General features: G+C 45.6%; 3 protein-coding genes, 1 long non-coding RNA gene and 1 pseudogene across 7 annotated transcripts; 2 read left to right on the top strand and 3 right to left on the bottom strand.

The window, feature by feature from the left end:
* Positions 1-24,254: 24,254 nt before the first annotated feature.
* Gabrr2 (gamma-aminobutyric acid type A receptor subunit rho2) lies at positions 24,255-38,893 on the bottom strand. The gene is made up of 6 exons (XM_052176208.1): positions 38,676-38,893; positions 37,321-37,403; positions 36,995-37,135; positions 35,582-35,734; positions 34,336-34,532; positions 24,255-24,848 (listed from the first exon to the last, which is right to left on the bottom strand). Exons 1-6 carry the CDS (start codon positions 38,888-38,890, stop codon positions 24,537-24,539), a joined length of 1,101 nt encoding a protein of 366 aa, XP_052032168.1. The 5' UTR covers positions 38,891-38,893; the 3' UTR covers positions 24,255-24,536.
* Positions 38,894-69,244: 30,351 nt separating this feature from the next.
* Positions 69,245-90,668, bottom strand: Ube2j1 (ubiquitin conjugating enzyme E2 J1). 3 transcript variants are annotated; one of them, XM_052176210.1, is made up of 9 exons: positions 90,239-90,666; positions 84,930-84,982; positions 84,757-84,830; positions 83,787-83,918; positions 81,269-81,353; positions 80,586-80,691; positions 77,921-78,050; positions 76,701-76,820; positions 69,245-71,907 (listed from the first exon to the last, which is right to left on the bottom strand). In XM_052176210.1, exons 3-9 carry the CDS (start codon positions 84,814-84,816, stop codon positions 71,629-71,631), a joined length of 912 nt encoding a protein of 303 aa, XP_052032170.1. In that variant the 5' UTR covers positions 84,817-84,830; positions 84,930-84,982; positions 90,239-90,666; the 3' UTR covers positions 69,245-71,628. The 3 variants fall into 3 exon arrangements, with proteins under 3 accessions (XP_052032170.1, XP_052032169.1, XP_052032171.1); XM_052176209.1 differs by lacking the exon at positions 84,930-84,982 and having other exon boundaries at positions 90,239-90,663; XM_052176211.1 differs by lacking the exons at positions 76,701-76,820; positions 84,930-84,982 and having other exon boundaries at positions 90,239-90,668.
* An 11,276-nt stretch (positions 90,669-101,944) lies between these two features.
* Rragd (Ras related GTP binding D) lies at positions 101,945-137,976 on the bottom strand. 2 transcript variants are annotated; one of them, XM_052176201.1, is made up of 8 exons: positions 137,380-137,464; positions 127,315-127,435; positions 126,164-126,459; positions 118,789-118,988; positions 117,751-117,865; positions 116,050-116,192; positions 111,160-111,308; positions 101,945-105,382 (listed from the first exon to the last, which is right to left on the bottom strand). In XM_052176201.1, exons 3-8 carry the CDS (start codon positions 126,404-126,406, stop codon positions 105,231-105,233), a joined length of 1,002 nt encoding a protein of 333 aa, XP_052032161.1. In that variant the 5' UTR covers positions 126,407-126,459; positions 127,315-127,435; positions 137,380-137,464; the 3' UTR covers positions 101,945-105,230. The 2 variants fall into 2 exon arrangements, with proteins under 2 accessions (XP_052032161.1, XP_052032160.1); XM_052176200.1 differs by lacking the exon at positions 127,315-127,435 and having other exon boundaries at positions 137,380-137,976.
* LOC127679718 (SH3 domain-binding glutamic acid-rich-like protein 3) lies at positions 123,370-123,810 on the top strand (annotated as a pseudogene).
* A 1,113-nt stretch (positions 137,977-139,089) lies between the features above and the next one.
* Positions 139,090-141,122, top strand: LOC127679852 (uncharacterized). Its single transcript, XR_007976916.1, has 2 exons — positions 139,090-139,307; positions 139,807-141,122. It is a non-coding gene; the product is annotated as an uncharacterized LOC127679852 (long non-coding RNA).
* Positions 141,123-143,769: the final 2,647 nt, after the last annotated feature.

Raw genomic sequence — 143,769 nt, 5'->3', positions numbered from 1 at the left:
TTACCCATACCTACCTTTTAAGTTTCAACTCTTACAACCTTTTTGTATCATTCTTTAAACCTTCTACTTTTGTCTCCATCTGCTCATTTTAGCAATCTTTTCTAAAATTAAAACTTGTTTTTATTTGTTAATAAAGCATTATGTAATCTGTCTCTGGGGGATCCCACACCCCCCCTGTCTGTCTCTGAGAGATCCCACACCCCCTTCTGCCTTATGATTATCTCCTTTAAAGTGTGGTTACATCTTACCACATTGCTTGATCTGTAGGATTATACCTGCAACATGTTTTACGTTATACTATTTTTAAATTGTTGCATATTACTCGATACGTATGCTGAAGCATTATCAGTTTTAACCTGTAAAGGTATCCCTAAGATGGCCATCACTTATAATAAATATGTAATCACAGAATCAGCTTTTTTTGGATCCCATTGAAATCCTGAATACATATAAATTTTATGATATACATATTTTAATTTTTCAAACTCTGCAAAATGAAACACATCTATCTACCAAATTCCATTTTTTAGGTCCCTTTAGGGTAATTTCTGGCAGGTAAGGGGGCTTGATTATATAAAGGACCAACTAGGACAAATTTTTTTATATTTCCTTGGCTTGTTTCCATGTTATAGAAAAAAATGTCAAGAGGCTATTATTTACATTATGCCATTTATGAAAATTTGTAGCTTCTAATACATTTACTATTAACAATTGTTCTATATCTTCATTTCCTAGTGCAAACGGTCCTGGAAAATCTGTATGAGACCAATTTCATATGGGTCATATAATGGATGATCTCTATTTCAAATTATTTGTTGTAGTTGTATAAATAATAAAGCTATTTCGGAAGCATCTGGAATAAGTTCAGTAGTTTCTATATGCAAAACAATTCTGCTTACTGAGAGTCAGTAACTATACTAAGAGAGTGGAAAAATCTAACAGAACCATTAGAATAGACTATAGTTCTGATTTTTGAACTGAAGTATATGGGCTTTGAATTTCTTTACTTATATTTCTTGACTTAAAACCTGGCATTTCTAATTTATTGGCATCTGTATAAAAGGTAAGAGCTTTATAAATTGATATTGCTCTCATTATACAAGGAAAAATCCATTGTTTTTATAAACTTAAATCACTTGCTTTGGGGGTATTTGTTATTAATTTCTCTCAAAAATTATTGCAAGCTCTTTGTCAATCCTCATTGATTACCCATAATGAGATAATTTCAGCATTAGTATAAGGCTCTATAATCTCTGTTAGGTCTATTCTTGCTAATTGATGAAGTCTTATTCTTCCTTTCACAATCAATTCACAAACCTTTTCTACACAGGTTTTAATTTTTTACTCTATGTGCTAAGACATATCAATTCTACGATGTGAGTTTTTTTTAAGATTTATTTATTTATTATATATAAACACACTGTAGCTGTTTTCAGACACACCAGAAGAGGGCATCCGATCTCATTATGGGTGGTTGTGAGTCACCATGTGGTTGCTAGGATTTGAACTCAGGACCTTTGAAAGAGCAGTCAGTGCTCTTAACCGCTGAGCCATCTCTCCTGCCCTGACATATCAATTCTAAAATATTATTTTTCTCACTGCATAAAAATTTGTGTGGGAGAATGAGTAGAAGGCAAAATAACTAAGACATAATCAATCCTGAGACCCGAGCAATCGCAAAATAACTAAGGCATAATCAATCCTGAGACCCGAGCAATCGCAAAATAACTAAGGCATAATCAATCCTGAGACCCAAGCAATCGCAAAATAACTAAGGCATAATCAATCCTGAGACCTGAGCAATCGCAGTGCGCATCCTGTAATCCCTTCTCTACCAGAACCACATCTCTCAGCCCCAGCGGAGACTACTCCTTCCATGTTTTTACACATCCCAGGAAGCTTTCTCCCTGGACTATCATCAGGAAAAAATTATCCTTACGAACTGTTTGTTTGCATTTAGGAAATGACCTGGTCTCCCACAGCCAAAGCATTGGACATTCTGAGCTCTCATACCTTTTTGCAATTGCCTGTCCTGTCATAACAGAACTGTAAGCATTAGTTCCAATTTCCACAATAGTTTTAATCCATTCATAAATAGGTGCAGATCTGGCCTTTAAAGATCTAAAATAGACTTTTTTTGCATTCAGCATTAGCATTCTCAGAAGCTAAAGACTCAAAACTTCTCCAGCATCTGGATCTCGTATTGCTCTATTTACAGCTGAATTTAATCTTTGTAAAGAGTCAGTAAAAGGCTCAGTGGTTAAGAGCACCAGCTGCTCTTCCAGAGGTCCTGAGTTCAATTCCTAGTCAACCACAGGGTGGCTCACAACCATCTGTAATGAGATCTGACGCCCTCTTCTGGTGTGTCTGAGGAGAGCAACAACAGTGTACTCACATAAAATATAAAGTATGTCAGTCAGTGAAAGATTCTTCTGAGCCCTGGATTACTTTTGTAAATAAGTTGGATCATTTTCCCTGTTGGTCAGCCTCGTCCTGAACATTGAAAGCTACTGTACAGCATTGTTTGAAGGTGGCATCATTACACTCGATCTGCTAGGTCAGTTCTTAACCCAGCATGCTTCACCTAGCAACTGACCCTTGACGATGTTAATGCCTCTCTAGACCTATTGCATTGCTCCAGAGCTGAAGGCTCTTCTCCCCACCATATCAACCATCGGAGCTGAAGGCCAGGGTGTAAGATGGCTGACATCAAATCTTTCCAATATTTTGGAATTAACAATTTTGCAGTTATTAAGCATCTGTTTCACATAAGGTGATTGCATATCATAAGCTAACATTGCCTCTTTAAATCTTTTTAGATCTAGCATCTCTATGGGCTGCCATTCAAATTCTTCTCTGTCTCTTATGTTTCTCTCACCTGGAGTTAATTGTCTTATTGTATCTGAAAAAAGAAATCATTAGAGGTCTTCTAATGGGCCCAGACTGCCATCCTGCAATGTCACCACTAGGAGGCAGCATAGGCTTTCGATTGGATTCCTCATACCTAGCAAGAAAATTCTTTTTCTGATTTGAAAGATCCTCTAATTTCTGTTCTATTGCTTTTAATCTAGCATCCCATCTCTAGGCCATTTCCTTACCTAAATTTACTTTATTTGTATCTCTCTTAGAAAGTACATGAAAAACTGAAATTATTACCAAACACCTAACTAGGTCTATGTTTATAATTAAAACAAACCTATACAGGATCCAAACGCCCTCTGCCAGTTTTCCATTTTTCAACTCTTTCCCTACTCTTCCTTCAGAGACTTCACTTTGTTATATTTAAACTTAACATTTCTTTCTTTGACAGTCTATACTGCTTCCTATTTTCAGTGTCTATGCACACTTACAAAGTATTTCTAATTACTTTTACCACTTTCAATCTCTGATATTTATTTCTGTACTTAAGTTGCCTTAAACTCTGTCCTCTGTGAATTGCCCATTCCGAACGTACATTACTGACTGAGATCTTCAGCCTTTGTTTCTTTCCAGGAAAGTGCAGCTCCAGACACGGGGCCCAGAGGTGTGTCGGGCAAGGCCTGGGAGCCTGCAGTCTCTGTGCCCTGCACTTGCAGCCGCCACCAGCCGAGAACCTGCAGCGGCCAGGGGACCTATGCGCATCCAACGGGTCAGCACCGGGCCAGACCGGAAGGGGCAGTTGCCGGAGCTGCACGGCTCCTTCTCTTGGTCTCTCCTAGGCTTTTGCAGTCTGGTCACCATGGCTCCACACTCCTGTGCCTGGATTCTCTCATCTGGCTGCTATGTCCGGAACTCGTGGCCTAAGCCTGAATCGAGTGCCTGAGCTTGTATTTTGTGCCCCACACTGGTGTGCCAAATATTGTGGAGCTTTCATGGACCCACTTACGGTTTAAATAAGACAGGAGACTTCTATATAGTTGTAAATAAGACAGGAGACTTCTATATAGTTGTAAATAAGACAGGAGACTTCTATATAGTTGTAAATAAGACAGGAGACTTCTATATAGTTGTAAATAAGACAGGAGACTTCTATATAGTTGTAAATAAGACAGGAGACTTCTATATAGTTGAAATCTTTAGGCCTTTTGCTGGGACAGAGTCTCAGCTAGCTTCTATCTTAATCTGATTTCCCGGCAACCTGTCCGTATCACACAGCCAGCTCTTGATCTCTCTGATTCAGTCCAGTCCCCCTTCTGTCCCCTTCTAGTTTCCCGGCCTCTGCCGACCTCCTTCCTGCTTCTCTGCCTGCCCAGAAGTTCTGCTCCCACACTTTCTACCCCAGCTATTGACTCTCAGATCTTTATTATAGCTAATCAACCACAAGACAAGGCCTGGTCCATCTCTTAGGATTGCCTTTAAGCAATTTTGATCTTCATCTTTTGCACAGGTGTGGAAGGACAAGCATTTAAAAATAGAAAAAACCCAGTGATGGGCCCTTGGAGTAACAATACCAAAGCCGTGACAACACTTAGCTCTCTGCCAGTACAGAATTAACAACTGAAAATACAGAGACACATCTTAATACAATGTGAAGAAAGGTCACTCCAACGTGTGATGGTTTATTTCTTTGTTTGGGGGTGGGGCGGGGTCTCACTTGTAATGTTGGCTGTCTAGGGACTCACCGTGTAGACCAGGCTAGACAGATGGCTCACCAGTTAAGCGTAGCTACTACTCTTTCAGACGACCCAGGTTCACTCCATAGCACTTTGTGTCAGCTCACACAACTGCCTGTAACTCCAGTTCCAGAGGATCAACCAGGCTGGCCTCATAATCACAGAGACCCACCTGCCTCCGCGTCCCAAGTGCTCAGATTAAAGGTATTGAAAGGACAGTATAAACTACATTTTTCCCCATTTAAGGACCCCATCTGTCTCCATTTTGAGGACCAGGCATGATTTCAAAAAAGGACGTAAGGCACCAGCTTCAGGAATAGACCATAAGTCCCAGAAATTAGGCCATAAGCCACCAGCTCTAAACACAGACCATAAAATCCAGAACAAGGGGCTGGAGAGATGACTCAGTGGTTAAGAGCACTGCCTGCTCTTCCAAAGGTCTTGAGTTCAAATCCCAGCAACCACGTGGTGGCTCACAACCATCTGTAACAAGATCTGAAGCCCTCTTCTGGAGTGTCTGAAGACAGCTACACAGTGTACTAACATATAATAAATAGATAAATCTTTTTTTAAAAAATCCAGAACAAGATCATAAAACCCACTCCCAAAGAACTGCCTGGGGACAACCACAAACCCAGGGAAGTATCTTATCTCAGGATGGGTCAGCTGCCCAGGCAGCTCTAGTCCATCATGGTGGAATGCTCATAAAAATAGGAATGCAGATCACCTGTGACCCCCTAGCACCCACCAATGAGATTTTAGATTACCTAATCCGTCTAGAAAGTTCCCCCGGTTCCCTATAAGAAGGCCTGTGTACCTTTACATGGGGTCACCACTTCAAAGATTGGTTGACCCCCACATATGGTTGTTTCTGCAGAATAAACACTCTCTGCTTTTGTATACTGAGTCTGGGATCTTCCTCTTAACTCAAGAGACTCAGTTAAAACTGCCTTAAACAAACAATTGGTTTCTCCCTCATGTTCCTGTCCCTTCCCATACCCAGTCAACCCATGATATCTATTCAATTTCTCCTTCCCACAGAGATCTATGTGTTCCCTCTTAAGCCCTCTGTGTTACTTAGACTCTGTGTCTGTGAATTGTAGCATTATCACAGCTAATATTCACTTATAAGTGAATATATACCATGTTTGTCTTTCTGGGTCTGGGTTACCTAACTTAGGATTATTATTTTTAGTTCCATCTATTAGCCTACAAATTACATGATGTTAATTTTTTAACAGTTGAATGATACTCCATTGTGTAAATGTATTCTTTGGTTGAGGGACGTCTAGGTTGTTTTCAGGTTATGGCTATTATGAATAAAGCTGCTATGAACACAGTTGAACAAGTGTCTTTGTTGTTGAACAGAATAAAGCATCCTTTGGGTATATGCCCAGGAGTAGTACAGATGGCTCTTGAGGTGGATTGATTCCCAGTTTTCTGAGAGTGTGCCATACTGGTTTTCAAAGTGGTTGCACAAGTTTGCACTCCAACCAACAAAGGAAGACTGTTCCCCTTGCCCATCCTCACAAGCATGTGCTGTCTTTTGTGATTTTGATCTTAGCTATTCTGACAGGTGTAAGATGAAATCTCAGAGTTGTTTTGATTTACATTTCCTTGATGGCTAAGGATGTTGAACATTTCTTTCAAGCACTTCTCGGCCATTTAAGATTCCTCTGTTGAGACTTCTCTGCTTAGATCTGTACCCTGTTTGTTTGTTTTAAAAAATGGGAATATTTGGGTTTTTTTCCTAGTGTCTAGTTTCTTGAGTTCTTCAGATATTTTGGAAATCTGTCAGATGTGGAGTTGGTAAAGAGGAGTGGGAGAGACAACTGGAACTTTGGGGCATTTGAGGTCAAGGTAGAAACCTAGGGCAATGAACACATTCAGGAATCTATGAGAGTGCTTCTAGCTAAGACTTCTGGTAATAATGGGAGATATGGATCCTTAACTGGCCATCCTCTGAAACAAGGCAAGGCTTCCTGTGGAGAGACTGGGACATCAACCTAGCCTCAAAACCTTCAGACTACTGTAGGGGTGGTTCTGATGCTCAGGTCCTGTTCCCCAACTGGCTCTTGATCTATCAGTGAAGAGCCATGGGCCAATTGCTGGGCTGAAGGATAGGTGTGACTTCTAGGTTCCCACAGGGAAGCACGCAGACGCAGGGGAGAAGACGCAGGAGAGTGTTCCACATGCTTCAGAGGGGGAAAGCCAAGCCGCTATGTGGGATCTCGGGCAGAGCAACCATGAGCCGCTTCTCCAGGCAGGAGGTTGGTATGTCGGACTGGAACTGAAGGTGGCCAGATGTAGGACTCGGAGCTGGGAGTACTGGGAAGGGCACCTTGGCCTCGGTAGATTGGAGGCGCCCAGCAGCTGAACCATAAGGCGAGTTAAATTGAGCAAGGTGGGTGTTTTGTGGTTTTCATCTGCAGATCCAGGGAATCTGGGTGGGAGTTGGTAGTGCGGCCTGATTCTAGAGTTTAAAGAGGGTTATCAAAAGCTACATGCAGCAGACTATAATCTGTCCTGCCTATAAGATGTCCTGTGATAGAAGTGACAGAGACTTGTGGGAGGGGCCAACCAATGACTGGTCCAGCTTGATACTCACGTCACAAAATGGAGTCTACCCCTACCAAGAGAGTTAGAGACCAGAGCCTGGATAATCCAGAGACTTAGGGTAGAATTACACACGAGCAGAGAGAGAGAAAGAGAGACAGAGAGAGACAGAGAGACTGACAGAGACAGAGACAGAAGATTCCTAATGACATCCTGCTATGCTACACTTGTAGGCAGGATCCTAGTTTGTCAACAGAGAGGCTCCATCCAGCTATTGAAGGGGGGAGGGGTGACTTGAGGGATTATAGGAGGCAGAGGGGTCACCCACAGAATCAAATAATCAGGGCTCATAGTGGCTCTCAGAGACTGAACTCACAGTCAGGGGGTCTGCATGGGACTGACCTAGGCTGTGTCGCTTATGTAACTTATATGTAACTTAGGCTGTGTCGCTTAGCCTTCTTGTGGGACTCCTAACAGTGGAAACTGGATTTTGCCGGCTTTGGGGACCCTCTTCCTCCTGCTGGCCGCCTCATCCAGCCTTCGCGAGGGCAGGTGCCTGGTCTTATTGCAACTTGTCTTTCCATGTTTGGTTGATGTTCCTGGCTGGCCTGACCTTTCTGAGGGGAAACGGAGGAGGAGTGGGAGGATGAGGGTGGGAGAAACTGGGAGGAGAGAAAAGAGCGGAAACTGCAGCTGGGATGTAATGTACGAGAGAACAAATTTTTTAAATTATTAAAAAGCATTTCCTCATAAAACAGAAATTCTAGGAGATGAGATGGTTTAATTTCAGGATCAGTGGTGCAAGAAATATCTGCTTTTCTTCCTTCCTTCCTTTATTTCACTTTCTTCTTTTGGTCGTCTTACTTATGGTTGCAATATAGATGCCAAGAGCAGCAAATCTCCTCACTCATCTCTGGTAGAAAGGACTCTTTCCAGTGCATAGCAGATGATCCCTTCCTTGCCCTAGCCAGTTAGCTTTTCCAGAGGATAAATGTGCTCTGATTGCCCCAGACTAGACACAGTCTCTCCTGGACCTGGAGTAGCACACTTGTAAAACCAGCTCTCTTCTTTCTAATCAGGATGGAGGCAATCAAGGTGAAACAGACGCAGTCAGTAATGGCCCCATTTCAGACACAAGGCCTTGCCTTTGAGCTGAATGTGTAACATGCCCTGGCCACTTGTTCATTCCAAAACCCTCTTGGACCCTATGGTCACTAAGCCGCAATCCAGCTGCGAGCCAGGGGCTCTCTCTACCACAAGGTGCTAAAATGGTGGCTATGGTCACATGATAGAGAGGGGAGGGTTAAGGGAGGGAAAGTGGGTAAGCTGGTTCTTCCAAAAGCAGGCTTTTAAGTTAAAGTGGACTTCCTTTGGGAAAGTTCAGCCTAGTCTCCCTCTGCTGGTATCAGGGTAAAATCATCTACGATGCCCTCAATCACCTGTAGTAAACTTTAAAGGCAGACTCCCAGGGTCCCTGGGTTCAAGCAGAACTTCACCAAAGCCTCCACCTTCTTGTTGGTGGAACCTGATGTGTTTACCCTGACTCCCAATGCCTGGGGCCATATCTGTGGGACCACTGTGTGGAAGAGATGTGTGATGAACGTTTACAATGACAACTTGGTCTGAGGACCAAATACAAAGAGGCCTCATCTCCTGTGCTCTGAAACAGTCACTGGGCTCCTTCTAAACAACAATAGTTTGCAGCATTTACTTAACAGTTTCACATCCTGGCCTCAGAACAGGTGTGAGAGGCCTGATATGCAAAGCTGTCTGCTCAGAAGACAGCTCAACACTCCATTCCCACAAGAAACAGCTGATCTGTCAAAATGCCTCCTGGTGCCAGACGGTGGTGGCACACGCCTGTAATCCCAGCACTCTGGGAGGCAGAGGCAGGCGGATTTCTGAGTTCAAGGCCAGCCTGGTCTGCAGAGTGAGTTTCAGGACAGCCAGGGCTACATAGAGAAACCCTGTCTTGAAAAAACCAAATCCAACCCCCCCCCCCCCAAAAAAAAACCAAAAACAAAAACAAAAGAAAAAACAAAACCAAAATGCTTCCTCGTATTTTCTCTCGATGCTTTGCCTCCTTGGGAGCGGTGACTGTAGATGCTGGAAGAGCGTGCTGACTTCTCTCCTCACGAAGGCCCTCTGTGAAGGCCCTCTGTGAAGGCCCTCTGTGAAGGCCCTCGGTCGCTTCAGAGCTGCTGTCCTGTCGGCCTCTTTCATGCTCACACCATTTCCTGTGTGACGTTCTCTTTCCCACCCGGAGGCCTGCTTGTGGTCTCAAGGCATGTCTAGTGACCACATTTCCTACACATTTGCCTTCCCTTCCAGGACCGACCTATGCTGCTCTTTCCTCTGTCTTAAAGAGAGACCAGCGCTCTGTCCTCTGAGGCTGCACTGTCACTGTCCCAGCCACATGGGATCTACCAGCACTGCTGGATGTACAACCCCAGCCTTCAGACTAGACATGTAAATGTTTGTGGGTTAAACCACCAAACCTGTGTGTGCATTTTGCTACAGCAGCCGGAAATCCTGAGCTGGCCCGCTGTGGTACCGGCCCAAGGGAAAAGCATCTGTGTGGTTTCATCACAGACACCACCCACCGCCTAGCACTTACATGTTGCTTTCAAGTTGATAAGATTCTCTGTACACTGTTTCCTTGGGGGAGGGGGGACTTGCCAGGAGCCATTCTCACATAGATCTCAAAACCTCCTCCTTTCAGCCATCTTACATGCTCAAGCCTGCTTCTAGAAGAAAAAATATTAGCTTTCAGGTTTGCAAATCAAGTTGGTCAGTACATACAGAGCTCATGTTGGTTAGAACAAACAGAGATCACCTGCAGTTACTTTACTATAGCAATCTCTTTCCACTTCACCTCCTTGGGATCATTTTAGTTTGCCAGCTTCCTTGAAGCCCAAGCCAGCTTTGTCATGAGATTCTGGGAGATGATTCTGAGAGACTACTTTCTAGAGACAATGTTTAGAGCCAGTGCTTGCCCCCTGAGAGACTTTCCCAGAGACAACGTTTGCCCCCTCATATCCCCTCCCTACACCCTGCTTGCTTTCCTTTATATTGCGGTGTGTAAAACAATAAAATTTGACAGCTTGATCAGAGTACTGTCTTGCTGTCTGTCTCTTGCGTCTCTTGTCCCCAAATTCTCTCCTAAGTGGTCCAGGGACCCTGTTGACTGTCCTGAGGGTTGGGACAGGGACTCTGTGCTGTAACATGGAGACTTAACAGTCCACAGGAACCGTTGCCTTCTCATCTGCTAACTGTACCCCAAACCACGCCTACTTCCTGTTAGGTTCATAAAAAGAGAAAGAGGTTTAGAGAATGGTATATGGCGCTGTGGGGGAAGCGGGTGGCTAGGCAGGCCCATGCCCAGCATTCCTTACCCCAAGGGACCAGACACACACAGACATGGTTTAGAGAGTAGAATAGAGTTTATTCAGGGCAGAGGGTGGGAGTTAATGGGGTAGTGGAGGCAGAGCAAGCCAGAGAGAGAAAGAGAGAGAGAGGAGAGGCAAGCATCCCCTTTTATAGTGGGCCAGGCCTACCTGGCTGTTGCCAGGCAACCGTGGCATACCTGGCTGTTGTCAGATAATTGTGGGGTGGAGCTTAGACAGAGTCCTAACATTTCCTTTATTTGATTGTACTTGGTATTTAAACTGTTAAACATTGTTGGGGAAGGTATTGTTTTGTGCTTTGTGCTAACCAATTCTTTTACCTTCCATGGCTCAACCCTGTATCTACCCCAATCAAGGCTCAAGTTGTGCATATCTTGTGAAGAGTAAGAGGCCCTTATGCACAAGATAAGCACCTGGGAAACCAGAAAATGTTAAGCACACAGACTTATCTTGTCAAGGAAAGATATTTACCTGTCTGCCACCTGGGAAAGGATGTCATTTACAACCTGGTGGTCTCTCTGTAGGACCAGGCTTCACCCGAATCCCCCAGAATTCTGTTTCCCAGACTTTCCCACCCTATATCCTACACGTTGCTTTCCAGTCTGTTAAATCCTTCTTTACAGCGATGTCACTTGTACTTTACCACAGCCTGAGTGACTTTTGTGTTATCTTAGGGTCAGGCCAATCCTGACTCCCACAGTCAGTGTGTTACCTCACTCATTCTCCCTAGGCCCTTATCTTAAGCATTGTGTCTAAGCTAACAGAACTCGTCTTTATGAAAAAAGGTCTATGTACTTTGTAAAGAACTTCAATGTAAACATGTCTTAAGCTGTGTTGTACACATGGAACTGAGTTAATTATCATCAGAAGACTTTTTGTCCAATATTTTTTGTGCTGTACTTAGATGTAGCTAAAATCAACTGTCTGGGGTTAGACTCTAGAAGTTTGAACCAGCACTGTCTAAGTCAGCCTGAACAGTTTCATTCTTGTCTCTCCTCCGATGGTTTCACTGCAGGCCATTATGTTTTCAGCAATGCCCCCCACCCTCCCACACACATACAACATGTTACTTCTGAGTATTCATCAGAGTTTCTATCTTTAAGCCAGGCAGTGGTGGCACACGCCTTTAATCCTAGCACTTGGGAGACATAAGCAGGTGGACTTCTGAGTTGAAGGCCAGCCTGGTCTACAGAGTGAGTTCCAGGACAGCCAGGGCTCAAAATACCAAAATAAAAAAATAAAAAAAAAAGAGTATCTATCTTTGGGAGTGGAGGGATGTCTCAGTGGTTAAGAGCACTGGGTGCTCCTCTGGAGGACTTGGATTCAATTCCCAGCACCCACAGGACAGATCAAAACTGAGCATAATTCCAGTTCCAACCTCACACAGGCATACATGCAGAAAACATACATGCATGTGAAATAAAAATAAATTATATATATAAAAAAATCTGTGCCAAAGCATGTAAACTCTCTGTCTGTCTGTCTCTCTCTCATACACACACACACAAACACACACACACACACCTGCCACTTTCTTAGAAAGCTAAGTACATGCCTACCTTAAATATGGCCTCATCAGCACAATTAACCAAAAAAACAGATAAAATGGGCTCCGTGAAAATGAAAACTATTGGGTTTCAGCAGTCATCAGAAGAAAGTTAGAGAGTCAGTTGTCTGGAGAAAGTATTTGCAAAGCATAAACCTGATAGAGAATTTGTATCTAGAATATATAAGCAATCCCTGAAACTTGGTTATGAATCAAATTTTAAAGTGGGCAAGCAATTTGAATAGACACTTGCCAAAGAAAGTACAAGAAGAGTCAATAAGACACAGAAAACTCAGCACCACTGTCAATAGGAAAATGCACAACCAGGCCACAAAGAGAACTTTATACCTACTTTGGAGGGTGGCCTAAAAAAAAAAAAGAAGACAATGATAAGTGTTGACAAGGATCTGGAAATTTTAAAAAGCCTTACATATTGCTGCAAGGGATATTAAACAATGTCCACACTTTGGAAAACAGTTCCTCTAAGAGTTAAATACAGAGCTACTCAATGACAGCAAATCTACTCTTAAGATATTATGCCCAGAAGAATTTCTTTTAAGTCTCTGTAAAAACTTTTCCATGGATGTTCATTGTAATACATTAATAGCCAAAAGTAATAATAGCCAAAAGTCAAAAGAAAGCAAATGCCCATCTGTGATGGATGCATTCGAAGAAAAGAGCGTATCCATGTAATGACTATTACTCAGCCGTTAAAAAGGAACAGAATACAGATACATGCTGTAGCGCAGGTTAATGCCTTAAGCAGTACCTAAAAGGAGGCTGGAGAAATGGAGGGCACGACTCAGCTGGTAAGGCATTTGTGTGGCGTGTGCAAGGCCCTGGGTTCAATCCCCAGTACAGAAAGAAAGGAAGAGACTGAGGGAAGGATGGAGAGGAAGGAAAAAGATTATACAAGATGAAGGGATCAGTCACTCAAGACCACCCATCTCCAAGCTCCACGTGTAGAACGTGTGCATTACACAGCAGTGGAAAGAAAACTTTGGAGGAGAGGAATGAGAAAGCCAAAGATGAAAAGACAAGAAGTTTCTTTGGAGGGTAATGAAATGTTCAAAATGTTGGCACTCTTTTTTTTTTTTTTTAAAGATTTATTTACTTATTATATGTGAGCACACTCTAGCTGTCATCAGACATACCAGAAGAGGGTGTCAGATCTCGTTACAAGTGGTTGTGAGCCACCATGTGGTTGCTGGGATTTGAACTCAGGACCTTCAGAGGAGCAGTTAGTGTTCTTACCTGCTGAGCCATCTCTCCAGCCCATTGGCACTCTTTCTAAGCAAGTGACCTGGCAACATCCAGGTAGGCCTGGCTTGCTATAAGAGACTGTTTGCCAGCCGGGCGGTGGTGGCGCAAGCCTGTAATCCCAGCACTCTGGGAGGCAGAGGCAGGCGGATTTCTGAGTTCGAGGACAGCCTGGTCTACAGAGTGAGTTCCAGGACAGCCAGAGCTACAGAGAAACCCTGTCTTGAAAAAACCAAAAAAAAAAAAACCCAAAAAAAAAAAAAAAAAAAAGACTGTTTGCCACCCCCTCCCCCTCTGCCTCTTCTCTCCCTAATCCCTTTTCCCTCTCTCCCCTCCCCCTCCTGCCTTTTCACCTGTCCCTGACTGGCCTCTCTCCTCTTTCTCTCTCCTGCCCCACCCCCACTCTCTCTCCTCCCCTTCCCAGGCCCTAAATAAGCTCTAGTCTACACTATACCCATCGTATGGCTGGTACCTCAGAGGAAGGGATCCCTCAGCATGGCCCAAGGCACCCTCCACCACACCACACCACACCCTAACAAGCATATTCGTGGCTTTTCTATAAAACACAATATTTGATGTCATGACTCGGATTTAGTAACTTGCAGGGTCACATTTCCTGTCATCTTATGGACTTTCCAAACACCGACAAATTAGGACCTCTTAAGTTTTCTCTCTCTCTCTCTCTCTCTCTCTCTCTCTCTCTCTCTCTCTCTCTCTCTCTGTCCTCTCTCACTCTGAGATGGTTTCAGAGACAGTTTCTCTCTGGCATTGCTGGAAATCCTAGGTAAGCCCTTGGGCTCTGGCCCTACTACAGCTTGGGCTCGGGCCTGCAGCTCAGCCACTAGGTGATTGCATGGTGATCTGGTCAGTCTGGCCTGGCTGCTCATTATTAGCTATTAATTTATCCTCGGGACCCTGAGAGCAATAATATTAATAGCGTCTACTCTCTCCCCCAATGGGTGTCTCACCTTCGTTTGTACCTCCAGGCTCCCCACTGGATGCCTCTGTCTTCACCACTGCTTAAAGGCTTCCGAATTCACAGGATAAATCTGGCCCCAACACCCACTAAGTAATAACTCTAAATGCCCACTAAACAAAGCTTAAAAAAAAAAGAAACCTTTTATAACTCTTTCCAGTGATTCAAATAATGGAAAGATTTCTGTGTAAGTTTTCCCCACCTTTGCTCCCAACTGCTTTATTCTTGCACTCTCCGATTTCTGCCCCTCCCCCTCACTCTCTCACTCCCTGCCCGACCTGACCCCATAGTGCACAGTTGCTGTGCTCAAACTGAGTTGCCAGGAAGCACGCAGTCCCGAGCACAGCTACAGGTGCCCACACCCTCCCCGACGCGCTGCCTCCCGCTTCCCCGGGACCCCACTCTGCCAAACCACGGCTGACAGCTGTGTGCTCCAGCGGACAGTCTTAAATCCCTGCGCACTGCTCAGACCCACCACAGTGACAGAAGCTGCCTACGGTGACAGGGAGAGCTCTCCCAGTCCAATCTAAGGTGTAACAAGCATGTGACATTCCTCCACAGGTAGAACTACGGCTTCAGCGCCATCTTAGCTAAGGGCAGTCACAAGGCTGGCCATAGCTTCAGGGCCATCCTGGTTAAAGACAGGCTCATGACAGTCTGCCTTCTTTGTTACACGTAGATATGGTTTCATAAGCTATCACCTGCACCGGCTTACTTGGCTAAGGGCGATCACATGACTGGTTATAATTTCAGCTGATTCATTCCCTCCCCTTCCCCCTCCCCCTCCTCTCCCTCCCCTCCCCCCATCTCTTCTTTCTTCTACTTTCATTTTCTCTGGGGCAAGCACCAAGCCCGGTATTTGAATTTATTTGCTTTTAGTTTCCATTTTTCAGTGCTGTGGCTGAACTTAGATCTTAGAAACGCCACACAAAAGCTTTTCTACCGAGAGAGCCCCCGGCACCGGTTGCTTCTCATATCTACCCCGACAGGCAAGAACCACCACTTTTAAAAATTGTTTTTACATGAACTGAAAATACACAAAAATCAAATGGCTCAAAATCACACAGCTCTCAATCAAGTCTTTTCCTTCCTTCTTTGCTTTAATGTCCTTTACTTTTGAGACAGGGCTTCATGTAGCCTGGGCTATCTTCAAACTCACTGTGTAGCCCTGAAGTTCTGATCCTCCCTGCCTGAGTGGTAGGATGACTACAGTGTGTCACCGTGCCGGTTGACACAGTTCTGGGAAGCAAACCCAGAGTTTCTAGGATGTGGGCTAACACTCCATCACAGGTGCCCACAACGTGCATCCTTTTACTCTCCTCTAGACCCCCTGCCTCTACATCGAATAAGGCTAAACTATCTCAACTGCCAACTAGAAATTATGTGATATAAAATAGCTGGAGCAGGGCCCAGGGCCTAGAGGGCTCCGACATTGAGAAGTTGGTCGCTCCTTTCCTTCATGAATACAATGAGCATCTTCCGAGTGCGACACTGTCCTGGATCCTAAAATAAAGCAGTTAAAAACACAAGCAACGCCTTGCCCTGGGGGAACTTCCTCTGCGTGTGTCACCTTCTGCCACAGCTTTGCCCGCCGCCTGCCCACTCCACACCTCCCACACCACCCAAGTGCCCTGCCTGCCCATAGAGCTCCACTCCGCAGCCTCTCAATGCCATGGCATGGGGACAGGGATGCTATAGTGCCCGTGGCTGCCTGCTTCCTAGTGGGGCGTGACACAAGGGAGTGGAGAGTAGGGGCAGAGAAATGGGTGCAGAGAACCCCGAGGAAGGCTGGGTCCTGCACAGCTGGAATAGTCAGCCCTGGGGGTGGCAGGTCCTGCCTGTCTCTCCCATCCTGCTTCCTTTGAACCCAGGCCACCAGGAAGCCAAAGGCTTCTAGATAAATCCAAGGGGTATTTAAAGAAGAGAATGAAAATATTCCCAACAAACAATGACCAAAGCAAAAATCAAAAGAACAGCAGCAAGGAAACAAACAACAGCAGCTGTGAAGCCAGGAAGTGGAACTGACTAGGAGCTGATGGCTGCAGTTAGGATTCTGTCTAAGCTCCACCCCACAGTTACCTGGCAACAGCCAGGTATGCCCCGCCCTACAGTTACCTGGCAACAGCCAGGTAGGCCTGGCCTATTATAAAGGGGGATGCTGGGCCCCTCCTTTCTCTCTTGCATCTCTTACCCCCCTCTTACCTCTCAGCTTCCCTTGCCCCCTCTTAGGTTCCCCTCCCCTCCCCCTCTCTCCACGTGGTCATGGCCGGCCTCTGCTTCTCTACTCTCTCCCTCTCTCTGCCTTTCTCTGCCTCCACTACCCCCCTTAACTCCCATCCCATGCCCTGAATAAACTCTATTCTATACTATGTCCGTGTGTGTCTGGTCCCTCAGGGGAAAGGATACCTCGGCATGGGCCCGCCTGGGCATCCCCTTCCCCCACACCGCCACAGAACATAATCTCTCGCCTCTTTCTCTTTTTATGATCACAACAGCTGCTGTCACCATCAGGGCTCTGCTCACACAGCTCACCACACAACCTCACTTCACTCACTCTTGGAGGACCAGGTCTCTACAACAGCCACTGCCATGGTTGGTGGTTGGTGGGTTGCCCTCTGTCAGGCTGGTGGGTTTGCCCAGGAGCAGGGCAGAGAAATTGCTGAGGAAAGCGGAAGCCGCCTCGTGGCCACACATTTTACTCAACCCTTCCTTCCACCTCTTGCCCCACAGAGTCTCAGGGACACGTGGCCTCAGGCCATGTCCAGACAAAAGGCCCCACATCCAGACAGTATTCTAGAGAAATTTATTTCTGACTTTAGCACCACCTAGAGAGAGGAAGTGGAGAGAGATCACAGGCCACAGAAGATTTAGGAACTTGGGAGTCGAAGCTCAGATGTTAACTTTTAAGAGATTTGTCTATTATTTGTGTGTTTGTATGTGTGTGCCCATGTGTGTGTATCTGTGTGTATGTTTGTGTGTGCCTGTGTGTATGTATGTGTATGTCTGTGTGTGTGTGCCTTCATGTATGCCAATGTGTGTTTATGTTTGTTTGTGTGCTTGTGTGTGTCTGCATGTGTGCCCATGTGTGTATGTGTATCTGTGTGTGTGTGTGTGTGTGTGTATGAGTTATGTGCACTAGAGTTACAGATACCATGAGCTTAGAAATGTGGTTACTGGGAACTACTGGGGTCCTCTGAAAGACCAGCCACGTATTAAAAAATATTCTTAACCATTGAACCTTCTCTCCAGGGGTTTTTTAAAAACAAAACAAAACAGGTTTTGATAGTCTGCACTGACTTTTAAACTGAGATCTTCCTACCTCAGTCTCCGCCACGCTTGGCTCATTAGTGTTTTCTAAGAAGTTCCCCCAGGTAATACATCATGTCCCTCAAGGGACAGCTCAAGGGACACGAGGGAAGAGCACAGTGCTGAGGACAGGTATCCTCTGTACAAGGTTCATGGATGTCAGCCTTTGTGTCTTCTATAACAGCCGAGGCAGCATCCACCCAATGTGTGCGGGCAGAGGAGGACAGGAATACTCCTAAGGTCTGGGGCGTCGACCTGATGACCCCATTATAAGCACTGGTTCTATGCCACCACCACCCCATTCCAGCATAGTTTATGCTTACTTATTTATATTATATTTTTATAGTTTAGGGGATCCACCACTGAGAAGACAACTTCCATTCAGAACAAATGTGCCACTATAATTCTCCGAGGGAGTATTAAACTTCCCAGAGCTCCCCTCCCAGCTGTGCCCATAGCCCTCTGTGGTTGATGCTCCTGTAACAGGTCCACGCTACCTCTTCTGCTCTTCTCCTTCAGGGATTCTTCCTGCTGCATGGCCTCTCTGGGCCTAGTAGTCTGAACTCTTATCTGCCTCCCAGACCAGCACTTAGAGCTTTTGATTTGACACCTCCGTTTTTCTGCCACACTGTCCCCATCCTCCATGCAAAACATGTCTTTCTCTTTCCCAGTCCTTACGGGCTGTGTTTTACACACAGCTGAACATAACATAAACCTTCTCTGCTATTGTGATCATTTTTTTTTTCTTCAGTGGTTTCCTCAGACAGTTTTAAAATTCATGGTCTTCCTTCTACAAATGTTTATAGAAAGAATAAGCCAAATGAAAGCAGTTTGGGAGGGTTCTAACTTTCTACACATACACTAAGACAATCTCTGACCATCTTCCACAGACGTGGCCCAGACCAGATGAGTAGAATTCCATCCTTGGGTTTAGTCTGAGTAGAGGGAACATTCCTACCAGAGTTGTGGAAATAGAAGGCTGTGTTCATGGACATTGGTGGCCACCTCCCGCTCCTCCTGCCCACCACACCCAGCAGGAGAGGAAAGCCTGTCTGACGTGGGTGAGAATGGAGACAGCACTGAGAAGTGACTCTGGAAAGACACAGTGAGTCCCACCTCAACTCGGTAAGTCCCCATGATTGTCAGCTTTCATGCTGACAGTGTTTTATTTGCACCATTTATGCCACTGGCACCTAACTGGCATTAAGAATACAAGCATAAGCCGGGCGGTGGTGGCGCATACCTTTAATCCCAGCACTTGGGAGGCAGAGGCAGGCCGATTTCTGAGTTCGAGGCCAGCCTGGTCTACAGAGTGAGTTCCAGGACAGCCAGGGCTATACAGAGAAACCTTGTCTCAAAAAAAACAAAAACAAAAACAAAAACAAACAAACAAACAAAAAAGAATACAAGCATATATTCCATTGCCAAATAAATCACCCATACTACTTATTCCCTGCTTAGAATCCTTCTCGGTCCAAACTTAATTTTCAAATCTAATCTCTTTGTATATTTATTATAAAGGGCATCTATTTACCATGCTCTGAATACACTTGTACTTCCTTTCCTCCACCCTGCCTGAAGCAAAACTGGTCCTGTCCAGTGCTCAAAAATTATTACCACATGGTTCCAGCCTAGGTTTCAGATGGCCCCACCCCCAAAACATCCGCAAAGAGTACTTCTCAAGTCCTGTGCTATTTCTTTCCCTCAGCCACATTCTCTGGAGCATACACTCCTCAGTGACTAAGGTGTTTCCTACTGACTTACCCCCGACCCATTTCCAGAGCAAACACTCAAAGACAGTACGGAACCCCTTGGTATCTGTGAAGCGTACCTATTTTTGAATGACATCTATCTCTTTAATTATTCTAGTAGGAATATTTTTCATAATTTAATATTAATTCCTGGCATACCACATGCAGTGAGCAGCACTGTGTTCTTTCTTAGTGGTACATGAAATCAGAGTGCCTGTCATATCTAATATATCTTAGATTCCGTGAAATAAAGCATCAATCAAATGCCCCATCACACAGGTTCGTTCCTGTCTCCTCAGTGTTTCCTCGCCGCCGTCCATACCCGTTTCTGACTCAGTCCAGCTCCTTTCATTTTCTCAAGCAGAAGCAGACCATTAGATCAAAATGAGTCTGTGAACTGCATTGCTGATGCAGTGTCGTGGTCCCACACAATGGAATCACTTAGGATTCTAAATGTTTGTTGTAGGATTCGTCCAGTTACTGGTGACAGCATTCTCTGTTTTGTGAAGAGGCCGCTCTGTCAGCCACAGTTTATGAGGACAGTGCAGCCAGAAACATAGTGATGTGAAGATTCAATGAGACTTTCAACCAAAACAATATACCCAGTGATCAATACAACAATATAACTAAGATTAATGGCTTCTAGGCACACCCAGAAGCCCCATACTTACACATAGCTGGACTATGAAACTGGAAAACTCAGGGGCCTGGGCCAGGCAGGTCCACGGAAGGGGAGCTGTCCCCATTGGGGTGATGTGGTAGAGACCTACCATGAGCCCTGTCGTGGAAGAGCTGGGCTCTCACGCCTCCGTCCCACAGTGTGGGATCCCGCTGACCTGCCCACGTGTGTCCTTTCCTCTGCATTTCCAAGCTTTCTTCCTCCCCCATCTATCCACACAGCTAATCCCTCCATCTCAGACTGCAGTTCTCAAACTGTGGGTCACAACCCCTTTGGAAAACCTCTGTTTCCAAAAACATTGACATTATGATTTGTAACATTAGCAAAATTATAAAGTAGCAACAAAAGTAATTTTATGGGGCAGGGGAGGGTCATCACAACATGAGGAGCTATAGTAAAGGGTCGCAGCATTAGGAAGGTTGAGAACCCTCTGCTCCAGAAAGAGTTTTGCTCCTCAGGGATTTGTGGCTATAAAAAATAGTGCTGAACTATGGTCAGTGCCACTGAGAACCAAATTTCAGTTTTATTTGACTTTAATTAAAATTTAAAGATGTTGGTGGCACATGAATACCATATCAGAGTGTACATGAACTAACCACTACCACAAATGGAAGCCAAGGTCCTACATTGAACTTAAAAGTTCCAGGAAGCAACTCTTTGGGGCTTGTAGGAGGAAGGCGACTGACCACAACCCAGACACCCTCTTGTTGTAATAGGACACAATAGACTATGCAGTCTCAAAAACAACTATGAGGAGATTGATCCAGAAAAGCTCTCAGTAAATTCTCAACTTAAGAAGGACCTGGGCTTAGACAGTTTGGACCAAGTGGTAATTGTTATGGCCATGGAAGACGAATTTGGGTTTGAAATTCCTGATATAGATGCAGAGAAGTTAATGTGTCCACAAGAAATTTTAGATTACTTTGCAGATAAGAAGGGTGTGTGTGAATAAAGTATCAGAGCCTTCTTCCTCATTGTGAGGACTCCTGAGGAGACACGGGCATTGTGGCCAACTGACAGCGGTTCTGTTCGACTTGTATTTAAATTATCTGAGTGTTTTACCCTTGGAAAATAAATCTAAAACTAAAAAAAAAGAACATTTAACTTCGCCATTCTACCCTAACAAATCTCTCTTCCCTTTCCCTGAACCCAGTCCAGGGTTTGTAATTTGCATTCTCTTGAATTCTGGTTATTAAGTGACTGGGTCCTATGACCTGATCATTGTGTGACCAGGACCATGACACCATCTCTCTGGCAGTAAACCAAGTCTGCTCGAGCTGTTTGAGGTCACCTAAATTCTCATCTTTTATTTCTTCCTACAAACTTAATTCTTTCTTCTAGCAGAGACCTAGCATAAAATTGGCCCCATTTTTTCCTATCCAAATGCCCATCTGTGAAGAGTGTCTTACGGACATTTTTTTCTTGAGACCCAGTCTTACCTTTCTTTCCTTCTTCAAAATTTACATGTCAAAGCATTTCTATGGATCTAACACTTGATTTAAATATGACCCTCAACGTTTCATGTTTTAGAAACTCGGTGTTTAGACACACATGATAATTATATCCAAAAGCAGGCCATTGCAAGGGTGTTGTGGTTTGAATATAAATATCTCCTGAAGGTACATGAATACTCTGAATACTCCATCTCAGATGATAGCACTGTTTTAGGAGGCTGTGGAATCTTTGGGACATGTGGCCTGTCTACATTATGTGTTGGTTGGTTTTAAAGGTTATATCTGCTTATGTTTCTTGCCTGAGCTCTCTGCTATCTGGTCCACTGACATGAGGAACTTCAGTCACACATTCCTGACCATTTGACCTCTTTCCCCACTACAGCAGACTAAAGCTAAGATCAAAAAGAAATTCATCCACCTTTAAATTCCTTCTGTCAAGAATTTTGTCACATCAACACAAAAGTAGCTAATACGGAGACAGAAGACAAAGATTGCATGAGGCCCATGGTCTTGGATTTCCCAGCCTCTAGAACCACTGTCAGGTCTGTGCCCAACATATGCCAAGTTTCCATAAAACCTTTGTACTCCTTGATTGGTGTTGGGCGGGTCTCACTGCGATTTGCACATGTCCTTGCTGGGGAAAACAGGCACAATCTTTATAGATCCAACAGGAAAGAACATTTCAGAGGCCTGCATCTGTCTACTGGACCCTCTCCTATATACCTCTTTTCTTTAGTGAGTCTAGTTTTAAATAATAATAATAATAATAACAACAACAACAATAATAATAATAATAAATTGCAACCATGAGAATAATCTTCTGAGTTCTGTGAGTCCATCTTGAGAAGAGATTCTCAACCTATGGGTCCTATGGGTCCTGACCTTTTTTGGGGGGGGGGTCAAATAACCCTTTTACAGGGGGGGGTCACATATCAGAAACGCTGCATGTCAGATATCTTCATCATAATTCATAACAGTAGCAAAATTACAGTTATGAAATAGAAACAAAAATGAGCTTCCAGTTGCAAGGTCACCATGACAGGAAGAACCATATTAAGGGCTCGCATATTAAGGAAGATTGAGAACCATTATTCTAGAGGATATTTAAATCTCAGGAGAGCCTTGGAAGCTTACTGAGCTTGCGGTCACCAAAGGTAATGCTGGTCACGGTGGAAACTGGGCAAGCCTAGCTGAGACTGCTTTATGAATCCCACTCTATCACGGAACGGGTGGGCTAGACGACGCTACAGCTGAGGTCCAGGCGATGGAGTGGGGCGTAATCCTGGGGAAGGAACATCAATTCAAGAGCCAATCACGCCGGGGGAGCGAGAGGATCAGGCAGCCGCCACAAATCAAGTGGCTCCCTCGTTTGCAACTCCGGAGGTTCCGGGGTTCCTGGGCACCTGCCTGGTCCGCAGACCCACTGCCCGGAGTCTTGTGCCATGGAGCAGACTACAAGCCAGAGCTTACTTAGTCTGAAGCAAGGTTTTGTTCTCCTTTGTGGCCTGGCTAGATACCCAGTCCCTGACAGGAAGCTGGGAGGACAGCGAGAAAGAGGGCAAAGCTGAGTCCTTCAGTAAGCAAGGGTCTGGAGGGGGCGTTCCCTCCTACTCCTCACCTTCTGACTCCCGAAACTTTTCCTTAAAGGAAGAACTTCTTGTTAAAATCATAACCTTTATACCACCCAAAATTCTGGTAGAGTTTTTCTAGCCATCTCCTACTACAATTTAGTATCAACTAAATAAGTCAGATTACCACCTTCTTATTTCTGACTCAGGTTCAATCGAGAAAGAGACACTTGTAGAAGTAAGAGGGGAAATCACTCTAGAGTGTAGGTTGGAGTAGGTAGGACCTCTGGGGTGGGGACTGGACTCGAACACAGGGATAATGATGATAGTAAATTGGCACATTAGCCTGCTGAGGAGGAAGGGGAGGAGCCTGAAACAGGAAGTGGGGGAGCATCTACTGCAGACCCAGGAACACACCGCACTTTTTCCAGTACTCAAATCCTATTCTCCTCAGCCCTCAGTTCATTCTGTAAGAGTGTCTGAGGAGAGAACCACTGAGCTGGCTTCCTGAGAACCTCACGGGAGCCTGGAAATGCTTTTTTTTTTTTTTAAGACGGACCTAGAGCAAAAAAACACCAGGAAAAGGAAAGGGTCTTTGGGTGAGTGAGGTAGGAGGGGCGGAGTTGGGGGGAGCAGAAATACATTGTATATGTATCATGAGCAGAGCTTAGAGAACCTCAGTGAAGGAAGAGACTAAGTTCATTCCCACAGTTGGGAACTCGGTGTTTAATGAATGATTGAATCAACATTCATTCATAACCCCTCAGCCATATCCCTGTAAGTAATCCCCGTAAATCCAAGTTGGACTTTGGTGGTATCCATATGATCGTCATAGGCAATCTATCTGAGGTGTGTAGAGGTGTGTGTATGTGTGTGTGTGTGTGTGTACACGTACGCGTGTGTGTGCGCTCTCGTGCGCACACGCATTCAGGGAAATGAATAGCTTCCTCTAGCATTTATAAAATCATCTCAGCTGCCAGTTTTGTGTAGATCAGATCACTTCCTGCCTCAGTTCTGAGAGTTTTTCCTTCCCACTTAGGCACTTAATCCAACTGGATAAATTCTCAAGATTTTTGCACCTAGTTTCTTACCCAGAATGCCCCGTTAGTTTGCCCTTTATTTTCTTTCTTCCCATACTGAGCATCTCAGAACAGCTGGAGGCAGTCGGGTCTTTTATTAAGTGGTGGGGGAGGGGGGATTCTTGTGAACAAGTTCACAAACAGCAGAAGAAGACAGCTCTCTGTTCCGAGAAGTCAAAGTGTGACATGGAATAGCATGAACTAGGAAAGGAGGCGTGAAGATGGGGTGAGGGCGGCTGCAGGTCCCTGGGCTCCTCCAGGCCAGGAGCAGCTGCTTGGCCTGGTGTAGGACCTGTGGTCATTAGGTCCGTGTATCCACCAGTGGATGTCCACGCCCTTTCCTAGATACAGCTTTAGAATCCCTAGGAAAACACCGACCAATAAATTAGGTTGAAAACTATGTAGAAGGCAGGAAATATCAACCTGGAGTATTTGTCAATGGCATGGGTGTTCTGGAAGATGTAGAGCCCCATTTGGCCTTTGAGAAGGCCTTTCTTCCTGGAGGACATCAATTCACTGTTGAGTGCCAAATGAACCACGATTTTGTCTTGCCTTTCTTCTTCTGGCAGAATATGGCTTCTTGGGTAGCCAGCCAGGCTGTTGGCCTCAGATTCACTGTAGCTTCCATCCAGCGTCATGGTCCGTGAATGAAGCATTCCACACATGCATGGAAACTACGGGCAGCAAACAGAAAGGGCTCCGTTAGACCTTGCCAACGGGAAGGGGAGCTGGCCTTGTTACAGAGTAACGACCCATTGTTACTCTGGCTTCCTGAGAGTATAAGGACATTAAAGAGCACTGAGTACAGTAATTCTCTGGTGGCCTGTTAGAACTAACAGGACTACTCACACCCACTCTAGGCCGGCTGAAAACATCCACATAGTTCTGCTATTGTGTAGCAGTTTCCTCACAATTGAAACTTTTCATTCTGTCAGGAAGCTCATTAAGAAAGGAAGTAAACAATTCAAAACAACTTCAGGAAGTTCCTGAAACTGACTAGATTCATCAGGCCCCCTCCCTTTCCAAGAGTTTAGGAGCTGACTGCTGATAAACCAAGCCAGGCAGAAGACTGAGACAAACCCAGCAGCAGGAGTGAAGAAGAGACCAGGAGAAGTACCTGGGGGAAAAAACAAAGACCACCCAAGCTGCCCGGAGGAGGCTCGGGTTAACTGGGCCATATAGAAAGGACACTCTCCAACCTGCAGAACTGCCTGTAGGCTGTGTGCTGCCCAGCTTCTGTGAGCTGTCACACCTGGGGTGGGCTTTAGTGATGCAGCTGTCTTTGAGTTATTTCTGCTCCTGTGAGTGACCCCTCACCCATATCCCTGTAAGTAATCCCAGCAAATCCAAGTTGGACTTTGATGGTATGCATATGATCTTCATTGGCAATCTATCTGGAGTGAGTAGGTGTGTATGGGTGTGTGTGTGTGCTCTTGCGTGCACCCACATGTATATTATCTTCTTATACAATAACTGTACAGCCAGAATTGAGAAGCACTGATCTATCCCCCATTTCAGAAGTCAAGCCGGAGATATAGGTGCTGCACAGTTCTGAAGCCAGACAGCAGATATAAGATCTGAAAGGATAGAAAATAATACAGCCCAACTCTAATGACCCCAAGAAATCAGGAGTTTAAAATGCTATCTCGTTTTGTTAGAAACTAGGTAAAAGGTCACATTCCAGAGCCCACCCTTTGTTTAGACCTAGCAGAAAGGCCTTGAATAGGTGATCCTTGCCCCATAGGGTAACTGGAAATGGGCTAAGCTATCTTGCTTCTGTAAACTTACGCCATTACCCCTAAGCAGGAGTTCACGCAGCTGTAGACATTATAGGAAACTAATTGGTCCACTGAGCACAGGCTCTGATAATTGAAACTGATTGGCCTAAAAACTATGGAGTGGTACAAATCAATTGGCTCACATTTCACAGGCTCTCCATGCTAAGAAATGACTGGTTTGTGATTCGCAGGCTTTGTCGTAGACTTATAAAAGCTGTCCCAATTTGGCACTCGGGGTCCATAGTCCTCTAACTCTGCATGGTGCACGGCTATGGAACCCAGAATTCTGGAATAAAGAAATCCTCATGCTATTGCATCGAGACCGTTTCTCGAGAGTGATTTGGGTGTCGCCTTCCAGGGCGTGGGGTGCTGGGGTACCCTCGGTTTTGGGGGGTCTTACAGATCCAGGAATTATTTTATTTATTCTGTTTGACATAGGATCTCACTGAGCCACCAGGCTTGCCTAGAACCCTCACATTTTCTCTAACCCATGAGTGCTTAAGCAAGAAATTGAAATCTGTGCATTCAGTTTCTAATGCTGTGTTCTACCTTGTGTTAGTGAATCAAGAAAAGGGGTAAGAAGATTAGGGGAGTCTGGGCTGTCCCTAGTAGTAGATCACTTACCTGGCAGGTACAGGGGCTGCTTGGTTGTTCTGTCTCCAACATTGAAAAAAACTTAAAGCAAAAAGTGTCCTTATTTCAGAGTTGCATTTATGTAAGAGTTTAGGGTCATAAATGGGCATAGGAGGACTTGCGTGTAATCCCAGCATTCCAGAAACAGGCAGACAGATCACCAGTTTGAGGCAGCTTGGGCTATTTGTGAGAGACCCTGTCTTTTAACAAACAAATAATAAAATAATTGGGGTTTTGGTGCTTTTATTGCACTTTAAAATAAGTAATTAACTGAGGTGGAGGCAATCTTATGAATGCACATGCAGAGGCCAGATGAGGCTTTAAGTATCTTTCTGTTATTCTTCATTCATTCATTCATTCATTCATTTTGAGATGAGACTCACTATGTAGTGCTCAGTCAGCCTGGAACTCATTGTGTGGATCGGATTGACCTACACCACACAGAGTTCCATCTGTTTCTTCCACACAAATGCCAGGTTTAAAGATGTGTGCTCATCATCATCGTCACCGTCATCATGTGTATGCTGCATGTCCGTGTGTAGGTATGTTCATGTGAGCAGGTACCCATGGAGGCCAGGGGGTTGGGTGCTTGGAGCTGGAGTTTCAAGCAGTTGTGAGCTAACATAAGTGCTGGGAGCTGAACTCTAGTCTTCAACAAGAGGAGTACAGGCTTTTGATATGGGAGCTATCTCTCTTCCTAGCAAGCTACGTCGACCCACCTGCCTCCTTTCCCCAGCACTGGAGTTTTGGGCGTGTGTGGACTCCCGTCGATTGTCTCAGGAAGTGCTCTTATCTACTATCTACGGTGATACCACCAGAAGCCTCCTGATGCGTTGTGAAACAGCTGCACTGGGGGGGGGGGGGGAGCTGAAAAACTCAGTTGCTGAAGGCAACTTTCTCCTGCTGTTCCACACAGAAAATGCTATTTATGGTTAAACTGTTCCCAGAGTAGCTGAACAGAATTAGATGAGAGCTTTGTTATTTTTTTAATAGAAAAGTGAAGGATTGTCTAATAAAAGTATTTAAATAGGTGGAGAGAGGGCTCAGTGGTAAACAGCCTTGTTATTTTTTGCAGAGGACCGAGATTCACTTCCTGGAGCCCATTTGGTGGCTCACGAAAGTTGGTATGTCTGTAATTCCAGTTCAGGGACATCTGACACGCTCTTCTGAGCTCCTCGGGAACCAGGCATGTACATGGTGCACAGACAGACACAGAAGTAGAACACTTATAAAATAAAATAAATAAATCTAAAAGAGAAAGACTATTTTAAAAGTATTTAAATGTGGGCTGGAGTGATGGCTTAGTGGTTAAGAGCAACCTAGTATATTTGGAGGAAGAGAAAGGACAGTTTTCAAGATGCCAGGCAAGTGTTGAAGACTGCTAGAAATCACGACTGGTGGTAACGCCAAGTTCTTATTGTGAGCACTCCTTCTGAGCCCATTTTCCTGTAAATAATAAAGAGTGTGGAGTGGGGATTTAATCCCTATTTGTCAGCTATTGGTCAACTTTCTATTAACCCCCTGGCTGCCTTAAAGAAAAGCACCGTCAGTCTGATGGCCACATGGGTACCCTTATGCCAGCACCAGTTATTCTGAATACTCTGTGGCTGACTTAAGTATCCTCTCAGGCTTTGGTTCTAGGTCATCTCTATGTTTTTACTGACCATTATTTCCAGTGTCCACGCTGGGTTGAGACTCCAGGAGGCAGTTCTCAGAACCCTTCCTGTACTCTGTCATCCTCACTCTCTCCAGGCTCATCCTGTGGTAGCCTGCTTACAGGATCCCATCTTCCCACCCCAGTTCCATTCACTGGGACTCTACCTCTTGTACAGACCCAGGATTCTCCTCACCCTTTCATCCCTGTCTCTCCTTTACCCTACTGCAGTCTGCTTGCAGGAGCCCCTCCTCCCCCCACACCGCCAACCCCTGGGGACTATCTCTTGGTGGGGACCCGATCCCCATAGCTTCCCCCCCCCCCCCCCCCCCCGGCAGCCTCTCTCAGCCTCTTCTCCTAGCTCATTTCTATTCCTTCTGCTGGCTACCAACCTGCAAAAGCTCTCTGTACCGGTGAGCCCACAGCTACCACTTGCCCTGGATCCACAGAGGGTAACAGCAACCAAAGAACAGAGCACCCACACAACAAAGACAAGACCAGCTATCAACACGTAGAATCACCACAAGCACCATAACTCTGAGCACTTAGACTCCACCACAAAATCATGAACATGAATAGCCAAGAGAATGTGCCTCCATCAAAATCCAGTAACTCCATTACAGTAGACCCCCGAGACATGCAATATAGCTAAAGCACAAGACAAGCACTTCAAAGCAGCATTTAGGAATATGTCCAAGGACCTTAAAGAGGATATAAATAAACCTCTTCATGGAGTCTGTGAAAACACAAATAGTTGAGTAAAAGAATGATAACATGAAAGGAACCCAAACTGAAGAAACTGGAAATGAAGAATTTGGAGAGTTCAAACAAAAACCTCAGTGGTAAACATCACCAGCAGATTACAAGACATGGAAGACAGCATCTCAGTTGTTGAACACAAAGCAGAAGGAATGGGAAGCTGTGCCAAAGGAAATGTTATATCAAAAAAATCAAGCATAAAACATCTAAGAAATTTGAAAAGACCAAACCTATGAAGAATAGGGTTAGTGCCTATCAAGGTACAAGAAGAATACAGAACACCAAAACAATGGTGACCAGAAAAGGAAACTCCCCTTAGCACATTATAATCAAAACATTAACAATGCAGAGCAAAGAAAGCTGAAAACAAAAAGACCAAGTGGCACACAAAGGCAGGCCCATCAGAGTGACACCTGACTTCTCAAAGGAAGCTCCGAAAACCAGAAGAACCTGGGCAGATGTTCTGGAAACTCTGAGAGACCACAGGTGCCAGCCCAGACTAAGATGCCTAGCAAAACTTTCACAAGAAATAGAAAAGGAAAAATGTCCCATGGTGCAAACCAAAGTTAAGTAATTTCTGTCTACCAATCCAGCTCTACAGAAGGCACTAGAAGAAAATTGAGTCTGAAGAGGTTAACTGCCCCCAGGGAATTAATTATCCCAAAACAATCAAAGTCACATTATAATCACAAAGTAACAGGAATCAATAAACATTGCTCACTGATAATTCTCAATAAAAAGACACAGACTAACAGTGGATTAAGAAACAGGATCATATTCTGTTACATCCAAGAAACATACCTCACCATGAAGGATAGACATCACCTCAGGTGAGAAGGACAGAGAAGGCATTTCTGAGCAATGGATCCAAGAAGCAAGCAGGTACAGCCATTTTAATATATGATAAAAATAGACTTCAGGCCAAAAGCTAATCAGAATAGTGAAGGACACTAAAAGACAAGATAAAAATTAATAAAATTAGAGGTCAAAGGAGGATGTTACAGCAAATACGAATTCAGAGAAGCATGGTATACTCTAAAAATCTGCATTTCACCAAACTAGGAAACCTAAAATAAACAGTTCAATTTCTTGATCTATAAGGTCCACAGAAATTAAATCAAGATCAAATAATCAATTCAAACAGATCTGTAATCCCCAGTGAAATTAGAAGCAGGAACTAAGAGTCGCCAAACCAAAAACAGATAGTTACATAGATGATGGATGGATGGATGATAGATAGATAGATAGATAGATAGATAGATAGATTGATTGAATAAAAATAGGACCAGATGGATTTAATGCAGACTTCTACCAGACTTTCAAAGAAGAACCAACATCTATACTCCTCAAATTATTCTCCAAAATAGAAACTGAAGGAACATTTTTAATAAATACCTGGATTTTAACAATGAAGCCCAAAAGGTACACACTGGAGAAAAGACAGCATCTTCAGCAAATGTCTCTGGCCAGACAGCACGGCCACATGTAGAAGAAGGCAAATAGATCCGTACCCACCATCCTACATAAAACTACTCCAAATGGATCAAGACCTCAACATAAGACCTGATACCCTCAATCTGATAGAAGAGAAAGTGGGAAACGGGCTTGACTTCACTGGCAGGGGAAAGGACATTCTGTACAGGACACCATTAGCAGAGGTATTAAGAACAATTAATAAGTGGAACCTCATGAAACTCTAAAGCTTTTGTAAGGAAAGGATACCAGCATTCAGATGAAGTAGCAGGATATTAAGAAGAGAGTTTTCAAGGGATGAAACACAAATGACTGAGAGACATTTTATTCAACATCCTTAGCCATCAGGGAAATGCACATTAAAAGTACTTTGAGATCTCATTTTAGCTCAGTCAGGATGTCTAAGATCAACTGAACAAATGATAGGAGCTGGAGGGATGGCTCAGTGGTTGAGAGCACTGGCTGCTTTTCCAGAGGACCTGGGTTTGATTCCCAGCACCCACATGGCAGCTCACAACTGTCCGTGTCTCCAATCCCAGGGAGATACCTCTACACAGACATACATGCAGGCAAAACACCAATGCACATAAAATCAAAAGAAAATGTTATAAATTAATGACAGATCATGCTCGTGAGGACATTGGGAATGGTGCACAGGTTATTTGTTGCTGGGAGTGCAAGGTTGTGTGCCATTATGGAAATCAGTGTTGTGGTTTCCCAGGAAGCTGGGAATAGAGCTACCTCAAGATCCAGCTATCTTGGACCTGTATTTTAGATATATATCCAGAAGACTCTACATCCTACTATAGAGACACTTGACCATCGATGGTTATTGTTACTCTATTCATCAACAGCCAGAAATACAGCCTAAATGTCCATCAACTGATAGATACCGAAAATGTGGTGCATTTACACAATGGACTATCATTCAGTTGTTAAGAAAAATGAAGTTAAGAGCTGGAGAGATGGCTCAGTGGTTAAGAGCACTGACTGCTCTTCCAGAGGTCCTGAGTTCAATTCCCAGCAACCACATGGTAGCTCGCAGTCATCTGTAATGGGATCCGATGCCTTCTTCTGGTGTGTCTGAAGACAGCTACAGTGTACTCACATACATAAAATAAATCTTTAAGAAAAATGAAGTTAAGAAATTTGCAGGTAAATGGATGAAGCTAGAAAAAGTCATCCTGAGTGAGGTAACCCAGACTCCAAAAGACAGATACTGTATGTTAAATGTGTCTTTCTCTCTTTGTTTCTTTCTTTGTTTCTTTCTTTCCTTCTTTCTTTCTTTCTTTCTTTCTTTCTTTCTTTCTTTCTTTCTTTCTTTCTTTCTTTCTTTTTTTGTTTTTGTTTTTTGGTTTTTTTTTGAGACAGGGTTTCTCTGTGTAGCCCTGGCTGTCCTGGAACTCACTCTGTAGACCAGGTTATCCTTGAACTCAGAAATCTGCCTGCCTCTGCCTCCCAAGTGCTGGGATTAAAGGCGTGCACCACCACCGCAGGGCTTATATGTGTATTTCTTATATGTGGATGTTAACTTTTGTTAGCCTTCAACATATGTGCCACAATCTGAATAAACATAGAGGTTATGTTTATTCATAAAGAAGAGAGACTTGCAGGGACAAGCAGAGAGGAAGGGATCCCCTAAGGAAGGGGAAATAGAATACATTTTCATGGAGAGACAAAGGAAATTAAGAGTGTCATGGTTTGAATATGCTTGGCCCAGGCAGTGGCACTATGGAGGTGTGGCCTTGTTGGAGGTGTGTCACTGTGGGCGTGGACTTTAAGACCTTCCTCCTAGGTTCCTGGAAGTCAGTATTCTGCTAGCAGCCTTCAGACAAAGATGTAGAACTCTCAGCTCCTCCTGCATCATGCCTGCCTGGATGCTGCCATGTCCCTGCCTGATAATGGACTGAACCTCTGAACCTGTAAGCCGGCCCCAATTAAGAGTTGTCCTTATAAGAATTGTCTTGGTCATGGTGTCTGTTCACAGCAGTAAAACCCTAAGACAGATAGGATTAAATAGGGAAATGGATAGGAGAAAAGAGAAAAGGAGGGAAAACAGGGAAGGACAACTGACACTGTCATTTGAAAATCATATGGAAACCTCCTACTACTGTAGCTAATTCCTAAAATATACATACGGAATCTAAATAGAGTCACCAAATTAGACATGTTACGCCATCAAATAAAACAATACCGGGAATGAGTTACCTCTTTTTGAATCATTGCACAAAGGAGCCCCATGGAATCGCCAAACATCCTAGGCTTTTGCTAAGGCTGATGGTTCTTCTCTACAACCAGATGGTAAGACGTATTGCTGACGACAACAGTTACATGAAGGAGTCTTGCTGATGCCTAACTAGAAGTTCCATTCCTGCTGACTAGCATTTATGTATTGGAAGGTGCTCTGCATGCTACCAGAGAAGGAAGATAATCATCAACCCAGCTACAAACCCTGTGGGCCTCAGCAGTGTTTGCCTGCTTGCAAGATATTCTGCTGCAATAATAGCATAAGAGTTATGGGAATGACCACCCACTCTCTAATTGGATGGATTTATAGCCCACCCTATGCTCCCTATGCCCATACCTGACACTGCTAAAGTAACAAGAACCTGAGACTAGGTCAGCCATTGCCTAGGTTAAGCCAAATACTATTATTCTTCTAAAGGAACACAGAAAAATGACTCCTAAGGACATTCTGCTGTACCCATAGGTCAGGGCCTCACTCAGCCCTCATCAGAGAGTCCTTGCAGTAGACAGACAGTAATTAACTTCGACTCAAAACTGGACAATGTACCCAGTGAGAGACTTGGGAACACTCCCTCCTAAATGGTATGTCTTCATGAAACCTCTCCTCTCAGGGATCAGGGAACTGTGTGGAAGACAGGAGGAAAGACTATAGGAACCAAAGGTGATGGATGACTGTAAGGAAACAGTGTCTTCCAGGTAGAAGATGACTGATGGACGTCTGAACTCACAGAGACAGTGGCAGCATGCACAAGGAGTGCACAAGTTCAAGTCAGATGAGGTCCCAGCTCCGAGATGGGCAAGTGACATGGGCTCCTGCCCCAACCAAGAAGCTCTAATTGTTTAATTAATTATATTACATCATATTAATCTGTAATTGATACCCACTGGCAAAGAAAAAAATTCGTTTCCCCCCTGGATCTATTAGCCATCCACGCCCAGCAGTAGATAGACAACATAAAATGAACTCAATGGTATTTTTGTCTCTTTTTTTTTTTTTTTTTGGATTTGGTTTTTTCGAGACAGGGTTTCTCTGTATAGCCCTGGCTGTCCTGCAGCTCACTCTGTAGACCAGGCTGGCCTTGAACTCAGAAATCCGCCTGCCTCTGCCTCTCAGAGTGCTGGGATTACAGGCATGCGCCACCACCGCCCGGCTGTCTCATTTTTCTTTGTTCAAGCATTTTCTTTTTTGTCTTATTGGTCTTTTGTTTGTATAGTATGAGTTCAGATTGGGGAGAGTGTTTCTTGTTTCTTGTTTTTCTTTGTTTTTTTTAAAGAGAGGTGGAGAAAAAGAATATAAAGTTGGATTGGTAGGGAAGAGATAGGTGAAACTGGGGATGCGGAAACCACAATCAAACTATATTGTATATGTAGAAGACACAGTTGAGGATCTAAGATGGGCCATACATGGTGGTCCCTGCCGCAGCTCCTGCGGCTCATTGCTATTTAAAGAGCTTCTTTCCTACCCACAATTTCTGTCTGAATAGGGCTAGAAAAGGATTGTTCACACTTTGGCATGAGGTACTGGCCCCTCCTGACTGTTCCTACCCGACCGATGAACTCATTCTTGTCCAGACACTAGCCCCAGCTTACAGGAGAAGAGGAACGAGGTCTCCTCACCTTCTCTCGAAACTTCTGTTCCTTCTGCTCCTGCAGTGTGGTCAGGTAGTTGACTGCTGCGTACTCCAACACTGAGAGGAACACGAACACGAAGCTCACCCAGAGGTAGATGTCCACAGCCCGGATGTAGGACACTCGGGGCATGGAGGCGTTCACGCCCGTGATGATGGTGGACATGGTCAGCACCGTCATGATGCCTGTAAAACCATCTTAGTTCAGATGCTGATCTACCCCAGAGCTGGGCCCACACCTCACAGTCACAATTTTATAATCTCTGTTCCCTAAACCAAGTGAGAGATTTCTCAGCCACATTTCCACAGAGTGGAGGCATGAGGCTCTGCTCCCTAAACAATCAGGCCGTCCCTGACGCACACCTCCTGGAAGGTCACCCCCAAGAACCAGCTGCCTGTTTTCAGTCACCTTGGGAGTCTGAGTTTCTGTGATGTGGCTGACAATGTCATGTCTCATGAGGGACCACTGGTGATGTGGAATTAAACATGGTGACTCAGGGATACTTCTGACAGAAAAATAAAACAGGGACAAAGCCACATTCATTAAGCTCTGTCCAGTTCTTCTCCACTGCGGCTTGCCCGGTAAGCCCACCCATTTTTCAGGGTCTGCCCCAACTTTACCCAAATTGCAATGCTGGATTGCAATGCTGGAATTCAGGGTCTGAAGGAACACAGCCTTCACTCCAGAAACTACACGTTAGCCCCTGCTTCCAGCCTCCGCTATACAAGCCAGCAAAATTTTAGGAAGATTTACAGAAGAACCTCTTGGCATTTGCCAAAATCATTCATTTATTTTAGTACTGTGCTCCCGTACTGTGTTGTTCATACTCCATATTGGTTCTGCCTTTGGGAATTGATACAATCTGAGGGGTTCTTACAACGTGGTACCTCAGACTTCAGGTGGATAGAGTAGGCAAGAGGCAGCAAAGATCTGATCTTCCCTCGGCCCACAAGCCCATCAGTTAAGACTTCTAAAGACTTTGCTTTTTTTCTTAAAAAAATAAAATAAAACAAAACAAAATAAAATAAAATAAAATAAAATAAAATGGTCTTTTTTTCTGTGTAGCCAAAGTTGGCCTCAAACTTACAGTCCTCCAGCCGCAGCCTGAGTGCTGGGATTACTTTATTGAGCCGCCATGCCCAGATCATGACTTTTAATTCTCCATTACCTAGCGATCAGCTGAAAAATAAAGCAAACCGAAAGCATCCTACCACACCTTATCAAATACTTTTACCCAGTGAGACTCTGGCAGGCACAGCTCTGTGGTCGATCCAGAAGGACACCCAGGACAGCATGACCATGAGGGTGGCAGGGAAGTAGGTTTGGAGCAAGAAGAAGAAGATGTGGCGACGCAGCGTGAAGTTGATGTACAGACGGTTGTACCAGCCTGGGGACACGGGGAGGAGGAGTGAGGTTCCACAGACAGCCTCCTGACACTCCCGTCAACCTCAGGAAGCGGAAGTTGAGGTCAGTAGGCTGGATACAACGCCTTCCCTCCTCTCTGCTATGACTACCTTGTCAATATCCAGTACACTCTCTCGTGGAGCATGACCTAACTTTTCACAGCAGTCCAAGGAGAACGTAGAAGGAAATGCTTTGGTATTAGTTGTCGGCTTGGTATTTATTACTTGCAAACGACAGCTGTATCTCCTGAGTGGCTGGCTGCTCAGGAGTTTGAAAAGTTAGGCTGTGTCTCTACCTTGTTGGGGTCAGTTCTCCTGGCTCCTGACCCAGGAGAGCTAGGCTCTCATTCTGGTCCTCTTAATCACTGGGTTGGTCGGTCACATACCCAATCCCACTAGCACAAGAAGGAGGCTGTTGACATCACCCGGAAGTCTGGCGTTAGTTCTACTTCTGACTCTGCACCCTCCCCATGGAATCCTTTACCGTTTAGGAAAACAAAAATAGTCTATATCACTGACTCATCCTACACTCCGAGAATCCCTGTTTGAAAAGCTGAGCAGAGTTTCAAAGTGTGAGGTCTTGGTCACCTACAAGATTATACAACCATGACCCACAAAGGTCCAAGGGCAGTGTATGTGAGCTCAAGTTGTGTGTGCGAAGTTCAGCTGTGCAGCTTAGCTCAGCACTGTCAGGCGTCCCGAAGGACCACACAGCAGCTCTAAAAATTTAACTGAGGAGTTGAAGGTGAGGCTAGACGAAGGCTAACAGGTGGATCTCCTCAAATGCTCAAACGTGTCCCAGGATCCAAGAGGTTTACACTAAGGACTGAAAAATGACCCCACTGGGCTGGTGGTATAAGTCTGTGATAACACATGGATTGAGTATTGTCCAAGGCCCTGGGTTAGCCTCCAACACAAAAAATAAAACAAAATATAGTTTGGATGTAGATAATAAATACTTTTCCTTGCTTATCTGTGAAGTAAAACACAAGGACATAGAACAGCATGCAAACCACCACCCCTTCTTATGAGTCGGACAGCTACAGTAAGATATCTTGAGGGCCTTTACTAATCTGTCACCTCTGGGGGTGGGATCTCAGAAGACAGCAGTCGACTCTGTCTCCTGCTTTTCAAACCCACTACTTGGGACCATGTTTCCTTCAGATAGTCCACATTGTATGTGTTGGAAGTGGCCAAGGTGAAGGCTAGAGAATTCGAGTGTGGCCGTGACAGTAAGTATCTACCCGTGCTGCTGTAGAAGGCCAGTCTGGAAGTCGTGTGAAACTTCTGGATCAGAAACTGGGACAAGGAAATCTTGTCGTCCGTTTTCAGGGACTCGTCCCCATTCTTCCAGTACAGCATCAGGTCTTCATCTGTGTAGGCATCTTGGGGAGAAGAAAACAACGGAGCTTTGACCCTGACTTCTCTGGCTGTGGGAAGCAAGAAGGAAACCCTGTGCCAGAGGGAACAGTTCTTAACACTGGTGGATAGCCCTCAGTCTCACGATTCTCAAGTGGCCCCAAGGTGGGAGGGTGAATAGGGCAAAAGTGTAAGAGTTTTGAATACTTACAGCTCTCTAGCTCCAGAGAGCAGGTCTGAGAGTCCAGGGGGAAGTGGCTGAAGTCCATGTTGCACATGGCAGTGACGGTAATCCTGTAAGACACAAGACGTGAACTGGCTTGGGAGTGGAGTTCATGCTCCACTCACACTCAGGAAGACCCAGTATGTCACCCCCGGTGGTGGCAGCCTTGTGCTGTCACCTTAAGAAGTCAGGCATCTGAGCCATGGAAACTTAATTTGGAGCTGTGTCTTCTGGACCCCTGGTGGGTCTCCTTCACTGGCTCGCTGTCCCCTGGCTACCGGAGTGGAGGTGTTGGCTCCTAACTGTCCACATCTGCACTCATCCCTGGCAGCCCCTCAGCTGTCAGGGCTGCCTCCCTCAGAGATGCCTGGGAGGTGGGGCCCGGGTCATCCTCCACCCAAGAAAAGAGCATGTCTGCTACTAAAATTAATTCTGGTGAACCACAGGAACAGGCCGGGAATAAGGACCCTTGAGTCAGCCAAGCCCTCTCCAAAGACAACCTGCAATAGCATTTAATAAGCAACAACTACTCTTATTAATTTTAAATTGTTATTGGCAACCAACTAGGCTCATAGAGTCTAAGAGATAAAACGTCACTGTTCCTATCAATGGGCTACACTAATCTTTTAACTCAAGTGAAAGACCCCAGCAAAGAGGATGCTGCCATCTGCAGGGCATCAGACTGACTGACATCAAAAGGCCGTGTCACCCCATGAACCATACCACAGTGACAGACTCATCATGTGTACAGAGCCTTATTGGGGCAATCATGCACATGGTTTGAGTTTGACCTTGGTCAAGGACAATCCCTGGCTTCGGGCAGGACATAATAGGGAAGTAGGTTACAGCAGGAATTTTTATCCTTGGGTGGAGTACTAAGAGTGTACTTGACTGTGGTCTAGGTTAACTTCTCCCAGATAGCCAGGATCCTGTTCCACCTAGGGTGTAGTGCTCAAAGTAAAGGTTAAGTTCATTGTTCCTCCAGGTCTAGGAATTCCTGAATTAAGCAGGTGACCCACCCAGCTACCGGAGCAGTCAAGGCGAGGACCTCCAAGAGAAGCTAAACAACTTCCACCAGAACTCAGCCCAGAGTCTGGGGGGAAGGGTTTGCCCAAACTGTTAAAAGGTCTGGCGCCATTAAAGTTTCCGGCCTTGATCAGTGAATATTGTCTTGGCCCTCCTTCTTTTCGCCCCTTCCCTATCCATCCCTCAGCTTCTGTTCCAGCAACCCAGCTCATAATAGCTGCAGACAGCTAAGTAATACAACAATCAGGGTCAAAGGAGCTGGCACGAAGACACTGGCACGATGACACTGGAATGACAAAGGAATGGTGGACGGTCACCTCATGCTGTATAGCACATGGCCGTCTGGGAACACTCGCAGCATGATGTTATCGGTGGTGGTGTCGTGTGTGAACGACCTTTTGGAGTGCACAAAGAAGACATCAGGAACCCAGATCTTCTTCACCAGCCTGCCATCGAAGGTCATGCTCTTGTTGCTGCTGCTGGGGAAGGCCAGCCTCTCGTCTCTCCAGTAATGCCTCAGGTACAGGGTCATGGTGAAGTCCTGGGAACCAGGGAGGAAGCCAGAAGTGCTTTAGATAGAGAGGCCTAGAGCTCATCCCTCCCTGCAAAAGATCCACCATCTTTCACTGCAGAATACCCCAGATCCTGCTTCCAGATTCAGAGTGACAGCCCTGCAGTCCTGAGCACAGTGGCCAACGTGGTGGCCTGTGGCAGCCAGAAAGAGGGTGGTTCACTTTTGCAACTGAAAAGCCAGCTATGGAGCCAGCAGGGTGTCCTGCGTCCAACACCCTGGCCTTCTGCACTAGGTCCCTGTGCACAGCGGTTTTTACTGTAGTAGAAAATAAGCACCAGCGGTCAGTTTGGAAAGGAAGGAGTGACGATTCCCTTCAGTGAGCTGTATTAAAAAAGGGCCTCAAAGTCGGAGGAAGAGTGTCAGGCAGAAACCGTACAATAAATGGAGATCCAAACAAGGTGGGGCCTCAAAGGGAAGAGGAGGCTTCCCTTTGAAACCTGGACAGTCGCTTCAAGAGTAAGGATAAGAGGGCTGGAGAGATGGCTCAGTGGTTAAGAGCACTAGCTAGCTACTCTTCCAGAGGACCAGGGTTCACTTCCCAGCACCTGTATGGCAGCTCACAACTGTCTATAAGTCCTGTTCCAGGGGATCTGACACTGTCACACGGACATAAATGCAAGCAAAACATCAATGTACATAATAAATAAATAAAATTTTAAGAGCATAAGAACGAGAAAGGGGAGGGGAAGAGGAGGGAGATATGGTAGGGATGGTGGGAAAAGAGCCTTTTCAGATAGATGGCAGCCTTCAAGACGACCTCCATATCTGCCTCCCTCTACGCCTCAAACCAATCCCCTGAACAGACGAAAGACTTGACTTCTAATAACCCTTTAAAGGTTATTATGTGGGAAGTTTCATATCACATGGTTTAGTTCAGCACAGAATATGTAACAACAAGCATGAAAGAACTATGTATCATAATTGAGAATTGTCAAGTCACAGCACAGACCACTTTACTCTGGAAGATGTGGCCTGATTCAGGCATCCCAACGGTACCTCAACCACTGGATTTCAGCTGAGGGGTCAGAGGCAGAAACCTGGACAGTCAGGTGTCCCTCCTACAACGATGTCTACCATTGGACATGTGAGATTGGCGAAGGCAGAGCCGTCCTCTCCACACACTGAATTACCATTCATTGAATTGAATGCCTAGCAAGTCAGGCTTGCTAAATGAGGGTTGGGGGTGTGGCTCACTGTAGAGCACGTGCCTGACTCCTGCAAGCTCTTAGTCTCCAGCACCATTAAAGGTGTTCTCTCGATGGAAACCTGGGGATGCACACCTACTATGTGTTCAGTCTTGTTAAAAGTGTGTCTCCTGACCTGAATAACTGATGTTTTAAACCCAGAGTTGGGCCTTTAGATATAAGCTAGAGCTAAGAGTTAGCTATGGGGAAGGGGAGTAATTTCCCAGAAGACCTTCTTCTGGGAGGAGATGAAGAAGATAGTGTGGCAAGTGAAGAGGACATTGCAGTAGTGAAGGGGAAATCCAAGGTTAGGTCTACATGAGGCCATTTCTAGACTGACTTAGTTACCTATGCATCAGCACTTGCCATATCTCCTCTTCCATGTACAAAAACAGTAGCTAATGATGACTGGGAAGGAACCAGCCAAATGCCCCTCTGGTCACACAACTGGCGAGCATGTTCTGAGGGACACCAGGGAGTAGGGCAGGAGTGTTACATTGCAGGTTCTCAAATGCCAACTGTGTATGGCCAGCTTGTGTGGTCTCTGCCTGATCTTTCCTTTTTGTTTGAATCCTGCTTTCACACTGGTTGTGGATTCTCTAAGCAGGCAAGCCATGTGTCCAGGCTGGTTCTCGGTCAACTTGGCACAAGCTAGAATCATCGGAGGAACCTCAACGGAGAAAAGGCCTCGATCAGACAGTCTATTGACAAGTCTGTAGGGCATTCTCTTGATTAAGGATTGACGTGAGAGGGCCTGGCTCATTGTGGGTGGTGCCAATCCTGGGCATGTGGTCCTAGGGTGTATGAGGAAGCAGGCTGAAGCTGGACATGGTGGCACATTCCTTGATCCCAGCAATCAGGAGGCAGAGGCAGGTGGATCTCTGTAAGGCCATCCTGAATTGTACAAGGAAACCCTGTCTCCAAAAGAGAAAGAAGGAAGCCAGTCAGTGCCCCTCTGTGGTTTCTGTTTCAGTTTCTGCCTCTGGGTTCCTGCCTTGAGTTCCTGCCCCAATTTCCCCCAGTGATGGACTGTTGTCTGGAAGTGTAAGCCAAATAAACCCTTTCCTCCATAAGTTGCTTATGAGTTATGTGCTTTAGGTCATGGTGTTTAATCGCAGCAATAGAAACCCTAGGACACCATTCTGGTCACTTCTCCTAGAATATCGATCTGAAGCCAGGCTTGAAGGTGGGCAGATGGCTCTCCAGACATGGAATTGATGTGTCCCTGTGGCCTAGGGAAGCCAGGCTGGTGAATACCCAAAGGGTCTGGCAGGTTGCACTCCAGTATTCCGGAGACCTTCACACCTGCACTTCCACACCGAGATCCTACTCTTGCCAGGGGAACAGCTCCTACTTTCTCAGCTCTGCTGTTCTGGGTCAACTAAGAGCCAGGGTGGGGGCTGGGAGCTCAGTGGCAGAGCATCTGCTTAGAGGTACATGGCCTTGGATTGCTGGGATCAAGGCATGTGCCACCATGACCGGCTTCAGCCTGCATCTTTACATACCCTAAAACCACATACCCAGGATTGGCACCACCCACAATGAGCCAGGCCCTCTATCAACCCAGGGAACAGAAGGGGGGTAAAGAAGAGGAGAGAAGGGAGGGATGAAAGGAGGGAGGGAAGGAAGGAAAACTGAAGGAGGGAAGGGAGAGAGAAAGGATGAGGAGAGGGAATGAGAGAGGGAGGAAGGGGAGAGGGAGGGAAAGAGGGAAGGAGGGAGGGAAAGAAGGTGGGAAGATAGGAGGGAGGGAAAGAGGGAGGAAGTGAGGGAGGGAAGAAAGGAGGGAAGGAGGGAGGAAATCTCCAAAATAAATCAACATCATGAGAGCTGATTATGTGAATTAAGAAGGAAAGACAGGGCTGGGTGGTGGCGCACGCCTTTAATCCAAGCATTTGGGAGGCAAAGGCAGGAGGATTTCTGAGTTCGAGGCCAGCCTGGTCTAAGGAGTGAGTTCCAGGACAGCCAGGGCTCCACAGAGAAACCTTGTCTCAAAACCCACCCCCACCCCCACAAAAGGAAAGACAGAACGTCCAGACCATGTACTTGGGTGAACCCCTAAAGGAACTTCATCTCAACAGACACATAAAGGATAAGACAGAAGCCTCCTGGGAGGACCAGAGGAAGGCCACATGCAGAGAGAGTTTGTAAACGTAAAGAGCAGTGCACAAAACACAGAGAGGACTGAAGGCACAGAGGAGGTTCACTCTCCCCTTCAAGGTGAGGGAGCCTCCACAGAGAGTCAGAAAATGAGTCTGGACGTGGAGGTGGGGTTGGGGTGGGGCCGCTGTGGAGCAGAGGTGGCATGGGGGGGAGCTGTGCTCACACAAGATGGAAAATCAAAGCACTGAAGGCTTTCGATCAAAATGCCCGTCTCTAGTCCTCCTCCAAGCGAGATTCATTGCCCCCCACCCCGGTTATATTCCCTGCAGCATGCCTTCAAAAGCCTCAGTCCCCAGCTAATTTTACCAGTGGAAACAATAATGGTGATCTAGATAACGTGATCTAGATGTTACTGTTCCTTGGCCAACTTCCAAGACCCAATCTGGTCACCTTCTGCTTTCACAGCCACAACCCCAGAGGTTCCCACGGTCTCAACAATGGGATCCCTTCCTGAAGCCAGCCTGGGGTAGCGCCTACCATGTCCACCTCGGAGATGCTGTCCAGACTCTCCACCTGCACGTCCACACCTACAGGGATTGCAGGACCTGTGGGAGAGGAGAGACAGCTGATTAAGATGCAGTCCTCTCCACTAGGGGCTCAGCAATACCTCAGCTTCGCCCCTGTGAAGTAATGGTTGCCTCAGGGGTGTGGCAGGGACTCAGAAGCCTATGTGGGGTGTTTTCTGCTAGTTCCTGAAGTATACGGTGCCTCCACGTTATCACTAAGGTCAGAGACTGGGTCTACACGACATGCTGTTCCTAGGCGGAAGTGAATGCTCTCTGTGATTGCTGTGCAGGTTATGGGCTGGATTACACCCACCTCCATGGAAGATGGAAGGAGTGTGCGGGCCCCAGCCCAGTGCCTGAGTGGAGACCTCGATCACCAAACCAAGGCTGGCTTACCTTCCTACAGAAAAGCTAACACACAGCTGGAGATCTGTAGCAGCTTTTAGTCTAGTATGAGATGAGTTACATCTAACCAGTTACATCGCAGCGGAAGACAATACTGCAGAAGGCACAGCGATTCTATGGCCAGATTTCTGAAAGCATTCCCCTGTGGGTTTATCTAGGAGCCTATCTTTTTCTTGAGCTGGATGACAGGTACATTATGAGTTTACTTAGTGAGAGATTAATGAGCTGAGCACTTAGTTTGTGCACTTTTTATACATGCATACTGTAGACAAAAATGAAATGAGTTCGAGATCTGTGATACCAAATATAGTGCATGACAATCCCAGCTGGTCACAAGGCTAAGTCAGGATGGAATTTTGAGGTCAGTCTTGGCAACTCAGCTGGACCAGGTCTCAATTTTTCTTTTTAAATAAAAAATTAAAAATATATTTCTTAATATTTAAAAAACATAAAAGAATTAAAATAAGAATTTAGCATCTACCAAGCATACTTAACATCTTTACACTCATAGCCAAGCAGCCATTCTCAAGAGTCAGGTGAAGTTGAGTCTGTGATTAAATTTTTCCCAAAAACAAAATAGCAGGTCCAGATGGCTATACCAGGAAAGCACGGATGGTTTTGGGGTAATTAGCACCATTTTATATCCTTTCCTGGAAGTTATAGAAAGAATGTTTCTGAAACCAAAAGAGGCATCTAAAACATCCATTTATTTTGTGAAGTCAAAACAAGGAATGAAAAAGTAAAATCACAAGCCAGCCTCACGCAGCACTTGGAACCTAAACCCTAATAAAGCCATAGCATCACCCAGCACTGAGCTTCAGGGTTCATCAATTTACTTACTTCTTGTCTGTTTGTTCTTTTTATGCACGTGGGTGTTTTGCAGGTCATCGAAATGTGTGAGATGGATTTACACATAGTTGTAAATTTCCATGTGAGTATCAGGAATTGAACCCCCAGTCCTTAGCAAGAACAGCCAATATTCTTAACCACTGAATTATAGCTCCAGTCCTCTGGCACTAAATTTTTAAAAAACTGTACATCATGCTTAAATCAAGGTTACCTTAGGAATTAAGCATTTGTTTGAGTATTGGGTGGTGTGTGTGTGTGTGTGTGTGTGTTACTCAGAATTGTATACATTCTGGACAAACACTACCACTGAACTATAAACCCTCCTCTACCACTGGAAAGAATCAAAGGATTCTATAGCTAACAATGGGAAGCTAAGTGGTACTGGGGAGCAAACCCTTCTATGGTAGGCAAGAACTCTGTCACTAACTTATAACTCAGTTTGCTGTCTTCTTTGTTGCTAGAGGAGCCAAGAGTCCTGCATCTTGATCTGCAGGCAGCAGGAGACTGTGTGCCACACTGGGCCTAGCTTGAGCATACATAACCTCAAAGCCCGCCCCTACAGTGACATACTTCCTCCAACAAGGCCATACCTCTTAATAGTGCCACTCCCCATGGTCAAGCATTCAAACACATGGGGCTGTGAGAGCCATACCTATTCAATCCACTACACTCCTGTGTCCTTGATAAAGCTAAAGCCAACAGCTGAAGCTGCCAGGTTTGGCTATCTGCTTGGGTTGGAGCTTGGCCCCTCCTTCAATAACATTTGCATAAGCAAATTTATTGTTGCTTCTAGGGAACATAATATTCCTCAAGCCTTTTCCTTTCACAATTTGCAGGATTGTCTGCCAGTGTCTTGTGGGAAACCTCTGCTATTTAAGGTCAAAGTCCACCATGAGAAGACAGCCTCTTGGTTCCGTGTAATATGAGAGACTCCCTTCATTAGAGGGTCTTCTTCTCTGACCTTGTCTGGAGAATTCAAAATTCCCTACCTGAGGAATATCACATAGACTTAGCTTGATTAGAGGACCAATTTCCTTTTTCCTGACAAAACCTATTCAGCCAGCACCTGAGATTTTGAAAATCTTTCCCCATGCTAATGAGGCATTCCAGGTTCTCTAAGCCCCCAGCCAATGACCTTACCTGGATGTCCCTATCCTCAGTTCTTCAATCACCCTAAGTAAATTGATCTGCTTACTAATTGCTGGTCCCAGGGACACACCCACAGGGCTTCCAAACCCCGTTAGACGTCTCTGTTCCCAAAGAGCCGTCGATCCACAAGAGCAAGGTCCACAGCGTCTTCCCCGAGGGTCCAGAGAGTCTTCCCCAAGGGTCCAGAGCGTCTTCCCCGAGGGTCCACAGAGACTTCCCCGAGGGTCTATGGCATCTTCCCCAAGGGTCCACAGCATCTTCCCCAGGGTCCTACTCCCTTATTCCATTTCTCATGGGGCCCCTTCTTATCTCTTTCAGCACCAGCTTTGTCTCCAACCCTACCTTTCCTGGTGCCCTTGCTATCCACCAATATATATTCTGTATGTATATATATATCCACCAATATATATTCTGTATATCTTGCTTGTTCTTTTTCATTGTAGACCATATAAAACAGTGCCAGATTAGGCTGTCTTGAAATCCCCTCTGCCAAGTCCATTATTTTCTCAATTTTCAGGCAAATTTTTAGGACCGGGGCAAAAAGCAGCCACATTCTTTGTCAAAAATATGACAAGAACAGTCTCTAGTCCAGTTGCTAATATGTTCCCATCTGAAACTTCTTGAGCTAAGCCTCCATAGTTCATCGCTCTCAGCACTACTGTATTCCAAGCTCCTGATAGCATGTCCCCTTAAAGCCTGCATACAGCATGCAACCACCTTCCTAGACCAAGGTCTCAAAAAAAAAAAAAAAAAAATCATGGTCAGGCCTGTCACAGTAGAACTCCATTCCTGGCACCACAATCTATATGAGTCAGGGTCCTCTAAACAGAACTGATAGAATGAATCTAAACATTTCAAGAGGGGATTTATTAGAGTGGCTTACGAGCTATGGTCCAGTTAGTCCAACAAATGGCTGCCTCCTGAAGAAAAGGCCAAGAATCTGATAGCCGTTCAGTCCATGAGACTGGATGTCTCAGCCGTCTATATTGGAATCCTGAAGTTGCATTGCCAGCAAAAGCATGCTCAGCTGCAGGGTAGATGGACTTCCCAGCAAGTGTGAGAGAAAGCAGGCAGAAAGCAAAAGCTTCCTTCTTCCATGGTTTTTTTCTTTGTGGGTGCCACAGTAAGGTGTAGCCCGCATTTAGGGTGGGTTTCCCACCTCAAATAACCCAATAAAGAATAATCCCTCCAATAAAGAATAATGTCCAGGTGCTTGGGTATTCATTGATTCCAGATGTAGTCTAGTTGACAGCTAAGATAAACCATCACAGTGAGAATAAATTCAACCTACCAGAGTGTTCATGTCACCAGATACCTGACTACCCTCAAGAAAACATCTGACTTCCTGCAGTTCCTACCCCAACACATACACTTCAGAATGCCAACGTCATGTGGTTCCTCTGAAGCCATGAACACGGAGGAAGGGATACACTGCAGGCTTTGTGGCCCTACAGATGGGCAAGAATGAGGTCATTCTTGGGTTTATGTAGACTAGGGAAGTGGACTCCGAATAAGTCATTCCTGATCTCCTCAACCAGTTATTCCAAAGAATGAGGAGATGGCTGTAAGAATAACTAAAACCAGAGAGTGTAAGACAAGTCCATGGAAGTGACCGTGCCCCCCCCCCCCCATCCCCCTTCTGGCCTTGTCTCCTCTCATCTCCTTAGTTATCCTCCATACCACCTGCGAGATGCTGACCACTTATGTCTGTGCCCTGGCCCTGCCCACCGACGTCATCTGGGTAAGGCAAATAGGTAGGAGATATCCTGGAGCCTCTGGAGAAAGGTGCAGGGATTTGTGTATTTACGCATGCACACAAATGCATTTACACTCGAGTGTTTATGTGATCTAGGTGGAGAAACTGAATTACCCTTATTCTGGAAAACAGACTTGAAAAACTATGTGATCTCACATTTTAAAACAACTGCGTTATTATAGTATCTGGGTCTGGGTTTTGTCCCCACCGTTGGCTTTAGTGTGGCCTTGGGCACACATATTTCTCTGAGGTTTGGCTTTCTCATCTGCCTACTAGGTCGCTACTTTAATCTTGGTCGTCCGCACAAAGCCTGGGAAGGATCCTACACACAGGGTTAGAATTAAGCAAAAGCCAGAATTCCCCACCTAGGTTGTCTTGCTTTTAGTCCCGTTTTAACAGCACAGATTCTGGAGGTCATGGTTGCCAGTCTACTGTCGGTCTCCAGGAGCTTTGCTGACAAGGCCTTGAGTCCGTGGGGTGTCTGGTAAGGGTCACCTGCATTGCTTTTCAGACACAGGGCTGTTTTGCAGAAAGCAGTGATTCCCTCACTAAGCCTGTCAACCGTGCCTGCTGAATGTTGACAGCAGCATGGAAGGCTAGATCTCTGCCCCTCGCTGTGTCGGCCCTTTGCAGCTTTAACCGTGGGTAAGGTTGGCTTGACCTAAGCCCTCCTAAACCTCTTTCCTCCCCCTTCATGCCCAGAGAAGTCACTAAGGCAACATTCCCCAACCCCAGCCACTGTAGTATCACCTAGGAGCCTCCCAGTCCTGCCCTCCTCTTCTCCCCTCCATACAAAACCTGTGCACCCCAAAACAGTCATCTTTGGCAGCAACCCATCAGCTGTTGTTAGTTTTACCCATGCATCGTGTGTGTGTGTGTGTGTGTGTGTGTGTGTGTATACGTGTGCGCCAACAGTTCACCCTCAAATCATTGGCCTTTTCATTGATAGAGTAGCAGGCTGTCCTATGTTAGCATGCCACGGTCACTGTGGCTGGGCTCCCTTGCCTAGAGGACAGCTTGCACCTTACTGCTCCTGACGTCACCTTTAACTGAGCAGAGGGGCAGGCCTACAGATGGATCAGTCCATGCTAGAGGAAGAATTGTCTCTCAACCTCTGACACTGGTGTTTAGATTACTGAAGGGCCACACTGAAAATCTGGTTCCCAATTATCTGTCCTTTATCCAGAGTGGATCTCTGACACACTAGTATGGTACCTGGATTCCCCACAACAAGGTTCCTGGGCCATCACCTGGGCCTGGGCTCAAAGGTAGCCATGGTAGGTTGTGCTTTCCCCAGTGGAGTGGGCAGAAACAGGATTGAGACCATCAAACACAGAACACAGCGGGAAGGCCAGCAGCAAAATGCTATGAGGCTTCTCTGAAGCACTGTCAGTAGAGTGTGGTCCAAAGGACCTGAGTTCAATCCCCGGCAGCCACTGGACTACTGAAGCAGAAACCCCAGACATGCGTGTCTGTGCTGTGGTAGCTACTGCCTTTTGTTGCTGATGGTGCTCAGCCTATGCACCCCTGCATCCTCTGCACCCCTGTACTCCTGCATCCTCTGCACCCCTGTACCTCTGCATCCTCTGTACCCCTGCACCCTCTGCACCCCTGCATCCTCTGCACCCCTGCATCCTCTGCACCCCTGCACCCCTGCACCCCTGCATCCTCTGCACCCCTGCATCCTCTGCACCCCTGCATCCTCTGCACCCCTGCACCCCTGCATCCTCTGCACCCCTGCATCCTCTGTACCCCTGCATCCTCTGCACCCCTGCATCCTCTGTACCCCTGCATCCTCTGCACCCCTGCATCCTCTGCACCCCTGCACCCCTGCATCCTCTGCACCCCTGCATCCTCTGTACCCCTGCATCCTCTGTACCCCTGCATCCTCTGCACCCCTGCATCCTCTGCATTCTCTGCACCCCTGCATCCTCTGCACCCCTGCACCCTCTGCACCTGCCTTGCTGCTGAGACGCTCCCTAGGGTTCTTTCTTTTCTGGTCAGCCTCTTCCGGTCCCCGTGACACAACTTGCTGTGATTCTCCTTTCAAGACCGTGAGGTTCTTTCTTCCTCAGCAGACAACCACAGCCACTGTCCTCCGAGGCAGCCGACTCAGTCTCTCTCATGGGGTGCAGCACCAGCCCAACTAACACAGCTGAATTGTTGACCTGTAGGTTTACCTCAATTTTATGCCCCAAGCAGACATACATACTATGTGAGTCTAAAATAAGCTCAGTGTGGCTGGTGAAGCAGCTTAGCAGATAAGTACTTGCCACACAGCCCGATGACCCGAGTTCCAGCCAGAATCCGTGTTAAATACATTGCCTTTTAAAACGCAAAAGCCTGCAAGATAAATTAATTTCTAAATCCCGCGACAGTCACACGGTAGGAAGGCCTGACAGCTGGACTTTCCGTGAGGATGTGAGCGAGCACACGCACGGGCTTTGCATATATTATCTCTTTCGGGCCTACAGAGCTCTATAAGTTGATTGCTGTTCCCATTTTATAAAGGAGCAAACAGAGGCTCAGAAAAGATTGGTGGCTTGCCTGAGGATATTCTACAGCTTACTGATGCCTCGGGAAAATGTGGATGGCGTGAAGGTCATCCCTGCCCAACAGGAAAATGAGGCGGGGTGGGGGTCCTAGAGGATGTTAGAGGACAGAGATAAGAAAATAAGTAGCCTGACTGTGTTGTCCTGGCCCAGGCTACTCTGAGGGTGTCTGGGTATTCTGCTATCCTCACTCCTTATCAGACATGCTGCCTCCTTTCCCGGCTGCCACAGCCTGGATGCTTACAGCCCACAGAATGAGAAGGCTGGACTCCGAGAGTCCCCTAGGTGACGCTATCTGTTAGGGAATGCCGAGTTAGATCTCAGGCGTGGAAGTCTTTTATAAAAGGGGTCTCGGAGAGATCCCAACCCCCACCCCATCTATAAGCTGCTGCTTGAAGAAGAGGCATAAGGCAGAGTTCTTCATAGAGCTGTGCCAACCCCACTGTCTCCTGAAACTGCAAGCTTTCTGAATAAAGTAGAACTTACAGATTCAACGCCCCATCCTGTGAAACAGCTCAGCTGGGAGAACCTCTGGCCACCAAGGCTGGCAATCTGAGTTTAATCTCTGGCACCCACAGAGTGGAAGGAGAGAACTGACTCCTAAAAGTTGTCCTCTGACCTCCACACTTGTGCCACAGCAAGTGTGCACTAGGTAAATAAATGCTATATTCCCCAGGGCGAATTACACAGCTCAGTGGGTAAAGGTACCTGCCACCAAGCCTGATGACCTGAGTTCGATCCCTGGGACCCACATGGCAGCTGTCTCCTGTAAGTTGTCCTCTGACCTGCACATGCGCACCACGGCACAAATGCACCCATACAAGTGCACACGTGAAATAAACATTGTGATTTTTTTTTTAAAGGAAGACGTATTTTCTGTCTCTGGTCATTGGCATTTCTGGTGAGGTCAAGCTGAGAGTTATAGGGAGCAGATGTTTCAGATGAGTGAAAGGCGAGCCCTCTTCAGACACAGAGTCTGTGCCCTCCTGGCCTGAGAACTGTAAGAAAACGACTGTGTATGGTTTCTGAGCCACCGTGCCTGTGGCACTGTGTTACAGCAGCCCAACCCAACTGAATGCAGGCCCGGGTGAGGGGTCCCTTCCATGATCTCCCAGGCCCAGGTGAGGGGTCCCCTCTCTGATCCCCAAAGGGGAAAGCTGATGGTGACACACAGTACCAAGTGTGAGGGACCTCGTCCTGAGCAAAGTGACCGCTGCCTTGGACTACAGTGGCTCCACCACCAGGAGCCCCAGCTGGCTGTGGAGTGGCCTGGATCCTTCATTGTTTGTTTTGTCTTTTCTGTTTTGTTTTGTTTTGTTTTGTTTTCAAGAGACAATTAGCCTGGTCTCCTGGGTAAAGGCAAAACAAAAAGCAAAAGCAAAAACAAAAACAAAAACAAAAACAAACAAACCGGCAGAGTTGACTACAACCTCTTTCTGTCGACAGCCGCACCACTGCCTGTGAGCACTTCTCTCCTTAGCTTACCTCACTGGGGGGAGGGGGAGCTGCGGCTGAGAGCATGGCACAGGCTGGACCTCAGTGCAGCAGCACCGGGGACAGGTGAGACAAGGTGCCTGGGACCCAACAGTAAGGGGCGGATGCCTCTTACCTCCAAAGGCTGGCCTCATGGTGAAGTCGTGGTCCTCTACCCTGAGCAGAGGCCGAGGTTTTCCCGTCCGCATCTTGGTCACATCCAGGTTCTTTTTATACAAGTGGCTGCAAAGAAACAGAAATGGGTTTCCATGGCCCATCAAGGCTCTGGGAGAGACCAATTGGATGGAAGACTCCCCACAGGGTCCACCTGCTCAGCCTTTCTTCTTTATTCTGATATACACAAGGAGGCAGAAGGCTAAAGAGTCCCCCCCCCCCACCCATCCCTTCTCAAGGATGTTCACCTGAGGACAGGTCCTTCCAGAACATCCCTGGGAGCAGATATCATCCCCTGAGGATGTTTTTGTACCCGCCAAGGTCTTAGTGAACTGTGAGTGGATGAAAGTGGTTACATTGAGGTATGGTGAAAATTATGACTTTTTTCCTTTTAAAAATAATTTCCCAAAGCTGAGCATGGTGGTTTGATGACGCACACCTTCGATCCCAGCACTCAGGAGGCAGAGGCGGGTGGATCTCTGTGAGTACAACCAGCCTGGTCTACAGAGTGAGTTCCAGGACAGTCAGGGCTGCATGGTGAGACTCATGTCTTATAATATGGTTTGTAACCAATATGCTGTGATGTAAACCTGGTCGAAGCTCTAAACACTGCCTTCCCCAGCTAAAGGTGCAGTGGCTTCTGTCAGTCCAGGGGACCGACCTGTCCATTCCCCATCTAACTTGGTCTCTTCATTGTCTTATGTGCTTTGCAGATTAATTTTGTCATGTGAGCAGTCAGATCCAGAGACTGTAATGCATTTGCCCACAGGTCAGTTGTTTTGTGGCTGGAAGGATGGTTAGTCTATGAGGGGCTTCTAGGCTGTACTATTTGTATTTCTCAGGCAACCTGGAAGGTGGGACCTGAGCTCATCTCTGCGTGTCTGTGCCAGGCACGGTGCCCAGCACACACTAGACATCTAAGGTGGGGGCAATATGAGGCATGCACCAGCCAGCTTCTGGAAGGAATTCACATTGATTCTAGTATGTTTGGTCAACGTTGTCTTTAAACCAGATGTTTCTTGGCTTTCACTGTGTGTTAGGGTTCCCTGGGAACTTTCAAAAACGCTGATGTTTGGGCACAACCCAGACCTCTCAAATCCATCTCTGGAAGGGACCCACACTAATTCTGGAAGGAACCCACACTGAGGACCATGGCTTCATCGTGACATCTTTAGATCCTGGGACCCATCGGTGATTGCAAACTATCACATCCTGCCAGTGACCCTCAGTTAGCCGCACTGTGATCACCTGGGGGCTGTCACACTGCTGCTGGGGGGCAGGGTGATTCTGAGGAGGCAGAAGTGTGGGCCTTTCCAAAGCCCTGGTGAGTGCTGCGTGAGTGGATGTGAAAACCGCAGGACTTTACCCTGCTTCTGGGCGATTTCCAGAGGTGCCCAGATGCAGGTTGGTGCTGACCACGTGACTTAAGAGGTGAGGCTGCAGACACGTGAAAGGCAACAGGTCTTCTCAGGACCTGTGAGCTGCTGTGTGCCCGGAATCCTACAATTCCGGGGCAGGGCGTTGAAAAGCAAACTGGTACTGCTCCTTTTGCACCCTATCATTCACCCTCATGTTCCTGCCCCACCCACTTGGCTTTAGAAAAAGCAGTGTCTCCTGTTGAAGCCATAGGAGAGAGGTGGCAGGTGGGCCTCAGGGACAACACCTGCCTTAACTTTCATCTTCTGCAAGCTCTACACAGATGGTATAACGCAGTGAGGCATCAAAGCTGTGAGCATCCACCAAGTGGCCATTAGAAACGGGTAGCCATTTACACCTTACATAGTATTACTCAGCAGCTAAGAGTATCGAATGCTCTCCCGAAGATCGTGAGTTCAAATCCCAGCAACCACATGATAGCTCACAACTGTCTGTAACGAGATCTGATGCCCTCTTCTGGGGTGTCTGAAGAGAGCTACAGTGTACTTACATATAATAAACAAACAAACAAACAAATAAACACATAAATAAATAAATAAACAAATTTTTTTTTAAAAAAAAGGATTCAGTACAATTAATGCCCAATTTCTCTCTCATACTAGGCAGGTGTAAGTGCTCAAGAACAGCTTGTGGCTTGTGGCTACTGTCTCGGACTGTCTAGATAACGCCTTCGTGATCACAGAACATTTTATGATTAGCTTGGTGCCAGTTTAAGGGTTGGCAAGGCCCCTGAGCCACACAGATTCCTTTAAGCCTCCAGCTTCTGCCCTCTTTGGGGCTGCCTCTCTCCACTTCACAGCCCCAAGCCTCCCATTCATCTCCTCCCTTCCAGTGAGGTTCTGACTCCACCTGGTTCTCCCCTCATCCGGAGATGGCAGCATCCATATGGGCAGCCATCTGGCAGTGCCCGGTGCCAGGAATCATGTTCACTCGCTTGACATATTTCTGGGAACGGCTACTCTGCCCAGCGTGTTCACAGCATGGGAGAGCGTTGCTAGCATCCTCCCGGGCTTGTGACCCAGCTGTGGAGATGACATGTAAGTGCATGGGTAGATGGTGTCACTTTAGGGACAGGGTAAAGAATGAGAGAGATGGTCGGCAGGGAAACTATTGAGATGGGCCACACGGGGAGGTCTTCTGAGACCTGGGGGTGGAGAGGGAAGGGCAGACTGAGGCATGGAACACCTCCAACTCGGCAGCCACTAACCTGACTCACCACCAAGTCTTTTGATGTTTTCTTCTCCTGTAAGGTTCCGAGGTGATGGGGCTCACAGAGGTATCGGCCTTCCTTGATACAGAACCCCAGGACTCTGCTCTCAACCACTACTGCCGGTCCCTAGCTTGGCCCTGTCGTGGCCTATTCTCATGAGCAATTCAGCTGGACTTACTCAGAACCAAAAGGAAGCCGCGGGCCAGCCTTTGGATTGCTCTCTGAACACAGCTTGCATTAGCCACATCCCTTCCCACAGCAGGGCCTTTCTGACAATTGAAGAGCCTGCCCTGACCCATCATTGCCACCAGAGTCCATGCTGACCCCAGGGCTCACTCTGGTGTTGGCCATTCTAAAGGTTTTGGTCAATGCCATGTCACGTAGTTTTGCTGCCCCGTACCCCAAGTCCTTTTAGCCTCAAATTTTTCTTCACTCCAAATAAATAAATAAATAAATAAATCTCCTAAGAGCTGTGCTCCATTGCGGCTGCCTTCTCTAACAGTGGCAGTGCCCAGCCCCAGGCCTGCCTATCCTGTGCTACACACAGAGAGCAGGCGGGGCTTCCGAAGTGGCACTGTTGTCTTTCAAACTAAGACACTCAGGGGTTCTGCTACCCCTCTGCCTGCCCAGTCTGCTGCTTGTGCTGCTGCCTCCCCCACCCCTCCCCTTCCCTCCTTCCAGTGTCACCAAGCCCATGTCCCAGCACGCCTCTTCCCTCTTAGCCATCTCTGGCAGGCTCCCCCAAGCCAGAGGTTTGCATTGCATTGCATAGCACACGGGACCATCATCCTCTCTCTGCTCTAAGCCTTTGTATCCAACGCCACAGTTGGGTACCTAGTTGGGTACCTTAGGAGCACTTGAGATGCTGGTAAAACCAGGAGTGGTGGTGCACACTTGTAATCCCAGCACTTGGGAGGCAGGGGTAGGTGGACCTCTGTGAGTTCAAAACCAGCTTAGTCTATATAGTGAGCCTCCAGGACAGCCAGAGCTACGTGATGAGTCCCTGTCTCAAAAAAACAATCAATCAAACAAAAATGTCAATGAGACAGCGGTGCATGAAATCATATGTGGATTTACGTGTAACAGAGCATGTTCAAGGAAGTCTGCACTACAGAGGCAGAGGCGTGGGCTACACAGCAGGAAGCCTGGCCCCTTTTGTACCGACTGCCCCTCTCTGATCCCACTGCCTTAGTTTGCTCTCTTGCTGTGAGAAACACTGTGACCAAAAGCAAGTTGGGAAGGAAGGGGTTATTTCATCCTACAGCTTATAGCTCATCACAAAGGGAAGTCAGGGGTGAGCTCAAGCAGGACCCTGGAGGCAGAGCTGAGGCGGAGGCCATGGCGCGGTGTGCTGGCTGACTGGCTTGCTCAGCCTGCTTTCCTAATACCCAGGACCACCTGTCCAGGAATGGCTCTGCCCACAGTGGGCTGCACCCTCTCACATCAATTCTCAATCAAGAAAACGCTCCACAGACTTGCCCACGGGCCAGTCTGATGGAGTCTTAACTCAATCGGGGTTCTCTCTTCCTATGTAATTCCAGCTTGTGTCAAGGTGACACAACCCAACCAACACAGGTACCGAGCTTTCTCCTTGCTCCCAGCTTCTCCACTGGAAGTCTTTATCAATGTCTTTACGTTTGCAGCTGCTTCTCTGCGCAGTCCTTTAGGACCGGGAGCCACCGGGACCTCGAGGCACAGCTACCATAGCAGATGCCCTGCAAAAAGTGCAGGGGCGGGGGTGGATAGGGAGCTCAGAGGGCTTAGCTGATGACAGACATTAACTGTGCCCTCTGCCTCACAGGCCCAAATCCTTCCTGTCAACACACTTTCCACAGCTATCTAGGGAAGCATTAGCAAACCGGAAGTGACAGAATGTCGTCACTCCGACAGGATACAGAAGGTTTAAATCCGTTGCCTTTGGGGCTCAGGAATTTTTTTGTTTTAAGGGACTAGTTGTTTGATAACCCGAGTGTCACTAAGGTTCTCCCGGGCCCTGAGCTGTTTGTCATGAAGGGGGCTTCTCCGCTGACTTTTGGTCAGGCATGGCCATTAAGCCCAAACTTCTGAGTCCCACCTTCTTGGTAAGAAGTCACAATTGTTGGGTGACCTTAAACCTGGCCTTTTAGGAGAAGAAAATTAAAAAGGGAGGGAGTGCTCACCACGCCTGTGGAACCGCTGTGCCCGTGGGCACAGGGTCGAGTTCTGCAGCTTGGTTTATTTGCTAACAACAGTAATCCTAACACCAGGGTTCACAGGCGGCCCTGCACCCGTGTGGATATTCACCTGTGAATTAGACACTCCTCACTGATCGTCAAATTTATTTTCAGTTGGAGAAACTTAGGTCAGCAAGACTAGGAATAAAATCTGCAAGGCCAGAGAGCAGCTTCCCTGACCTCTCAACTCCTTATCATAAACAAGAGTTTCTTGTGGGGCAGAAGAGGCTGGTCCTGGTCCAGAAAAACAGACCCGTGATGAAAACCACCAGTGGACAGGCCAAGGATGGGACCCAGAGAGATGGCTGATGGGAAAGGAGAACGCGAAGGAAGAAGCCCGAGCTCAGTCAGGGAAGGACAGACCTATAGCTTGGAAGCAAGTAGGAAGGATGGAGGCAGGGGGCGTGGGCTGAGGCAGGGGGCGTGGGCTAAGCAGGGGGCGTGGTTTGAGGCAGGGGGCGTGGGCTAAGCAGGGCCGACTCCCCTGGCAGCAGCTTGACACCGGGAGCACCAAAGATCAGAAAACCAGCTGCAGGTTTTAAAAAGCAGCTACTGGGCAGAATAACTGCCTTGTATGAGCGTGCCACTGGATGCCGGAAGGCCGTCAGGTTAGCAGAAGGCATGCAGTGTATAGTAACATGTGTGTTGTGTGTGACTATGTGAGGGAGACCATGTACACTGTGTGTGCTTGTGACTAGAACCACGTGGGTGCTGTGTGTGTACGAATGAGGATATGTGTTCGTGTGTGATCAAGACTTCTAAGAAGGGTCCTGAGGTGAAAACAAAGGAGCGAAGTCGTATTTTCCTATTTGTCAGATGGCATAACTCCTTCATAAAGAAAGTTTGAAAACTAAAGTGTCAGAAGCATGACTGGCATCCCCCGACCCCTGAGGAGACTCATCTGCACTGTGCTCGACCCCACGCGTGTCCTGAGCGAGCCAGAGGGACCCTGCGAAGGGCGTCCTAGCCTCTCCCGGCCTTGCTTCAGTGAGCACGCGCCCTTGGCTGTGCTCTTTTCTCAGGTTAACTCCTCACGGGGCACGTTGTAAAGAGACGATGTTCACTCCAAGTGTCAGCTCTGAGCTTTTCCCAGTGTCACATAGTGAAACTCTGAGTCTTCTGAGGATCAGCAGAAGGTGCCACAGTCAGGCTGCTGAGTGGGGTCCTAGAGTGTGGACACCGTTCGGAGGGGACAGTCTCCTGCAATGCTTTTCCTTTAGTGTGCGTGACTCACACCCCTGAGACACCTGTGCCTTTGTAAAAGGAGCTGTTGGGGCGTGTTTTCCAGCATGCTCACAGTGGGGGAGTGTCCCACAGGTCAGCATTGCCATTGCTTTACCGCTTTCAAGAATCACTGTGGGGGCCAGGCAGTAGTGGCGCACGCCAGTAATCCCAGCACTCTGGGAGGCAGAGGCAGGCGGATTTCTGAGTTTGAGGCCAGCCTGGTCTACACAGTGAGTTCCAGGACAGCCAGGGCTATACAGAGAAATCCTATCTCGAAAAAAAACCAAAAAAAAAAAAAAAAAAGAATCACTGTGGGGAGCCGGGCGGTGGTGGCCCTCGCCTGTAATCCCAGCACTCTGGGAGGCAGAGGCAGGCAGATTTTTGAGTTCGAGGCCAGCCTGGTCTGACAGCCAGGGCTATACAGGAAACCCTGTCTCAAAAAAACCAAATCCAAAAAACAAACAAACAAACAAAATCACTGTGGGGGCTGGAGAGATGGCTCAGTGGTTAAGAGCACACTGACTGCTCTTCTGAAGATCCTGAGTTCAAATCCCAGCAACCACATAGGGGCTCACAACTATCCTTAGTGAGATCTGACCCTTCTGGAGTGTCTGAAGACAGCTTCAGTATACTTAAATATAATAAATAAATAAATCTTCAAAAAAAAAAAAAGAATCACTGTGATCTAAGCCCTCTTCAAGGTTCACGATACCCATCTAAATCAAAAAGATTCTAGAATTCTGTTGTGAAGACATCCATTTAAATAGCTCACAGGAGGGGTCCCCAACCCCCTTTGACCCCATATCTCCTTTTCACACCACTCCTGACCACATTTCCCAAAATCAGAGTTCAGAAATGAAACTGGACTAGGTGGGTTCTGAGATCCCTTTCTGGTTCCGGCCTGTACTCCTGGACACATAACCAAGTTTGGACCGGGCTTCCTGACTAAGTAGGACAGATAGACCAGACCCTCTGCGAGATCTGGGTTTCCCAGAATAGCAGTCTCTGCTGAAGTGCTAGAAGTTGTATAGTTCTTTAATATAATTATAATTATAGTTCTTGCTAGCTTCTTTCTGAAAATAAATAGCAACACTTAAGCTAGTATGCCAATCTACCATACTGCATGTGTGTGTGTGAGAGTGAGAGAGAGATTAAGGTTCTGTTTCCAGAAACTGTTCCCAGTAACATTACCACTGACCTAAACAATTGGTCTCACATACGCAAGGCCCCGCAAATAAACTAATCAACAAAGACGTTAAGCATTTATGAGAAAGCATTCATTCTCAGAACACTGGAGGGACAGGTGCAAACCATTCACACAGGGCGTTCATGTCTGTTTGGTCTTTCTTCTTCTTCACGCCCAGCAGTCCGTATGCCTCAGCTTGGGGGGATCAAGTTCTGTACATCTGTCCAAATCAGATTTACTAGGAGTGGAGATTTTTTTAATACAACAATTTTCAGTGCAAACGCTGAGCCTAATCAGTATTTCTTGGAAATGTCTACATCAGTATCCACCGTTGCTCTACATATATTGCTGAGAAACAAATTCTCTAGAACTCAAACCAGTACCACAACACCCACTAATGTGATCAAGTTCATCTCTGATAAATAATTTAAAGATGACCGCCTCTATTACATTTCATCTATTTCTGTCACGCTAGGGCTCCAACTCTGGGCCTCACATGTTCTGCAGGCCTCCTGCACTGTGCAATACTTCAACATGACACGCTTTGTTAATAGTTCACATTAAGTCCTTATGAACAGTTTCCTGTACCGCTCTTGACTGAAATCCTCAGCCAACCTCCATGTTCCCTGCGGGATATAACCTGACAGAAGCAAAGCAGCAAAATCAGGAAACACGGAGAGATTTTTCTACCCATTGCATCTGAGCCGTCTACCAAAACGCTCTTAACACACACAAGTGTCAGAGTCAAGTCTCACCATGGCATGGCCGTGTTCTCAGCGCCATGGCAGAATGTTAGCACCTTAGGAAGGCAGAGGTTCCTCTAGCTGGGGGACATCATAATAGGACATTTAAAGGAGGTAACTACTAGCTCTTCTGGGGACACCTTCTGGAAATGCCCTTCCTCCCTCCTCGCCCAGCAGGCCTACCTTGGCTTGGATGGTTCCAGGTGCCCTGTCCATCTCTTCCTCCTGGGCTTCCTGCTCCCCACAAGAGCCATCAGGCAAAACAAGAACAAAGCGAGTCTCATAAAATAAGGCATTCTGCACATGTCTACGGTGCAACAGGCAGCTGTGCAGGGACCTTTAACGGGGAGGATGCCCCCTGCCTTGACCATGGGTCCTGTCTCCAGCCTCCGGTCAGCGCTCCGCGCAGGGGCTGTGAGGGCATGGTTGGCAAGGCTGAGATTCCCAACCTACTAACCGATACTGATGCCTGCCCAGCCCCCAGCCCCCACACCCTGACCGTGACACAAACACCAGGCTCTGTCCTCCCCTCTGCTTAGAGATTGGCCATTCATCAAGAAGTCGGTCCTCCTGGGAAACTGGGGTTCCTCTGAACCCTAGAACAGCTTTGGCTAAGGCTGTTATATAAAAAAATATTTTAAATCTCTTGGACATGCCAGCTTTTTGCTGGGATCATTAATCCATCTCTCTGGCTGCCTAAAACCAGCCTGTCACAGTCAGCAGCAAGTCAGCTTGATTCTGAGTGGATTTGCATGTGTTGAGGTAAAGCTAAGAAAAAAGCACTGATGGTTCTAGAAGGTTCTTTGATCTAAGAGAATATGTTTCACCTATGGCCGAGGATAACTGTCCTTACCTCAAATACATGTCTCTTTTTTTTTCCAGAAAAAAAAAAATCAAAGACATGCATTTTGATTTTGAAAAATAGCCTGAAAAAAGAAACATCATGATTACATAACCTCTTTCCTATCATGGGCTCCGAATTAACTTTGCTCTTTGACCCTGAAGTGTGTAAAGTCAAACATCATCAATTAGTCTGGATTTTTATCCTTTGAAATGGAATTGTACACACGAAGTATAGAGATATATGAGGTCATGCTTAACCTGATGAACAATGTGTAGAGTTTTAAAATTGCTTAAAGCTTGGTCACTGTGTGCTGGAGTTTAACATGGGAAAGACAGATCTGAGGATGGAGGTTAGGTGGAAAGAAACGAAACTGGACTTTTTATTCTGTGAGGAAGGAGGAATCAAAATCAGGGCAGAGGAATGTCGTTGAATCTTATTTTGAAAGGATTCCTAATTTGAATCCATCGGATTAGGAAGCCAGAGTAACCAGGGAGGATGCTGAGAGACTGTGCTGATCCCAAAGATGCAAAGAGAAAAGACCACCACCGACCCAAACCATCACAGCCAAAGTTAACTGGAGCAAGATTTCCAAGTGGGAAGCAATAGCAGAGTTACAGCAGCAGCATAACATGTCACTCATGACAAGGTTGTCATGACAACAGGTGGTCACAATAACTTTTCAAAACAAAGATAGGCTTGCAAGATGGTCCTAACAGCTTTTTGAAACATAGACATACTTGCAGTTTTCTGTAACCGGCAACACAGAACCATTTGTAGTTAAAGTTACTGATGGGGCTCAGTCCAATCCTCCGAGAAACAGAGGATTAATTTTTAAAAGCCTAATTTGACTTTACTATAAGAGGGCTTTTAAGCCTAAGAAGGGATCAAGTGGGCTCACCATTACCCTTTTGTCTTAAGTGTCCTTGTCAAGTCCATGATAAAAATTTTGACATTCTTTACCTTGGGGGAAACAAAAATTATTATGTATGACCCATTCATAAATTATTTGGTTAGCATAGAAAGGTCAAAATTTTAAGGCTGTATAATCTTGGCATGCCAATAGGTACTAGAGGTCTCTATTTTGTCCCCTGTGCCAGGGAACTTCCTGTTACTCTAATATCCCAGCCTGCTGTTGAGGATAAAGGGCTGTGTGTCTTCTTCGGTAACTACTTCCTGATGAAATTAGAGCAGGAAACTCAGGAAGGCTGGGATGTGAGCTAAAGGCTGGGAACGGATCAGGGCAATGGATATTTATCAGAAACATTTGGTTTGCTGACTCAGCTGAAGAGACAGGAAGAGTCACATCGACTGGACTGGTTTATATCAGTTTTCAGAAAGTCCAGGGCTTTCCACTTGTGAAGGGTTGCCTGGAGCTGGAGTGGTGTAGCTCACCTTAGGAGCGATTGCGGTCTGCACCTGATTTCTGGATGGTGCCTACCAGCTGAGTGGAACTCTGCCAAGACAGGGACAGAAGCTAAAGAACTCAAAGGGAACTTTCACATGTGGAGCTTCCCCCTTGGGAATAGGCGCTAGGCTGAGGAGCTTAGGCTGTGATTGACAGGAGTGCTTATCTGAGACTGCTCGGCCCGTGCGAGGTGGATCTAGGACTTCTGACTTTCTGGACTTCCTGAAACTTGCATCATCATTGCTTGTAAAATCCAATTTGTAGGGGGAAAAAGCTAACAGGTGTCCATAAAACTCACTTTTCCAGGGAGTCTGGAAAAGACTCACACCTTTAAGTTGTAGCAAAGCTATGGCTTTAGGTTAAAAAGCATAAACATTTTATTTTTTTTCCCTGTCTAGAAGACTGGGGATATACAGATTGGACAGAGATATTTTTAGCATAATAAGAAGCATCTTTAAGTCTAAATTCAAAGACAACCAGAGGAAATTTAAAATCCTGAGCTTGTAGCTGATAATAGTACTTTACTAAGACTATATGAATAGCTTATCAGAACTCCACTGATTAATATTAAATTTTTGAAATCATAGTATAACAATAGCATAGAGTAATTTGTATTTATATATCTTAAATCAGTTTTTAGACCCTCAGAATTTTTTAGGCTTTTGTATCCTTAGGTGGTTATATTTTCTTTTCCCCCTTTCCTTCTCCGTCTTGCTCCAGCCCCACTAGCTCTGGCCCATAGGGGTTTTTTTCATTTGTTTCTTATTACAGATGGTTGTGAGCCACTTTGTGGTTGCTGGAATTTGAACTCATGACCTCCAGAAGAGCAGTCAGTGCTCTTAACTGCTGAGCCATCTCACCAGCCTGATGGATATAATTTAAATTATTATTTAAATAATTTAAATTTATTTTTAGACCTTTATAATTTATATACGCCTTAAACTTTTTTATCAAATTATTTACCATTAGACATAAGTGGTTGATTACTAAAAACAGTCTTTGCAAAACAAGTTCCTTATACATCGTAAAAGTTATTTACCCTCTAATATGAAGTCTGTTAGTGAGGCAAATCTGTCTGTAAATTTGCCTTTTTCATCAGGTGACCTAAGAGCTCTAGTAAAGTAAGACCTGATTTTTTTATATATGAAACACACTGGCCAGGCTAAATTGATAAAGCTACCGTTAGGTGTCAAAACCACCAGAGATCTGAGAAGGATACATTATAACAGGAAGTATTGTCCATGTGACCTCTCTATCAATTAAGATGACAGACATCCTACCAACTGAGCATTTACTCTAGGCTCCTGTGGTCTCTGTGGCTTCGAGGTGGCAATGGTGATTGGTCTTCAGCTGTCACACAGGACACTATATTCTCAGTTGCTCTACAGGACAACATAGGCCTCTGGCTGCCAGACCCTGAGGGTCCAAGAGATTTTCCTGTGGAAGAGAAACTTGGAAAAACTGATCCACAGTGACAAGGCAGAGAACAGGGCAGCCAATGCAGTAGTGTCCACAGCTTGAGCAGAACCCTGGTGGTAGTGGTCATTTCCCCCAGTGGTTAGCATCTCCACAGTCCAGGTGGAGTCGTCTGTGTCCCCATTGTCTTCGCTGGGAACCGTAGGGTTGCCGCTAGGATCTGGCATTTCTGTCCATCATAGGAAGTTTTTATCTGTTAAACATTTTCAATGCCATATTCAGCAGAACTCTGAAGAGTTTTGAGGGTCGAATACCTCATTTTAAATAAACCTTAATTGCTTCTGGTTATTTGTTTTAGGTTTAACCTTGAAAACATATATAGGAGGCTAAATAAAACTTTTCAAAATAACACTTTCAATCATAAATACAGTCCGCAGAGAGACTGACAACTTTCTTTTCCTGGTCCTTTCTTAGTGCGCCACTGCAGAGTATTGTCATTTCTTGTATGACTCTGTTTATCAAAATCGCTAAAGTGTAAGAAAGTTAGGTAGGCAAACTTTCTTCAGTCAGCCTCTGTTAGCCTGAGTGGACCTTAGGTAAGGAGAGACATCCTATGCGAGCTCTGTCAAGTCTGACAGGTCTCAGGTCATAGGCAGACTGCTGCATCATACAACAGGAATATCCCAGTTTCTGGTGTTTGGTATTAGATGCTTATGGTTGTGGCCCTAACTTCAGGTGGCCAGCTATTACACTGGGTATTTGGGATTCCAGTAACACCGAGCTTTTCTCAGTGTGAACCTTTAAACACACAAACCATGTTTTGGGTTGACATAGCTCAGTTCACAAGAACAGTGTTCTCTAGAAGCAGAGCCACCTGCCCAGAAACACTGACTCTGATGGACTAAATCTTTGTTTTTGTGTTGGCACTGGTGCTGTCTGTGTGCTGAGTTTTGCAGCCTGAACAGTAAGGTTACCTATGTATAAATTTTTAGCCATTAGCCCTGTATTATAAGTATTAAGTCAATTTTTGTTACAGATTCTACATATGTCTAATCTTACCCAATAAACATAAATCCTGAGGTACAGAAACTAAATATAAAAGTCTTACAAATCTTGAGACAAGATTTATATCTTAGAGAAGTTTGAGACATGAAATCTCAATTTTCTAATATACCTCTCTCTCTCTCTCTCTCTCTCTCTCTCTCTCTCTCTCTCTCTCTCTCAAAGTTAGGTGGCATAAGATGGAACTTTAGACCTGACATAAGACAGAAACTTTAGAACTCCAGAATCAACTTTTCAGTTCAGCGGAATTGAATTCTCTCTCTCTCTCTCTCTCTCTCTCTCTCTCTCTCTCTCTCTCTCTCTCTCTCTCTCTCTCTCTGTCTCACACACACACACACACACACACACATTATTAATACCCAAAAGACATTTGAATCCTGCTGAACTGAATCCAGTGGCCAGAAAGCTCAGAGGCAAGGAATTTTCAGCCTGGCTATCAACGCAGCCTTGGGAAGCAGCAGCAGATTCGCGCCTTGGGTTGGGAGGAGGACTTGCCCAAACTGCCCCAGCCCAGCAGCGTCAGAGCGGCAGCCCCGAGAGCTTGGTCTGGTTCCTAAATTCTCCTATAACTGGAGAAGACTCATTGCAGGGACACAGAAATACATACAAGGTACAGAGACAGCAAACTTGAGACCAATACAACAACAGGGACAATGACAATGACAAGGCAATCCAAAGATTCACCAGCTCGACCAAAGAAATCTTAATAAATAGGAGGCTTTTTTGCCATTGCCTTCTTGCACACCCCAGGCAATTGGAACCCACTAGAAGTGCCGGGCTTTCCCCAGTTCAGTTAGGCCAGGCCTCTCGGATTTCCATCTCAGCCCCAGTAACGCCTCATGTCCCGTGCTAGGCCTATCCCCTGCTTGGCTCCCGGTGTCACAGGAGGTCCTCAGTGGTCCTCTGCTCTGTTGCGCAGCCTAAGCATTGGACCCCTGCCACGGGTGCTCAGATGCCGGGCCTCTCCAATTTCTTGGCTCCCAGTCTCACCAGGGTATCCCCAGGGTCGCAAGGAGGGTCAGAAAAACAAACAACAAAAACAAAAACTTATGGCTCTGCCCATTGTGATGTCTCACTTGTTGCCCTGGACTAAGGAGCATTGGATTTTATCAGAATTCCCCACATCCCCAAGTCGGGATCCCACAGAACCAGATGTCAGAGAGAATGTCCATGACTTAGCAGAGGAGGCCTTCATAAACCCGTGCTTGCGGCTCTTTTTGATACAGTCATTCACTTGGGCAGTTCACCATCCCCAAGGTGTGAGCATCCTAGGTGTGTCTCCAAGGTGTGAGCATCCTAGGTGTGTCTCCAAGGTGTGAGCATCCTAGGTGTGCCTCCAGGTGTGTACATCCTAGGTGTGCCTCCAGGTGTGTATATCCTAGGTGTGAGCATCCTAGGTGTGTCTCCAAGGTGTGAGCATCTTAGGGAGCACCTCTCCACACATCCTAGGGAGCACTTCTTTAGTCCCAAGGGCTGGAGGGAAGAGTCCAGTTTCTGAATTTCTGAATCTGTATCTTGATCTCAGTGGAGTCTCTGAATGTTATTCCCAAAGAGTCAAGAAGAAAGACCATCAACCCAAATGATCATGGCCAAGTTAACTAAAGCAATAGTTTTGGTTCTTGTTTTGTTTTTATAGACAGGGTTTCTCTGTGTAACAAGCTGTGGCTGTCCAGGACTCGAATTGTAAACTATGCTTGGTCTCGAACCCACAGAGATCCACCTGCCTCTTCCTCCCAAGTGCTGGGATTAAAGGGCCACCCTGACAAATAAACAATATTTTATTGTTCATATGCACGCACTGCCTCCCTTAAAGCAGGGTTCAAGAGGGCAGCATTGGACATGGGCAAGATAAGGGTTTTTATAGCTTCAGGGTAGGTAGGGGCTTCCAAATGAGGGGATCTGGGAAACAAATAGGCAGAGTTACAACAGCAGCATAACATGCCACACATGACTAGGTTGTCATGACAACAGGTGGTTACAATAAACTTTTGAAACAAAGGTAGGATTGCAAGATGGTCATAACTTTTTGAGACAAAGACATTGGTTGCTGTTTCCGGAACAGACAGTACAGAACCATTTGCAGGGTCTCAGGTGGGGCACGGCCCAGTCCTTGAGAAACAGATTAAATCATAAACAGGAGTGAGCCCAGTTTGTCTTTACCGTGCGATGGCTTTCAAACCTAAGATGGTGGCAGGCTTGTCCATATGATAGAATCTACACTTCTCCCCTCTCACAGATACCAGCACCTGCTGGGACCTTAGACACGCATCTGGGGTGCCAGGCAGACAGCCACCCAATGCCAAGTGTTTCAGCAAGGCGAGAAGTTTAACTTCTGCAGAGAGAAGACTGCACAGCTGTGAAAATCCAGCCAGTGAGTGGCAAGTCCAGTGGGTTTTTATTCCTAATACATGGGTCCTGGGTCTCACCTGATTAGCGAGAGCCTGGCCTTGTGCCATTACCTAATACAAAGGGACAGTTTCTAGGGAAGAAAAATGAAACCTTTAAGTTAATTTTTTACACACTCAGGAGAGACATTTACCAAATGGTGTCTTCTCTAAGGGGAGTTCTCCCTTTCTTATTTAGCCCTCAAATAAAAAAGACAGTATATCACATTTACTGGGTACCTCCTCACAAGAACATTTTCTGTGACTCTAGAGAACAGTCCCAGGTGCCAGTGTTACTTATCATGGGAAGTGAATTTACATCAAAGGAGGTACAGTGACCATTCTGTCCCCACCTGCTTCCCTGCCTTCTGTAGACGGTCAGGGATCCTGACTGCAGGTTGTGAACCCTCACCACCATCTTTTCTCAGAGAGCTGCTTAAGAAAGGACCCCAGACTCTGCCACGCGGGCCCTGATTCCTCTCTTCAGGACCCCCGCCATACTGTCTGTCTCTTCAGAGCCCCTACTGTGCTGTTACCTGTCACCAATAACTTCTTTCGTAAACTCCATAAAACCCCCAACAATCTATTCTGGTGTTCTTGAACCCAAATGTTAGACCTCTCAGATGAGGGATCTCAAGAGAAGGAGAAGAGAAGGAAGCCGGCAGTGAGTCGGGATGGACATGCAGTGAGCAGTTGATGCTTCTGCACTGGACAGAGAGACAGGAAAAAAGATGGGGTTGTGGGCAGGAAAGCTCAAGAAAAGTCTGGCTTGCCTGTCAGCTGATGGAGGGAGAAAACTTCAGAGACACTGATGAAGCCCAAGATGAGTGTAGGGACAACAGGTGCTTCCCAAAGGTGTCTCGCCAAGGACAGGGAACGCACTGCAGAGATAGGGACAATGTGCTCTATAACCTTGAGTTTCTAGAAGCAGACTAGCTTCTCGCCTGGGCAATATCCTCAGGAATTCACCTTACAACCCATTTTAACCTTTTAAGCTTCACTGGGTAACGAACAGGGAAGGGCTTTCCTTGCCACCTCACAGATATAACTTCAAGGTCACCAAACTACGTGTACCCATTGTAAAGTCACCTAAGTGTGAATCGCTCTGGAGAGGCCAATGTTTGGGAACGTCTTCTTCTTTCCCTGGCACCCTTTCTAATAACCTCTGAAATATGGTTCCAATGTCTTCACATTTTTGCCAAAAGTCACCTGACTTTAGTATCTTGCCTGCATGTATGAGCATACACATTGTTTATGCTTTGTGTCCAAGGAGGTCAGAAAAGGGCACCACATGTCCTGGAGCTAGAGTTCGAGACAGTTATTACCTGAGTGCTGAGGGCCACACCCAGGCTCTCCCAAGCACTGGGATCACAGGTTGTGCTACAACTTACCTGGAGCTTGTATTCCAGTTATGAGCTTCACCCCGGCTTCACTTGCAGTGTCTTAGTGTGGTTTTGATGTCAGCTTTCCCAGCAGCTAACGATGTAGAGCTTTTCTCTATATGCTCATAGACCATCCATATATTTTTGGAGAAATGTCTATTCGTGAATCTGTTGGTTTTGCTTTATTTCACTCTTTCTCCACAGGGTCTCATCTGCCTCATGCTAATTTCAGTCTCACTATGTAGCCAAGGATTTCAAAACTTCTGGTCCTCCTGTCTCTTATTTCCCACATCCTGGAATTACAAGTGTGTACCACCATGCCCGGCTTCAAATCTGTTGTCAGTGTTACATAAAGCTACCTCATTTTCGTACTGAATTGTATTAAGTTTCTGTGGTTGTTTGAGGCATGGTCTCACTACGCAGCCCAGGCTAGCTTGAACTTGCTATGTAGACTAGGCTGTGAGGAATTCACAATGATCCACCTGCCTCCTGATTACAGGTATGTGCCACCAAGCCCCACTGCACTTTCTTGATAGAGGAGAGGCAGAAGCAGGTATGCTTAAGAGTGGTTGTTTATTTAAAAAAATAAAAATAAAAGGCACGGGAGTGGAGGAAATCCAGAGGCAACTGTGCAAATTAGACAGTGACTAATGAAAGCGGTAGCAAGAAACACAAAGAAAAATGCAAAGATCCAGACATGGAACTCTCAAATACGGCCACAAGGTAAGATTAGATGGCAAAGAATACAACCACCTCTGGGTACAAGCGAGGTATGCGGACTCACTGGTTTTATTGGGTAGCTCAAACAAGTTCTGAAAACCCCTGTTCAAAAGGCACTCAGACAGCTTTAGGGTTGAAGCACTTCGGGCCAGTTTCGATGGCTCGGGTAGGTATCGGTACTCTTAGTCAGCCAGTGTAGCAGAGCTGTTTCCATCGAACCAAAATCCTTGTTCGGAAGGAAGAATGGGGAGAGGGCAGGGGGTGTGTAAGACTCAGGAAGTAAAGGAAACCTGCAAGGGTTAGAAAGCTCCCAGAACAAGTTTCACAAGGCCCATCCCAAATAAGCACCGCCCACTCAAGGAGACTCCAATAGGCTGAGTCGCCTGTCAGTCATGCAGCAGGGATTCTGTTTCCTAAGTCATTGGTCACCACCCAGGCTGAGGTGGGCTTTTCCCAGATGACACTATCTTCCATTTACTCATGCTCCTGTTGTAAGTAACCCCAATAAACTCACTGGTCCACTAACACAGTCTTGGGTGAAGTGGTTTTGGTCTGGAGGTACTGCCCTGTTTCAGGTGAACAGATGTTTGTTCACTTGTCCTCAGGGGTCACTCAACAGTGAGGGTCACTGCAATACACTTGACATACTTACTCGCAGGTCACAGAGCGGTGTAGGCTTCTTCCACACTTCATCCCAAGGCCTCGCAGGAACAGGCATGTGAAGTTTTAAATTCTGGTCTATAGAAGTGAGCAATCTCAAGGTACCACAGTGTTCCTTCATAAACCAAAGCTGAGCAAACGGAGTTCTTGTTCTCCTGAAATGGGCAAGTTGTCGTTTCCATAGTAATACTAGTAAATAATGTAGTTTTTAAAAATTCATTGAGAAGCTTGATGAAATCATTTATTTCAGTAGAATAAACCAACAGCAGCAGCAAGGAAATGTAAAGTGCTACATCAAAGCCCCACCCACGTACAGAAGATTTGGACGGCTCATGGGCCAGACTTCTACAAGCAAAACAGGCATATTTTTTCAAGCATGCTATTTTAACTATTTTGATGTGTAGTCATGTGCTATGCTGGTCAGTGAGGAAGCCTTGAGTTTTGAAATCTGAGAACTGGGAAAACAAGAAGCGAAGACTTTACCTGCCGGCTTCTACATGGTTTGTACCTTATGCCGATCTAGGGAGTTAAACTGAGAGTTTGACAACAGGCCCTTCCATGAGCTCACGAACCCCAAGGTGGGGCTTGGAGGACAATTTTCAGATAGCATATCGGGGCAAAAGGAAAATGTACCACTTTGATGTGTGTATCAGGAGCTAAAAATGCCAACACACATAAGGAGGTAGCCAGTCAGTGACAGTGAGGGAGAGTGGGTGACACCTTGGGACAACCCTCGCCGCCTGGCACAGGTGTCCATGGAAGACACAGCCCCCTAGGAGGAGGACTGCTCTAGCACGTGAGCCATCTCAGCACAGGGCACGCCATGTCGGGGGAAGGCCACCGGGGCTTCCCATTGGGTTACTGACCTCTTACTAGGTCGTGGACCCAAAGTTTCTCATATTATAAACTAAGACCTCGGAATATGCTTTTTCATGGCAAGAACATTATTTTTAAAACGGTAACCTATCGTCTTTCTTACATGAAGTCTTCACAAAGTCCTTGGGCTTTTTAGATTTTAACAACCTCATTTATAAACAATTCTTAAATAACTATAAAATCTACTCTATTAAACTGGAAGATTATATTATAGCATTCAGTGCCTTTGAAAACTTTAGGTGTTGAGCTAACAACAGTAACAGCAAAACCTAGCTACCAAATACAAATGAAAATGATCTTCAGTGGTGACAGACCCAACATCACATGACTGGAGTGAGAATGATCTTCAGTGGTGACAGACCCAACATCACATGACAAGCTCACCTTTAAAATGATTTTGTGAGCTGTTTTTTTTTTCCTTGCCCTTAATTATAGTTAAAAACCACATGAGAACTTTACAACTACCCTTCCACACATACTTAAAGGGCATATGAGCTAACAGTTGTGGACTGAGCTAGAACCCAAACAGCATTTATATTCAGTTGTACTTAAAACCAAAAAAAAAAAAAAATTAACTTCTCAATGGTTTTGAGAGCATGATATATTTAACAGCTGGGGACTGCCTATATTTCCAGTCAAATGGGCAATGCAGGGCCCTCGACAGGGCGCTCAGGGTTGCTGAAGGAACAGGCTGAAGGCAATATTGTCCTAAGCAGCCTCACCAGTAACTGAGATGACAGAGCTATAGGTCAGCATCTGGGGGACCTGCTGGCACTAAGGAATAAATGGACTTATCATTAAATTTTTCTTAGGCTCTGACTAGTGAACAATTCTAAATAAAGGTTTGTTTGAGGTTAATCTATCACTGTTACTTGGGCCCTGAGTTTTTCTACTAAGAATCTGAATCCTAAGCATATTTCTGGATATGAAATGCTATAGTGATTATGAGCTGGGCATATAATTCAAACCATGTACAAATGAAAGTAAAGATTTGATCTTTAAGATCTCCTCACCTACTTGTGAAAGAAAAATCAAACAACTTCTTGGCTTGGACCTTTTCTTCCTTGAGACAGGTTATGAAAGCCTGTTTTCATTTGTGTGCATATTAGAGATGGTGGCTACGACGTCTTTCCTCTTCAAGTAATATCCAAAAACAAAAATATAACAAAGGTCTTCATAAATGTCTGAAATAAAATTATGCTCACTGCACAAAGTTTCAAATACAAAGTTCACAGAATGGGCACTCGCTGTGTCTCTACTAGAAATGCCACTTGTCAAGAAGAGAGTGGGCAATGCACTCCGCCCCTTCCTCCCTTTCCAGCTATAGAACTAAAGGCAGTACTCAGCTAATGGTACTGAGTAACCAGTAATACTCCAATGTGAAAACACCTTCTTTTATCTGAAAATTCCAAAGGACTCCATAGAAAAGCACTGCAGATGTACTGAAGAGCAGCATGGGTGTGACAGCCACAGTAAGTTAATTGTTTTGAAGTAAATTAAATAGTAAGACAAGGAGCTATGGCTTCCAGTCCCATAACCTAAGCAGGACAAACTGTTGGACCACAGCCTGAATGTCTACTTACAGCACAATGACTTTACAACAATAAAAAAGAAACGAAGGGCAAATACAAAATAATCTTTTTGTAAACAATCCTTAGGTTATACCCAATGCAGAATGTTTAATGAAGCAACTGAGTCACAGCTCTTAAGTCACAAGCCAGCATTATAGCTCAAAGTCAAATATGTACTCATTGGCCAGATATATTCGTCGGAATATAAGAGCTGCCAGCGCCAACGTGAGGATGATGATCAGCATGGCTGAGCCGCCGTGCTCTGTGTGGTTGACTCTTGGTGGCTGGCCTTGGAGTACATCAGGGGACGTGGACGACCTTCTCTGACTCTGTTGCTGGGCTCTGCGCTGCCGAGGGCTCATGGAGGTATTCTTAGGAGCTGGCTGGGTGGGTTGTGGCAAGGGTGCTCCTGACGGATTCTGGCTGCCATACTAAGAAATAATTTAAAAAAAAAAATCTGTTTGAAATTGCCCTCCCCCCAATTGTACATGCACTTGTTAAGAGTTTGAGAATACCTAGAGTATTAAATATGACTAATGCAAATTTAACAAGAACCATGTGAATGCAGAGACTAGGAACCAATCCTGATGAATAAGCCAGAAGCACAGTTCTCCTGAGCTCTATGAGGTGGAGGACCCATTTACCAGCAGTCAAAGGCCCAGTGTGGCTGTTTCTCTCCGAACACAGCAACAGTAACTTCTGCTAAGCTCTCGGCACTGTTCTTCTTTCAGAAGACCCTGAAGAATACTGATCTCTTCAGTATTACCTTACCACACTGGCATTCCTCCATCAACAATAATAAGGAAATCATTTTAAGTCACAATTTTTCCTATCGTTACTGTAAAAATGTGGTTGTTTTCAAACTCAGCTTACCCTTTTTCATAATCCCAGACAAGTGAGCTAAACCCAAGTCTACAGCATCGTTTACTTAGTATTCAGTATCATACGTCGTGAGAGCACCTGGGACGGAGGACCTCAGTGTGCTCCACTGTGTGCATGGCTGACCCCACGGCCCCAGGTGATCGCGTCTTCCAGTTGCCACAGTGACTGGCTCAGTCAGGGAACAATCAGAAAGTGACACAAGGGTTTCAAAATCTCATGTTTGCCTTGGAGATACTAAGACTAGCAATAGCACATCAAAGAAGCCATAAAACATAGAAGTGTACACACACAGACACCTTAACCCTCCCACCTCGACTGCATCAATGGCTTTTAATCCTTTCACTGGGAACAGCTTCTCCACTAGAATGTATTTATTCTTTAAGACGAGATAGGAATGAAATGTCTTAGCATGAGTTGCATACAAGGCATTTCAAATACTTTCCAATAGAGAAAATGCAAATAAATAATATAACCCAAATCATTAAACTTCTAAGCTTTGTGCTAGCAGGAGCGTTAAAGCTGAGGGAGCTGCTGACCTCAGTTACTTGCACAACGCCCACTTGAAGCTCGACATTCATTCCAACATCAGCGCATCAGCTGGGTGTGGAGGTCCCACCTGTCATAGCTGACCTCAGAGTGAAGACAAGACAGGAAGCCAAGCCAGCCTGGACTACATATGAAGACTTCATCTCAAAATACAAAGGTGTGGGGTGCCCCATGATAGCATAGCATCTTCACAGCACCCACAAAGCCCTGTGTGTGATCCCTAGCGTAGGAAAAAAAGCTTAGTAATCTGAATTTCTTAAAAGTATTCTTTGAAATCTCGTACATGTTGTTAACCCATAATACAAAGGTATAAAGAGACTACTGCCAGGCGTGGTGGCACACGCCTGTAATCTCAGCACGTGGGAGGCAGAGGCAGGCGGATTTCTGAGTTCGAGGCTAGCCTGGTCTACAGAGTGAGTTCCAGGACAGCCAGGGCTACACAGAGAAACCCTGTCTCGAAAAAACAAGAAAACAAAACAAAACCAAGAGACTACTGGTGAATTTGGGTTAAAGATAGTACTAACGCTGAACTAACAGCTGCATAAACTGAGACTTGTACAATCTAGACTCCAAGGGACAGTCTGTTCCCTGAGGAGCACAGATGCAGGAAGTTGTATGGTATGAGGTCCTGTGCCGTCACATGCCACATAGTAAGTGAGCCAACATTCAGTGAACTTGTCACAGCAGCCAATAAAGAATCACTACAGGCTGATTTCTGCATCCTCTTGCAATCCTCTTGCCTCACCCCTGCCCTGGTACTATGGCTCTAGGCATGCACCACCACACCATGGAGAAACGGGTTCCTACGGAAAGAACATGGCGATGATATCACTATAGTCTAAGAGACTGACTCATATCAAAGCTTGTATTGAGTGTATTATTTTTTCCTTAGTTTGAGGGGAAATTATCCTGCCCCTAAAATTGACAAAACAATGAGCCTTTATTATTTCTAGTCTGGCTTTGCCTACTAGATGTGTGTTCCCAAGCCAGTTATTTAACCTAAGTCTCAGCTCCCTCATCTGTACAATGCGGATAATATCTAATTCAGCAGTTGTGAGGATTAAATGGATTAATGACATAAAGTGCTTATGATAAACAATGACTTAGTAAATGTTAATCATTACTAATATTGTTACTATTAACATATCCTTTTCAGGGGCTAGAGAGGTGGCTCAGCAGTTAAGAGCACTGACTGCTCTTCCAGAAGTCCTGAGTTCAATTCCCAGCAACCACATGGTGGCTCACAACCATCTTCTGGGGTGTCTGGAGACAGCGAAAGTGTATTTATTTATAATAAATAAATACATCTTTAAAAAAAAAAAAGGAAGAAGTACAAATGTAATCAAGAGTCTATTTAAAAAAACAAACATATCCTTTTCAAGGCATTCAGATTTAGACTCAAAAGCTAAGTTGTGAACTTATTTAGAGTGGTTCTAAGATTCCTTATTAGTATGACTAGTACATTTAGAAAACAACCCTTAAAACATGTTTGTAGTTGGGCAGTGGTGGCGCATGCCTTTAATCCCAGCACTTGGGAAGTAGAGGAAGGCGGATTTCTGAGTTCGAGGCCAGCCTAGTCTACAGAGTGAGTTCCAAGACAGTCGGGGCTATATAGAGAAACCCTGCCTCAAAAAAATCAAAAAGAAAAAAAGAAAGAAATTAAATAACTCAGCACACACAAAACTCTAGGTTTGGTCCTGGTACTACAAAATTAATTAATCAATTGATGCCCAATAGTTTATTATATGTACTTTAATTAACTTGCTTATTGCTGGGCAGTGGTGGCACATGCTTTTAATCCCAACACTCAGTAGGCAGAGGCAGGTGGATCTCTGTGAGTTTGAAGCCAGCCTGTCTACAGAGCAAGTTCCAGAATAGGTAGGACTACACACAGAGAAACCCTGTCTTGAAACCTGCCCCCGCCCCCCCCCACACACAAAGGGCTTATCTAATGCTTATTTAGGATTCTATATTTCAGGTGCCTTTTGTATAACTGGCTAAATACTAATGAAATATTACAAAACACTAACTTTTCCTATCTAAAATAATTATAGTCATAGGGATATACCTAGCAATAGATAGCAAGTTTTCCATACTAACTAGAACAACCAAAAGTGAGTGAATTTTGTTTGCTATTATACTAAATAGAATGCTCTTAAGTGTTTCTTTACTTTCTGTAGGTGAGCATACGCCTTACCATGGGCTCCAGGGATGGAACTCAGGCTGCCAGACTTGTGTGGCAAATTCCTTTACCCGCTAGGCCATCGTGGACCACTTTTTAATATAAAATAGAATGGCTTACTCAGAATTTCAATCCCTGGGTGAGCCCAGGGAACCGCTAAGACTGACAAACAAGCTGTCATCAGGTATTTTCCTAGACCACGTGCTCTATGAAAGCAGTAAGTTGTAGACATTTAATGACAAAATAAATGATAACTGAAATAACCGGAATATGTATATAACAAGGTACCTCACAGTAGATTTAAAACATGTTGATGTATCTATCTTACTCCCTGAAAGAAGGCCACTCAAAGCGATGTGGTCCCGCTTTAAAGTAGATACATTTTCTTTTTCAATTTTCTGACTTTTGAAGCCCTGTAGGGCCAGTGAAACGGCTTAGCTGCATAAAGGAGCTTGCTGCCAAGCCTGATGTCCTAAGTGACAGGTCCCACAGGGCAGAAGGAGAGAAGTGACACCTGCAAGTTGTCCTCTGCTCTCTACACATTCAGTACCGCATGCACAACCCCTCTCTAAGTCAGTGTCTTCTATGAACCAGAGGGGGTATAAGATGTGGTTTCCTAGTCAAATAATCTGTAACAAAATTGACTCCAAAAGAGGGAAGATCATCTTGTTAAGTTAAATCATTTTCCCCTCCCAATCCTCACTAGTTAGCACCAAGCCTGCACTGTCTGTGATGGGTCTTGATTGCCTGTGCTGACCCACTTTTTGAAACAATTGGTCAGAACAGAACTATCACAAGACACTCACTTTTTCATCCAACAATTCCCAGCCACTGACTCCACACAAGGCAGCAGCTTAAGAGGGCTGTGTGTGCACAGTTGAAATTCTGTGTCTATGCTTCTAAACAGAGCTGCCAGCCGCACGGGGCAGAGTGCTCAGGGCACAGCCAGTGTGCCGGAAAGGCAGCACTGCTGACGGCACTAAGCCCTGACTCAATTTAAACTTCGGAGCCTGTGTCACTAGGCTCTAGGCCACTCTAAGGCAGCACAGACTGTGGCTCAGGGAATTCTCGCAGTGCCTGGTCTCTATTAGAGTTATTAATATGCATGTTTTATCTAGGCTAGCAGGATGTTAGCACTGGCTTTAAAGAAGTCATAGCATTCTGAAACAACAACAGAACTTACAAACTATTTCATCTAACCCCACTTAACAACAACAAAAATCAAAACAACTAAAGTCCAAAAAGATTTGTTCAAAACAATGTAATTAATGGAGCAGCTGGGCTAAAATCCTACTACTAAGAAAAACATAATTTTCAATATCTATGATCTTATCTTAATCCAAAAAGAGATGTGTGATGTGTGATATGTGTGTGTGTGTGTGTTTGTTTATGGAGTGTGGTGTGTGTGCTCATGCGCATGTGTATGTAGTTGTGTGTGTGTGGCAGGGTGGTACGTTATGTGTGTGAGTGTTTATGGAGTGTGGTATGTGTGCTCATGCGCATGTGTATGTGGTTGTGGTGTGTGTGGGGTGGGGTGGTACATGGTGTGTGTGTGTGTGTGTGTGTGTGTGTGTGTGTGTGTGTGTGGTGTGTATTAAAAGATAAGAGCCATACCGATGTGCTTGCTGTAGCACCCTGGAATGTTGTAGGTAAATCGTCTTGTGAATCATTTAGTGAGAAAGACTGGTTTAAGTCTGATTCAGCGATAGTCTTTCCAGATGAATTGACTTCGGCCTATAAATAAGATACACCCAAGAGCAGTGTTATAGGAAGAAATGTGTTAACATCAGCCAACTCCCTCCTGAACTTCCTCGCACTGCACCTCTGTATCTACTGTCAGCTAAGCTCCGAGCACGTCTGCACCTGCTCCACAGGACGATGCAGTCCGAGGAGCTGCTACCTACTAAGGAGCAATGCCTGTGGTTCCCAACCTAAGAACCTCTACAAAACTAAAGCTCTGGATGATTTTCAGGCTTGTGAGGCTAGCCGGGGCTGTGACAGCCAACCGTCCCAGGTTGACCAGATTTACTGACACTAGTCAGCATAAGCTGCTTGTATTCCTCAAATCTGAAAACTCATGGCATTCAAAACACATCTGAACCTAAGATCTTCAGAGAAAAAGTTCTGAGTACAATAGGAATCCTAGAAAGAAAAGAGTATCAGCAAGATTGATACTTCCCCCTCTAGGAACTATGCTAAAACTGAAGGGGAAATTCCCAAGAACAGGACCTAGAAACAGACAGAGGAGCAAGGAAGGAAGAGGGGCAGCAGCACACTGCTTCAGACAGGTTACTTGAATTACAGAAACAGGAGTGTGAATACTCAAAGTGTTAACATGTTATATACATTTCATATTTGGGTAAAATATGCAGAAATGGAGGAGAAAGGGAAAATTGCCAAAATGTTAGTAGCAGTAGCATCTTGGAGATGACGTGACTTTGTTTAAAAAGAACTAGAATTTAAGAAGCACTAGGGATAGCTCTAAATGCAGCTATTACACATGTGGGATACATGTTAATTAATATAGCCTGACAAAATCCCACTCGCAAGTACAGGTTATTACTAGCAGCCATAAGGGGCACATGATGGTGTTGTAGTCTGCCTGACACGTGCGCACACAGGCGGCAGACTGCAAAGCTGGGACCTGCATGCGGCCTTAGACACCGCGGCTATGCTCAAATGCCTTCCCTTCCTGAAGGTAGCTTCTGCTCTTACAGTAAGAAAACATGACTCATGAAATCTCATTTCAGTAGCATCGGATCACTCTCCTTTTTCCTAGGATTCAGCAGTAAACACAAAAGGCACCATAGTGGATGTTTAGGAATTTACAGTACCTTAAAACTAATTTGTCTGGCCAGTTCTTTGGCTTCTTGGTCAGCCTGGCTTGAATCAGTTCCAGATTTTAAAGGCAACAGGACATCCTTCATGGCAGAGCCACAGCCTTCACAACAGAAATCTTGTGATCTGGCAGGATACAATGTTCAATGAGTACTAATTCCCTTTTATTAAGACACACAAATAGGGATTCAAGAAATGGTGTCAATTCCCAGAACCCACATGGCAGGTAACACCCATCTGTAACTTAAGTTTTAGGGGAGCCAATGATGCCCTTTATGACCTTTACAGGCACTGTAAAGAAATATGCACATACGTGCAGGCGAGACACCATAAAAACAAAATAAAATAAATCTCAGGGGGAAAAAAGGATACTTAAATACCAAATGACTAAAAGAAAAGAACACTTAACAACATCACAGTAAACTCATCTATAGACTGTGAGACATTCAAGGCAGGATTAGTTCTGAGGTATTGGGTAGAGGAAAAGGACTGAAGCCCTGAGGGCCAGCAGAAAGAATGGAAACAGGTAACCTCTGCAGGTAAGAGGTTGCGGGGACCCTAAAGAATGTACCAGAGACCTGGGAGGTGAGAGACTCTTAGGACTCAAAGAGAGGGATTCTAGATGAAACGCCCTGTAGTGGGGAGAGAGAACTTGTAGAGACCACCTCCAGCAGAAAGATAGGGTATTGGGTGAGGGATGGCGTTGCTATTCTAACAGTCAAAACTCTGACCCATAATTGTTCCTGTCTTAAAGAACTACAGGTTTGGAAATGGAGAGGGATCTGAGGAAAAGAAAGTTCAGCGACAGGCTCACAAAGTGGGGGATCCAGCTCAGGGGGTGGCCCCAAGGCCTGACACCATTACCGAGGCTATGGAGCACTCACAAAAAGGGACCTAGCATGACTGTACTCCGAAAGACCCAACAAGCAGCTGAAAGAGTCAGATGCAGATATTTGTACTCAACCAATGGCTGCTGACCCGTGGCTGAATTAGAGAAGGCTGAAAGAAGCTGAGGAGAAGGGCGATCCTGTAGGAGGACCAGCAGTCTCAATTAACCTGGACCCCCAAGATCTCTCAAACACTGGACCACCAAAGCAGCATACACCAGCTGATATGAGGCCCCAAACACATATAAAGCAGAGGATTGCTGGGTCTGGGTTCAGTCAGAGAAGACACACCTAACCCCCAAGAGACTAGCGGCCCCAGGGAGTTTAAAGGTCTGGTGGGGGTGGGGTGTGTAAGGAGCATCCTGGTGAAGACATGGGAGGAGGAGGTATGGGATGTGGAACAGTCGGAGGGTGGACCAGGAGGGGAATAAAATCTGGAGTGTAAAAAAAAAAAGAAAGAAAAAGAAAGAAATAATTAAAAAGAAAGAAAAACAGCCTAGACTTCATTTTTAAAAAATAAGCTACCTAAAGAAAGATAAGCTTCAGATCTACAGTGGCAACATATTTATGTAAACTGTTCATTATACTGTATGGTACTATCCTCAAGAACACAGATCATGAGCCTATTCAAAGTCTGCGAAAAGGTCTAATATGCAGCTTCACTTATGATTTAGCAGAAACACGTGAAATAGGAAAGAAGCCAGTTAAAAATAGAATTTATAGCCAGGTGTGTTGACACACACATTTAATCCCAGAACTTGTGAATCTGAGGCCAGCTAGGCCTAAATAGTGGATAGCCAGGGCTGCACAGTGAGACCCTGTCTCAAAGAACATATTCCATTATCTCAGTACTACCAAAAGGAAATGGTACTTTGAATTAAATGAATTATTATGATCTATAGATAAAAATACATCAAAAAGAAAAAAACCTGAAAAGGCTTTTACTATATCATATTATCATATATATATATATATATATATATATATATATATATATATCACTACCTGAAAAAAAAAAAACCTTTATTTTATCCAAGATCATTTATTAATGCCTGCTATAATCTATGTAGGTGGCTACAAAGATATAGTGGATTCACTTACAACCCTAGGGAACTGATCTTCCAGGCAGCTATATATAAATAATGGCTCTGGCCTGTCCCACCTGTGATGCCAACTAACGAGGGACAAAGGGCCAGTAATGCTTTCCAGGAGCTACGTCTCCCAACTGGAGTACAACCAATCTCAATAGAACATCAGCAATTTTTTACTTTTTTAAATAATTATTATTAATTTTATGTGTATCGATGTTTCCCTGTATATATGTCTGTGCATCTCGTATGTTCCTGCACCCACAGAGACCAGGAGGAGGAGTTAGGTAGAGCTAGCTTATGGGGCTGGACTTACAGTTATAAGCTATAATGTGGGTGTTGGGAATCAAACCCCGGTCCTCTAAAGTGCAGCCAGTGTTCCTAACCAGGGGGCCATCTCTGCAGCCCATTAACTACTTTTACAAGAATGAGACAGATGGGCTGGAGATGCAGCTCAGTGGAAGAGCACCTGCCTCATGTGAGGAGGAGTCCTGTAGCATTGATCCTTAATGCTACAAAATAAAAATCATGAGATCAATTTGTTATATCCTGGTCAGTCTGAGGAAATCTGCAGAATGGGTTTCTACAATTCTAAGACTGGATCCGTAGCCAAGATCCATGACAGCAGAGAAAGAGACTTAACACTGTTGAGCACTAATGGTACTCGGCCCCAACAAGGAACTTACTTTTTGGCAAGCGCTCTTCTCTCCTCGGGTGTGTAATCTAGAGAGCCTATGGCTCCCTCTCCTTTAGTTGGCATAAACCCAATGATGGCCAACAAGGCTGTCCTTACTGAAACAGAAAATGAACAGTCGTTCAGCGAGGAGGGGGAGGCGCTGGCTGGGGAGAGGCTGGCTCAGCAGCGTTCGCACGCACGGGACCCACACTTGGTCCCCAACACTCATGCATGCTTTCTGTGTTTGTTCTAAGACAAGAAAAGGCAGCAAACCCAGCAGTGCACACTCTAACCCCTGCTTGGGAGGCAGAGTCAGGAGAGCTTGCGTGGCCATAGTCTTAACATGTTCAAGCCCCAGGTTCAGTAAGAGACTTTGCCTCAAAAAATAGGCAGAAGAGAATTAAGACACCCACAACCGCTGCTGGTCTCACACACGTCTGCACATGAAGGTGCACAAACACACACACAAAATAAAATCTTAAGAGAAATTACGTTAGCTCTGAAAAAAAAAAAGATCTGAAGGGTTTTAGAAGAGATGCAAGCGAGAGGTTATTAAGGTAATACACAAGCCTACACATTGTTAGAATTTCAGTGGTGTCACATATTAGCTAAAACACTGTCAATCTCAAAAATGTATTATAATCCACTATTATAAACGAACAGTAACTGGCGCTTGCATCCCCAGGTACTCACTGCTCCACGAAGGCTGCCAGGTCTCTGGATGATGCCCTGAGATGCTTAAACAGATCTTCTTGCCTACTTCAAATCGTCCATTAGCCTTAGAAACAAAGAACACAATTTAAAAACTGCAGAAGTCCTTTTAATGCCTTATCCTTTTCATCAATAATATAGTTTATATTTATGCATAATAATTTTAAAGATAATACTTATTATCTTCTTAAATATTTAGACATAGTTTTTTGTCCTCTTAAAGGCCTTCCAAAATATGTGTTAAATGGTGAATAAATAATAAAGGCTGTGTGTAGAAGGTGTATCAGCACCTTTCTGAGACAGGACTAAACAGGAAAGGTTCACTGATGCTGTGCCCTGTGCCTACTCTAGATCTAGACTGGCCGAGCTCAGGTTAAACCTAAGGGCAAAGTCACCTGACCAGTTAGTGAAGAAGGGTGTGGAGGTGGCTATGAGACAGGAGTGACTTTTCAGAAGGACAATGCCATTAAATTAGAGAGAATGCAGTCAGGGAAGAACACTGATCATGATTGCTGGGATCAGGAAGACTCAGAGACTCTTGGTACCTTTCCTTTCAGAGGTGAGCATTGAAGCTAATTCTCACGACAAAAAGCAGCTGCAAGCCTGAACAGGAGAAGCAGCCCCAGCGTTAAGGAAGAAGGTGAGGAGGGGCAGACACTAGGTCAGCCAGCACTCCACTGGGAGGAGGCTGACCCAGTCCTGCCCCATCCACATCCAGGACCTGGCCCATAACACTTGCTGGAACAAAGCCGGACGTGACCTCAGGAAAGGAAGTGAATGAGGAGGCAATACTGACCACTAAGGAGGGCGGGGCTGCTTTCCAGTGTGCTAGTTCCACCTCCATGTGAGCCACTGGTTAACTACTGGTAACGAGTGTTGCCTACTGCTCAGCACCAGCGCATACACACACACACACACACACACACACACACACATGCATGTATGCACACACAGATACATGCATGCACACACAGGTGAACACACACATACACACAGATGTATGCATGCACACATAGATGCATGTATGCACACACAGGTGTGCACACTAGTATACATACTCACACACATATGCACACAGGTCTCCCACATATACCAGCCCTTATTCACACTGCTTGTTTCACCCAGTTAATACATCAATGTGGCCTAAAGGACACCTCAGCCTTATACCAACATCACAATTAGCAGTAAGGCCCAGCGCTTATTAAGCAGCTTCTAGATGCCAGGAACTTTAGAATGTGGCTGTATTTGCCACAACACTCCATTTGACAGAAACAAAAACTAAACTTCAAAGACAATATCTAACCTGCATGTGCTACGATGGAAAAGGCACACACTAGTCAGAGCCCGGCCAGCTGACTCTAAAACAAAGGCCTTCTGCATCCTCCCAGTACAGAGAGCTGTGCTAGTGTGCGCTCTGGATGAGCACCTCCTGTCAGAGTGCTACCCCTCAGCTCAGATAAAAGTTAGATGGAACAAGATAAGACCCAGAAGCCGTGGCAGTTCTCAAAGAAGCAGAGAAACAGCCTTGAAACCAGACTGCAATAGCCTAAACCAGATAAGGTTTCCAAAGAGAAAAACAAGGCAACAAAGGTCAGTGTGTGTGTGTGTGTGTGTGTGTGTGTGTGTTATGTAGGTGTGTGTATGTAGGTGTGGGGGGAGTGGTGTATGTGGTGTGTGAGTGTGATATATGTGTATATGGTGTGGTATATGTATATGTGTGTGGTGTGTGTGTAATATATGTGTGTATATGATATATGTGTGTGTCTGTGGTATGTGTGTATGGTGTGGTATATGTGTGTATGGTGTGTGGTTTGTGTGTATGTGATATGTGTGTGTGTGTAATGTGGTATATGTGTATGTGTGGTGTATGTGTGGTGGGATGTGTGTGTGTGTGTGTGTGTGTGTGTGTGCTGCATTTTTCACAGGAGAAAATTAAACATAAGTTAGGGAAGAGAAGTTTAGCAATCAAAAGAGTTAGTATACCAGTAATATTTCACATGAAAATAAAACAAAGAAATTCTGAGATAGAAACGGAAATAACATTTATTAAGGTTTCTGTGGCAGGCCCTATCCTAAGAGCTATATACAAGATGCTGACGCTTCATTTTCCTGTCAATCCAGTCAGACAGACATCATAGTTCATCATAAATTGAGGGGACTCAGGAAAATGAAGTCAGGTGGATGGAAACTAAAGAGGATGTGACTGAGCCCACTAACTCCACCGTGTGCCAGGCAGGCAGTGTGCCCAGGGTCCTCACACGTGACCTCCCTGAATCCTGACCGCGGCTGGGACACTATGCACTCCCTAGTGTCAGCAGTTCTTCACAGATGCATCAGCTTCCTCAGAGTTATCCTGAGGAAAGGATACTACAGGTCTATGGTCCAGGCTCTGAAGGAAAAATCAGAATAACAGTCCTTCATTTTTTACGAATAAGCAGACCACATCTGCAGACTGCTGGAAGCGTTAGCCTGGCAGCACGCCACCGCCGAGAGCTCTCACCGTTAGCAGGATAATGCTCGGTGGTTTCATGGGGTACTCTGGTGGCAGTACTATGCGTCCGTGATAAACTCCTCCATCAAAATCGGAATCTGGGGGCCCGCGAACTGTGAAGTGCCATTCAAAAAGGTTATCCTGAACAAAAACAAGAATCCACGGGATCAAGGACATTTACAAGCATTATCATTTTATCAATAGGAACATTAAAAAGTCAGATGAGGAAAATCAAAAGCTTTCTAACAGTGCTATAATAGTTTCTAGTGTTCAAAATGCCTCAAAAACCACAAGTAAGATGTATTATTTAATGTAAATGTTATATCTTATAAAACTAAATAATTTAAAGTGTCTAAATCCTATTATACATATTCATAAATAAGATTAATTTAATTAAGCTATCAATTAGTGAAAATATAGTCAAATCATTAGTTTGAGTTATTTTCACAAATCTTTAAAAAAGTATTCTTCACGATGTATAACTGGTTAGTAGTATTATCACTATGTATAACTGGTTAGTAGTATTAACAGACTGGCTGTGTGTCTATACAGTTACCACGTTACTTTTCTACCATGAGGTTCTTACACATCGCAACATGCGTGTCTTCACTGTCACAGTGGAAATCTGACCATACCCACTGGGCATGCTCCTTTCACAGATGCAAAGGCAAGAGCCCAGGACAGCTGCAGAGACCCCTGAAGGATCCGAGTCTTCTTACCACACAGTGTGTGAGATTCTGCCTGCTACGCTCCCTGCCTCCTCACTGAACACCAGGTTAGCATCTGAAGCCTCCTTACAGAGTCCCTAAGTCAGCTTTGCCTAAGGAGCCTGATGAAAGGCGAATGAAACACTCATGAAACAGAAGAAAGTAGATGAATAAACACATCCATCGTTACTACTCCTGCAAAGGAGACCCAGTTCTAAAGTTGCCCTAACGGCACAGTACTGCAATACCGAGGAGGACGGAGACAAACTAACCTCCAGAGGCTGAGCGTGGTAATGATCTGTTGGATCTTTCAATTCCGCCGCTTCTTTCATCAATCGTTTAACAGCTAAAAGAAAATCCATAAAGTGGAGGTTGTTAAAATATACTTTCCCAAGTGATCAGCACAGAATAATAAAAACTTCTAGCCAGGTGAGATGGCACACACCTTTGATGCTCTCAGGTGGCAGAGGCAGGTGGATCACTGAGTTGGAGGCCAGCCTGGAAGACAGAGAGTAGACAGAAGAAAAGAAAGGTCAGACACCCAGCTCTTGAGAGAAAACCAACCAATCTATAGCCCTACAGATAGATCCTTGTGAGGCATTTTCTCAATTAAGGCTACTTCCTCTCTGATGACTTTAGTTTGTGTCAAGTTGACATAAAACCCACCAGTACAAACAATTTTTTTAAAGAAAAGGACTGAAGTCCTCTAGTATTATTTTCCTGTCACTGTAATAAATACCCTGACAAAATCAACTTAAAGAAGGGCTTATTCTTGCTCACAGCTCCTCATGGTGGGGACATCATACAACAGCTATCGATCACACGACATCCAGTCGGAAACACAGAGATGAAGGCAGTACTCAGCCCGAGATGCCCTTTCTGTCACTACTGCAGCCCCTGGGACAGGGCCTCCCAGAGTTAAGACGAACTCAATCTATATATTCCCTCACAGGAAATCCTCAGAGGCTAATCTCCTGGGTGATTTTAGGTCCTGTCAGGCTGAAAACCCAGTATTATGACCGCTAACTGCAACTGTCAAGTTGATGAGATAGAGACTTAGCTGAGAGAGGAGCTGTGGGTTATGACCATGAGAGAGTATCTTGGTCTGGTTACTGAAATGGAAAGACTCACCCACTGGGTGACACCATTCCCTAGGCGAGGACCCTGGACTGTGTTCAAAATATAGAAAAGGGGAAAGTAAGCACGCCTTACTTTCTGCACTGACTTTAGAAGTAATGTGACTCACGCTCTGCGGCCAGGCCTTCCCACAAAATGGACTGTAACCGCGAGGCAAAAACAAACCCACTCTCCCTGCACGTACTCTTGTCAGATTTTATTATCCCAGCCACAGAACAGTAACCAAGACTGAACTTAGCCGGCACGTTTCTGTTTTAAATACATATAAAGATACTCTGGCTCTTACTCCCGCTTCCGCTTGCTTCTCTCTTGCCCTCTTGGGCACTGTTCCCCTCCCCCCTCTCCACACGGCCATGGCTGGCCTCTACTTCTCTCCTTTCTCCCTCTCTCTGCCTTGCTACATAAGCGCCTTAAAACCTGAAAAAAAAAAGTGTTCTGGTTCCTAAGGAGCAGGATCCTTATGGAGTGACAGAGCACTAGGGCTGCAGCAGTCTGTCCATCCTGGACGCCCATCTCTCACTTCAACCCCGGGTCCTTTCCCTTTGCAAGGGTATTTCCTAGACTTCTCTGACAGTGGGGGACAACATCAGCCAGGGGAGATGAGGCAGCTGTATTCCTACTCTTCTTCTGTGATGGCCATCTGGTCTCTGGATCAGGCCTTTAGGCTCCATTGGCCGCAGTATTTGCCTCTTCTTTTGCCCAGCTAGCTCATTGTACTTGCACTAAATTTAGGGCCACAAATAAAAATAAAGAGATTTTTTAATAGGCCATTGTCTTCCAAACATCAATTTATTTTGGGAAGGCAGTATCTTAATATCATCAGTTGCCAAAACTGGTGATATTTTAGGTGGTGAATTTTAGGAGGCAGTGAGCTAGAGATTGTCATGTGGGAACCCCAAATGATACTCTCAACTGTTTCTTCCTGTTCTTAGAATGAACATGTCAGCAAAATTTAAGAACTAATGTTTCTGCTTACAAAGATGCTGCAAAGGTATTTACTTTAAAAAAAAAAAAAAAAAAAAACAATTAGGAGCTAAGAGATGGCTCAGCGGTTAAGAGCACTGACTGCTCTTCCCAGAGGTCCTGAGTTCAAATCCCAGCAACCACAGGGTGGCTCACAACCCTCTGTAACGGGGTCCAATGCACTCTTCTGGTATGTGTCTGAAGACAGCTACAGTGTATTCACATAAATAAAAATAAATAAATCTTCAAAAAAATTAAAGAAAGGCCAGAGAGATGTTCAGTAGGTAGGCACAGGCTACCAAGCCTGACAACATGAGACTCAATCTAAGTCCCACATGAGGGAAGGCGAGAACTAACTCCAGCAAGATGGCATCTGACCTCTATTTGAGTGTCACAGTGCCAATATACACACGCATTTATAAATAAATAAATGTTAAGAATGAAACAAAACAGGGGCCTGGAGAGATGGCTCAGCAGTTAGGAGCACTGGCTGCTCTTCTAGAGGACACACGTTTGATTCCTAACACCCACGTGGAGGATCTCAATCCAGGAGGTCCAATGCCCTTGTCTGGTATTAATGAGCACCAGGCTCACACACAGTACACAGGCATATTCAGGCAAAACAATCCTACACTTAAAAAAAAGTAAAATAATTAAAACAAAATGAACAAGCACTACACATTTGAAAATGTTTAAGTGGAGAGAGAAAAAGGATAACTTGTTGCTTTAACAAGTTTATAGCAATTAGAAGACGCTGGGACGGTATCGGCCAGATATGAGTAAGTTAAGGACTGTGTGGCCTAGAGAGCCCAGCAGGCTGGGCCTTATGGAAGCTTGGAGAAGTAATAAGAGTTTCAGATGGGTTCGATGGAGCACACTCCACAGAGGATCCGACAGAGGTGGAGACCTACCATCTGGAGAGCGAGTGGGAGAAAGTGCAAGAGAGCTGAGAGAGGCAGAGAAGGAGCTGGAAGGGAAAGCAAGGGTTACTCCTAACCAACGCCGGCCAGCAAGCTAAGCAGCCTAACTTGGAGTTTCACTGCTCAACCGATTACTGCTCAAACACTGTCAGTCTGCGAAGAGATCCAGTGAGAGTCTGTGTAATGGATCTGATGACACAGTAACACCTTCACCACAGGGCTGAGGGAAAGGAGATGAAGATGCCACCAGAGCAGAGGGTCTCGCAGTGGGACACTGGTTGGCCTAACATGCTCAAGGCTCTGGGTTGGTGTGTGAAGGGCGGCAGCTCCCTGAGAGCTATGAACTCATGGGCTACAGATTTTAGGGAAATATATATGAGTTTGAAGGTTAGGATATCAATGAATTTGGTTTTTACAACTCACAGAGACCTTTTCAATCAGTGGGAAATCTGTAAAAATGTTCAATCATATAATTCTATGCAGACCAGTTGATGTGCCCAGAATTCATTAGAAAGTCTGATTAGTATGACATTTCAGTAGATACCAACAGTCTGAACAGGATAATTCTGGTAAAGCAGAACAAAGTTACCAAACACACACACAACTTGTGAACCATTATCTGTATTGTGCCCTCCTAGATTTTCCTATTCTTATCTCTGAGATAATCCAACACTTACTGATAGGAAATGTTTAGATTACTTCCTCTCGCAGTCTTTAATCTACAAATAACAAAGATTTGAGACAAAAATAAAGCAAACATATCACCAGACTTCTCGGCATTTTAGCAAGTTCTACAGTTCATCTAAACCACCTTCTCTACGAACTCAAAATCATCTACACTAACAGGGAAGACAGTTTAAAACTTTTTAAAGACTATCATCACTTAGAGGACAATTTATAAACAGATACAAAAGTCAACCAAAGTTAACATACTTTTGACATTTATTAACTCTCTAGGTAGATCGGGCTATATCTCTCACAGAGATCTGCCTACCTCTACCTCCCAAATGCTGGAATTAAAGGTACAAATCACCATACCAGTCTAGAAATTTATTAAATTTCTAAAGTTGCTTAAATTTTACCATAATCTCCGGTACAGTAACCTATGAAGAAGGAACAATTTGGGGCTGAAGTGATGGTTCAGAAGTTAAGAGCACTGTCTGCTTTTCCAGAAGACCCTGAAACCTAACCCAGATGGCAGCTTACAGCTGTCTGTAACTCCATTTCCAGGGGATCTGACATCCTCACACAGACATATACATGCAAGCAAGCAAACAACAACAACAAAAACCCAACATACATAAATAAAAAAGATAAAGGGAAATCATTAAAAGAAAGATTGAGCAATTTCCTGACAACATTTCACACTGCATTATCCTCTGGACATTTGCCTAAGTACCTCTGCTGATCTTGAGTAAGCATGTGACTATGGAAGTATTGTACAATTTACTACACAATTTTATTTTAAAAAGTCCAACTAATTTAGCCAGGTGGCAAACAGCTTTAATGCCAGTTCTTGGAAGGCAGGGGCAGGTCTACAAGAGTCAATTCCAGGACCGTCAGAGCTACACAGAGAAACCATCTCAAAAAAGAAAACAACAAAAGTCTAATTAGTCATTCTGGCCTTAAAATGGTAAAATTCAGGCATTTCTACTTTCTCTGACTTGTTTTTTAATTCTTCGGGTTTTAAGCGATGGGCTGAAGACCGAGAATATGGCCCGTTAGAATTCAGCCATGTAATTCTTGCACAGGCAAAGCCAGATTTTAAACAAACCCCGTAAAAATGACTAATTCTACATCTGGCCACCTAGGACACTTACTTGTCAGCATTCAAGCCAACAACACCCTCTTCAGCCAATGGTCTCAGGCTTTTCGTTTATATATTCTAAATTAAAAAAAAATTTTTTTAAAAAGAGATTTCACAATATCAACTCTTTCCCACCAGGATATTAGACTTAAAGTCCAAACTAAGAAGCAGTGAGGGAAAGAAAAAAATAGTGGCGAGAGTTCTGGTTCAGTGATCATCAGTTCCCTGAGGCTTATTATTCAGAACTAACAGGGAAGTTTTTTTCCCCCTGACAAATTATCAAAGTACATTTACAGGCTCCAGTAATTTTTGTCACGCCTGCCTTAAAAGATTAGACAAATGATAATTTTTTTGCATTGTTTTTAATGCACCAGAAAATAACTGGAAGCCAGGATTGTCTAGGAGCATTGACTGAAGGAAAGGAATGCATAGTTGCAATCTACCTCCAAATCATGGTTAATTCTCAAGCACACAGGTCAACTAGTTTAGCTACAGGACATTTTCTTTATGTCTATAACTTCTCCCCCAAATACCGAAACGGGATATTTCAACCACAGATTCCTCAAATGTGAGTCAAACACCTAACAAAAGTTCGTCGGCAGAGGCGGGGGGGGGGGGGATATGAAGGACGGGGATACGGCCAGGATGTTCAGTCGTAGCGGCCGACATCGCCTTTACACCTGCCCTAGGCTCGGCTGCCTCCAGCTTCACTCCGCAGACACCGGGAGGAAGCGGCCAGGAGCCAAGGGGCGCCAGCAGATCCGGGACCCGCAGCGGCCGCCCGCCCTGCGGCCTGCACCCCCGGACCGGCCGCGGCCTCGCGTAAAGCGCAAGCCCGGAGCAGCCGCGAGGACCGGCGTACACGAGCCGGCCGAGGCGCTGCGCCGTGAGTCCCGGGTCCCCGCCCGCCGCCCCAGCCCGGCTCACCGGGGCTCTTCAGGTTGTAGCGGGTCTCCATGGCGGACCTCCCCGCTGCCGCTCTCGTCGGCGCCGCAGCTGCCCGGGTCTCGCGCGGCGGACGCGCCTGGCGAGGGCCTCCGCTGACACCGCCCAGTCCAGCCCGACCGCGGGCGAGGTGCGGGCCGCGGGGTCCGCCTCCCTGAGGGCCGGCCGGGCGCCGGGGCGTCGCCGAACGGGGCGCCGGGCTGCGGACGGCCTGCGGGGCTGACGTCCGGGCCGACGCGCCGCTGCGTCACCGCCGGCGCCGGGTCTGTGAAGTCGGTCTGACGTGGCAGTCGCTTCGTGGCGGTCGTTCACTCGGCAGCGGCGGCCCTGCGAAGCCCGCCCGGGGACCCGAGGAGATGGGCGGCACCCTCGTCGTCCCCTCGGCCCAGCCCGGGAGACCGACTCGCCGCGGGCCCTTCGGGGGTTCCCCGCGGAGCTCGCGGGAAGCTCGGAGGAACGGCGCAGCCCGTAGCGGCCGGCGGGCGGGTGTGCGGGCGCGGCCTGGGGCTCCGCCGCCGTGACGTGCGCCTCTCCGAGCCCGCAGTTGGAGTCGGTGTGCTGGGCCGGGGTGGACGGGTACCCGTGGCTCCTAGCTCCGCGGTGCGATCAGCCAAGGCACCGTTTTTCGGGGCGCATCAGGACCTTCCAGAAATAAAGCCAAGGGGTCACCTGGAATTTTAGTAAAAGCACTTAAGTAGGACAGGTCCGTCTATTTTTTTTTTTTTTTCCTAAGATTTATTTCTTATATGTGAATGCACTGTAGCTGTCCTCAGACACACCAGAAGAGGGCATCAGACCTCATTACAGATGGTTGTGAGCCTCCCTGTGGTTGCTGGGATTTAAACGCAGGACCTTCGGGTGATCAGTCAGTGCTCTTAACTGCTGAGCCATCTCTCCAGGCCCAGGACAGGTCCTGTCTTAAAGGAATACGATGTGTTTGTCTTTTTGGATTGTGGAGGACCAGAGAAAGTATGGTTCAGAAGGCTTAACGAGCTCAGAGGGCCTCAGAAAAGGGAGGGACCCAGTAGAGATTAGAGAAGGTTGTAAGTGGAACGAAGATTAACTATGAGACACATTAGCTTTAGTGATTTTAATATTGTCAACGTTAACAGTTTGTACGCGGATGCCAGTAGTTTGTCCCAGCCGACTGAAGTGGGTGGAGAAAAAGATTTAAATGGCATCTTCTAAGCCATTAAAGGTGATGTTTTCTGAAGAGTAAATTGATAATCTGATAGAGAAGTAAGCAAAACCAAACGTCAATGTGCTTCTTCCTTAAGCCTTTCATTCGTTGTGTTCAGCCCTCAAATTTAGCACCCAACAACCTGTGCTGCTCACAGCAGACCTCACCAACAGGCCTGGGAGGGCGCTTTCCCCTGAGGCTCTCCTCTTGCTCCTAACAGTATCGATAAGGATGTTTCTCTTTTCTATTATTCTTGAAGCCTCGTCACCTTGTCCTTGGGGACTCTTCCTTAGGTAAAAACAACAAATCTGGAGTTGAGTTATGGGCCCAGGCCAGAGCTTAATTATAATCTCTGCAAGAGAAAAGCCAATTATGTTTTTTTTCTCTAATTAGAAACGTACAGAGAGGGTAAATATATGTTGATAAAAAGAAAGTAAATGCTACCTAAAGGTTACTAATTTCTTGGCTGTTAACTGAGTGGGAAAGAAATTAATTTTCCCAGAAAAGGAAGGTTTGTCAAAAGAATACTTGGTTTTTTTTTTTTTTCAGAATAAATTCCTTCCTAGAACAAAGAAACAAATTATAGCAGACAAAAAGATTCTATCCCAAATTAAAACTGGAAGAATTAGCCGGGCGTGGTGGCACATGCCTATAATCCCAGCACTCTGGGAGGCAGAGGCAGGAGGATTTCTGAGTTCGAGGCCAGCCTGGTCTAAAGAGTGAGTTCCAGGACAGCCAGGGCTACACAGAAAAACCCTGTCTCGGGGGAAAACAAAAAACAAAAGAACAAATCCAAAAAACAAAAACCAGAAGAATTTTCATCTTATTATTGACAATCCTGAAGATGACTTTAAAAAAAAAAAAAAAAAAACAAAAACCAAACTTAAACCAGACTCAGGGGATGCCACGAGTAACAAAAGATGAAGTTCAAAACACTTGAGAGTCTTGACAGCTCTGAGCTACAGTCCCCATGTGTTCCCCCTTTCCCTAGAGAGCGACAAAGCCCTTTGAATGTGGGTCCCTTCCCCTTAGCACTGACATCCTGATACAAGCTCTACTGGATGTCAAATTCTTAATTCATTTATTCTTCCTGAGTGTTGGCATTGACAGATTATCTTTATGGTTGAAGAAAATTGAAGTCTTGAAGAAAGGAGGCAGTTTATTTAAGTTCTCTTATTTTGAGTACAGTGCAGGTTCTTAGCCTCCTGGTATATTTTACATATATGTTATACTATATGTTATAGTCCTGGTGAGAAGCTACAGGCCACCACACATCTCTAAGGCCAAATTTCAGTCCTTTATTAAGACAGCAACCAAGAGCAGGCAGGCTCTGCCCACAAACACTCAGCACCAAAGGTCAGGGCACAGCCTTTCTAAAGAGAGACCACATTGGCACCATCAGGGTCAGGGCAACATGTTTCAACTTGTTTTGACTATACAACCAGCAAATATTTTGGTTATGTGTCTGAGCCATGGAAAGTTTGAAATGTGCTGCCAGGGCGGATGTGACTGTTGTGGGGATGGGGGTGGATAGGAACTGGGAAAGAGCCCAAGCAGACCCAAAATGGAGCCAGAATAAAATCAGGACAAAATGGCGTTACCTTCGTCATTTCACTCCTCATTTCTTTTAGTTACTTTTCAAATACTTGGTGAAAGAAGGAAGGGACATTATGATCCCCTTCTCCACGTTTCTTTTTGGATGCCTTGGTCTCCAGTGCGTGCCCACTGGCTTCTGGCTTCGTAGCCAGAGCAGAGCTGGAGAGCTTGTCCCCGCAGTCTCTGGAAGGTGAAGGTGAGGATGGTCTGGGCCTTTTCCTTCTCAGGCAGCGTTGTCTTCCTTACCTGGATTTGGTGGGTCCATGGAGTGATACCTCTCACTTAGTATTTAGACAATTGGCCATAGTTTATTCATAGCTGACTAGCCCTGTGACAGAGTCTCTGTCTTACATTATCTGAAACTCTCTTGGGAACCAGGTGTGATGGCGCATGCCTTTAATCCCAGCACCCAGAAGTTGGAGCCAACCCGGTCTACAAAGTCTACAGATCAAGTTCCAGGACTGCCAAGGCTACACAGAGAAACCCTGTCTCAGAATAAAAACAAAGAGTGTGGGGTGTTTCATGTTTTACCTCTTGGCCATGGAATTAGCTTTTCCTCCTAAGAGGAGGAGAATTCGTAACTAGGGTAAAGGGCGTGGCCAATTGAACTAGTATGTAGGTCCCATACCAATGGGGAAGGCAGGCTTAAGTACAAGGTTTACCCTGTTCTCACAACTCAGATGTTTGACAAACTCCCATGTGCTGCCAGGGTGGATGTGTCTGTTGTAGGGATGAGGGTGGATAGGAGCTGGGAAAGAGCCCGAGCACTCTTTCCAAACTACTCAACTGTTTGAGTAGTTACTATTTGTCTCTGTGTTGCCTGAGACATTGAGGATGCAGACACATGCTGAGGTCCTCCACTGGGCAGGAGAAGCTATTCCCCTACATGTGAGACCTGAGGAGTTCATTTTTTAAACAAATTTTATTTTTTATTAATTTGTATGTGCATTGGTGTTTATCCTGCATGTTTACATGTGTAAGGATGTCGGATCCCCTGGAACTGGAGTTAGACAGTTGTGAGTTACCATGTTGGTACTGGGAATTGAACCCAGGTCCTTCGGAAGAGTACCCAGTGCTCTTAACTGCTGAGCCATCACCCCAGGCTGATAATTCATCTTTTATAGGGAAGGAAGAGGTTTTCCTGGTCTGGCCCACATAGCCAGAGACACGAGCAGCAGACTTCTGGCCAATCTGACTTCTCTTGCATCTTTATTTATTAAAAGAGACTAACATGTAATGTACTTTGATGAGTTTGTGTCCCATCACAGAGAAAGGGCATTACTTGAGCCTGGAGATGTTCTGACATGCAAGTGTATTGTCAATCTAACCCATGTTATGAAACCATTTAATTAAATACACCTCAATTTGAGTACTTCACATTAAACAGAATTTAAACTTGTTTTAGGCTTCTTTAGGCTTCACTTTGACAGCATACTCGGAAGACTATATAAAAGAAGATTATAAGGTGGTCTCTCCCTCCAAGCTTGTGTCTAAATTAGTTTCATTTGTACTTAGGATGACTACAAACAGAATTCATGCTTAGGGCTGAAGAAGCAGGTCAGATTCCATCTCCTGACCCAGGTTTTAGTGAGCTAAGTTAGCTTATTACAATAAAAAAAGAAATCAGACTCAAGAGACATTTGTTTCTCTGTAACTGAGAAATTGAAACAAACCAAGAGTCTCTGGGCTTGGTGATACGGAAACAAAGGCAGACCACTGGCATAGGGTAAGGGAATCCCAAGAATAAAAAGAGTATTTTATATCAGAGGAAGCAGGCTTGGAGACCCAACAGCTAGCGTAGTCTTATCTATAATCTCCTGCCCACACAGGGCAGCCAGCTACTGGGACTCTCCCACAGAACAGCCGGCACCCATAGCGCCACTGAGGTGAAGTCCCAGGATGCCTTAGTCTTAGTGGAGATGGGGGAGGGGCAGCTGCTCTGCCCCTGCCCACGCTGCAGTTCCTGTGACTCCCACTGCTAGCACACAGCCTGTGCCACAAGCTATCCTGATGCAGCCGACCCTATCATACAGGGCCTGCCCTGGGGGCTCAGGGAGCACGTTAGGAGGAGCACTTTAGGAGGAGCACTTTAGGAGGAGGGCCGGGTATTACCTAGGTTTTGGCTCTTTGGGAGACCATAAATGGGAACTGAGCAATGGGGTAAGAAGGGTTGAGATCAGACTCTGAAGGTCAGAGGGTCTGAGAGAAGTAAAGAAGAAGGCCAGGAGACGGGCCAAGTGAGGAGAGAGAGGCATAGAGCTTGGGGTGAAAGGAGAGAGGCAGGTGGGGAGTCTTCAGACAAAATGAAACACAGATGCAATCAGAGGACAGAGGCTCCCGGAACCACGAGTATAATCCCAGAAGGGAATCTGCACAACTCAGTTGACAGGTGACAAAAGCAGTGGATTTCTCCCTTAAAGCTGAGGTGCACACATCAAGTTGACTTCTGGTTACTAAGTCAAAAAGCTTGGAGAACAGTCCAGCTCCCTTGTCCCTGAGAGGGAACCAAAGGAGACAAGGCAGAGATATTAATAAAAATGCTGCTGTCCGGGCAGAATCTGTCCAGTCACTCACACAATATGGCCAGCCGGCCATTAGAAACCCAGGTCTCCCAAACACTGAGGTAGAATCAGAATCCCAGGTCCTCGATTGGTGTCCCAATATAGTGTAAGAGGACAAGGGAATGCCCAAACCTAGAACTCCTTAGGAGGCCTGGCCCTCTTAGACCTTAAGGTTCCCCAGGAGCCCTGGCCTTCAGAACTGAGTTCCTAGAAGAATCAGATGGACTCAATCTGTTCTGGTGTCTGGGAACACTGCAGCTATCCCAGACCTTTCTGGGCTCAGCAGGAGGCACAAGTCCCTGGAATGACTTCAAGGGGTACAGGTATGGACCAGGCTGAATTCCATGTGCATATGGTTATATCACTGGGGCTTCTATATGTCACAGTCCAGATAAAGTTGCAGACCACCTGTATAGGCCAAATTACAGTTCTTTATTAACCAGTGACCAAGAATTGACCCTTGCCCCAAAGAAACTCTTGGCACCAAAGCTCAAAGCTCGGGCTACAACATTTCTAATGATAAAAGCACAAGGACATCAGTCAGGGATCCTAGTCACATTTATTTTGACTATACAACCAACAGATATTTTGAATATCTGGGCCATGGTCAGGGTTATGGAGAGTCCCGAGCAGACACAAAGTGGAGTCAGGGTAAGACCAGGCAGGATGTGTAACCTCTGTTGCTTCACCGCCATATTGCCGAATTCTTAACATTTTCATTTATTTATTTATTTGTTTGTTTGTTTTTGGATTTTTTTTTTTCGAGACAGGGTTTCTCTGTGTAGCCCTGGCTGTCCTGGAACTCACTCTGTAGACCAGGCTGGCCTCAAACTCAGAAATCTGCCTGCCTCTGCCTCCCAGAGTGCTGGGATTACAGGCGTGCGCCACCACTGCCCGGCTTTCATTTATTTTTTTATTATGTTTAAATACTTTGAAGTCTATTTCAGAGGTTCTTAAAGTTTCAGTGGCTTACGTAAGAATGAGAACATCAGGTGGCATCCAGGCATTCTGATTGAAACCCTGTTTTTTTATGCTATAACAGCTTGAAAAGAGGTGTGTGTTTCTAAGACTTCAGTGCTACTTGGAGGTTACATTCCTTAAGATACCTATTCTTCAGCACTTAAAACTAATCTTATTTTTTGAAATGCTTTTCTAGGCTGAGCACAATGGTGCATGCCTTTAATCTCAGCACTTGAGAAGCAGTCAGATCTGAGTTCAAGGCCAGCCTGAACCACAGAGGAAGTTCCAGGATAGCCAGGTCCACACAGAGAAACCCTGTCTCAAAGAACATAAAACAAAAAACACCCTGCTTTTTTTTCTTTATCTTAACGATCATATATGATTATTGTTCCATATTTGGGATATGAATACAATACAAATTATTCACAACCCTTCTCTTCAGAAATAGTGGTGATTAATATTTTGGTGTTTTTCTTGAACCATTATTGTAAAACATTTTAACAGTTCAATCCTATTGCATCTAGTTTTCTATAGAATATCTGCTGTCAGCACATGGTTTGCAAAAAGCAGTGCTATGATCGTTTCATGGACAGTATGAACTGGCTTGTATCAGCATCTTCCTAGAGTAATATTTAGAAAGAAAAACATCTTAATCATTTTATTAGTGATTTTGAATATTTTGTAATAGGTCTTGCTCTTTTTATTCTTAAGGAGAAAAAAAATCCACCTTCCATAGTTTTTCTCCTATTTTTCCATCTCCAGAATCGAGGCAGTTTTTTTTTTTTTTTTAATGATCTTGTGGCTGATATTAACGTGACAGGTTTTTAGTAGTTTAAGCTCTCAAGGACACGGAGTTCTTCCGTCTGCTGGCCTGCTGGGCCCTTGGCTGCCATCTGGTGGCCAGCGGAGAGATCCGGGAGACACAAGAGCTTTGTCTTCTGCTCTGTGCAGCTCACTATACTGGACCTGGTTTGTTTTTAATACTCCCTTGTACTAGGTGTTAGGCTGAGGCGGCACGTGAGCGTATCGAAACCAAGAGCACCCAGAATAGGAACTCCTGGCACCATGTGTTTGACAGGCACTAATTTTTTCCCCTCCATGAATAAGAAACAAAAAAAGAAAAAAGAAAAAGAAAAAAGAAAAGGAAAAAAACCCTAAATGATAGTAACTTGCCACTTACATCAACGCTTTTTCCTGTGGCTTTTCCCTCCAAGCTAACGAGTGTCGGTGTTTGGCCTGCATGTATATCTGTGTGAGGGTGTCAGATCTTGCAGTTACAGACAGTTGGGAGCTGTCATGTGGGTGCTGGGATTTGAACCCTGGTCCTCCAGAAGAGCAGTCAGTGCTGCTAATCGCTTGAGCCATCTCCTCAACCCCTTAAGAGTTATTTTTTTCTCGAAACCTCAGATTACTAATACAGTTATGAGGTCTGTGGCACTCCCAACCGCCCCCGAGGATGCAGTATTAGGAATAAGGGAGGGACCCTGCTCAGAATCATGTTTTTGCTTTATTTACACAGACTATATCATTCTGTTTCTTTTACACTTTGAAGTTTTTTGTTTGTTTGTTTGTTTGGTAATGGGCTGGAGAGATATAGCTCAGCAGTTAGAAGCACTTATAACCCTTGCAGAGGACAGCAATTCTGTTCCCATAGCACAACCACCAGCAGCTCCAGTAGAAGGAATCCCATAGCCTCTTCTTTTTTTTTAATGAATTTTTTAAAAGATTTTTTTATTTATTATATGTAAGTACACTGTAGCTGTCTTTGGACACCCCAGAAGAGGGCATCTGATCTCATTACAGATGATTGTGAGCCACCATGTGGTCACTGGGATTTGAACTCAGGACCTCTGAAAGAGGAGTCAGTGCTCTTAACCATTGAGCCATCTCTCCAGCCCCCATAGCCTCTTCTGATGTTGGTGAGCACCAGACATGATTGTGGTACACAGATAGACAGACAGACAGACAAAATACTCATACACATAAAATTAGTATAGTAATTAGTATAGTATAACTAAAACATTTTTTTGTCTTAAAGTCTTTATTATTTTTTTTAAAGATTTATTTATTTATTGTTATATGTAAGTACACTGTAGCTGTCTTCAGACACACCAGAAAAGGGCATCTGATTTCATTACGGATGGTTGTGAGCCACCATGTGGTTGCTGGGATTTGAACTCAGGACCTTTGGAAGAGCAGTTAGTGTTCTTACCCACTGAGCCATCTCTCCAGCCCCCTATTGTTTTTTTTTTTTTTTAATAAAAATAAAAACTTGGCTTTAAAAAGCAAAGCTTACCATCCGTACTGACCTTTCTCTCAGTTCTGCTGGACAGGTCTCGCAAGCATGCCCTCATCTTCTAAACTTGGCTCTAAAGGAAACACCTGCAGCTGAGATGAAACTGTCCTGAGACAGGGAAAAGCGTCCAGATGTGCTTGCAGACAGCTGGGGTGCTTCTGCGTCTTCTGACTTCTGAAGAAGCTCCTCATGCAGGGTCCCTCTGGATGTGTCCTCAGCATGTGCCCTTTTCCTTCTGTCCCAACTGTCACTCCAGTCTTATGCCCCCAGTCCCAGCTAGCCAGCCGCTGAGCGATGCTAGTCAGCCGCTGGTGGACACGGCTCTGCGGTCTTCACACTAACCTGAATACTTAAACCGCTGCTGCCCCTTCCTCACGGTTGTGTTGGTTCCTACTCATAACAGGATATAACTGAGTTCAATATTTTTAAGCAAATTTTTATTTTTCACTGTAATAGCCACAAAATGGTTCACAAATACATGTTGCATTCTTCACTGTACAGACAAAGGTCAGCATATACAGGAATTATGGCATTCCAGGCTATAATTACCAGTTTCCTTAGCACACTCGGACAACATTGTGACTTTCCCTTGAAAGCTTTACAGTATTGGCCAAGCTAATCCTGGCTTCTGAAGCACCCCACCTTCCCTACGGCTCACTTAGCACTCACCCCCAGAGGTGTCTGTCACAATCCATCCACCTTCTAGTGCCCTCTGAGGAAATACTGACACCAATTTTACTTCCCCAGAGACTTGAGGTAGAGTTGAGGTGTAGATGGTTTAAATAGTATATGTCATACGTGAGCAAGTAGGAAGTATAAGTTTTGGTCTTTTTTTTTTTTTTTTTAGATTTATTATTATATGTGAGTACACTGTAGCTGTCTTCAGATACCCCAGAAGAGGGCGTCAGATCTCATTAGGATGGTTGTGAGCCACCATGTGGTAGCTGGGATTTGAACTCAGGACCTTTCGAAAAGCAGTCAGTGTTCTTAACCGCTGAGCCATCTCTCCAGCCCCAGTTTTAGTCTTTCAATCTGTTGGTTTTCAATAAAATACTGTTCAGGGAAAGATGTTTTTTAAAGTCCTGAAATGGTAGGAATTTTCTGTTATATAAGTCACCCACCTCAGCCAGTGGGTGCAGAAAGGCTGATTAACCATTGCTGATGGCGTGGCCTTGGGAAACACACAACGGTGGTCATCATTGAGTAAAAAAGCACAACTTATTTGTGAAGACCACTAGGACATTGGGGGAAATAGCAACAGTCTCCTGGGCTTAATGAGGTCACTTAACGAGGGAACACTTGCCTGGCTAGCACAGCAGCAGCCTGGAGTAGATCCCAGCGTTAGGAAAAGAACAAGAGGGAACCGGATGCTAAGCCAAGCACAGAAGCACCCGTTACACCAGCACTCTGGCTGAGGGGAGCACACAAAGGCTCAGGACTGCCCAGTTGGTCCTCCAGGTAAACCACCATTGACCCCACCTATGCAACTTCAAGTATGTTCTACCTCATCCGTCATTCAGAATGTCCTGACAATGATGAGGGAACTAGGTACATTGAAGAGTTTAGTTTAGGTGTGTGAGGAAGAGGAAATTTATTTAAACATTTATGTAAATTGTTGTATAAATGCAAAGATCTAAATATATAAACTCATCATCCAAATGGACTTGATGTCATTTACATGGGTAGCAGTGTACATTAAATGGTACTGTAAATAATGGTTTTTTGGTTTTGGTTTTGAGGTTTCTGCATGTAGGTCCATGCACCACATGTGTGCAATGCCAATGGAGGCTGGGAGGGAGCATCGGATTCCGTAGAACTTGAGTTAAATAATAAAAAAGAAATTTTCAAAGCTCATAATCAAATTGGAAGACACATTTACATATTTATATATGTTTATACACGAGTGCATCATATATTATATAGTCTAGAGGACTCAAGAATGCTTCCCTAGGTGATTATAAGCCTTATGCAAAACAATCTCCCCTCCCTAGTTCTTTAACAGCCACAGGGAAACAAGACCTCCCAAGTATATTTGAAATGCAGATCCCTAGAAGATTTTGATTCAGGAAGCATGAATTAGCAGTGGGAATCTGTAGTATTAAAAACTAGGTGATACGTAGGGCCTAGACAATGAAATCAGGCAGTACTTTGTGGGTTGGTGATTGTTCCTTAAACTTTGAGGCCCAGGCAAGTCCCTTTCCTTTTTTTTTTTTTTTTTTTTTTTTTGATTTTTTGGGACAGGGTTTCTCTGTGTAGCCCCGGCTGTCCTGGAACTCACTCTGTAGATCTGTAGACCAGGCTGGCCTCGAACTCAGAAATCCACTTGCCTCTGCCTCCCAGAGTGCTGGGATTAAAGGCGTGCGCCACCACTGCCCGGCTGCAAGCCCCTTTCTCACTAGATGGACCGACAGAGACAGGCCTGGTGGCTCCAGGTGGGCCACTGCACTGCACTGCGCTGCTTTATGGGGCGGGGAGCGGACTGAAACCCCCTTATTCCAATTACCAATTCCAATGTCACCACTTACTCAAAAGAGCTGGAGCACTTGCCCAATATGCTGATGCCAACAGAAAATGAGATTTGAAGGAAAAAAAAATAGACATTATGGCACACACCTTCAGTTCTACAGCTCAGAAGGCAGAAGCAGGCCTCTTGAATTTGAGGACAGCCTGGTCTATATACTGAGACCATATCTTAAGTTCAGCTTACCTAATAATGTATGTTCATTTGCATAAAATTAGAACTGAGTAATGGAGAGATTTGGCTAAACTGGTTTTTGTTTGTTTGTTTTTCCAAATATTTATTTATTTTTATATGAGTACACTGTGGCTGTCTTCAGACGCACCAGAAGAGGGTATCAGATCCCATCACAGATGGTTATGAGCCGCCATGTGGTTGCTGGTAATTGAACTCAGAACCTCTAGAAGAGCAGTCAGTGCTCTTAACCACTGAGCCATCTCTCCAGCCCCTTGGCTAAACTGTTAAAGTTGGTTGTATCAACTTGTGGCCTAGCTGCAGAGAGGCAGAAGCAAAGATCTGTTGAGCCCAGAAATCCAAGGTCAGCTGGAGTGACATTAAGAGACCCCATCTCAAAAGGTTGTTTTTTTTAAACTTTTTATTAAATGAACCTAACATAACCAATAAAACAGTGACTATGTATATATAGTAAACAGCATCGTAAATTTCAACAAAAGACTTCATTCTGCTCCCAGAAAACTAAGCTATGGGTATGTCAAGCCATGGGTACACAAACATGCTTTCAAGTTGGCAGTTAACATCCCTGAAGACTGTGTCACAAATGATGTCCTATCAACAGTAAAACAGTGTGCTTGATTACAAACTACACCCCGCCTGTGTTTGTTGAGTGCATACTGTAGTTTAATCACGACAGTTCCGTGGATTTGATGAATTCTTTTTCAGACACAGTTGGCAGATAACTCACATATCACAGTACTGCCGAAGGGCCCAAAATATATTATGTTCACAAAATAACACTTGGTATCTATTAATCAGCGTTTATTTCTACTCCTTCAAAAGCACTCTATACAGGTCCTCATGCTAACCTCCGTAATTATGGTTAACTAAGACAAGTAATTCAGTACAACTGTTACATAGAAGTTGTACTTGACTCGGAGAGCAAAAGCCTGCCCGCCCTACACATCTTCAAGTTCTCAACTCCTAAAACCAAACACATGTTCTACTGAAGCCACGGTAGCCAGTTTGACCTTTCTGTTTATAGTGTCATTTAAGCATAGACACAGATGACAGTTCGGTAAGTTAACTAATACCAAATCTAATATAAAATACAAAGCAACTGTGAGGACATTTTGCTCTAGTCACAGATGGAAACTTCACCCTTCAGACATCTTCAAGAGGTCATTGTCACACCAGGCTAGAGGCAGGAATCATCGTTGTAACTAAAGAGTGCATTTATGATCAGGAACGTGGGCGGGCCCTACGTCACAGGAAGTGTTCCAGCCTATCCCTCAAAGAAGCACATGCTCTTGAAGTGACAGGCTTTTAAGGCACATTTCAACAACAACAAAAACCATTATATAACCAGCTTAAAAATGGAAGCGCCACCTAGACATGCTAATGCCATGTGGTTTGCCAGACAGGCAAGTGTCTTATCTTGAAACTAAAGTCTTATTAAAAACCCAATTATTTGTCTATTCAAAGAGAAATTAAGAAAGGGAGCAGGGGACACTAGCTTGGTAGAGCACTCGCCCTCACATGCACAACGCTCTGGGTTCAGTTGTTAGCACTGTTGAAGCCAAGCATGGTGGCATATTCCTATAACCCTAGCACTTAGGGGAAGTAGAGGCTGAAGGATTGGAAACTGGAGAGCATCCTTGGCTACGTGGCAAGTTTGAGGCCAGCCTGGGTTACCTCTGACCCCCCCCCCCCACTCAAAATAAGCAAACTATGCACCTCACTCTTAGAGTATCTTTGTGGGGGTGCACAGTGAGGGGATGGTGTTAGACTCTTAAAGTGGCCAACCTCCATCCAACCTGTTGGCAGAGGCCATCAGGGAATAGTCCTGAAAATTAAGGAAAACTCCAGGCTCCTAGCGTCTCATTCAAGTCTCTTCACAGAAATCATAAGGAAGGAGCCATGGTATCATGATTCTCCAGTTTCAGTTACCAGCTTCAAAAGTATATAAAGACCTGGCCGGCCATGGTGGTGTTCGCCTTTGATCACCTGGGGAAGCAGAGGCAGGTGAATCTCTGAGTTCAAGGACAATCTGGTCTATATAGTGAGTTCCAGGATAGCCAAGGCTACACAGAGATACACTGTCTCAAACAATAAAGAATCTGGGGAGTGAGAAGACAGGAAGATGATGCTTAAAGAAGTGAGTTTCAGGGACAATCAGCTTTGACATCCCTAGGGGATTCTGCTTTAAAAAGAATCTTTGCTAACGCCATGCACACCTGACAATGCTAACCCTTGGAACGGTGTGAAATAGTAGGGCTAGATTTAGGACTCTCAGTTCCCTACCGATCTGAAAAAACACTCACATAGTTGACTGACACACCTGTCTTGGCCACCTTTTGCCCACTGGCCACAGGCTTTCCGTGTCTTCGGTCTTATAGAGCAAGCTTGGTAGGGTCAGGCAGAGGATGTGAGGAGAGTTGTCACAGATGAAAGTTGTCATACTCATTGTCAGGTAACACACGGAGCCATCAGGACTAAACTCAATGAAGTTCTGCCCACTACCGTGGTCATGGAGCATGGAAAACTGGTCCTGAACAAGGACTTTGAGCACGGTGCATTCGCAGGAGCCAAATACACGAAAGGCCACATGCATCTTTAGTCTGCGTGGCCTCCACCACATCTGGGAACCCTCTGGGCCTGTGTATTTCAGCCTCCTCGGCAGGTACGTACGTATGCCTCTACAGTTTTTCCTTCCACAAATCAATGCTATCTGTCCCAATCTCCTCAGACGACATTCGTATTTCTCTACACTGATTGGCATCACTTTAGAAATCTGGTCCCAAAGGTTCGCTAGAATACTGCACCAAAAAGAAATCACCCATCTGCACAAGGTGACTACTAAGGTATCCTGAGGTAAAGAGTTCCATAGACTAGGTGAGTCAGAAGGCAAAGGGACACAAACGTGTAGGTAAATTTGATAGTAGTACTTATCTACAAAATTCCTGTGGTTTTTTTTGTTTGTTTGTTTGTTTTTTTTGCGGTAATTGGGGGGGGGGGGGTTGGTAGGTTGGTTGGTTTTGAGACAGAGCTTCTCTGTGTAGCTGGAACTCACTATGTAAACCAGGCTGACCTCAAACTCACAGAGATCCACCTGCTGGGATTAAAGGCATGCACCACCACCGTCCAGCTACAGAATTCCCGTTGCACTTCTTATAACTAAAGAAGTCCTTATTGCTCTTCCTTGGAGCTTCCAGCCCTGACCTGTTGCTGCTCCACTGGAAAGCGATTTCCCCTTTGACAACTGGCAGCAAAGAGTCCCAGATTTACAAAAAGTCTTCAGCAATATACTGGATTAATTTCCGATTGCCGTATGGACTACAGTATGTGTGTCCTTGTCACCAAGTACAGAAAAAAAGAGTTTAGAAAAGTCATCTTATCAAAGTTCACCTCAATGAGAAAAAAAAATGAAAAAATGTAAAATATGTACAGTTCCTGGCAGTTCTCACAAGGATTTTTTCTATCAACATAAAAGTTTACACTTAAGTAGTGACAGTACAGGGGATCTCACCGTTATTGTACAGGTTTTTGCTTCAAAGTGCTTATTTTATTTTAAAAAGAGTGTTTTTTTTCTTCCTTAACACATGAGTTAGGGTCCCAGCCCTCCTGTAGTGCAGTAGAGTTTGATAGCCTCCTCCCTGAGGTCTGGACTCAGGCTCCCGACGACTCCCCTACAGCAGCACTCTAGGGGTCCCATTGGGAGTAGTTCCTGTCTTCTTGGGTAGCCGACTCTGGGCCTTTCGAGACTTCACCATCTTCATCCTCACCTCAAAGACTTCATGGATCGCCTTCCGGAAGCAGTGGAAATTATAGTCGATAAGCCCTGCAGGGGAAGACACTATGAATACCACTGGAAGACAATCCCTGTCGGTCGCAGCATCCATCACCAGTAGGGGGCAGCAGAGGACCAACCAGCACCTAACAGGCCCAGGCTGCAGGAAGAGCAGGTAGTCATGGGAAGCAGGTGGGTGTTCCCTGGAGAGTGTTCCAGAACCTTCCAGAGTATATCCGAAGGTGTCCATGGCTCAAAAAGATCTAAAAGACCACTGAACAGCACCTACTTAATTATTCAGATTAAAGGCTAATGGTAATTTAAGATAAATCAAGGGCTGCTATGACCTAAATCACACACACACACACACACACACACACACACACGGCTGGTTTACAAGCCTGCCAACCTAAATTTCCCTCAGAATCTATATATGAGTTCAAGGCCAAATCTTACATAGTAAGACCCTGCCTCAAAAATAATTAAATAAATAAAGTAGAAAAACAACAGAGAAAGACACCACCACACGCAAAAACATGCACACATATTAAACATGAGATGAGGGATTAGGTGTTGGCACACATGCCTTTAATCCCAGCACTGGGGAGGCTGAGGCAGGCGGATCTTTGAGGCCAGTATGGTCTATAGAGTGAGTTCCATGACAGCCAAGGCTAGCCAGAGAAACACTGTCTCAAAAACAACAACAACAACAACAACAACACACACACACAGAGAGAGAGAGAGAGAGAGAGAGAGAGAGAGAAAACAAAAACATGGGATGAAACTTTAAATGTGTCCATTTCTCTATATTTCTTAGTCATAGCACCAAATTAAATTCAACAACTAATTCATTGACTATATTCTACAAAAAACTCCTATCATCATACAGGAATAACTTACCAAAGATCTACATGATCAGTTTCTATTTAAACTTAGTTCCACACAGGCAGATGTTAAAATCAATGCTAAAGGTCAAAAAAGCAACAGGATTTGTGGGAGCATTTAATTTTAGAAACTTTGTAGTGGAAAACCGGGCAGCGCTTTAACAGAGCGAGGCTAGCTCCCCTTGGAAACGGACAGAGAGAGCATTCGGTGTCTGAGCTCGGGGACTCGTGGCGTTTCTGTGTGGGAGCTTTCGGGTGTACACAAGTTCATCCCACCCAGAGTTTACACGGCTGTCAGGCCCCAGATCGAATGTCACGGGGAGCTGGGTGAACTCCTGGAGATAAACAGGTTCTAGATCTAGCCTAGCTCCAAGGCTCCCCAACTTTAGAGCCTGCTGCCAGCTGAGGCTGCACCTGCTCTCCTCAGCTTCCAAAAATCTACAGGAAATACCAACCAACAAAAAATGTGGGAAGAGATTAATAATGTGAATGTGCGCACACACCGAGCTCTCCACAGAGAGGAGCCTCGGTAGGCATCTGTGGACTACAATTTCCCTACATCCCTCCCTTCCCTTTCCTCCTTCCACACCCCTTCCAGATTTCCTTCATATCCGTGGCCTCTTTTTTTGACTAATTGTTATTCCACACATATACACATATACTTGTATGTTCCTAAACATAGCCTGCTCAGTCCCTATAATGCCACCTATATGCACGTTTTCAGGGCTGACTGCTTGGCACTGGACAACCAATGGGTGTGGTCCTCTCTGGGAGGACCACCTCCCCTGCTCCTAGCTAGACATCTTGATCCCTGACAAGAACTGGTGCTGTCAGTTTGTAACAAAGCCACTTATATTTTTCAGGTCTGAGTAAAATCATTGGTATAATGAGAGAATAAAACAAAATACAGCCCCATCTACCTTCCTTTGTTGACAGGGGATGCTTAGTACTGGGGATTGAACCTACAGCACAATACAAGAGAGGCAAGCCTCTACCGCTGTGTACTGGCCCAGTCCTGCTGTCTATCTTCCCAAAGGATGCCCATAATCTAATAGATAATCTGGTATTCATTCCAGAAGATGGAAATAGGGGATAAAAAATGAACACTCTTTAAGGTTTTGAGGACAGATTGATACAGAAGTCAGTTTGGTTAGTCATCAGAAAACGCAGACTCATAAGGAGACTGGAAATGCAAATCTAAATGAAAACCAACTTTCTAAAACAGTAAAATTCAATATTGATAAGAATACAGCGATGAAGAAAAAAGAAAGAAGAAAGAAAGAAAGAAAGAAGGAAGGAAGGAAGGAAGGAAAGAAGGAAGGAAGGAAGGAAGGAAGAAAGGAAGAAAGGAAGAAAGGAAGAAAGAAAGAAAGAAAGAAAGAAAGAAAGAAAGAAAGAAAGAAAGAAAGAAAGAAAGAAAGAAAGAAAGAAAGAAGAGGGGTGAGGCTGGAGAGATGGCTCAGTGGTTACGAACACTGACTGCTCTTCCAGAGGTCCTGAGTTCAATTCCAGCAACCACATGGTGGCTCACAACCATCTGTGATGGGACCCAATGCCCTCTTCTGGTGTATCTGAAGGCAGCTACAGTGTACTCATATAAATAAAATAAATCTTAAAAAAAAAAATACAGCAAAATGGGCATATTAACCATAAAGTCTGAAAGATACTTTGTTACTACTCACTGGAAGCAACCAAAACATGCCTACCCCTTTGAGCTGAAGCATCATTCCACCAGTGTTTCTGGGGAAGTGGGGGCTGTGAACAGTTTGCTGGTCAGTCAGCCTAGCCAAAAATGGTGAGCTCCACTTTTAATGAGGAATTCTGTCTCAAGGAAACAAGGCAGAAAATGATCAAGATATCTGGGCTCTATCTGCTCTTGTGCAACACACAATGTATGCACAAAGGCACTCTATACAACGCATGCATACAGCATATATAAAACACTAATGTACCACACACAACACATGCACACACCACACCTAACATGCAAATACCACAGCATGTATATAGCACATATAACACACCACATCCAGCACACTAATATACCATATAATACATACATATATTACATATGTCAGGAGCCATCCCAGAATAAGCTAATAACTAGTAGGTGATCTTCCTAAAATGAGACTGCTTTGGATTAATAAGATAATCCATGACTGATTTGCTCTCATGGGCAAGGCCCAGGAGAAAATCATCTTAGGAAAGATTCCTGCTATTAATTTGCTTTTCCTGTTATTATTAAACACACATAACGATCACTGGGTATTAGCCCACCCTTACAGGTCTCTGCAGAACTGTAATGATGTCATCTTTTAGTGATACTATATAGACAAATAGATGACTTTTTTTTAAAGATTTATTTATTATATGTGAGTACACTGTAGCTGTCTTCAGACACCAGAAGAGGGCGTCAGATCTCTTTTCAGATGGTTGTGAGCCACCATATGGGTGCTAGGATTTGAACTCATGACCTTTGGAAGAGTAGTTGGTGCTCTTACCCACTGAGCCATCTCTCCAGCCCATGACTTCTTTAATTTTTAATGATGATCCTATAAGAATTCCTAAAATTGTATCAGTATTTATTAAGGTCTCTTATATTAGATCTTTTCTGAGAGTCAAAACTGCAATGAGAACTCTGCCAGTCTCTGTCACCAGCTAATTGCCTCTACTACTCAGAGCACATTTCAAAAGGTTGTAAAACCGTTAACCAAAGGTCATAAATAGGGAACTATGATTTATTATAGGTGCTAGAGCAGAAGATAAAATATTGACTGAGTTTATCTATACAAAACCTCACTAATAACTTACTTATGGTTTTTGATTCTCCATGCACCTGTGGAACTGTGACAGGTGCTTAGTCAGATAAATACTCCTAATGGATATGCATGTAAACATTCTCTGTTGTAAACTTATTTGATTTATGATTTGAATTTATGTGTAAACTTGTGATGAACTTTTTGCCATGTGAACATGTATTCTGAAAGATGCTTTGGTGCCGAGGACAATGAGGGTAGCCCGGATCTCCCTTGTCCGCTTAGGATCTTTCTGCTTTTCCCCTTTTTCTTAGAGAGCTTTCATAGGAAACTTTTTACAACTTAGAAATGAATGATAGCCAGGCAGTGGTGGCGCACACCTGTAATCCCAGCACTTGGGAGGCAGAGGCAGGCAGATTTCTGAGTTTAAGGCCAGCCTGGTCTACACAGTGAGTTCCAGGACAGCCAGGGCTACACAGAGAAACCCTGTCTCAGGAAAAAAAAAAAAAAAAAAAAAAAACAATAAATTCACTTTTCAAAATGTCCCTTTTCTTCCTGCGACTTCAGGTAGCAACCCGCTAAGATAGAAGAAAGGTTATTTCATTGTTTTAGGATGAGGTGTTAAGTTCCAGAGGCTGCAGTTTCTGGCCTCAGAGGAACACCAAAGGCAGGTCAGCTACAACAAAGTAACCTAGATAAGTAAGCTTTTTCTTATGATACAGCAACCCTAGGTATCTCATAAGACAAAAGTTACTCTCCATTGATGTTCTTCCCCCCTCCGCTGCCTCGAGAGGAACCCACAACAAAAAAGACCACCACCCCGGGGCTGACCCCTGGCACATATACAACACATGCCTTTACCACATATAACATACTCATACACAACATTCAAGACACACATATACCACATATGAATACACTACATACAATACACACATATGCCACATATAACACAAGAATACACAGTATACAATACACACACACACACACAGAGAGAGAGAGAGAGAGAGAGAGAGAGAGAGAGAGAGAGGTGCACAGATCGCCTTTGTTACAGTGGAACTAAATGTGGGCAAAGTGAATGAAAAACCAGCTCTAAAACTACACCCACAGTGAGCAGGCTTTGTTGCGAGTGAGGGGATGAGGAGAGGAAAAGAGAGCACGAAAAAAGTCTCAGAGATGTCACATGACTTACCTCAGATTCATTTTGCCCTTTGTTTTCCTTATTTTAATTTTATCTACTTATTTTGGTTTTGCAAGACAGGGTTTCTTTATGTAGCCTTGGCTGTCCTGGAACTAGCTTTGCACACCAGGCTGGCCTCGAACTTACAGAGCTCCCCTTGCCACTGGCTCCCAAGTGCTGGGATTAAAGGCATGTACCCTTTAATCAGCTGTGTCCATTAACATTGCAACACTGTTACCGTGAGCGTTACTGCTCACAGGCTAACTGGAGCCGTCCCAGCGTCTGTTCCCACTGTCTCCACTGGCTGCTGGCCACTGGCTGGCCCCTATGGCTTAGCTTTGTTTAGGTAGCACTAGTGAGAGAGCCCTGGTGTCTGACCATCTGGACAAGCCCTGTGTCACCCCAGACCTGTTAGCAGTAGTAAACTACGCCCTGGCTTCCAGTACCCAGCAGAGCCACATCATTCACAAGATAAAGGGGGAAAAATCAGTTAATTGCTTTTGCTTAATTAAAACATACACTCACACCCAACACCAACAACTGATTTGACCCTTCCAGGATGGGGTCATTAAGAACCAGTCACACCTTCACGATGTAGGTCACGCACCATCCATGCTATTTTCCAGGACTTAAGCAGAAGCCAGATGCCACCTACAGCTAGTGCTTCCTTAATCAGGAGAGCAACGGTCACATGGCTCCCCTAGCACCTTCTGTGTGACCCAGGCACAGGCCCCAACCGCCAGCACAGGCTAAGAAATCCTGTTCCTGCTGCAACAGCCTGCTAACAGGGACGATTCTGGTTTTCCTGCCACCTCATCTCAATCATGGCTGCACACCTAGGGGACAGACAAACCCAGATAGCCATTTGTGCAGGACGCGCCTCAGGCCTGCCAATCAAGGGCCACATAACGAACATTGCGGCTTCGAGGGCATCTGTTGTTCACTCACATCCAACAGGCAGAGGCAGTGTGAACTGAGGCAATTCTTTTAAATCACACCAAAAATTACCTTTTCTTTCAAAGCTTTCCTCCCTGACGAAGCAAACGAGCGCCAAAAACTTTGTGACCTCTTTTAAATAAAGAACTGTCGTGTTATTCAGCTTTATAATGGCCGTCGAGTCCTTGTCATACGGGGCACCTGCTCCATCTTCTTTGAGACTAAAAGGAGACAAAAACCAAGATGTATTTGACCTTTAAGAAAGAGCTACAAATGGCAATCCAGACACAGACAACTGCCCCTACCCCCAACACACACAGCAAACAATCACCCTAATGAGACATTTGCAGTCAAATCGAATGCCTAATAAGGCTGTACCTTTGGGCACAGACACAGAGGTGACTTTGCCAGTCTCTTACCAACACAGTGAGTAGTTACTGTGGCAGCCAGGCAACACTCAAAGGTGCCCAAGTGGAGGTAGAGGAGCGTTCTCATCCCTCCAAAGCCAAAGGCACCTTGTTTTAACATAATAGTGAGGCTGCCAAAAGCAAGGCCAGAGACTTCCAAAGAGAGTCCAGACAGACAGGAGAGGCAAGTGCTGGCCTTGACTTGGGCCAGAGGAAAAACCGCTAGAAAACAGAATCAAGAGGCAGTGGTGACTTGCGCCTTTAATTAATCACAGCACTCAGGAGATAGAGCGAGGCAGATCTCTGAGTTTGAGACCAGCCTAGTCTACACAGAGAAACCCCGTCTCAGACCAAAAAAAAAAAAGAGGTTCTAGGATCCATCTCCCAGCTCCACAAATAAAGTAGCACCAAAGGACCACTGGTAAAACTTGAGTTTTAGATAACAGAGTATGCTAAGACATGCTAAATTTGCCTTATTTGATAATTAAACTGTAGTCCTGCAAAAAGACCTCCTTGTTCTCAGGAAATAGAGAGAATCAGATCTGCAACTCACGTCCACACAGTGCAGCCAAAATGTCAATGACAGATGTGTATGAGGAAAACAAAAGCAAGCGTGTTCATGTGGTTAGAAATCCCACGAAGGACACAGAGTTCTCCGTGTGCGTGAACTCATGTCTGCAGAGTCAGCATGCTCAGGTGTGGCCTGGCGGGACAGAGCGTAGCTACTGGGTTCCCATGTCAGGGAAGAGGCTGAGTGAGGAACCTGAGGCCCCAGTGTCCTCCTCTCTGTACCTTCAGCACTGCCAAGCTTCCTACTGGAGAAATAATGTGCTCAGCCGAGGCCTACAGTGGGAAACGCAAAATTCAGACAAAAATAACATTACAGCCTTAGGGGCCAGAACAGAGCCCACAGAGGACTGGCGTTGAACCCTTTCCTCAGAGTGTCTTTGTGAGGATCTTTTCTCTATCTGAAACTAAGTACACTTTCTAGCATATTGTCCAAATTCATGAATAGGTGTCTAGAAATTTGGAATTATACTAAACCTTATCAATTTCACCCAAAAATTACTGTGTAGTGAACAGCTGACCACACTTAGTTCTTCTCACACATTGGCTGCCAGAAAAATCCTTCCTCTAAACCAGACAGATACTGGGGAAAGGTGAACTGGCTAATGAGAAAAAAAACAACAACAACTTGAGTTAATGACAGAAGTAAACTGGAAATTAAAATCTAGATACGATAAATATCAAAGCTTTAACCTTGCAAAAATAAAAAGGGCTGGGGGGGAGGGGTGGGTAGAGATGGCCAACTCAAAGTAATGAGGAGCCTGAAGTGTATTTTCAAAGACATGTGGGAATTTTAGCTTTGAACAGTACTTTAAGCTGATATCTACATACTTTAAAAAGTAGTTTAAGTTTCAATTATGCAAGCCCAGATGTTCAAGGGCAGCACAGACAATGTAACAAGATCTTATCTCAAAAAGAAAGGGAAAAAGTTAAAAAGACACCAGCACACAGTGCTGCTATCCTGCGGCTCCTTTTCTTTCAGACACTGGCCAAAAGCCCACGTGCTTTCTCTGCCGCCCTGGGCTTTCCCACTCAGTCTGAATCTCCCTCCCCTCTGCCCTGCTGACCTCCTGTGACAGAGCGTGGCAGGTCCCTTGGACCCTAACTGAAACAGGCATGTCGCTCTGGCCACCTCCTTCCTCCCGGCAGCTTGTGCATCCTGTTTTACTTTCAAACTCAAATAAAATGGTCCTCAGATTCTAAAAAAAATTACGGGAATTAGTTATTGAAAGCACCAGTGGGCCCACTGTAACCTGTCAAAGATTCAAAACCACCTCCCACTCGGGGATTTGAATTTGGTCCCTGTGTGTACCAGGGAGGAAGATGTCTACCACAGAGCTGTATCCCCAGCCAGCTCTAATGAAACCTCCCAAGGGTAAGAGCTCAGATGTTTGAAGGCATGTTGTGGTGGTTTGAACAGGAATGACCCCCCCCCACCCCAGACTCCTGAGTGTAAAAGTGTGAATGTTTGGCCCAGGGAGTGGCACTATTAGAAGGTGTGGCAGAAGTATGTCACTGTGGAGGTGGGCTTGGAAGGTTTAGTGTTGCACAAGCTCCTGCTGCTGCCTGCTCTCCTGCTCCATATCTGCCTACATGCCGCCACGCTTCCTGCCAAAATAGTGACAGACTGAACCTCTGACAGACAGCCCCAATTCAAAGTTTCCTTTACAAGAGCTGCCATGGACATGGTGTCTCTTCACGGCGATAAAACCCTAACACACGTATTGCAGAGCATTAACTTCCACAACACTATTTCAGATATTGCTTATTTATATTGAGATGGGATCTTGCTCTGTTGCCCACAGGGTTTTGAACTCTCCTCCTTTCTCCCTCAGCCAATCTCCTGACAGCTGCGTTTACAGGCAGGTACCACATACCTGTAACTTAACACAGAAGTTCTCGTGCTAAGTAATTCTCTAAGAAAAATCAGTGGAAACACGTAAACTTTTTACCCAAAAAAAGGGGGGGGGGGCTGAGTTAACTTTTTTTCAAGTAGACATATTTGAATATCTAGATTCTAAATATTGCTTGTTACTAAATAGCATTTAATAGCCTGGGTAAATTCTCAGATGACGTTACATGAAAAAATGGCAGAGGCAGGTGGATTTCTGAGTTCGAGGCCAGCCTGGTCTACAGAGTGAGTTCCAGGACAGCCAGGACTACACAGAGAAACCCTGTCTCAAACAACAACAACAACAACAAAACAACAACAACAAAAAACAAAAGAGTAAGTGTCCCGAGCTGCTGGATCATCTCTCTAACCCACTGTTTACATGTTTAGATTCCTACAGACTTTGTTATTATTACTATTATTATTAATATTATTTTATTTTTATTTTTTAAAATTTTTTTGGTTTTTCGAGACAAGGTTTTTCCGCCTGCCTCTGCCTCCCAAGTGCTAGGATTAAAGGTGTGCACCACCACTGCCCGGCGCACTTACTCTTTCTAAGGACTGAGGTTTGGCTCCCAGCCCCACATGGAGGCTCACAAACATCGGAAGCTCCAATTCAGGGGACCCAACAACCCTCTTCTAAACTCTGTGGGCAACCGCGCTCAGCAGCCTCTCAGGCATGCAGTGTGCTTCTATGTTTAGCGACACGACTTTCTCCCCTCGATAACATTATCTTAAGCACACAGGAGGTTTTGGTTTCCATGAACGTTAAGGCCGTAATACATAAAAACTGGCAGAAGTCATTTGGCCAGTCTTATAATTCTCTGTCCACCCAGATAATCAATATCAAGTTTTTAAAAATACCGGAGTCAGTGTTTTCTGTTACAAACAGGACAATGGAAGCATTTGTGGTGGCTGTGGATCTATTTTTAACCCATGGACTGCACTGGGTGTGGGATTCCCAGCATCAGGGTCATTTAGTGCATGGTTCAAAGTCTAGTCTTTTCTTAATGACAGCAAAAGTGTTGTCTTAGAAATGTCTCCATTCGAAAGTCCATTTCTTTATCTGTAAACAAGTGTAGTATAATTCCTGTCCCGTGGAACAGCTCAGAATTAAACTACAAGATTTGCTCAACAAACCTTTAACCACTATTTATAGGCATTTGCTCAACAATTACTTTTTATTATCGGCATGTTAAATGGCCTATTTATAGATCTCAGTTCTCATATAGATCTCAGATCTCAGTATAGATCTCAGAAAACAAAAGAATAAAAGTGAATACAAGGGCTGGAGAGATGGCTCAGCAGCGGTTAAGTGCACCGACTGCTCCTTCCGAAGGTCAAATCCCAGCAACCGCCTGGTGGCTCACAACCATTGATGCCCTCATCTAGAGTGTCTGAAGACAGCTACAGTAGACTAACATATAATAAATAAATAATTTTTTTAAAGTGAATACAAAAATTCCACAGAAGCTGTGAAGGAAAGCTGGAGGGCAGTTGTCCTTCACTCTCCCCTTCTCCCTTTTCCTGCCGTCCTGAGACTGATCTCAGGGCTTTGAGCATAAACTGGGCTACATCTCCTGCCCTGGGAAGGACAGCAGGACTTTAGCTTTAGAATGGGAAAGAGGAGGCTGGAGAGATGGCTCAGCAGTTAAGAGCACTGACTGCTCCTCCGAAATGTCCTGAGTTCAATTCCCAGCAACCACAGGGTGGCTCACAACCATCTGTAATGGCATCCGACACCCTCTTCTGGGGTGTCTGAAGACAGCTACAGTGTACTCCTATAAATAATAATAAATAAATAATATTAAAAAAAAAAAAGTCGAGCGGTGGTGGTACACGCCTGTAATTCTAGCACTCTGGGAGGCAGAGGCAAGTGGATTTCTGAGTTTGAGGCCAGCCTGGTCTAAAGAGTGAGTTCCAGGACAGCCAGGGCTATACAGAGAAACCCTTTCTCGAAAAAACCTAATCCAAAAAACCAAAAAAAATAAAAGTAAATAAAAAAAAAAGAATGGGAAAGAGGAAAGCATGATCAGTGTCTACTGTCCAAAACCAAACAAACACTTCAGTGACAAAAGGAGAGAATATGTTACTTACCCATAAATACAAGAGATGTCAATCACCACGTCGATCATGTCGCAGCAGAGCTCATACGTCTGCATGTCCACAGGCGTGCTGTCAGTTGCGATATAAATCTTACTGACCACGTCAAACAGAAACGCTTTCTCAATTCCAGAATTCTGAAAGGGGAAGAAAATAAAAAAGACATGCCTTGGGCTGGGGAGACGGCTCAGTGGTTTAAGAGCACTGACTGCTCTTCCAGAGGTGCCGAGTTCAATTCCCAGCAACCACAGGGTGGCTCACAATGGGATCTGATGCCTTCTTCTGGTGTATCTGAAGACAGCTACAGTATATAAATAAAATAAATAAATATTTCTTTAATTATTTTTTAAAAAGAGAGCCGGGGGGGGGGGGGAGGCGCGGGGGCGGCAGTGGTGGCGGAGGCGCACGCCTGTAATCTCAGCACTCTGGGAGGTAGAGGCAGGCGAATTTCTGAGTTCGAGGCCAGCCTGGTCTACAGAGTGAGTTCCAGGACAGCCAGGGCTATACAGAGAAACCATGACTCAAAAACAAACAAACAAACAAACAAAAGAACAGAGAGAGAGAGAGGGAGAGATGCCTTAAAGTAACATCAAGTTCAGATTGTGTCATGGTTACATTAAAAAAAAAAGATAGTCCACCCCACCCATCAGGGAAGGGACAGGAACATGCAGGCTGGGATGGGGTCGAGCACAGCATATGCCTCTATAAAATGTCACAGTGAAGTTCTCCTACTTGCACAGTCAGTAGGCAACAATTTTTTTTAAAGATTTATTTATTCTGTGTACAGTGTTCTGCATGCACGCACGCCTGAAGGCCAGAAGAGGGCACCAGATTCTATTACAGATGGTTGTGAGCCACTATGTGGTTGCTGGGAATTGAACTCAGGACCTCTGGAAGGGCAGCTACTGCTCTTAACATCTCTCCAGCCCAACAATTTTATAATAAAGCGATTTTCTTTAGAGATTTAAAAAAGTATATGACATACTCAATGTAATATATAAATAAGCAAAAATGATAAGGAATTCTAGCTGTACAGTTTTATTGCACTTTAAATTTACTTTCATAAATGTTATGATGGACTGGAAACGGAAATTGGAGGCAGCATTAGCCTAAGTTATTTGTCTGAGGTAAACCACTTGGGCAGTGCTCCCTCCCTAACCCCTGGCTCAGACTCACCACAGTTATTCAAACACAGACCTCACCAACAGAACCAAGGGGTTTTAGAGACATCTTCTTACATTTATTTATATATTTGTGTATGGCTGGGATGGTTAGGTCGGCGAGAGCACACATGTGGAGGTCAGAAGACAACTTTGAGGAAGGAGTTGGTTCTCTCCTTGTAGCCTGTGGTCCCATGGTTTGATTTCTGATGGCGAGACCTGGCAACAGGTGCCTTTGCTGTGCCAACTTGCTGCCCCCAAACCAGGGTGTCTGCATCATAGCTAAGGTGAGCCTTCATTAACACTGATGCTTGCCTCCCACAGGAACAAGCAACCCCAAGCAAGTGTACTGAGGAAACACACATTTTCGGAGTCAAAATTCAAAGTCTCTAAAACATTCTGGAGGAGGAATCTTCAAGAGAGATACGACCGTGGCCTGAAATGCAGGCAGATGTATGTCACAACCCTTGACTCGCCATGCATGTTTCTCTCAGATTCTGCAAATGACCCAAGCGGGAACAAACCAGCTACTTACTGAGATAAAGATGTTCAGCAGATTCTCCAGCGTCGGGAGCTGTGGGATCAGTTTCTGAACGACTTTACTAAAGGCTTCAAATATTGAATGATCATATATGCTTGTCAGATAAAAGCTGAAAGAGAAGGCGGCATTTCACCAGGCTCCCTCTGCGCAGTTGTCTTAGACTCTTTCACTAGCACCTATTCATCTTCTGTGCACTAGAATTCACAATGACCTTGTTCAAAACCAAGTATGTCCTGACAGGCAGGCTCCCTCTTGCCAGAACTGCAGCCTTTCCTCACTGCCCGAAGAGCTTCAGAGCTTGGCTGTCATTATCCACGTGAGCATCCTTACGTGCTACAAGAGTCTCTACTGAATAATCAGTAGCTTTTAAATCATTGACACTGAAGCATTTTTTTCATCTTCCAGTTTTTTTTGTTTTTGTTTTTGTTTTTTTTTGGTTTTTTTGGATTTGGTTTTTTCGAGACAGGGTTTCTCTGTATAGCCCTGGCTGTCCTGGAACTCACTCTGTAGACCAGGCTGGCTTGGAACTCAGAAATCCGCCTGCCTCTGCCTCCCAGAGTGCTGGGATTACAGGCGTGTGCCACCACCGCCCGGTTCATCTTCCAGTTTTTTAAAATCAACAATGCATATACTACCTATCACCCTACCCCACAAAACAGATGGGAGAAATTTTCCTCTGAATTCCTAACCTAATGATTTTAAGTCTCATCTGTTCACGGTTATAAATACTATCCTATTAGCAATAACTATTACCAAGCACCAATTAGCATCCTGGTCTTGGATTTTATTGCGTTTCTCATATGAGATGAGAAGTTTTGCTTTGACAACTTGTTGACTACAAAAGTAAAACAAACACTTCTTCTCCCCCAAAAGTTAGTATTTCGCAAGTGCAAAATGTCTTTGACCCTATCCCAGTGAGAAACGGTAAACCGGTAAATTACCGTCCATGCACTCTGTTCTAGCCTGTGGTTACTACAACCAAAGCCCACCCACTCCAACCTCTCCTAGGACCAGGACCCTGAGAGCTCTTACCTCAGGTGAATTTTTTCTAATCCAGCATCAGCAAGGTCGTCATTTGCCCTCTGGTGAATGTCTCTCTGGGTTTCAATTTTGTGATCATCTGACAGACCATCTACTTTATGAATAAACACCTCGAAGTTGATCTCGGTGTTCACCTTATAGGCCCGGGTCACTGTGAGATGGAGCCTGGCCAGCGCTTCCATATATTCATCCTGGAACAGAGTTCATGCCTTCAGCTTTGTTGTTTCCAGAACCTTCCACACACACTCATCACCTTAAAACACACAGCTATGATCTCCAAAAATATTTTTCCCAAATTTCCAACACCCCCACAAGAAAATTTCTGCCATCACAGATTTCAAGTATACAAATCTAAGTTTGTTAACATTGAAGCTAAGAAAACACAGCTGGTTCGGGAAGTCATAGTCTAGGCTGTCGATAGCTGCAAAGACAAGAGAAACTGGACCAGTACCTCAGTCCTCCAGGGGACAGGATGGCTCCTGGCTTCCCAGGACTCTCAAGGACCATGATGGAGATTACGGATGAACTGAGGCTAGGAAGGAGGGTGAGAAAGGAGTCTAACCCTCATCCAGGGAAGTCGGCAAACCTTCCCATGTGGCCTTTGTAACTAAGCCACATGGGAAGTCAGCTCAGCCATGCTTGTCGTATGCTCTCCAGGGCTGCTGGGTACCACATTGCAGACATGAGGACTCTTCCTCTGGGACTCCCGCAGACAGTGCAGTCCCCAGAGCCTCCACTTCTGGCCCTGAACAGAGAGTTTGAGACTCCTGGTCTAGAGCAATTGTTTCAAACACCACAATACTATTTTCTCCTCCTTCCTACCTCTATATAATAAAATAATAAACACCCGTGCAACTATCTTTCTGTTTAGTAATCAATCAGTGTCAACAATGTTGGCTCACACCTGTAATCCTAACAGTGGGAAGGCTGAGGCAGGAGGATTGCTTTAAATTATAGGCCAGCCTGGGATAGTTTGGAGATTCTGTCTCAAAAACAAACAGGTCTGGAGAGATGGTTCAGTGGTTAAGAGCAATGACTGTATGTAGTTCCAGAGGTCCTGAGTTCAATTTCCTGCAACCACATGGTGGCTCACAACCATCTGTGATGGGATCTGAGGCCCTCTTCTGGTGTGTCTGAAGACAGCTAAAGTATACTCACATACATAAGTAATTCTAAACAAACAGAGTTGGCAATCTAACTCTGTAGTCACCCTTGCCTAGTATTTGGGGGGCGGGGGGAACAGTTCTGGGATTGAATACTGGTGTCTTTTTTTTTTTAATCTTTTAAATAAAGGGGAAATCATTTGAAATGTAAATAAAAAAACATATCGAATAAAATTAAGAAAAAAATCTTTTAAATAAGAAAAAAATGATGCCAGGCAGTGGTGGCTTGTGACTTTAATCCCAGCACTTGGGAGGCAGAGGCAGGAGGATATCTCTGAGTTTGAGGCCAGCCTGGTCTACAAAATGAGTTCCAGGACAATACAGAGAAATGCTGTCTGGGGACAAGGGGGGGAGGGAGAGGGAGGGAGGGAAAAAGGAGGGAGGGGGAGGAAGGGAGAGAAAATGAACTGAAAGATCAAAGCAAAGCCCCCTGTCCTCTTCCTTCTAAGTACTACGTGAGCATATCTATCCCGCTCCTCTCTCCCTCTCTCTCTCTCTCCTCTCTCTCTCTCTCTCTCTCTCTCTTTCTCTCTCTCTCTCTCTCTCTCTCTCTCTCTCTCTCTCTCTCTCTCTCTCTCTCTCTCTCTCTCTCTCTCTCTCTCTCGTTTCTCTGTGTAGCCCTGGCTGTCCTGGAACTCACTGTAGACCAGGCTGGCCTGGAACTCAGCAATCCACCTGCCTCTGCCTCCCAAGTGCGCCCCCACCGTCTGGCTCCACTCATCCTAACACTGCAGTCAACACGCGTATCCTAACAGTGTTTACATCATTTTAAAAGCTAAGAGAAATTTAAATATCAGCTTGGAGCTGCTCTTGGTTGGGGGCCGTCCCCCACCTCAGACACCTAGACAAAAGTCTAGGCTCCAACATGTTCTGTACGGAGGCGCGAGGAGCGCACATGGTGGGGGTACAAGCAGACTCTCGCGATGACCAGACAGGGCAGAGGGAGACTGGCAGCCCTGCTAACAACCGGCCAGCCAGCTTTGAGGAAGTCTGAAATAGAATACCGTGTTAGCCAAAGCTGTGGTCCCTCTCTCCAGGAGGAATGATTCTGAATCGGGCACACCCTGCTGGAAATACAACAGAGCATGTGCCTTGGCTATCACTGGCCCAGGTGATCCTGATATTAGAAACTTGGCAGAACAGACCAGGAAAAAGCAAAGCATTAAGGTTTCTTTTATTAAAACTTTCCAGAGCTTATTGTAGGCTAGCAAGAGGGCAGAGTGGTAATCCTATCAAGCCTGATGCCCTGAGTTCAGTCCACAAGATCCACATGGTCGCAGGAGAGGAATGCCCCCCCTCAGGCTGACCTCTGACCTCCACAGAAACATCATGCATGCTCCCTGAATAAATAAGTGTTTAAAAAAGAAAAGTGACTGGTGAGATGTCCCAGTGGTTAGAGTACTACTGACTGCTCTTCCAGAGCAGAGGTCCTGAGTTCAGTTCCCAGAAAACACATGGAGGCTCACAACCACCTGTAATGGGACCTGATGCCCTCTTCTGGTGTGTCTGAGGACAGCTACAGTGTACTCACATATAAAATAAATAAATATATCATTTTAAAAAAAAAATTGGCCTGATTACACTATCAGACCTAGACAGGCAATCTGTCATAGCCCTGGCTGTCCTGGAATTCACTATGTAGACCAGGCTGGCCTCGAACTCCCAAGAGAGATACCTGCCTCTACCTCCCAGCTGCAGGAATTAAAAGTGTCAGCACACCTGGCTCACACTAACAGATGAAGTAATATATAGCCTTAATGACCGAAGGAACAGGAGGGACTGGAGAGAGGACTCAGCACTTAGAGCATACACTGCTCTTGCAGAGGACTCGGGTTCAATTCCCAGCACCCTATGGGGCGGCTCGCCACCACCTGTAACTTCAGAACCAGGTGACCTGACGGACACCCTCTCATCCTCTTCTGGCCTTCTTTGGGTACCTGCACTCACATGCATGCACGCGCAAACACACACACACACACACACACACACTTACTTAAAAATAAGTAAATCAGGGACTGGTGGGTGGTTCAGGGCAGAGTATGCATACTTTCCCTAAAAGACCCTAAAAACCTAAAATGCCATTAAACAGAAGAAAATGTGGGGTACCATAGTACAGCCTGTGATCCCAGCTACTGGCCAGGAAAGGTACGAGATCACAAGTCTGCAGCCAGCCTGGTCAAGGTTCTAGAGTGTGGCACTAGCCGGGTGTTGGTGGTGCACGCCTTTAATCCCAGCACTTGGGAGACAGAGGCAGGCGGATTTCTGAGTTCGAGGCCAGCCTGGTCTACCGAGTGAGTTCCAAGACAGTCAGGACTACACAGAGAGACCCTGTCTCAAAAAACCAAAAAAAAAAAAAAAAAGAGAGAGAGAGAGAGAGAATGTGGCACTGAGATAGAACACTTGCCTAACATAGCAAGGCTCTGGGCTCGCCCCAAGTTCCATTGTCACTAGAACAGAGGATTACAGATGCTTTCCACCAACAGTATATTTTTTTTCTTTTTCCTCTGTGTGTGTGTGTGTGGTGTGTGTGTACACATGCTGGTGTATGTGTGTGCGCGTCGTACATACACATAAGCATACGTGTGTGTGCCCACGCTCTTGCTCTACCTCACTAACCTGAGTCTGTGACAAGAGTCTCCTCTCATCAAGTCTGGAGCTCTGCGGACTCTAGCAAACCCCGGTGACCTTCCTGTCTCTGCTCTTCCCTACCCTACAGCTTATGTGGGACACCTGGGCTTTGTGACCCTGTCCCTAGGGGACAGGGAGGGAAGCAAGATGACCATGCCTGTAATCTCAACATTCCCTAAGAGGCTAAAGTGGGAAGGGTGTGGTGAGTCCAGCCCGGCCGTAAGAGCGACGCCAGCCTGAGCAACAGCGTAAGACTCTGACGCAAAGAAGAGGTAGGGGAAAGGATAAAAGGGAAAGGGGAGGGTAAGAAAGAAGGAAAGAAGGGTCTTTCTCAAGAAGTACTAGACTTTTCTATAACCTGCAGTAAGTACACACAATTTACTAACCTAACTGAAAAGGCTGCTTCATGATGAGATAAAAAAATTGCCTACCTAAAAAATAAGCAATTATGTATGGATTGGAAACCAGCTCAGTGTTTAAGAGGACCTGCTGCTCTTGCCGGCGATCAGACTCTAGTTCCTAGCATCTACGTAGACCAGTTCACGAACACCCAAAACTCTGCTTCCATGCCGGGCGATGGCATGGCGCAGATGGTGGCGCACGCCTGTAATCCCAGCACTCTGGGAGGCAGAGGCAGAGGCAGAGGCAGGCAGATTTCTGAGTTTGAGGCCAGTCTGGTCTACAGAGTGAGTTCCAGGACAGCCAGGGCTGGACACAGAGAAACCCTGTCTCGAAAAAAACCAAATCCAAAAAAAAACCCAAAAAAACTCCAAAACTCTGCTTCCAGGGGAGCAAACACCTCTGGTTGCTGCAAGAACCTGTACTCCTATACAGACCCACACATGTACACATAATTAAAAATAAACAATAGAGTAGTTCCCAAGTCATGCAGCTGCCGCTCCCACTGTCCCTCGGTTGGTCTGTGTCCCCTGCCTGCAGCATGAATGGCCTGTGCTGCGTCTATAGCGTGTTTGTCACCGGCTCTCGTGACATCAAGTCCCAACAGAGTGAGGTGACCCGCATCCTAGATGGGAAGAGGACTCAGTACCAGCTAGTGGACATCTCCCGGGACAACGCCCTTCGAGATGAGATACCAGCCATGGCTGGCAACCCCAAAGCTACCCTGCCTCAGATTGTCAACGGGAGCCGCTGCTGTGGAGACTAACTCTTCGTGGAGGCCATGGAGCAGAACACACTTCAGGAGTCCCTGAAGCTGACCTGAGTCAGGATGGTCACAGTCACTGCCCAGCTCTTCACCAGCCTTGTAACCAACTCCTAGGCCCTCCTAATCTTGTGACTTCGGAGTCCCTCCCTGCAAGCCCAGGACCTTCTGTAGCCTCCTCTTCCTTAGAGCCAACATTCCTTCGTCACCAACTGGTCTCAGAGATTGTCTTAAGCCCTGATGATGGCTGTCCTAGCCAGACCTTGGGGCAATCTCTCCGCCTGGCCCTGCCTGATGAGCATTACTGTGGCTTCCGTCAGCCAGAGCTCTGCCAAAGGCCCCGCATCCCTGTCCTAGGAACATCCTAGAGACATTAAGTGCCCATTCCTCTGGGGGGAAAAACAAACAATAGTAAGTAAAAATAAGTGACTAAACCTATCTGGGACTAAATGACAGTCATATCATAAATGCACTAGAGCTGTTACAAAGCAGAGCAGGGTATCTGAGTATTACTAAGCCATCATCTTGAAATGATCTTTAGCTCTGGTTGGAATCCACTTTCTCAGACAGCTACTTAAATGGCTGCAGAAATACCCTGGGAGGCAACAGGGGAAGACAGAGTTCCCTGCCTTGTACGGTGCACACTGGGCCCCGGCAAACAGACAGGAGGGCAAGGGAGACAGGCCAGAAAACACATGGGAGGGCCAGGAAAGCAGCTCCCAACAGACCCAGGCACACCAAGGGTCCAGGCTCAAGCTTTGGTGGACATAGACGGGGAGTGACATCACCACATCACCACAGGTGATGTCACTCGCTCCCTCTACAGACTTCCCCTGAAGAACGAATCCCTAATGTGCTTGGAGCCCTGTTCTCCGAGCCAGACACAGTGCAGCCTCCCGGAGCCAAGGCTTTGCTAAAGATGTTACTTCTGTGTTACACATACCCTGCATGGCCGAGCGGATTACAGAAGCAACTCATTTCTGGGAAATCTCTAACCCCCGAGTCTAGACCAGGTTTGGCATTCTTCCTTTAGGCCCAGGAAAACCTCCAGCCTACACCCGAGTCTCAGGACCCACTAAGGCCCCAACCCCACACACGCTGCTTCCCAGCATGGCCAGCCTGATCTCCTCCCCCAACCCCTTTCCACTGAGTGAGGGGCAGGGCCCCAGTTAGCGGAAACTGGTAAGATCAACTAACGGCTGGAGAATGGGGCTCCTCAGTCAGCGGCTCCCCGTTCATTTCCTTTATAACTAATTTGAAGGAGGACTTACACAGATCTGTTAATAAACTATTAAATAATTCTTATGACAGAAAACTAGGTAATGTAGGAGGTACAACTTGGGAGGATTTAAATTCTTGAGAAAATGCTATGACAAAACCCTTATCCCCAACCAATCTATGTGAACACATTTCTCAGTACTCAGGGCTACGGGAGCAAAAACACAAACGTGGAGCTGGTTATCCAAACACAGATGTAAACTGTGGGAAAAAACATGAACTATCCATCTTCCTAGGAGATACCTACCCCACATTAGTAGTCATCTATAAAATACATAAAATAGTTACAATGAGCAAATAGATACTAATAATAATAATTTGGTTCAAGGGCTTAAGAAATGGCTTAGCAGTTGGAAGCACTGGTCGCTCTTTCAGAGGACCCAGGTTCAATTCCCAGCACCTACATGACAGCTCACAACTGTCTGTCACTCCAGTTCAAGGAGATCCAAATGTCCTCTTCTGGCCTCTCCAGACACCAGATACACCAGCTGTTCACAGATATGCGTGGAGGCAAAACACCCACACACAAAATAAAATCAACTAATACTTTGAGTCAGAAGAAAAAAATGTCACTTCTAGGTGTATCTACTTAGAAAGTAAACATTATAAAAAGTAACCTGCTAAGTAAATATTGTGGTTGGCATTCCACTGTCTTCTGGGATCTGAGGTTAAGTTGTGTTTGGGCTATGACCAGACCAGACAGGAGCCTTTTCTCCACTGCACGGTCTGAGGGCTCTAAGAAATCCTGTTTGATAGGAAGGCCTACTGCAGATTTAAAAACCTGAACCACCCCACCGGGTCAGCAGGATGACTCAGCAGGTAAAGGTACTGACAACCTGAGCTTGATCCTCTGATCCCACAGGTGCAGAAGAGTACCCTCTGACAGACAGCCCCAGCCCCAGCCCCACGTCTTCACACAGCCCTCACACAGCCCACACACAGCCCACACACAGCCACACACAGCCACACACACACACACACACACACACATGCTTGCACACACCTGCATATGTACATGACATACACACCTGTGTACACACACACACACACCTGTACACACAGTTTTACAAAACAAACCACGCCGCAAACAGTTATGAGGAGGTAGGTGCTGCCTACACTCTGAAACTCTACGTACCTGGGAGTCGATGACAAAGATCAGTGCCCCTGTCCCCCGGAAGATCATCTCGTAGTCAAAAGTAGGATCAAAAAAGTCAATCTGGCCCGGGAAGTCCCAGATCTGGAAGTTGACGAAGGAGCTGTTGGAGACATCTTCCCGGCAGATCCTGTTGGTGCTCTCCAGGAACAGCGTCTCGCTCGGGGACATTTTGTGAAAGACGACTTTCTGTATGGACGACTTGCCGCTCCTCCGGAGACCCATGAGCAGGATTCTGGGCTTCACCTCAGTGCTGAAGGGGTCGCTGAAGTCCAGAACTGGAGAAACGGCAGAACGGCATAAGGTGAGTTGTTGGTGGCAGCTAATAAGTTTCCCCTCCGCCTCAGATGGTCTGTGTCTCAGATGCCACTCTTCCAAACAGTGCCACCTGTACCACCAACCACGGAGAGGGACAACACGGGGACATCAGGACCCTGAACTGAAAACTGCCCTAACCCCTTCATACATGCCGGTGCACGGGCCACCATCAAGCAGGGACTCTGGATCTGGGGTTTCCCTGTGTAGCCCCTCCTGTCCCGGAACTCGCCCTGAAGATAAAGATCAGGCCAACCTCAACCTCAGGGAAGCGCCTGCCTCTGGCTCCCAAGCACTGGACTGAAAGGCATGGGTCGCCACCAGGCCCAGCAACTGGCTGCTCCTCCAGGGGCCTGGAGTTTGGTTCTCAGCACTCCGGGTGCCAGGTGGCTTCACCGCACCAACTCCAGGTGCACCTTTTCTTCTGGACTCTATGGGCAAGCACCAGTCAGGTACTCAAACCCACATTCACATGCAGATTGTCTATACATAATTTTAAAAAATAAAATTTTCTCTTTAAAAAAAAGGATCAGCTTTAAAAATCCTTAAGATGTAATTGATAATGATAACGCCTGTAATCCCAGCACTCTGGGAGACAGAGGCAGGTAGATTTCTGAGTTCGAGGCCAGCCTGGTCTACAGAGTGAGTTCCAGGGCAGCCAGGGCTGCACAGAGAAACCCTGTCTCAAAAAAACCAAATCTAAAAAAACCAAACCAAAAAAAAAAAAAGATAATAATACACATTTCTCAGAGCTGTTATGGTAGTTAAATGAAATCAAGGACCTAAAATAATATTCAAGCAGGTATGGTGATACACACCTTTAATTCCAACCCCGGGAGGTTAAGTCAGAAGAATCACAAAGTCTGGGCCAGCCTGAGCTGTGCAGCATGAAGCCTCATTCAGCCAAGGAGGCTGAGCCAACCGGTAGTACTCCATTACCTGAGAACACACACATGCTAACTCAAAACAGACCAAATACCACTTAGGAGCTAAAACTGAGCTCTCAGGTGTTCTGGAGATCAGAACCTGTTTCTTAGCTTAGAGGAAGGAGGTGTACAAACTACAAATCAAAATCGTAAAAAGATGGCACTGAAGAGACGACGGCTCAGAAGTTAAATGTATTACATGGTCTTGCAGAAGACAAGAATTACTTCAAGTACCTAGGTCAGGAGTTCAGTCACCTGCAACTCCAGTTCCAGGGGACCCAGCACCCTCTTCTGACCTCCTGGGATAACTCCACACGCATATACATACACATAGTATTAAAACAAACAAACAAACAAAAACAAAACAAAAAAACTTCTTTGGTTTGGTTTTTGTTCCTTTGGTTTTTTTTTGTTTTTTTCCATTTTTCAAGTCAGAGTTTCTCTGTGTAGCCCTGGCTGTCTTGGGAACTTGCTCTGTATACCAGGCTGGCCTTGAACTCAGAGATCTACCTGCCTCTAACCTCCCAAGTGTTGGGATTAAAGGTGTAAGTCATCATGCCTGCAGTGAGACCCTAACTCAAAAACAACAAATCCAAAACACATTCCAAACAAAAACCTGCACATGAACACTCATTTATAATAGGCAAAAGTCAGACACAACTTAATTAAATGCCCATCAACCCAGTAGTGCATAGAGCGTGACAGATTTATAACGGAACATTCATGAGCCGTGAAAAATGAGTGCTGATTCAAGCTACAACAGGGAGGATAACCGTAAACCACTGAGCCACACACTATAAAGGGTGTGTGGAAATGCAGTGTACGAAGTACAACTCAATGACTTTCTTCATTTATAGGAGGGCATGCCTATGGGCGTCAGAGGACAGCTTCAGAAGAGTCAGTTCTCTCCTCCTTCGTGTGGGTCCAGGTGGCAGACCAAATCCCACTTTAAGCCACAACTCATCCCCACCACCCACCTCCCCCACATCATCTCATCCCCACACCTGTCCCACATCACCTCCCCCCCATCAGACACCTCCTGCACATCTCAGGAGCTGATATTACTAGATGTGTGGTAGTTTTGGCTTCAGCTGAGACTGTCAATTGAGGCTGGGGAGTCTTCTTTAGGGCTTGGGTGTGGCAAGGAAACCTTTGTAGAGAAGGTCTAGGCTTTAGAAGTTCAGGAGAAAGTAAGTGAAACGGGACATGCAGCTGTCATCACATGTGGAGCTAGATGTCTGTCGCTGCCTGCCGGAGTCCAACGCAGACACTAACTGTGGAGCAAGCGCACAAACGGCAGTGGGGCAGCAAGGCACCCCCAGCAGGGGTCCCTAGAGACCCGAGCGATAGACTTGTCGCTTTAATTGAATGTCTACATGTGTGCCATGTGCCGTGTGCCAGGGATAACTTTCCCACTTCCGAAAACCTTTCCTGGCTAGTGATAAGTGCCCAAGAGATCTGGGTAATAAGGAATCTGCCTCAGATCACAAGGCTGGATTTCAGAGTAAACTCAGCAGATCCTCCACCACAGTAAAACCTCACCACCTCCTTACCGGGTTCTACAAAAGTGGCTTCATGTCAACTATACAGCATTCTAACATCAAAGATTATGTATTTATAATAGGACACATTGCCACTGTTTTAAAAAAAAGTAAGAAAAAGTAGAGAGAAAGAAAGGAAGGAAGGAACAAAAGAAACAAAGAAACAAACAAAGAAAGAGAGGCATGGCACTAAATAACAAATACACTCTTTAAAAGAAAAAAAAAATCAGACAGGGCAGTGGTGGTGCACCCCTTTAATCCCAGAACTTGGGAGGCAGAGGCAGGTGGATTTCTGAGATAGAGGCCAGTCTGGTCTACAGAGTGAGTTCCAGGACAGCCAGAGCTATACAGAGAAACCCAGTCTTAAAAAAACAAACAAACAAACAAAAACAAAACAAAACAAAGCAAAACAAAAGAAAAAAATCAGAAAACATTAGCGTATTATGCATAGAGTAAACACTCCTTAGTAAAATCCAGATAACATTATATCCTTACATAAATATGCTTTAGTACTGTCTTAAGAGTTTCCATTGCTATGAAGAGACACGATAACCAAGCCAACTCTAATGCCAAAGCAACCAAGGCAATGTCAACAAAAGGATGACATTTAATTGGGGATGACTTAGACAGTCAGAGTTTTAGTCTGTTACCATCATGGAGGGAAACACGGCAGCATACAAACAGATACAGTGCTGGAGAAGGAGCTAAGAATTCTACAGCTTGATCCAAAGGCAACCAGGAAGCAACTATATTCCAGGCAGCTAGAAGGGTCTCAAAGCCCACCCCTATAATGACATGCTTCTTCCAACAAGGCTACGCCTCCTAATAGTGCCACTCCCAGGCCAAGTATATTCAAACCACCCCATATTGTGAGCCACCACCGAAGAATAAATTAGTATACCATTGCTGAAGATCCAGTTTTCTTTTCATCAGATGGGCACTGCAGACAAATCCTCCCCCTCAATCAATCCTCATACCCTTCCCCTCTTCCTTCTTCACAGTTACTTAGGTTTTATTCATAATCATAAACTTAACTCTGCAATCCAGGTAGACTTGGAGAATAAGGCAAATATGGAACCCCAAAGAACTTCAGTAAAAGCAGAGGTTGTGGGGGTATTACAAGGAGATGGAGTGGGGGCACTCTCCTGAACTACTCTCAGCAATGGTCATCTTCTTTCTGATCTTATTTCTGGACCCAAAAATGCTCCATGGCTTCCATGATGGCGGTGCCTTCTCACCTTCCCTAGGACCACATTTGCCATCCAGCTGACTGGTCTTGTCAGTGCAGATAAGAAACTGGGAGTCATTCGTGTTTGGTACAGTGTGTGCCATAGACCAGATGCCAGAACCTGTGTGCTTCAGAATGAAGTTCTCATCTGCAAATATTTCTCCCTATAGATGAACGCACCAGGGCCATTATGGGAGTGATGTCACCACCCTAGCACATGAATCCTGGAACACTCTGGGAAAGGGAGAACTGTTATATCCCAGTCTCCTTTCTCTTCAGTGCGGTTTTGTGATGTCTTTGGAACTCTGTCTACAGATAGCCTGGAGGAGGTGTGGCCTGTGGGCTTGCCAATAGCCGTGAGGGCAAAGAACATGGTTGGTTGACCAAGTGTCAGCGGGGGACAATGGTGTCTGTAAAAGCTTTTTTTTCCTCCTTTGAGACAGGATAACCTTGAACTCCCAGTAGAGTGGATCATGATCTCAAACTTCAGGTGCGCCAGAACAAACCACTTAAGATGAGAGCTGTTTTATATGACAACACAGGATAGCTCACCAATTCAGTACTGGGAAGTTTAACATTTAATCCAACATCCAGGAGGTGATCTGTAAGAATACAGGACATTGACACAGCTACACCTACATTTAGGAAGTTCCCTTTAGAACTCCAACTCTCAAGGAAGGATCTGTGGAGGACTCGGACACCCAATCACTCTAGGGGTTGGGGAGACAGTGCTTGCAGTGCATGCACAAGGACCCAAATCTGACTCTTAGACCTTATAACAGGCCCAGCAAAGAAAAAAAGACACTTGGGTCTGTCAGTCTGATTATCAGACTCTATTCAAACAGTGGACCCCAAAACAAAGGGAATTTCCCAGGACTCTCGTGCTGGAGAAGGAAAAGGTACCTGCAAGATGGTGAACTTGACTCTGGAAGATTCATTTGATTCTAACACCTTGTCAGACCACCTTACAGGATGAGAACAAAACCCAGACAAAGATGGGTCCATGGTGGGTTCACACCGTGGCCATAATGAAACAGTCTTATTCTGCCTTCCACTTTTATTCAGTTAATTGGTGATAGATGGGGCGCACAAGTTGTCACTCAAAGATGGTAAACAACATGAAGAAGTGTGTGTGTATGTGTGTGTGTGTGTGTGTGTGTGTGTGTGTGTGTGAGTGGTGTTCACTTTTAATCCCAGGACACAGGAGGCAGAGGTAGGTGAGTTTGAGGCCTGCCTGGTCTACATAGAGTTCCAGGACAGCCAGGGGTACATAGACCTAGTTAGTCTTTAAAAAGGGGGGGAGGAGGTATGGTGGCCAGCATTTATAACCGCAGGGCCAGGGTGATGGAGACAGACCCCTGGTGCTCACTGCCCAGCCTAGCCTAGTCTGGTGATTTTCAGGCCAAGTGAGAGACCCTGTCTCTAAAGACAAGACACCAGAGGAAAAACACTCATGGTTGACCTTTGGCCTCTACACACATATGCATGCATACTCACATACGAACGAACACACACACACACACAAATGCATGTCTGGAGCTCGGCTATTAAGAGCACTTAATTGCTATGGGCAGCAGCATACACTCAGTGTACCTATATACATTCAGGCAAAACACTCACACACATAAAAATAAAACAACAACAATAATAAGGAAAAACAAAGAAAATAAAAGAAACAAACTGGATATCTGACTGGGGCTCTCTACACTGGGTGAGGTGGATCAGTCACTCTATCCAGGTAAAATTAACCAGTGTCAGATTTTAACACAGCAGATTTTCCCATCTGCCACCGCACCTTGAAACTGCCCAAATTCCCAAATAGCCCAGCTGATGAGCCGGACTGACGAAGACCCTAGTGGGCCCTGGTGGCCTCTGTCAAGGACCAGCAGTTAGAGGAGAGGGTCACCTAGTTGGGATATCAGTCCTTAACATTTCACAATTATCCAGCGGCCAGCAGAGCCCTGCCCACACCTGAGCCGCTTTGCAAAAAGATGGATTTGTGCCATGAGCACAGGGCTGACCTGTGGGCGATGCTCAGAAGCATAAACTGAAGGAAATGAGAGGAGAGTGGCACGGCGCGGCGCGGCGCGGCAGGTGCACGACCGGCCTCACATGGCTTGCTCTTCCTCAGTGTAGCCCAGGCTCAATCTTCCTGACACTACAACCTTTAATACAGTTGCTCACATTGTGGTGACCCCAACCATACGCGCATTTTCATGCTACTTCCTAACTGTAATTTTGCTGCTGTTATGAATTATGATGTAAATATCTGATATGCAGGATAACTAAAATGTGACCCCTGTGCAAGGATCTTTTAGCCCCCAAAATGGTCACTGTCACAGGTTGAGAACTGCTGCTCTAGGGGGTTCTTCCTGGGGAAAGAAACAGGGAAGTTCTCTGCATGAACTCTGGCTCGTGACAGTGAATTCTTTGCGGCTGATCTCTCAAGTCTGAGGCCAGGGCTGTTCTACAGGGCAAGCTCCACATCGACTAGGGCTTCACTACATAGTGAGACTTTGTCTCAAAAACTTAAGATAAGCCAGGCAGTGGTGGTGCAGGCCTTTAATCCCAGCATTTGGGAGGCAGAGGCAGGAGGATTTCTGAGTTCGAGGCCAGCCTGGTCTACAGAGTGAGTTCCAGGACAGCCAGGAGCTATGCAGAGAAACCCTGTCTCAAAAAATAAATAAATAAAAATAAATAAATAAATCCTCTCAATTTATACTAGTGAGGAACTGGAAAAGCATGATTGAAATTATTATTTATAATACATATATATGTATATATGTGTGTGTATATATATATATACACACACATATATAAACACATGTATAAAATTCACCTATGACTCTAATGTGTTGTGTTTTACCAATGCTTCCTATAAGGAAGAAGTGTTCTTAGGAACTTTTAAAAAGTGTTTGAGAGAAACTCAAGGCTGTTTTTCAGAAACGTCTTTTCACATTGAGAAAACAAGTGTCGATTCTTATCAGATCTATAAGGAGAGAATCAAACCAGCTTCTCAGGAGTGGAAAGTCTATCTGACTCACAGCAAAACTGGGGGGCCATTGTCAGAGAACTTTATAAGGTTTGAAGAGGAGAAAGAATTCTTAATTCTTTTTAATTTTTAAAGCGGTAAAACTGGCTGCGGCCATGAGTTTGGAGGCCCACAATGTACCTTCCAGCAAGATGCACTGCCATGCGTCAGTAACCAGGGGACCAGTGTGAGACGGGAGGCGGAGACTGAAATCCCTGGAGACTCCAGGGCCAGCGCTAACAAGTCTCGCTGCTTCAAATAAGAAGAGGGCAGGGACTGACTCTCAACTGTGCCTGGGAATGGCGTGTGAGCTCTAGTGTACTTATTAAAAAGAACAGACAGACAGACACACACACACATAGAGGAATAAAGAAGGTAGAAACAAAAGAGAGCTGACTTAGGAAGTTGCCCTGCAGAGCCTGGGGGTGGGGTGGATAGTCTAAAATAAAAGTGACACCTGGAACAGAGGCACAGAAACCTTTGAAAGGCAAGATGCTCTTTCAAACTCAAGTCACTTATCTTGCTTCTGCTGCCCTGCGTTCCCACTACACTACCTTATGCCCGTTCCAATGAAACAGGAGCGCTATCTAATAAAAGCACAGCATGGGGTGTGGTTCAGGCCTTGAACTGGTGATCCTTGTGCCCCAGTCCTTGGAGCGCTGAGATTATAGGCTTGGATCACCACACCCAGCTTATTAATGGCTAACAGGTAGGAGGACTTGGTGGCTTCTGCAGCTGTGTATCTTCCAGGGAGTTATCAGCAGCTCGCTCTGTGGTGACTCTAGTGACAATCCAAACTGTCAGATCCCAAGGGGTACAGGCCTCCGTGAAAACACATCAGATTCGGGGGCACTGGTGAGCAGCCATTTTCAAGGTTCCCCTAAAAATTGAGCACTCTAGGGAAAACTTTTTACTTTGATTAAATGATGGGAGAGCAGACAATGGGGATCTCTTTTAATTTGGCTCCTTGTCAGTTTTTTAGGCGCAATAATTTACTTTAGCAAATTTAAAGTCTAGATGTCAAATATGAATCATTATGGGCTGGAGGGATGAAGCAGGGGTTAAGACTGCTCTTCCAGAGGTCCTGAGTTCAATTCCCAGTAACCACATGGTGGCTCTCAACCATCTATAATGAATTCCAAAGCCCTCTTCTGGCATACAGGTGTACCTGCAGACAGTGCACTTATATACATAAAATAAATATTTAAGATAATTAATCATGAGCTGGAACGGCTCAGCGGTTAAAAGCACTGACTGCTCTTCCAGAGGTCCTGAGTTCAATTCCTAGCAACCTAGAGCTTGCCAGCATGCCTTGCCTGTACGAAGCATCAGGGGTCCCCTTGTCTTCCCTTCCCAGGGATGAGGTTACAGGCACAAAGACCCCCAAAATGGATTCAGGTCTTCATGCCTGTGTCACCAGTACTGTCCTCCCCCCCCCCCCCAGTCTCTGGCCCATGTTTCTGTTTTTCATGGTTTAAAAACAAACAACAAATGGTTGTCCCACCCCACCCCCCTGGAGTTTTATCTGGGGCAGCATCTGAAGGTGAACCTTACCTTACTGTCAGTAACTTCAATGGAAGGAGGGTTAAGTAAGTGGAGTCAGTCCTCATAGGAACTAAGCTGCTTTGAAAACACCCCTGCTGTTCATGAATTAAAATATGGAGTGAAAGCCAAAGGAGACACATCTTAGCCACACTGCTGTTTTCAAGCCTCATGGTAAAACTCATAGGGTGCTCGGGTTAAAAATGAGACCAGAGACCTCCACACATCACAGAGACGAGGGGCAGTGGGAATTATACCTTTTCTTCAGTCTTGCACAGCTCCTGACAGACTGCTTTAACACGCCTGACAAAATGCTTGTCAGATTTTATCCCACTCCCAGCTTCCTGGCACCAGAGGTCACTGACCTAATGGGGAAAATTCCAGACCCCCATTAAATACAGACACTAAACATCATCTGTCAAGAAGGGGGAGGGGAGAAAGGGCTCACTCATCTCCATCCTCTCAGACTAAAGAAGTCCCTGTTTTTCAGACTCTATCTCTTAATCTTGAGGACAGATGAATGCATACTTTACCAACGTTTAAACAGGAGTGTGTACTACCGAAATGAATGGCTCGGCAGTTAAAGCACTGGATGCTCTTCCTGTGCACCAATGCTGGGTGCTCATAAACACCTATAACTCCAGTTCCAGGAGATCTGACGCCCTCTTCTGGTTCTCCTGGGCACCTACATCCATGCAGCACACGCTCAAACACGCGCACGGATGCACATAAATCTTAAAACAAAACCAGCTAGCCTTCAGAAGGACATAGAGCAGGAAGTCTAAATCCTTGGCTTCCCACCCCCTCCCGGTCCCAGCTCCGGGGGGTGGAATCAGTTGGCAGATTGTTGCAGGAAGTGCTGGCCGAGGTAGGCAGGGAAGGCAGATTTTCTGATAGTTTCTGCTTCAAGGCCTAAACCAGAGAACAGAGGCCAAAAGGGAAAGTGCTCAGAAGATAAGAGATCAGAGAAACTAGCAGACCACCTGCGTACAATAGAGAGCAGAGCAAAGCTAGGCTTCTGTGGAGTTTGTCAGAGCAGAAATTAACAAGCACGATTCCCACCACATGACTACACAGTATCCTTTTATAGCAAGATTCTAGGATTCTGCCTGATTCGGGAACTCCCAATCAGGCTGAGGGTGGGGGATTATTACCGAAGTCATCAAAACATAGCTGCAGGCAGGTTTGCCTTTAGATTAACAGCACAGGGAGACTCCCATTCTGGGCTCTGGAAAAGCCTTTGTTTCAGGAATTCTTCCCCTCAGGCAAGGCTTTACTTTCAAATTTTGCCAAATCAAATTTCAAAAGAGCCCCCAGGCTCTCCAATAAAGACTACAGGAAACTAGGTTCAGCCCCTTCCCTGCGAACTCTCTGACCCCCCAGGATAGTATCAAATAACTGGCTATTCCCTCTAGAATAGGGTCTTCTTTCTCTTTAAACTACAACTATAAGGGACGACTGTGCACCTTTCTTTTCAAATGCCTTGCTAATACACCCCCATTCGGCCTTTCCCGGGGAGGATCTAGCAGTCAGAATCTAACAAACGCTATTTGGTAGTAAAGTACCTGAGCAATTTAATTAAAAAAAACAAAAACAAAAAAAGAAAAAAACCGTGGCCGAGCGATCGGCCGTGGGATTAATTAAGGAGAGTGCCGATGGGTGAAGCGCAGAGGTGCACACACAAGTTTAAATAATGGGGAGCCAGCACCAGCCCTCTCTGGAGAAAAGCCAAGAAAGGGGGCTACTTGGAAAGCTGTTTTCCATCTGCCAGGCTGAAGCCTTAGTTAACTTTATTCCCTTTCTGATTCACTGAAGTACCTGCCAGATGCAAAATCAAAACTGTCTTCCGAGAAAGGCTTTGTAGAGAGAATTTAAAGTTCCTTTCAATAGATTCTCAATAAAAGTTCTAAAAACTCCTGTCACGGGTACTTTCATTCCTCAAGTTTCTTCAGTGTGAGACACTAAGGAGATTAATCCTTTCTCTGGGATGTTTACAACCTACTCGGAGAATGTTAACAGCCCCATTCAACTGACCTTTTAAAGTGACCTTCCGCTTTTGTGGGGGGAATTTTTTTTTTTAAAGAAAAACATTCTGGAACCCTAAGCTCAACTTCTTTGTGTCCCGGGAATGAAATGCAAGCAGCCCCCATCCGAAAAGCTAACTTCAGCTCCCTCGGCAACAACAAACAGCCTCAGTGGCAGAGGATTGCTCGCCCCGCGCCCACTCCAGGGTTCGACACGAGATGCATGCAGGGTGTCTGGTGACCGAGAACCCCGCGGTCTCCGGGGAGACGCGGATACCACCTGCAGCGCGGGCCCCTCCCCAGCGCCCGGGTCCCACGCCGCAGACCCTCCGGCGGCCACGGCGGGGAAGAATGACACGCGCAGCTGTGGGCGACCCAGCCGGCACGCTGCCGCCAGCTGCCTCTTTTAGCTCGACATCCGACCCTGCTCCCCGCCGCCGCCGCCGCCGCCGCCGCCGCCGTCTGCAGCCTGGCTGCACCCCTCCCCCACCGCTGCGCCCGGGACCCGCGCGCCCCGCATCCCCCCCACCTCCCCGGCCACCGCCACCGCGCCCCGGGCGGGGACCGCGAGCGCACGGCCCGCTGGCTCACCTCCCTCCTCCGGCCCGCTGTCCAGCTCGGCGTCCGAGGACTCGGGCCCATCCTCGTAGCCCGCCAGCCCCACCAGCTCATCCTCCTCCTCGTCGTCGCCGCCGTCCTCACCCTGCGGCTTGCCCAGCACCTGGCTCATCACGCCCGCGCTTGCCTCCGAGGTCCCGCGTGGGCCGAGTGGCCCGCAGCGCCCCCGGGGCCGCGCCTGGTGAGCAAAGGGGGTGGCAGCAGAGCCCAGCCCCCTCCCTGCCGCTGCTGCCGGAGGAGCCAGCCGGAGCGCGGCAGTTCTCCCCGGGAGCGCGAGGGAGTGACGGCGTGACCCGAGTCACCTGACGCTTGTCACACACACACACACACACACACACACACACACTCGCAGCACCGCCGGGCGCGCGCTCGCCAGCCGCAGCCACCGCTTGTTTGGCGGAGCTCCCGCCAGGGCCACACACGTTCTCCCGCTAGAGAGAATTCGGGTGACCAGAGCGCACCGGCCACCGCCCTCCGGGACTTCTGCTCGCTGTGACCCGGAGGCTGCCCCTGGCCGAGGACTACCCGGACCCTGCCGCCTGCCTTCAGTGCCTCTGGTTTGTGCAGAGGTCTTCAAGCCTTGTATCCCCACCCCCACCCCACCCCCAGTGGGCTGCCCCTCAACTGTGCTGTACTCAGGCCCCACCCCTCACCCCGTCCCGGAGTCCCGGAGCTGGGAGAAACGCACAGTGCTGTGGGGTAGTTTCCATAGCAGCTGCCTCCTAAAGTGCCTTTTGGTTCAAAGGACTTCCCACCAAGAATACTCCAAACTCTGCTCTATATAGTCTTGTTTCCGGAGAAATCACATGTCTCGTGATTTATATATAAACATGCTATACTAAATGATTCCTTTGCAACCTCCGGGAAAGCCGCAGGTGTGTGATGCCCTCGGGGCTCTGAATGCCCAACTGCTATTGTGTCATTGGTGCAGTCCCACGTGTTTGAGGCCTTTTGTGGGAGGTGTGGGGCGGCTCTCAGATTGGAATAGAAGCGATGTGGGATGAGGAGGTGCTTTCCTCCTTCGCCAGCTTCTCACCAAAGTGTAATCACCCTTTGGGAGGGTGGAGGGGAGGAGAGAGAGAGAGAGAGAGAGAGAGAGAGAGAGAAGAGAGAAAGAGTCACGTGCACGAACTTCCTTCTGTTAAACAGCGGGCCAGCCAGCAAGGTGATCCGGATCCTGCAGGTGCCAGCCGCTCAGCAGGTGGTGAGGTGGCTGAGAAAGGCCGCTCGGCCCAGACACTTGGCGGCCAGGGGCAGGACTTTCTAGGGGTCCTCGGAAAAATCTGGGTAGGACTAGGGTTACTAATCCATGACTCATGTCCCGGATTTCTTCTAACTGGGTGGCTGCTTTCAACAGGAAAGCTTCTCCACGAGAGGCCGTAGAACTCTGAGATCTGCACGGTCAAGGTCGCTCCTGTGTCACATTCAAAGATGTGAACTGAAAAAGTCTTTTGAGCGAAGAAACACTTTTGCAGCTATATAAGCTGAATTTAGGGAGTAGGAGCAAGATTATCGGGTGGGAAGCTCACACCACCTCCAAATTTAAAGAAAGCCAGTTCTGAAGAGCAGCCAGTCAACGGGCCTTATTATATTCCGCCGGGTAGCAGCTGCTGCTGGAGCCACACCCACACCACACCCCCAAGCCCCCCCCCCCCCCCCACACACACACACTCTGGCCCAGCAGATAACCGAACCGTACTCTGGCTGCTTTCCTCCTTCTATCTCAGCCCGGTCTCCTGGAAATGCCTGCCACTGGTCCAACCCGACCAGAAACCCGTGGGCAAAGGAAGACTGAAACCAAGTGGAGGCCAAGGGTGGACGGAGAAAACGGACTCCAGTTGCTTCCCTCACAGGAAACGGCCTTTTCTGAACCTCGTGAGAACACCTTTACCACAGAGTTGGTAGGAATATTAAATGAGCAGTGACTCAGAGAACTCATTTCTCACCTTGGTAGGGCATTTGTCTCTCCAGCACCTTGTCAAACCCCGTGTCCTGGGCAGCAGCAACTTAGCGAGATTGAGGCCAGCTTCATATCCTTGCATCTCTGCAGGAAGCTGCCTGGGGAGGAAGAGATGTTTCCCCCGAGTAGCTGGAAGGACTTGCAGCTGTCCCAACGCTAACTTGCTAGTCTGTGGGGAGGTCTCTAAACTGGCCTATTTCAAGCATCAGAGAGGTCCTTAGGACACCCGGAGATGGCTGCCTAGCAACAGCTCAGATTCAAACATGACTACAGAGCAGGGATGGCTGGTGAAGCCAGGGTCTCCAGGGAGGACAGTTCACAACGCAACAGCCTCACAAACAGAAAAGACAGAAATGTGTGGTGAGAGTTACTATGTGTGTATGTATTCATGTGTGTATGTATGTATTTGGATTTGTGTGATTGTTTTTGCCTACATGTAGGTCTGTGTGTACCACCTGAATGCAGTTCCCATGTAGACCAGAAGAGAATGTCAAATCCTCTGGATCTGGAGTCATGGATGATTGTTAGCTAACACCATGTAGGCACTGGAAACTGAGCCTGGGTCCTGTGAAAGAGCAGTCAGTACTCTTAACCACTGAGCCATCTCTCCAGCACCTTGAAGAGAGCCTTCATGGGGAACCCCTGGCAACAGATCAACACACCGCGATTTGCCTGAGAATTGTGTCATTCTTGCGAATATAAAGGACCAACAACAATGTATTCTGTTCTAGAGAAAGGCAGATCTCACAGCAATCTGGGGAGCACCTCTAATCTTTTAGGAACTTTGGCTCAGTCCAAACCACGGTCTTAAGTTTAAAACATAAAAGAATTAGAGGACTATCAGATAGGAAGGAAAGCTAGGGATCGATTTTCATGACATTTTGGAAGGACCAGGAGTGGAGTCTCGCTAATTTGCTGTCTAGACCAGCCGTCCTCAAACTCAAGAGATCAGAGATCCACCAGGACTAAAAACGGGCACCACAACAACCAGCCTTTAGATACAGAGTTTCTTTTTTGTAACCGGACCCTCAGACCGGATCACAACTGACTCCCGGATGGAAGCACCATTCAAGCTGTAGCTCTCGTAGACAGCACCACCTGCCAAAACAAAACTGACCTAATCTGTCAAAGTCCATAAGACTGGGAAAGTGTTCTTGTTAGGTCTCAAACCCTGGACAAACAGCTAGCCAACGTGCTTATTAACTTATCAAAGCACCTCCTGGCTGCCAGGTTCTCCCCTACCAGTTGCAGGGTAGAGCTGGCATGCCCTGCCCCCTACCCTAAAGTTCTCTGACCCAGGATCTGGGCTATGCTGCCCTTCCCCCCAGCCATTTTGGTTATGCAGGCCGTTTTATCTTTTACCTTTTACCCTCCAGGCCTCTTAGCCTCCAGGCTTTTCCCTGCCCCTCCTACCTCTTCTCACTGCCTGGCTCCGGGTCTGGCTTACTCTGAGTTCTCCCAGACCTCCCTGGCCCCTGGCTATTCTCTCCCTCTAAGCCTTCTCCTCCGCCATACCTAGGAGCAGTCGTGTCCTTCCCTTTTAATTTCTTCTTTTCATCCATCACTAACCTTGCTTTCTGGCTTCTGTAGCTCTGTTTCTGGCTAATTGTTCTTGTTAACTGAAGTATGTCAACTCCGGACATGGTTTTTATGCTTAAAGGCTCCTCCTGAAAAAGGCTCAGAGCTAGCTATACTGGGATCCTGAACACCCGGTGTAGTCACCGGCCAGCTAATAAAGACTTTCTAGTGACTTAAACCCATGTCTGAGCAGTCTTCTCTGGTGGCTAACCCCACGACATTTTTGTTTGTTTGTTTGTTGTTGTTGTTGTTGGGGTCTTTTGTTTTGTTTTGTTTTTCTTTTAAAACAGGGTCTCACTGTGTAGTCCTGGCTGGCCTGGAACTCTCTATGTAAAACAAACTGGCCTGCCTCTGTTTCTGAAGTTCTGAAATTAAAGTCATGTATCACCCAGCCCAGCCTGAATACCAATTTTAAGCATAAAGTTTAAGAGGAAAACAAAGGCTGGGCTTAGAGGCAGGTGGGTCTCTTGTAAGTTGGAGGCCAGCCTGGTCTACATAGTGAGCTCCAGGACATCCAGAGTTACCTAGTAAGACTCTGTTTCAACAGAACAAAACAAATAAACAAGAAAAAAAAAAAGACATAATAAAACCAGAAACAGAATGAGAGGTGGCCAGAATGAAAGACATACTTGAAAGCATCCTTCTTCATTACCTGTACAATAATCAATATGTAGGATTTAGTGAAATTTAAAGCTGTTATCTTGAAATGGTTTCTGAGGGGCACTTACTAGGACTGTAGTTGATAGGATCACAGAGATTCCAAAAGGTAGGATATCATTACATAAAGAAAGTTGACCAAGCCAGCTCAGTCAGTCAACAGGGTCTCGAGAGAGGGAGTGGGGAAGAAAAAAAAGAAAAAAAAAAAGACAATTAGACAACATTGTAGCATGGCCCCAGCCAGTGCTAAAGCAGCTTTATTTTTCTCCAGTCTGCTTTTATTCCATTCTAGGTACATGCAAATAATAGGGTCAGTTCTAGGTCAAAGTCAAAGTAGTCAAGGAACAAACAAGGCATAAACAAAGGTCCCACGATTACTGTATTCAGGGACTTAACAGGATTATCAAGATACAAAGAACACATTCCTCAGCTGCATTCATCCTGAGCCTACTTTCTTGACATAGCCCAATGTCAAATTCTTGCTAAATTCCCAGAAGTGGCCCCAAGAGCTCGCCACAGAAAGTTATCGTCATTCAAAAAGAAACCCCCCCTCCGGAGCCATCATACACATCCAAACCTTACCTGGGTCTTGTTATTTTATTACAAAGGAACATTATTTCTTCACCAGAAACCTTTACAGAAAGCATTAGTTGTGTTGGAATTGTGGCTTCTTGTTGAGGTTCATAAATCACCACACAAACACCGATCTCAGCTAAGCAAGAGTAGTTTATTAAACACACACCCTAATATTGGGCAGACCAGGGATATAACTCAGAATGATCTGAACTATGACACCAGACATCTTTCTCTGTCTGCTTATAAAGGAGAAAAAAAATACAAAAACCATAATGAGTTCATATGCAGGTGCAGGACGTGCAGCCTGGTGCTCAGCTCTGACCCAAGATATTTTAAGCATAACAGTTCATACTAATTTGATGGGTCTCAGCTGGGCCTTTATCACATGCCTTTAATCCCATCACTTGGGAGGCAGAGACAGGTGAATTTTTGAGTTCAAGGCTATCCTGGTCTACAGAGTGAATTCCAGGACAGACAGAGCTACACAGAGAAACCCTGTCTTAAAAAACAAACAAAACAAAACAAAAACAAACAAAATTGATGACTCTTACAGAAAACTTTGTGGGAATTTTTTTTTTTTTTTGTTTTTGTTTTTCAAGGGTTTCTCTGTATATCCCTGGCTGAACTGGAACTCACTTTGTAGACCAGGCTGGCCTCTAACTCAGAAATCCACCTGCCTCTGGAGTGCCGGGATTAAAGGCATGTTCCACCACTGCCTGACTCTTTGTAGAATTTAAGATTAACAAACCTCAGGACATACAGAAGAGGACAGGACAGGACAGAACAGGAGATATATATCCATGACCCTGCTCTGAGTCAAGTTTATGGAGAGCTTTTGGGGCTGCTTCTAGAAACTTGGCAGGAATTTGGCATTGGGCTATGACACAGAAGTAAGCTCAGGCAGGAATCTGGTTTGGGGCTAGAACAAAGAAGTAAGATTCAGGCAAGAATTTGACTTTGGGCTAAGGCAGGGAAGTAGGCTCCAATATCTTGGTCATCCTGATAAGCCCCTAGCAAGAGTGTTCATGGGACTTTGTTTATTGCCTTGCTTGTTCCTTGACCTAAAACTGACCCTATTACTTGCTTGTAATTAAAATGGTATAAAAGCAGACAGGGGAAAGAATAAGCCTACTTCAGCCTCAAAACAGGCTAGAGTCATGTTATAGTTTTGTCTAATTGTCTTTTCTCTTTTTAATCCTCTCTCCCTCCCTGGAGAACCTGTTGACTGACTGAGCTGGTTTAGTTACAAGTTTTATATATATATGTCAGACCATAGCTCCTCTCCAAAGGTGAGAGGTATCAATCAGACTCTGCAGTAAGGGTCTTTCCTCATCTCCCCATGCCTTTCTCTTTCTGTCCTGTCTCAGGCACACAAAAGTGAAGGGAAACAAAGTCCTTAATCACTTAATAAAAAGTTAAGTGTTAACTCAAGCTAATTGGAAGAGTTAAATGTAGGTTTGGGATGCTCTGATTTAGCATCATTTCAAAGGGATCCCACAGACAAAGTTTGAACAGGCACTATAGGAAAAATCTTGGTTGCTTTTTTGGCTGCTGTTGTTATTTCAATGTTATCATTGAATCTGTAAGACCCC

The sequence above is a fragment of the Apodemus sylvaticus genome, chromosome 3 (assembly GCF_947179515.1).
Source record: "Apodemus sylvaticus chromosome 3, mApoSyl1.1, whole genome shotgun sequence".
Lineage (NCBI taxonomy): Eukaryota > Metazoa > Chordata > Mammalia > Rodentia > Muridae > Apodemus > Apodemus sylvaticus.
Note: the sequence above shows the minus strand (reverse complement) of the source record. Positions and strands in the feature narration are given on the sequence as shown.

Bases quoted from the DNA above. Each gene is read 5' to 3' on its own strand.
- Gabrr2 (XM_052176208.1), bottom strand. From the start codon at position 38,890: ATGACCCTGTACCTGAGGCATTACTGGAGAGACGAGAGGCTGGCCTTC. The intron at 34,533-35,581 runs GTAAAAGTATTT...ATGGTTTTACAG, and splicing joins GCCTGCCAGAGTCTCACTGG to GCATCATGACGGTGCTGACC. The intron at 24,849-34,335 runs GTGAGGAGACCT...TGCTGCCCGTAG, and splicing joins AACAGAAGTTTCGAGAGAAG to TTTCCATGCATGTGTGGAAT.
- Ube2j1 (XM_052176209.1), bottom strand. From the start codon at position 90,269: ATGGAGACCCGCTACAACCTGAAGAGCCCCG. The intron at 84,831-90,238 runs GTGAGCCGGGCT...ATTTTCTTTTAG, and splicing joins CTACAACCTGAAGAGCCCCG to CTGTTAAACGATTGATGAAA. The intron at 80,692-81,268 runs GTGAGTACCTGG...TTTCTGTTTCAG, and splicing joins CTGGCAGCCTTCGTGGAGCA to TAAGGACAGCCTTGTTGGCC.
- Rragd (XM_052176200.1), bottom strand. From the start codon at position 137,518: ATGAGCCAGGTGCTGGGCAAGCCGCAGGGTGAGGACGGCGGCGACGAC. The intron at 117,866-118,788 runs GTAAGAGCTCTC...CTTCTCTTTCAG, and splicing joins TTAGAAAAAATTCACCTGAG to CTTTTATCTGACAAGCATAT. The intron at 111,309-116,049 runs GTAAGTAACATA...GTCTCCTTTTAG, and splicing joins GACATCTCTTGTATTTATGG to TCTCAAAGAAGATGGAGCAG.